The 139,919-nt window shown below is 45.5% G+C and overlaps 6 protein-coding genes and 2 long non-coding RNA genes across 27 annotated transcripts; 1 reads left to right on the top strand and 7 right to left on the bottom strand.

Annotated features, from left to right (window-relative positions):
* Positions 1-26,848: 26,848 nt before the first annotated feature.
* On the bottom strand, positions 26,849-28,635 carry LOC127477857 (uncharacterized). 2 transcript variants are annotated; one of them, XR_007907060.1, is made up of 4 exons: positions 27,833-28,635; positions 27,532-27,730; positions 27,415-27,455; positions 26,849-27,332 (listed from the first exon to the last, which is right to left on the bottom strand). It is a non-coding gene; the product is annotated as an uncharacterized LOC127477857 (long non-coding RNA). The 2 variants fall into 2 exon arrangements; XR_007907059.1 differs by having other exon boundaries at positions 27,575-27,730.
* Positions 28,636-35,554: 6,919 nt separating this feature from the next.
* LOC127477854 (uncharacterized) lies at positions 35,555-41,319 on the bottom strand. Of its 9 annotated transcripts, none has more exons than XR_007907055.1 (9): positions 40,389-40,588; positions 39,514-39,552; positions 38,898-38,968; positions 38,690-38,789; positions 38,108-38,220; positions 37,819-37,920; positions 37,615-37,714; positions 36,587-36,782; positions 35,811-36,217 (listed from the first exon to the last, which is right to left on the bottom strand). XR_007907055.1 is itself a non-coding variant. In XM_051802843.1 (8 exons), the coding sequence occupies exons 1-6, from the start codon at positions 40,818-40,820 to the stop codon at positions 37,356-37,358; spliced, it is 849 nt and encodes a 282-aa protein (XP_051658803.1). In that variant the 5' UTR covers positions 40,821-41,319; the 3' UTR covers positions 35,555-36,217; positions 36,587-36,782; positions 37,324-37,355. The 9 variants fall into 9 exon arrangements, 5 of the variants coding, with proteins under 5 accessions (XP_051658803.1, XP_051658805.1, XP_051658807.1 ...); XR_007907054.1 differs by having other exon boundaries at positions 38,894-38,968; positions 40,389-40,587; XM_051802843.1 differs by lacking the exons at positions 37,819-37,920; positions 38,898-38,968 and adding an exon at positions 37,324-37,519 and having other exon boundaries at positions 35,555-36,217; positions 38,108-38,121; positions 40,389-41,319.
* Positions 41,320-41,934: 615 nt separating this feature from the next.
* Positions 41,935-43,221, bottom strand: LOC127477856 (uncharacterized). Its single transcript, XR_007907058.1, has 2 exons — positions 43,105-43,221; positions 41,935-42,275 (listed from the first exon to the last, which is right to left on the bottom strand). It is a non-coding gene; the product is annotated as an uncharacterized LOC127477856 (long non-coding RNA).
* Positions 43,222-47,641: 4,420 nt separating this feature from the next.
* Positions 47,642-66,188, bottom strand: MYBL2 (MYB proto-oncogene like 2). Its single transcript, XM_051803432.1, has 15 exons — positions 66,179-66,188; positions 65,874-66,081; positions 60,421-60,514; positions 59,192-59,263; positions 58,722-58,814; positions 56,833-57,053; positions 56,518-56,674; positions 55,495-55,767; positions 53,887-54,276; positions 52,175-52,314; positions 51,780-51,879; positions 51,058-51,171; positions 50,387-50,503; positions 50,074-50,220; positions 47,642-47,938 (listed from the first exon to the last, which is right to left on the bottom strand). The coding sequence occupies exons 1-15, from the start codon at positions 66,186-66,188 to the stop codon at positions 47,810-47,812; spliced, it is 2,265 nt and encodes a 754-aa protein (XP_051659392.1). The 3' UTR covers positions 47,642-47,809.
* Positions 64,710-65,421, top strand: LOC127477920 (uncharacterized). The gene has a single exon (XM_051803000.1). It carries the CDS (start codon positions 64,710-64,712, stop codon positions 65,340-65,342), a length of 633 nt encoding a protein of 210 aa, XP_051658960.1. The 3' UTR covers positions 65,343-65,421.
* Positions 66,189-68,198: 2,010 nt separating the features above from the next.
* IFT52 (intraflagellar transport 52) lies at positions 68,199-78,528 on the bottom strand. Of its 2 annotated transcripts, XM_051802687.1 has the most exons (13): positions 78,253-78,528; positions 77,131-77,218; positions 76,736-76,865; positions 75,831-75,906; positions 75,672-75,743; positions 74,737-74,863; positions 73,318-73,404; positions 72,958-73,026; positions 72,081-72,235; positions 70,971-71,058; positions 69,743-69,851; positions 69,089-69,234; positions 68,199-68,513 (listed from the first exon to the last, which is right to left on the bottom strand). In XM_051802687.1, exons 1-13 carry the CDS (start codon positions 78,369-78,371, stop codon positions 68,466-68,468), a joined length of 1,314 nt encoding a protein of 437 aa, XP_051658647.1. In that variant the 5' UTR covers positions 78,372-78,528; the 3' UTR covers positions 68,199-68,465. The 2 variants fall into 2 exon arrangements, with proteins under 2 accessions (XP_051658647.1, XP_051658648.1); XM_051802688.1 differs by lacking the exons at positions 75,831-75,906; positions 76,736-76,865; positions 77,131-77,218; positions 78,253-78,528 and having other exon boundaries at positions 75,611-75,736.
* Positions 78,529-79,096: 568 nt separating this feature from the next.
* On the bottom strand, positions 79,097-98,015 carry SGK2 (serum/glucocorticoid regulated kinase 2). 10 transcript variants are annotated; one of them, XM_051802692.1, is made up of 15 exons: positions 97,758-97,922; positions 94,128-94,258; positions 88,716-88,785; positions 87,411-87,468; positions 86,865-86,914; positions 86,225-86,282; positions 85,561-85,644; positions 85,113-85,244; positions 84,188-84,300; positions 83,613-83,649; positions 82,957-83,043; positions 81,661-81,756; positions 81,232-81,387; positions 80,760-80,849; positions 79,097-80,544 (listed from the first exon to the last, which is right to left on the bottom strand). In XM_051802692.1, exons 2-15 carry the CDS (start codon positions 94,162-94,164, stop codon positions 80,389-80,391), a joined length of 1,224 nt encoding a protein of 407 aa, XP_051658652.1. In that variant the 5' UTR covers positions 94,165-94,258; positions 97,758-97,922; the 3' UTR covers positions 79,097-80,388. The 10 variants fall into 10 exon arrangements, with proteins under 10 accessions (XP_051658652.1, XP_051658655.1, XP_051658659.1 ...); XM_051802695.1 differs by lacking the exons at positions 94,128-94,258; positions 97,758-97,922 and adding an exon at positions 93,777-94,103; XM_051802699.1 differs by lacking the exons at positions 94,128-94,258; positions 97,758-97,922 and adding an exon at positions 92,400-93,762.
* Positions 98,016-101,960: 3,945 nt separating this feature from the next.
* SLC32A1 (solute carrier family 32 member 1) lies at positions 101,961-105,790 on the bottom strand. The gene is made up of 2 exons (XM_051803001.1): positions 104,970-105,790; positions 101,961-104,113 (listed from the first exon to the last, which is right to left on the bottom strand). The coding sequence occupies exons 1-2, from the start codon at positions 105,339-105,341 to the stop codon at positions 102,926-102,928; spliced, it is 1,560 nt and encodes a 519-aa protein (XP_051658961.1). The 5' UTR covers positions 105,342-105,790; the 3' UTR covers positions 101,961-102,925.
* Positions 105,791-139,919: the final 34,129 nt, after the last annotated feature.

The raw sequence follows: 139,919 nt of genomic DNA, 5'->3' as shown, positions 1-139,919 counted from the left end.
ACCCTAACCCTAACCCTAACCCTAACCCTAACCCTAACCCTAACCCTAACCCTAACCCTAACCCTAACCCTAACCCTAACCCTAACCCTAACCCTAACCCTAACCCTAACCCTAACCCTAACCCTAACCCTAACCCTAACCCTAACCCTAACCCTAACCCTAACCCTAACCCTAACCCTAACCCTAACCCTAACCCTAACCCTAACCCTAACCCTAACCCTAACCCTAACCCTAACCCTAACCCTAACCCTAACCCTAACCCTAACCCTAACCCTAACCCTAACCCTAACCCTAACCCTAACCCTAACCCTAACCCTAACCCTAACCCTAACCCTAACCCTAACCCTAACCCTAACCCTAACCCTAACCCTAACCCTAACCCTAACCCTAACCCTAACCCTAACCCTAACCCTCTAACCCTAACCCTAACCCTAACCCTAACCCTAACCCTAAACCCTAACCCTAACCCTAACCCTAACCCTAACCCTAACCCTAACCCTAACCCCTAACCCTAACCCTAACCCTAACCCTAACCCTAACCCTAACCCTAACCCTAACCCTAACCCTAACCCTAACCCTAACCCTAATGGCGCCCGCACCCTAACCCTAACCCTAACCCTAACCCTAACCCGAACCCTAACCCTAACCCTAACCCTAACCCTAACCCTAACCCTAACCCTAACCCTAACCCTAACCCTAAACCCTAACCCTAACCCTAACCCTAACCCTAACCCTAACCCTAACCCTAACCCTAACCCTAACGCTAACCCTAACCCTAACCCTAACCCTAACCCTAACCCTAACCCTAACCCTAAACCTAACCCTAAACCTACCCCTAAACCTGACTGTACCCCTAACCCTAAGGTTTAGGGGTAGGTTTAGGTGTAGTATAACTGTAAGCCCTAAACCTAATGCTACACCTAAACCTACTCCTACACCTAACTTGAAACCCTAACCCTAAATCTAACTGTAAGCCTAATGCTGATTGTAACCCTCTCTCTAGGCCTGGGTCCAGGTTTAGGGTTAGAGTTAGGCTTAAGGTTTGGCCTAGGGTTAGGTGTAGTCTTAGGGTTAGGTTGAGGGTCAGGTCTAGGGTTGGGGTGATGGTTATGGTTAGGGTTAGGTGTTAAATTAGGGTTCGGGTTGGCCTAGGGTTATGCGTTGGGTTGGGGTTTAAGCTAGGTTTACATTTAGGTGTGGGGTTAGGTCCAGGTGTAGGGGTAGGATTAGGGTTTGGGTTATTTATAAGGCTAGGCGTAGTCCTTCCCCTCGGGAAAGCTGTGGGGTTTGGGCTAGGGTTTGGCTTACAGGTAGGTCTAGGGTTAGGGTTTGGGATAGGTGTAAGCCTAGGGTTGATGGGGGTTTTTTGGGTGGTTGTTTTTGTGTTGTGAGGTGTGTTTGTGGTATTATTTGGGTGAATTTTTATGTATTTTTATTAATTTTTATTAAAAATTAATTTTATGTGCAGTTCAATGATTGTCCACAAGGTGGCAGCAGTTCGATTAATTTCCAGTTGCAATTGCGGAGTTTTTTCAGCAGGTGGCGCAGTTACGAATTTTTTTAAATGCAGTTCCTCTTTTCCGTCAGCAGGTGGCGCAGTTATGAATTTTTTTAAATGCAGTTCCTGTTTTCCGTCAGCAGGTGGCGCAGTTCTAATTTTTTTAAAATGCAGTTCCTGTTTTCCGTCAGCAGGTGGCGCAGTTATGAATTTTTTTAAAATGCAGTTCCTGTTTTCCGTCAGCAGGTGGTGCAGTTATGACAATTTTTTTAAAATGCAGTTCCTGTTTTCTGTCGGCAGGTGGCAGCATTTCATGTGAAATATATGTGCAATTCCTTTTCTATGTCACCAGGAGGCAGTGTTGCTATGCGATTTTTGACTTATTAGATTTTTTTTGTTTTATAACTGTACTTATAGCTGCAGGTTTTTTGGAAAATTGGATAATTGGCTTGTAACTGCTAAGTGGCTTGAAAATTTACTTGTGTAATTCAGTGAAAATTAAAATCAGGAGAAGAGCCAAAGAGAAATAAAATCAGGAGAAGAGCCTAAGAGAAATAAAATCAGGAGAAGAGCCTAAGAAAATTAAAATCAGGAGAAGAGCCTAAAAAAATTAAAATCAGGAGAAGAGTCTAAAAAAATTGAAATCAGGAGAAGAGCCGAGGAAAACAAAAATCAGGAGAAGAGTCTAAAAGAATTAAAATCAGGAAAGGAGCCTAAAAAAATTAAAATCAGAAGAGTCTAAGAGAAATGAAACCAGGAGAAGAGTCTAAAAAAATTAAAATCAGGAGAAGAGCCTAAGAAAATTAAAATCAGGAGAAGAGTCTAAGAGAAATAAAATCAGGAAAAGAACCTAAGAAAATTAAAATCAGAAGAAGAGTCTAAGAGAAATAAAATCAGGAAAAGAGCCTAAGAAAACTAAAATCAGGACAAGAGCCTAAAAAAATTAAAATCAAGAGAAGAGCCTAAGAGAAATAAAGTCAGGAGAAGAGCCTAAGAAAATTAAAATCAGGAGAAGAGCCAAATAGAAATAAAAGCAGGACAAGAGTCTAAGAAAATTAAAATCAGGAGAAGGGCTTAAGAGTATTAAAATCAGGAAAGGAGCCTAAAAAAAATTAAAATCAGGAGAAGAGCCTAAAAGAATTAAAATCAGGAGAAGAGCCTAATAAAATTAAAATCAGGAGAAGGGCTTAAGAGTATTAAAATCAGGAAAAGAGACAAAAAAAATTATAAACAGGAGAAGAGTCTAAAAAAATTAAAATCAGGAGAAGAGCCTAATAAAATTAAAATCAGGACAAGAGCCTAAGAAAATTAAAAACAGGAGAAGGGCTTAAAAGTATTAAAATCAGGAAAAGAGTCTAAAAAAAATTAAAATCAGGAGTAGAGTCTAAGAGAAATAAAATCAGGAAAAGAGCCTAAGAAAATTAAAATCAGGACAAGAGCCTAAAAAAATTAAAATCAAGAGAAGAGCCTAAGAGAAATAAAGTCAGGAAAACAGCCTAAAAAAATTAAAATCAGGACAAGAGCCTAAAAGAATTAAAAACAGGAGAAGAGCCTAAAAAAATTAAAAACAGGAGAAGAGTCTAAAAAATTTAAAATCAGGACAAGAGCCTAAGAAAATTAAAATCAGGAGAAGAGTCTAAGAGAAATAAAATCAGGAAAAGAGCCTAAGAAAATTAAAATCAGGACAAGAGCCTAAAAAAATTAAAATCAGGAGAAGAGTCTAAGAGAAATAAAATCAGGAAAACAGTCTAAAAAAATTAAAATCAGGAGAAGACCCTAAGGGAAATAAAATCAGGAAAAGAGCCTAAAAAAATTAAAAGCAGGAAAAGAGCCTAAAAAAATTAAAATCAGGAGAAGAGCCTAAAAAAATTAAAATCAGGAGAAGAGTCTAAAAAAATTAAAATCAGGAGAAGAGCCCAACAGAATTAAAATCAGGACAAGAGCCTAAGAAAATTAAAATCAGGAGAAGACCCTAAAAGAAAAAAAGTCAGGAAAAGAGCCTAAGAAAATTAAAATCAGGAGAAGAGCCTAAAAAAATTAAAATCAAGAGAAGAGCCTAGGAGAAATAAAGTCAGGAGAAGAGACTAAAAAAATTAAAATCAGGAGAAGACCCTAAGGGAAATAAAATCAGGAGAAGAGCCTAAAAAAATTAAAATCAAGAGAAGAGCCTAGGAGAAATAAAGTCAGGAGAAGAGACTAAAAAAATTAAAATCAGGAGAAGACCCTAAAGGAAATAAAATCAGGAGAAGAGCCTAAAAAAATTAAATGCAGGAAAAGAGCCTAAAAAAATTAAAATCAGGAGAAGAGTCTAAAAAAATTAAAATCAGGAGAAGAGCCTAAGAGAAATAAAATCAGGAAAAGTACCTAAGAAAATTAAAATCAGGAGAGGAGCCTAAAAAAATTAAAATCAGGAAAAGAGCCTAAGAAAATTAAAAACAGGAGAAGAGCCTAAAAAAATTAAAATCAGGACAAGAGCCTAAAAAAATTAAAATCAGGAGAAGAGTCTAAAAGAATTAAAATCAGGAGAAGAGCCTAAAAAAATTAAAATCAGGAGAAGAGTCTAAGAGAAATAAAATCAGGAAAAGAACCTAAGAAAATTAAAATCAGGAGAAGAGCCTAAAAAAATTAAAATCAGGAAAAGAGCGTAAAAAAATTAAAATCAGGAAAAGAGCATAAAAAAATTAAAAGCAGGAGAAGAGCCTAAAAAAATTAAAATCAGGAGAAGAGTCTAAGAGAAATAAAATCAGGAAAAGAGCCTAAGAAAATTAAAATCAGGACAAGAGCCTAAAAAAATTAAAATCAAGAGAAGAGCCTAAGAGAAATAAAGTCAGGAAAACAGCCTAAAAAAATTAAAATCAGGAGAAGACCCTAAGGGAAATAAAATCAGGAGAAGAGCCTAAAAAAATTAAATGCAGGAGAAGAGCCTAAAAAAATTAAAATCAGGAGAAGAGTCTAAAAAAATTAAAATCAGGAGAAGAGCCTAAGAGAAATAAAAGCAGGAGAAGAGCCTAAGAAAATTAAAATCAGGACAAGAGTCTAAAAAAATTAAAATCAGGAGAAGAGTATAAAAGAATTAAAATCAGGAGAAGAGCCTAAAAAAATTAAAATCAGGAGAAGAGCCTAAAAAAATTAAAATCAGGAGAAGAGTCTAAGAGAAATAAAATCAGGAAAAGAACCTAAGAAAATTAAAATCAGGAGAAGAGCCTAAAAAAATTAAAAACAGGAAAAGAGCGTAAAAAAATTAAAATCAGGAAAAGAGCATAAAAAAATTAAAAGCAGGAGAAGAGCCTAAAAAAATTAAAATCAGGAGAAGAGTCTAAGAGAAATAAAATCAGGAAAAGAGCCTAAGAAAATTAAAATCAGGACAAGAGCCTAAAAAAATTAAAATCAAGAGAAGAGCCTAAGAGAAATAAAGTCAGGAAAACAGCCTAAAAAAATTAAAATCAGGAGAAGACCCTAAGGGAAATAAAATCAGGAGAAGAGCCTAAAAAAATTAAATGCAGGAGAAGAACCTAAAAAAATTAAAATCAGGAGAAGAGTCTAAAAAAATTAAAATCAGGAGAAGAGCCTAAGAGAAATAAAAGCAGGAGAAGAGCCTAAGAAAATTAAAATCAGGACAAGAGTCTAAAAAAATTAAAATCAAGAGAAGGGCCTAAGAAAAATAAAGTCAGGAAAACAGCCTAAAAAAATTAAAATCAGGACAAGAGCCTAAAAGAATTAAAAACAGGAGAAGAGCCTAAAAAAATTAAAAACAGGAGAAGAGTCTAAAAAATTTAAAATCAGGACAAGAGCCTAAGAAAATTAAAATCAGGAGAAGAGTCTAAGAGAAATAAAATCAGGAAAAGAGCCTAAGAAAATTAAAATCAGGACAAGAGCCTAAAAAAATTAAAATCAGGAGAAGAGTCTAAGAGAAATAAAATCAGGAAAACAGTCTAAAAAAATTAAAATCAGGAGAAGACCCTAAGGGAAATAAAATCAGGAAAAGAGCCTAAAAAAATTAAAAGCAGGAAAAGAGCCTAAAAAAATTAAAATCAGGAGAAGAGCCCAAAAAAATTAAAATCAGGAGAAGAGTCTAAAAAAATTAAAATCAGGAGAAGAGCCCAACAGAATTAAAATCAGGACAAGAGCCTAAGAAAATTAAAATCAGGAGAAGACCCTAAAAGAAATAAAGTCAGGAAAAGAGCCTAAGAAAATTAAAATCAGGACAAGAGCCTAAAAAAATGAAAATCAAGAGAAGAGCCTAGGAGAAATAAAGTCAGGAGAAGAGACTAAAAAAATTAAAATCAGGAGAAGACCCTAAGGGAAATAAAATCAGGAGAAGAGCCTAAAAAAATGAAAATCAAGAGAAGAGCCTAGGAGAAATAAAGTCAGGAGAAGAGACTAAAAAAATTAAAATCAGGAGAAGACCCTAAGGGAAATAAAATCAGGAGAAGAGCCTAAAAAAATTAAATGCAGGAAAAGAGCCTAAAAAAATTAAAATCAGGAGAAGAGTCTAAAAAAATTAAAATCAGGAGAAGAGCCTAAGAGAAATAAAATCAGGAAAAGTACCTAAGAAAATTAAAATCAGGAGAGGAGCCTAAAAAAATTAAAATCAGGAAAAGAGCCTAAAAAAATTAAAATCAGGAAAAGAGCCTAAAAAAATTAAAATCAGGAGAAGAGTCTAAAAAAATTAAAATCAGGAGAAGAGCCCAACAGAATTAAAATCAGGACAAGAGCCTAAGAAAATTAAAATCAGGAGAAGACCCTAAAAGAAATAAAGTCAGGAAAAGAGCCTAAGAAAATTAAAATCAGGACAAGAGCCTAAAAAAATGAAAATCAAGAGAAGAGCCTAGGAGAAATAAAGTCAGGAGAAGAGACTAAAAAAATTAAAATCAGGAGAAGACCCTAAGGGAAATAAAATCAGGAGAAGAGCCTAAAAAAATTAAAATCAAGAGAAGAGCCTAGGAGAAATAAAGTCAGGAGAAGAGACTAAAAAAATTAAAATCAGGAGAAGACCCTAAGGGAAATAAAATCAGGAGAAGAGCCTAAAAAAATTAAATGCAGGAAAAGAGCCTAAAAAAATTAAAATCAGGAGAAGAGTCTAAAAAAATTAAAATCAGGAGAAGAGCCTAAGAGAAATAAAATCAGGAAAAGTACCTAAGAAAATTAAAACCAGGAGAGGAGCCTAAAAAAATTAAAATCAGGAAAAGAGCCTAAAAAAATTAAAATCAGGAAAAGAGCCTAAAAAAATTAAAATCAGGAGAAGAGTCTAAAAAAATTAAAAACAGGAGAAGAGCCCAACAGAATTAAAATCAGGACAAGAGCCTAAGAAAATTAAAATCAGGAGAAGACCCTAAAAGAAATAAAGTCAGGAAAAGAGCCTAAGAAAATTAAAATCAGGACAAGAGCCTAAAAAAATTAAAATCAAGAGAAGAGCCTAGGAGAAATAAAGTCAGGAGAAGAGACTAAAAAAATTAAAATCAGGAGAAGACCCTAAGAGAAATAAAATCAGGAGAAGAGCCTAAAAAAATTAAATGCAGGAAAAGAGTCTAAAAAAATTAAAATCAGGAGAAGAGTCTAAAAAAATTAAAATCAGGACAAGAGCCTAAGAGAAATAAAATCAGGAAAAGTACCTAAGAAAATTAAAAACAGGAGAGGAGCCTAAAAAAATTAAAATCAGGAAAAGAGCCTAAAAAAATTAAAATCAGGAAAAGAGCCTAAAAAAATTAAAATCAGGAGAAGAGCCTAAGAAAATTAAAACCAGGAGAAGAGTCTAAGAGAAATAAAAACAGGAGAAGAGCCTAAGAAAATTAAAATCAGGAGAAGGACTTAAGAGTATTAAAATCAGGAAAAGAGACAAAAAAAATTAAAATCAGGAGAAGAGGCTAAAAGAATTAAAAACAGGAGAAGAGCCTAAAAAAATTAAAATCAGGAGAAGAGCCGAAAAAAATTAAAATCAGGAAAAGAGTCTAAAAAATTTAAAATCAGGACAAGAGCCTAAGAAAATTAAAATCAGGAGAAGGGCTTAAGAGTATTAAAATCAGGAGAAGAGCCCAAAAAAATTAAAATCAGGAGAAGAGCCTAAAAGAATTAAAAACAGGAGAAGAGCCTAAGAAAATTAAAAACAGGAGAAGAGCCTAAAAAAATTAAAATCAGGACAAGAGCCTAAAAAAATTAAAATCAGGAGAAGAGTCTAAAAGAATTAAAATCAGGAGAAGAGCCTAAAAAAATTAAAATCAGGAGAAGAGTCTAAGAGAAATAAAATCAGGAAAAGAACCTAAGAAAATTAAAATCAGGAGAAGAGCCTAAAAAAATTAAAATCAGGAAAAGAGCGTAAAAAAATTAAAATCAGGAAAAGAGCATAAAAAAATTAAAAGCAGGAGAAGAGTCTAAAAAAATTAAAATCAGGAGAAGAGTCTAAGAGAAATAAAATCAGGAAAAGAGCCTAAGAAAATTAAAATCAGGACAAGAGCCTAAAAAAATTAAAATCAAGAGAAGAGCCTAAGAGAAATAAAGTCAGGAAAACAGCCTAAAAAAATTAAAATCAGGAGAAGACCCTAAGGGAAATAAAATCAGGAGAAGAGCCTAAAAAAATTAAATGCAGGAGAAGAACCTAAAAAAATTAAAATCAGGAGAAGAGTCTAAAAAAATTAAAATCAGGAGAAGAGCCTAAGAGAAATAAAAGCAGGAGAAGAGCCTAAGAAAATTAAAATCAGGACAAGAGTCTAAAAAAATTAAAATCAAGAGAAGGGCCTAAGAAAAATAAAGTCAGGAAAACAGCCTAAAAAAATTAAAATCAGGACAAGAGCCTAAAAGAATTAAAAACAGGAGAAGAGCCTAAAAAAATTAAAAACAGGAGAAGAGTCTAAAAAATTTAAAATCAGGACAAGAGCCTAAGAAAATTAAAATCAGGAGAAGAGTCTAAGAGAAATAAAATCAGGAAAAGAGCCTAAGAAAATTAAAATCAGGACAAGAGCCTAAAAAAATTAAAATCAGGAGAAGAGTCTAAGAGAAATAAAATCAGGAAAACAGTCTAAAAAAATTAAAATCAGGAGAAGACCCTAAGGGAAATAAAATCAGGAAAAGAGCCTAAAAAAATTAAAAGCAGGAAAAGAGCCTAAAAAAATTAAAATCAGGACAAGAGCCTAAAAAAATTAAAATCAGGAGAAGAGTCTAAAAAAATTAAAATCAGGAGAAGAGCCCAACAGAATTAAAATCAGGACAAGAGCCTAAGAAAATTAAAATCAGGAGAAGACCCTAAAAGAAATAAAGTCAGGAAAAGAGCCTAAGAAAATTAAAATCAGGACAAGAGCCTAAAAAAATGAAAATCAAGAGAAGAGCCTAGGAGAAATAAAGTCAGGAGAAGAGACTAAAAAAATTAAAATCAGGAGAAGACCCTAAGGGAAATAAAATCAGGAGAAGAGCCTAAAAAAATGAAAATCAAGAGAAGAGCCTAGGAGAAATAAAGTCAGGAGAAGAGACTAAAAAAATTAAAATCAGGAGAAGACCCTAAGGGAAATAAAATCAGGAGAAGAGCCTAAAAAAATTAAATGCAGGAAAAGAGCCTAAAAAAATTAAAATCAGGAGAAGAGTCTAAAAAAATTAAAATCAGGAGAAGAGCCTAAGAGAAATAAAATCAGGAAAAGTACCTAAGAAAATTAAAATCAGGAGAGGAGCCTAAAAAAATTAAAATCAGGAAAAGAGCCTAAAAAAATTAAAATCAGGAGAAGAGTCTAAAAAAATTAAAATCAGGAGAAGAGCCCAACAGAATTAAAATCAGGACAAGAGTCTAAGAAAATTAAAATCAGGAGAAGACCCTAAAAGAAAAAAAGTCAGGAAAAGAGCCTAAGAAAATTAAAATCAGGACAAGAGCCTAAAAAAATTAAAATCAAGAGAAGAGCCTAGGAGAAATAAAGTCAGGAGAAGAGACTAAAAAAATTAAAATCAGGAGAAGACCCTAAGAGAAATAAAATCAGGAGAAGAGCCTAAAAAAATTAAATGCAGGAAAAGAGTCTAAAAAAATTAAAATCAGGAGAAGAGTCTAAAAAAATTAAAATCAGGACAAGAGCCTAAGAGAAATAAAATCAGGAAAAGTACCTAAGAAAATTAAAAACAGGAGAGGAGCCTAAAAAAATTAAAATCAGGAAAAGAGCCTAAAAAAATTAAAATCAGGAAAAGAGCCTAAAAAAATTAAAATCAGGAGAAGAGCCTAAGAAAATTAAAACCAGGAGAAGAGCCTAAGAAAATTAAAAGCAGGAGAAGGGCTTAAGAGTATTAAAATCAGGAGAAGAGCCCAAAAAAATTAAAATCAGGAGAAGAGCCTAAAAGAATTAAAAACAGGAGAAGAGCCTAATAGAATTAAAAACAGGAGAAGAGCCTAAAAATATTAAAATCAGGAGAAGAGCCTAAAAAAATTAAATGCAGGAAAAGAGTCTAAAAGAATTAAAATCAGGAGAAGAGCCTAAAAAAATTAAAATCAGGAGAAGAGCCTAAAAAAATTAAAATCAGGACAAGAGTCTAAAAAATTTAAAATCAGGACAAGAGCCTAAAAAATTAAAATCAGGAGAAGAGCCTAAAAAAATTAAAAACAGGAGAAGAGTCTAAAAAAATTAAAAACAGGAGAAGAGCCTAAAAAAATTAAAATCAGGACAAGAGCCTAAAAAAATTAAAATCAGGAGAAGAGTCTAAAAGAATTAAAATCAGGAGAAGAGCCTAAAAAAATTAAAATCAGGACAAGAGCCTAAGAGAAATAAAAGCAGGAAAAGAGCATAAAAAAATTAAAAGCAGGAGAAGAGCCTAAAAAAATTATAATCAGGAGAAGAGCCTAAGAGAAATAAAAGCAGGAGAAGAGCCTAAGAAAATTAAAAGCAGGAGAAGGGCTTAAGAGTATTAAAATCAGGAGAAGAGCCCAAAAAAATTAAAATCAGGAGAAGAGCCTAATAGAATTAAAAACAGGAGAAGAGCCTAAAAAAATTAAAACCAGGAGAAGAGCCTAAAAAAATTAAAATCAGGACAAGAGCCAAAAAAAATTAAAATCAGGAGAAGAGTCTAAAAGAATTAAAATCAGGAGAAGAGTCTAAAAAAATTAAAAGCAGGAGAAGAGCCGAAAAAAATTAAAATCAGGACAAGAGTCTAAAAAATTTAAAATCAGGACAAGAGCCTAAGAAAATTAAAATCAGGAGAAGGGCTTAAGAGTATTAAAATCAGGAAAAGAGTCTAAAAAAAATTAAAATCAGGAGAAGAGTCTAAGAGAAATGAAATCAGGAGAAGAGCTTAAAAAAATTAAAAGCAGGAAAAGAGCCTAAAAAAATTAAAATCAGGAGAAGAGCCTAAAAAAATTAAAATCAGGAGAAGACCCTAAGGGAAATAAAATCAGGAGAAGAGCCTAAAAAAATTAAAAGCAGGAAAAGAGTCTAAAAAAATTAAAATCAAGACAAGAGTCTAAAAAAATTAAAATCAGGAGAAGAGCCTAAGAAAATTAAAATCAGGAGAAGAGCCTAAGAGAAATAAAACCAGGAAAAGAGCCTAAGAAAATTAAAATCAGGAGAAGAGCCTAAAAAAATTAAAATCAAGAGAAGAGCCTAAAAAAATTAAAATCAGGAGAAGACCCTAACGGAAATAAAATCAGGAGAAGAGCCTAAAAAAATTAAAAGCAGGAAAAGAGCCTAAAAAAATTAAAATCAAGAGAAGAGTCTAAAAAAATTAAAATCAGGAGAAGAGCCTAAGAAAATTAAAATCAGGAAAATAACCTAAGAAAATTAAAATCAGGAGAAGAGCCCAACAGAATTAAAATCAGGACAAGAGCCTAAGAAAATTAAAATCAGGAGAAGAGTCTAAGAGAAATAAAGTCAGGAAAAGAGCCTAAGAAAATTAAAATCAGGACAAGAGCCTAAAAAAATTAAAATCAAGAGAAGAGCCTAAGAGAAATAAAGTCAGGAAAACAGCCTAAAAAAATTAAAATCAGGAGAAGACCCTAAGGGAAATAAAATCAGGACAAGAGCCTAAAAGAATTAAAATCAGGAGAAGAGTCTAAGAGAAATAAAATCAGGAGAAGAGCCTAAAAATATTAAAAGCAGGAAAAGAGCCTAAAAAAATTAAAAGCAGGAGAAGAGCCTAAAAAAATTAAAATCAGGAGAAGACCCTAAGGGAAATAAAATCAGGAGAAGAGCCTAAAAAAATTAAAAGCAGGAAAAGAGCCTAAAAAAATTAAAATCAAGAGAAGAGTCTAAAAAAATTAAAATCAGGACAAGAGCCTAAGAAAATTAAAATCAGGAGAAGAGCCTAAGAGAAATAAAGTCAGGAAAAGAGCCTAAGAAAATTAAAATCAGGACAAGAGCCTAAAAAAATTAAAATCAAGAGAAGAGCCTAAGAGAAATAAAGTCAGGAAAACAGTTTAAAAAAATTAAAATCAGTAGAAGACCCTAAGGGAAATAAAATCAGGAGAAGAGCCTAAAAAAATTAAATGCAGGAAAAGAGCCTAAAAAAATTAAAACCAGGAGAAGAGCCTAAAAAAATTAAAATCAGGAGAAGAGCCTAAAAGAAATAAAATCAGGAAAAGAACCTAAGAAAATTAAAATCAGGAGAAGAGCCTAAAAAAATTAAAATCAGGACAAGAGCCTAAGAGAAATAAAATCAGGAGAAGAGCCTAAAAAAATTAAATGCAGGAAAAGAGCCTAAAAAAATTAAAATCAGGAGAAGAGTCTAAAAAAATTAAAATCAGGAGAAGAGCCTAAGAGAAATAAAATCAGGAAAAGTACCTAAGAAAATTAAAATCAGGAGAGGAGCCTAAAAAAATTAAAATCAGGAAAAGAGCCTAAAAAAATTAAAATCAGGAGAAGAGTCTAAAAAAATTAAAATCAGGAGAAGAGCCCAACAGAATTAAAATCAGGACAAGAGTCTAAGAAAATTAAAATCAGGAGAAGACCCTAAAAGAAAAAAAGTCAGGAAAAGAGCCTAAGAAAATTAAAATCAGGACAAGAGCCTAAAAAAATTAAAATCAAGAGAAGAGCCTAGGAGAAATAAAGTCAGGAGAAGAGACTAAAAAAATTAAAATCAGGAGAAGACCCTAAGAGAAATAAAATCAGGAGAAGAGCCTAAAAAAATTAAATGCAGGAAAAGAGTCTAAAAAAATTAAAATCAGGAGAAGAGTCTAAAAAAATTAAAATCAGGACAAGAGCCTAAGAGAAATAAAATCAGGAAAAGTACCTAAGAAAATTAAAAACAGGAGAGGAGCCTAAAAAAATTAAAATCAGGAAAAGAGCCTAAAAAAATTAAAATCAGGAAAAGAGCCTAAAAAAATTAAAATCAGGAGAAGAGCCTAAGAAAATTAAAACCAGGAGAAGAGCCTAAGAGAAATAAAAGCAGGAGAAGAGCCTAAGAAAATTAAAAGCAGGAGAAGGGCTTAAGAGTATTAAAATCAGGAGAAGAGCCCAAAAAAATTAAAATCAGGAGAAGAGCCTAAAAGAATTAAAAACAGGAGAAGAGCCTAATAGAATTAAAAACAGGAGAATAGCCTAAAAATATTAAAATCAGGAGAAGAGCCTAAAAAAATTAAATGCAGGAAAAGAGTCTAAAAGAATTAAAATCAGGAGAAGAGCCTAAAAAAATTAAAATCAGGAGAAGAGCCTAAAAAAATTAAAATCAGGACAAGAGTCTAAAAAATTTAAAATCAGGACAAGAGCCTAAAAAATTAAAATCAGGAGAAGAGCCTAAAAAAATTAAAAACAGGAGAAGAGTCTAAAAAAATTAAAAACAGGAGAAGAGCCTAAAAAAATTAAAATCAGGACAAGAGCCTAAAAAAATTAAAATCAGGAGAAGAGTCTAAAAGAATTAAAATCAGGAGAAGAGCCTAAAAAAATTAAAATCAGGACAAGAGCCTAAGAGAAATAAAAGCAGGAAAAGAGCATAAAAAAATTAAAAGCAGGAGAAGAGCCTAAAAAAATTATAATCAGGAGAAGAGCCTAAGAGAAATAAAAGCAGGAGAAGAGCCTAAGAAAATTAAAAGCAGGAGAAGGGCTTAAGAGTATTAAAATCAGGAGAAGAGCCCAAAAAAATTAAAATCAGGAGAAGAGCCTAATAGAATTAAAAACAGGAGAAGAGCCTAAAAAAATTAAAACCAGGAGAAGAGCCTAAAAAAATTAAAATCAGGACAAGAGCCAAAAAAAATTAAAATCAGGAGAAGAGTCTAAAAGAATTAAAATCAGGAGAAGAGTCTAAAAAAATTAAAAGCAGGAGAAGAGCCGAAAAAAATTAAAATCAGGACAAGAGTCTAAAAAATTTAAAATCAGGACAAGAGCCTAAGAAAATTAAAATCAGGACAAGGGCTTAAGAGTATTAAAATCAGGAAAAGAGTCTAAAAAAAATTAAAATCAGGAGAAGAGTCTAAGAGAAATGAAATCAGGAGAAGAGCTTAAAAAAATTAAAAGCAGGAAAAGAGCCTAAAAAAATTAAAATCAGGAGAAGAGCCTAAAAAAATTAAAATCAGGAGAAGACCCTAAGGGAAATAAAATCAGGAGAAGAGCCTAAAAAAATTAAAAGCAGGAAAAGAGTCTAAAAAAATTAAAATCAAGACAAGAGTCTAAAAAAATTAAAATCAGGAGAAGAGCCTAAGAAAATTAAAATCAGGAGAAGAGCCTAAGAGAAATAAAACCAGGAAAAGAGCCTAAGAAAATTAAAATCAGGAGAAGAGCCTAAAAAAATTAAAATCAAGAGAAGAGCCTAAAAAAATTAAAATCAGGAGAAGACCCTAACGGAAATAAAATCAGGAGAAGAGCCTAAAAAAATTAAAAGCAGGAAAAGAGCCTAAAAAAATTAAAATCAAGAGAAGAGTCTAAAAAAATTAAAATCAGGAGAAGAGCCTAAGAAAATTAAAATCAGGAAAATAACCTAAGAAAATTAAAATCAGGAGAAGAGCCCAACAGAATTAAAATCAGGACAAGAGCCTAAGAAAATTAAAATCAGGAGAAGAGTCTAAGAGAAATAAAGTCAGGAAAAGAGCCTAAGAAAATTAAAATCAGGACAAGAGCCTAAAAAAATTAAAATCAAGAGAAGAGCCTAAGAGAAATAAAGTCAGGAAAACAGCCTAAAAAAATTAAAATCAGGAGAAGACCCTAAGGGAAATAAAATCAGGACAAGAGCCTAAAAGAATTAAAATCAGGAGAAGAGTCTAAGAGAAATAAAATCAGGAGAAGAGCCTAAAAATATTAAAAGCAGGAAAAGAGCCTAAAAAAATTAAAAGCAGGAGAAGAGCCTAAAAAAATTAAAATCAGGAGAAGACCCTAAGGGAAATAAAATCAGGAGAAGAGCCTAAAAAAATTAAAAGCAGGAAAAGAGCCTAAAAAAATTAAAATCAAGAGAAGAGTCTAAAAAAATTAAAATCAGGACAAGAGCCTAAGAAAATTAAAATCAGGAGAAGAGCCTAAGAGAAATAAAGTCAGGAAAAGAGCCTAAGAAAATTAAAATCAGGACAAGAGCCTAAAAAAATTAAAATCAAGAGAAGAGCCTAAGAGAAATAAAGTCAGGAAAACAGTTTAAAAAAATTAAAATCAGTAGAAGACCCTAAGGGAAATAAAATCAGGAGAAGAGCCTAAAAAAATTAAATGCAGGAAAAGAGCCTAAAAAAATTAAAACCAGGAGAAGAGCCTAAAAAAATTAAAATCAGGAGAAGAGCCTAAAAGAAATAAAATCAGGAAAAGAACCTAAGAAAATTAAAATCAGGAGAAGAGCCTAAAAAAATTAAAATCAGGACAAGAGCCTAAGAGAAATAAAGTCAGGAGAAGAGCCTAAAAAAATTAAAAGCAGGAAAAGAGCCTAAAAAAATTAAAATCAAGAGAAGAGCCTAGGAGAAATAAAGTCAGGAGAAGAGACTAAAAAAATTAAAATCAGGAGAAGACCCTAAGAGAAATAAAATCAGGAGAAGAGCCTAAAAAAATTAAATGCAGGAAAAGAGTCTAAAAAAATTAAAATCAGGAGAAGAGTCTAAAAAAATTAAAATCAGGACAAGAGCCTAAGAGAAATAAAATCAGGAAAAGTACCTAAGAAAATTAAAAACAGGAGAGGAGCCTAAAAAAATTAAAATCAGGAAAAGAGCCTAAAAAAATTAAAATCAGGAAAAGAGCCTAAAAAAATTAAAATCAGGAGAAGAGCCTAAGAAAATTAAAACCAGGAGAAGAGCCTAAGAGAAATAAAAGCAGGAGAAGAGCCTAAGAAAATTAAAAGCAGGAGAAGGGCTTAAGAGTATTAAAATCAGGAGAAGAGCCCAAAAAAATTAAAATCAGGAGAAGAGCCTAAAAGAATTAAAAACAGGAGAAGAGCCTAATAGAATTAAAAACAGGAGAAGAGCCTAAAAATATTAAAATCAGGAGAAGAGCCTAAAAAAATTAAATGCAGGAAAAGAGTCTAAAAGAATTAAAATCAGGAGAAGAGCCTAAAAAAATTAAAATCAGGAGAAGAGCCTAAAAAAATTAAAATCAGGACAAGAGTCTAAAAAATTTAAAATCAGGACAAGAGCCTAAAAAATTAAAATCAGGAGAAGAGCCTAAAAAAATTAAAAACAGGAGAAGAGTCTAAAAAAATTAAAAACAGGAGAAGAGCCTAAAAAAATTAAAATCAGGACAAGAGCCTAAAAAAATTAAAATCAGGAGAAGAGTCTAAAAGAATTAAAATCAGGAGAAGAGCCTAAAAAAATTAAAATCAGGACAAGAGCCTAAGAGAAATAAAAGCAGGAAAAGAGCATAAAAAAATTAAAAGCAGGAGAAGAGCCTAAAAAAATTATAATCAGGAGAAGAGCCTAAGAGAAATAAAAGCAGGAGAAGAGCCTAAGAAAATTAAAAGCAGGAGAAGGGCTTAAGAGTATTAAAATCAGGAGAAGAGCCCAAAAAAATTAAAATCAGGAGAAGAGCCTAATAGAATTAAAAACAGGAGAAGAGCCTAAAAAAATTAAAACCAGGAGAAGAGCCTAAAAAAATTAAAATCAGGACAAGAGCCAAAAAAAATTAAAATCAGGAGAAGAGTCTAAAAGAATTAAAATCAGGAGAAGAGTCTAAAAAAATTAAAAGCAGGAGAAGAGCCGAAAAAAATTAAAATCAGGACAAGAGTCTAAAAAATTTAAAATCAGGACAAGAGCCTAAGAAAATTAAAATCAGGAGAAGGGCTTAAGAGTATTAAAATCAGGAAAAGAGTCTAAAAAAAATTAAAATCAGGAGAAGAGTCTAAGAGAAATGAAATCAGGAGAAGAGCTTAAAAAAATTAAAAGCAGGAAAAGAGCCTAAAAAAATTAAAATCAGGAGAAGAGCCTAAAAAAATTAAAATCAGGAGAAGACCCTAAGGGAAATAAAATCAGGAGAAGAGCCTAAAAAAATTAAAAGCAGGAAAAGAGTCTAAAAAAATTAAAATCAAGACAAGAGTCTAAAAAAATTAAAATCAGGAGAAGAGCCTAAGAAAATTAAAATCAGGAGAAGAGCCTAAGAGAAATAAAACCAGGAAAAGAGCCTAAGAAAATTAAAATCAGGAGAAGAGCCTAAAAAAATTAAAATCAAGAGAAGAGCCTAAAAAAATTAAAATCAGGAGAAGACCCTAACGGAAATAAAATCAGGAGAAGAGCCTAAAAAAATTAAAAGCAGGAAAAGAGCCTAAAAAAATTAAAATCAAGAGAAGAGCCTAAAAAAATTAAAATCAGGAGAAGAGCCTAAGAAAATTAAAATCAGGAAAATAACCTAAGAAAATTAAAATCAGGAGAAGAGCCCAACAGAATTAAAATCAGGACAAGAGCCTAAGAAAATTAAAATCAGGAGAAGAGTCTAAGAGAAATAAAGTCAGGAAAAGAGCCTAAGAAAATTAAAATCAGGACAAGAGCCTAAAAAAATTAAAATCAAGAGAAGAGCCTAAGAGAAATAAAGTCAGGAAAACAGCCTAAAAAAATTAAAATCAGGAGAAGACCCTAAGGGAAATAAAATCAGGACAAGAGCCTAAAAGAATTAAAATCAGGAGAAGAGTCTAAGAGAAATAAAATCAGGAGAAGAGCCTAAAAATATTAAAAGCAGGAAAAGAGCCTAAAAAAATTAAAAGCAGGAGAAGAGCCTAAAAAAATTAAAATCAGGAGAAGACCCTAAGGGAAATAAAATCAGGAGAAGAGCCTAAAAAAATTAAAAGCAGGAAAAGAGCCTAAAAAAATTAAAATCAAGAGAAGAGTCTAAAAAAATTAAAATCAGGACAAGAGCCTAAGAAAATTAAAATCAGGAGAAGAGCCTAAGAGAAATAAAGTCAGGAAAAGAGCCTAAGAAAATTAAAATCAGGACAAGAGCCTAAAAAAATTAAAATCAAGAGAAGAGCCTAAGAGAAATAAAGTCAGGAAAACAGTTTAAAAAAATTAAAATCAGTAGAAGACCCTAAGGGAAATAAAATCAGGAGAAGAGCCTAAAAAAATTAAATGCAGGAAAAGAGCCTAAAAAAATTAAAACCAGGAGAAGAGCCTAAAAAAATTAAAATCAGGAGAAGAGCCTAAAAGAAATAAAATCAGGAAAAGAACCTAAGAAAATTAAAATCAGGAGAAGAGCCTAAAAAAATTAAAATCAGGACAAGAGCCTAAGAGAAATAAAGTCAGGAGAAGAGCCTAAAAAAATTAAAAGCAGGAAAAGAGCCTAAAAAAATTAAAATCAGGAAAAGAGCCTAAAAAAATTAAAATCAGGAGAAGAGCCTAAGAAAATTAAAATCAGGAGAAGAGCCTAAGAGAAATAAAAGCAGGAGAAGAGCCTAAGAAAATTAAAATCAGGAGAAGGGCTTAAGAGTATTAAAATCAGGAGAAGAGCCCAAAAAAATTAAAATCAGGAGAAGAGCCTAAATAAATTAAAAACAGGAGAAGAGCCTAAAAAAATTAAAAACAGGAGAAGAGCCTAAGAAAATTAAAATCAGGAAAAGAGCCTAAAAAAATTAAAATCAGGAGAAGAGTCTAAAAGAATTAAAATCAGGAGAAGAGCCTAATAAAATTAAAATCAGGAGAAGAGCCTAAAAAAATTAAAATCAGGACAAGAGTCTAAAAAATTTAAAAACAGGACAAGAGCCTAAGAAAATTAAAATCAGGAGAAGGGCTTAAGAGTATTAAAATCAGGAAAAGAGTCTAAAAGAATTAAAATCAGGAGAAGAGCCTAAGAGAAATGAAATCAGGAGAAGAGCCTAAAAAAATTAAAAGCAGGAGAAGAGCCTAAAAAAATTAAAATCAGGAGAAGACCCTAAGGGAAATAAAATCAGGAGAAGAGCCTAAAAAAATTAAAAGCAGGAAAAGAGCCTAAAAAAATTAAAATCAAGAGAAGAGTCTAAAAAAATTAAAATCAGGAGAAGAACCTAAGAAAATTAAAATCAGGAGAAGAGTCTAAGAGAAATAAAATCAGGAAAAGAGCCTAAGAAAATTAAAATCAGGAGAAGAGTTTAAGAGAAATAAAATCAGGAAAAGAGCCTAAGAAAATTAAAATCAGGACAAGAGCCTAAAAAATTTAAAATCAAGAGAAGAGCCTAAGAGAAATAAAGTCAGGAGAAGAGCCTAAAAAAATTAAAAGCAGGAAAAGAGCCGAAAAAATTAAAAGCAGGAGAAGAGCCTAAAAAAATTAAAATCAGGAGAAGACCCTAAGGGAAATAATATCGGGAGAAAAGTCTAAAAAAATTAAAAGCAGGAAAAGAGCCTAAAAAAATTAAAAGCAGGAGAAGAGCCTAAAAAAATTAAAATCAGGAGAAAGGCTTAAGAGTATTAAAATCAGGAAAAGAGCCTAAAAAAATTAAAATCAGGAGAAGAGCCTAAAAGAATTAAAAACAGGAGAAGAGCCTAAAAAAATTAAAAACAGGAGAAGAGCCTAAGAAACTTAAAAACTGGAGAAGAGCCTAAAAAAATTAAAATCAGGAGAAGGGCTTAGGAGTATTAAATTCAGGAAAAGAGCCTAAAAAAATTAAAATCAGGAGAAGAGTCTAAAAGAATTAAAATCAGGAGAAGAGCCTAAAAAAATTAAAATCAGGAGAAGAGCCTAAGAAAATTAAAATCAGGAGAAGGGCTTAAGAGTATTAAAATCAGGAAAAGAGTCTAAAAAAAATTAAAATCAGGAGTAGAGTCTAAGAGAAATAAAATCAGGAAAAGAGCCTAAAAAAATTAAAATCAGGACAATAGCCTAAAAAAATTAAAATCAAGAGAAGAGTCTAAAAAAATTAAAATCAGGAGAAGAGCTTAAGAAGATTAAAATCAGGAGAAGAGCCTAAGGGACATAAAAGCAGGAGAAGAGCCTAAGAAAATTAAAATCAGGAGAATGGCTTAAGAGTATTAAAATCAGGAAAGGAGCCTAAAAAAAATTAAAATCAGGAGAAGAGCCTAAAAGAATTAAAAACAGGAGAAGAGCCTAAAAAAATTAAAAACAGGAGAAGGGCTTAAGAGTATTAAAATCAGGAAAAGAGCCTAAAAAAATTAAAATCAGGAGAAGAGTCTAAAAGAATTAAAATCAGGAGAAGAGCCTAAAAAAATTAAAATCAGGAGAAGAGCCTAAAAAAATTAAAATCAGGACAAGAGCCAAAAAAAATTAAAATCAAGAGAAGAGCCTAAGAGAAATAAAGTCAGGAAAACAGCCTAAAAAAATTAAAATCAGGACAAGATCCTAAGAGAAATAAAAGCAGGAGAAGAGTCTAAGAAAATTAAAATCAGGAGAAGAGCCTAAGAGAAATAAAGTCAGGAAAACAGTCTAAAAAAATTAAAATCAGGACAAGAGCCTAAAAGAATTAAAAACAGGAGAAGAGCCTAAGAAATAAAATCAGGAGAAGAGCCTAAGAGAATTAAAATCAGGAGAGAAGCCTAAAAAAATTAAAAACAGGAGAAGAGTCTAAGAGAAATTAAAATCAGGAGAACAGCCTAAGAGAATTAAAAACAGGAGAAGAGCCTAAGAGAAATAAAACCAGGAGAGGAGTCTAAAAAAATGAAAAACGTGAGAAGAGCCTAAGAATAATAAAATCAGAAGAGCCTAAGAGAATTAAAAACAGGAGAAGAGCTGAAGAGAAATAAAACCAGGAGAGGAGCTTAAAAAAAATTAAAAACAGGAAAAGAACCTAAGAGAAATTAAAATCAGGAGAGGAGCCTGAAAAAATTAAAAACAGGAGAAGAGTCTAAGAGAAATAAAATCAAAAGAAGAGCCTAAGAGAATTAAAATGAGGAGAGGAGCCTAAAAAAATTAAAATCAGGAGAGGAGGATAAAAAATTAAAATCAGGAGAAGACCTTAAGAAATGAAATCAGGCGAAGAGCCTAAAAAAATAAAAATCAGGAGAAGAGTCCAAAAAAAATTAAAAACAGGAGAAGAGCCTAAGAGAATTAAAAACAGGAGAGGAGCCCAAGAGAATTAAAAAGACGAGAAGAGCCTAAAAAAAAATAAAATCAGGAGAAGAGCCTAAAAAAATTCAAAACAGGAGAAGAGCCTAAGAGAATTAAAATAAGGAGAGGAGCCTAAATAAATTAAAATCAGGAGAGGAGCCTAAAAAAAAAAAATCAGGAGAAGAGCCTAAGAGAATTAAAATCAGGAAAAGACCCTAAGAAAAATTAATATCAGGAGAATAGACTAAGAGAATTAAAATCAGGAGAAGAGTCTAAGAGAAATAAAATCAGAAGAGCCTAAGAGAATGAAAAACAGGAGAAGAGCGTAAGAGAAATAAAACCAGGAGAAGAACGTAAAAGATTTAAAAGCAGGAGAGGAGTCTAAAAAATAAAATCAGGAGAAGACCCTAAGAAATAAAATCAGGAGAAGAGCCTAAGAGAAATAAAAGCAGAAGAAGAGCCAACAAAAATTACAAACAGGAAAAGAGCCTAAAAAAATAAAAATCAGGAGAAGAGCCTAAAAAAACTAAAAACAGGAGAAGACCCTAAGAGAAATAAACACAGGAGAGGAGACTGAAAAAATAAAAATCAGGAGAGGAGTCTAAAAAAATTAAAATCAGGAGAAGAGCCTAAAAAATTAAAATCAGGAGAAGAGCCTAAGAAATAAAATCAGGACAAGAGACTAAGAATTAAAATCAGGAGAAGAGACTAAGAGAATTAAAATCAGGAGAGGAGCCTAAGAGAATTAAAATCAGGAGAAGACCCTAAGAAATAAAATCAGGAGAAGAGCCTAAAAAAATTAAAAACAGGAGAAGAGTTAAAAAAAATTAAAATCATGAAAAGAGCCTAAGAAAATAAAATCAGGAGAGGAGTCTAAAAAAATTAAAAACAGGAGAAGAGCATAAGACTAATAAAACCAGGAGAGGAGCCAAAAAAAATTAAAAACAGGAGAAGAGCCTATGAGAAATAAAATCAGGAGAAGGGCCTAAGAGAATTAAAAACTGGAGAAAAGCCTAAAAAAATTAAAATCAGGAGAAGAGCCTAAAAAAATTCAAAAGAGGAGAAGAGCCTATGGGAATTAAAATAAGGAGAGGAGTCTAAAAAAAATAAAATCAGGAGAAGAGTCTAAGAGATTTAAAATAAGGAGAGGAGCCTAAAAAAATTAAAATGAGGAGCCTAAAAAATTAAAATCAGGAGAAGAGTCTAAGAGAATTAAAATAAGGAGAAGAGCCTAAAAAAATTAAAATCAGGAGAAGAGCCTAAAAAATTAAAATCAGAAGAGTCTAAGAGAATGAAAAACAGGAAAAGAGTCTAAGAGAAATAAAACCAGCAGAGAAGTCTAAAAAAATTAAAATGAGGAGAAGAACCTAAGAGAAATTAAAATCAGGAGAGGAGCCTAAAAAAAATAAAAGCAGGTAAAGAGCCTAAGAGAAATAAAATCAGGAGAAGAGTCTAAGAGAATTAAAAACAGGAGAAGAGCCTATGAGAAATAAAACCAGGAGAAGAATTTAAAAAAATTTAAAAAAGGAGAGGAGCCTAAAAAAATTAAAATCAGGAGAAGACCCTATGAGAATTAAAATCAGAAGAGCCTAAAAGAATTAAAATCAGGAGAAAACCCTAAGAAAAATTAATATCAGGAGAAGAGCCTAAAAAAACTAAAATCAGGAGAAGAGACTACGAAAAATGAAAATCAGGAGAAGAACTGAGGAACAATTAAAATCAGAAGAGCCTAAAAAAATTAAAATCAGGAGAAGAGCCTAAGAGAAATTAAAATCAGGAGAAGAGCCTAAGAGAAATTAAAATCAGGAGAAGAGCATAAGAGAATTAAAAACAGGAGAAGAGCCTAAGAGAAATAAAACTAGGAGAGGAGCCCAAAAAAATTAAAATCAGGAGAGGAGGATAAAAAATTAAAATCAGGAGAAGAGCCTAAGAAATAAAATCAGGAGAAGAGCCTAAGAGTAATAAAATCAGGAGAGGAGCCTAAAAAAATTAAAATCAGGAAAAGAGCCTAAGAGAATTAAAATCAGGAGAGGAGCCTAAAAAAAATTCAAATCAGGAGAAGAGCCTAAGAAATAAAATCAGGAGAAGACCCTAAGAAAAATGAAAATCAGGAGAAGAACGAGGAACAATTAAAATCAGGAGAAGAGCCCAAAAAAATTAAAATCAGGAGAAGAACGAGGAACAATTAAAATCAGGAGAAGAGCCCAAAAAAATTAAAATCAGGAGAAGAGCCTAAAAAAATTAAAATCAGGAGAAGAGCCTAAAAAAATTAATATCAGCAGAAGAGCCTAAGAGAATTAAAATCAGGAGAAGAGCCTAAAAAAATTAAAAACAGAAGAGGAGGCTAAAAAATAAAATCAGGAGAAGGCCCTAGGAAATAAAATCAGGAGAAGAGCCTAAGAGAATTAAAATCAGGAGAGGAGCTTAAAAAAATTAAAATCAGAAGAGGAGCCTAAAAATTTAAAATCAGGAGAAGAGCATAAGAAATATAATCAGGAGAAGAGCCTAAGAGAATTGAAATCAGGAGAAGAGCCTAAAGAAATTAAAATCAGGAGAAGAGCCTAAGAGAAATAAAATCAGGAGAGGAGCCAAAAAAAATTAAAATCAGGAGAGGAGCCTGAGAAGAGAGCAAGAGAATTAAAAGCTGGAGAAGAGACTAAGACTTATAAGCAGGGGACGAGAGTGAGAGAAGTAAAAGCAGGGGACGAGAGTGAGAGAAGTAAAAGCAGGGGACGAGAGTGAGAGAAGTAAAAGCAGGGGACGAGAGTGAGAGAAGTAAAAGCAGGGGACGAGAGTGAGAGAAGTAAAAGCAGGGGACGAGAGTGAGAGAAGTAAAAGCAGGGGACGAGAGTGAGAGAAGTAAAAGCAGGAGAAGTGACTAAGAGAATGAAAAGCAGGAGAAGTGACTAAGAGAATCAAAAGCAGAATAAGAGACTAAGAGAATCAAAAGCAGAATAAGAGACTAAGAGAATCAAAAGCAGAATAAGAGTAGCAAGAGAAATAAAAGCAGGATAAAAGAGTAAGAGAAAAAAAAGCAGGAGAGCAAGAGAATTAAAAGGAGGAGAAGAGAGCAAGAGAATTAAAAGCAAGACAAGTGACTAAGAGAAGAGATTAAGAGAAGTGACTAAGAGAAATGAAGGCAAGAGAAGAGAGATGAAGATGAGCAAGGGAAAGAAGGGAAGAGAAAAACAGAAAAGACTACATGACAGAAAATAAAGACAGGAGCCAAAGAGGGGGAAAACCCCCTAAGAGGGGAAAAGTCCCCAAACCTTTATTGCAACTTTATTGAATGACTTGTTGTGACCTTGTGAAATACACAAGGCTAGTACAGAAGTTACAACACAGGTTAGTATCCAAGTTACAACACAGGACAGCATACACGTTACAATACAGTTTACAACACAGGTTAGTATCCAAGTTACAACACAGGACAGCATACACGTTACAATACAGTTTACAACACAGGTTAGTATCCAAGTTACAACACAGGACAGCATACACGTTACAATACAGTTTACAACACAGGTTAGTATCCAAGTTACAACACAGGACAGCATACACGTTACAATACAGTTTACAACACAGGTTAGTATCCAAGTTACAACACAGGACAGCATACACGTTACAATACAGTTTACAACACAGGTTAGTATACAAGTTACAGCACTCCCTCAGGAACGTGGTTCCTGGGAAGGCTCAAAAATCAAAAAATCATCCTGCCTGGCAAAACCCAGGTCCCGGGATGGCCTGCACCCAAACTTTGGCGATGAACATTGCCTCGCAGACCGGCCGGGACCTAGGAAAAAAAAACCCAGCCGGGGGGGAAAAAAAAAAAAATCCCCCAGTTGGGGTTTTTTATTCTAAAGCTAAAATGGTGTAAAAAATCCTGAAAGAGAAACAGCACAAACAGCAGGTTAGAATACTACATTACAGGGACCCAGTCCCTCCATCCCCACACCTCCACCCCTCCCTTAAGCCGCAAGCCAGCCCTGAATATCGGTGTACACTGAAAATGCTGCCTCGGGAACGGGGTTCCCGGGAAGCCTCAAAAAAGAAAATATCATCCTGCCTGACAAAACCCAGGTCCCGAGTTGGCCTGTGCCCAAACATTGGCGATGAACATTGCCTCGCAGACCAACTGGGACCTAGGAAAAAAAACCTCAGCCGGGAGGAAAAAAAAAAATCCCCCAGCTTGGGCTTTTTTATTCTAAAGTTAAAATGGTGGAAAAAATCCTGAAAGAGAAACAAACACAAGGTTAGAGTACTACATTACACGCACCCAACCCCTCCATCACCACACTCTCACCCCTCCCTTGAGCCGCAAGCCAACCCTGAATATCGGTGCACACTCAAAATGCTGCCTTGGGAACATGCTGGTTCCTGGGAAGCCTCAAAAATTAAAAAATTGGCCTGCCTGAAACCAGGTCCCGGGTCAGCCTGTGCCCAAACCTTGGTGATGAACATCGCCTCGCAGACCGGCTGGGACCTGGGAAAAAAACCCCAGCCAGGGGAAAAAAAAAAAAAAAAATCCCCCGGCTGGGGTTTTTTTATTCTAAAGCTAAAATTATCTAACAACAACCTGAAAGAGAAACAACACAAACACAAGGTTAGAATACTACATTACACACACCCAACCCCTCCACCACTCCCTTAAGCCGCAAGCCAGCCCTGAATATCGGCGTACGCTCAAAATGCTGCCTTGGGAACGGGGTTCCCGGGAAGCCTCAAAAATCAAAAAATCATCCTGCCTGACAAAACCCAGGTCCCGGGTCGGCCTGTGCCCAAACATTGGCGATGAACATCGCCTCGCAGACTGGCTGGGACCTAGGAAAAAAAACCCCAGCAGGGGGGGAAAAAAAAAAAAAAAACCCGGTTGGGGTTTTTTTATTCTAAAGCTAAAATGGTGGAAAAAATCCTGAAAGAGAAACAAACACAAGGTTAGAATACTACATTACACACACCCATCCCCTGCATTGCCACACCTCCACCATACCCCAAAGCCGCAAGCCAACCCTGAATATCGGCGTACACTCAAAACGCTCCCTTGGGAACGTGGTTCCCGTGGAGCCTCAAAAAAAAACTCCAAAAAGAAACAAATTGCCAAGCCTGACAAAACACGCATGCCGCTCATGCCCGAGCACACCCCTCACAGCATTACAAGACAGTATCAATGACAGAATATTAAAAGCAAAACAAAGTAAGGTACAAAGCTATACAATTCCTAACTGATGCACAGCAATACAACACTATGACATTCACATACAGAGCAATACAACTGCAAATATAGAAGTATACCAGACAGAACATTACATGGCAATACAAGTGACACGACATAAAAAGTGCTACAAACAAAGGCGCAACGATACACAATTCCTGACACACGGAATGTGACGCCGTGACGTTCAGATACGGACCGATACGACTACAACTATACAAGTGTATGATACAGAGTGGTACAAGGCAATACAAATGACAACATAAACGGCGGCTGGACTTTTCCTATTCTGGTTGTAAAATACAATAACTACGCCTAAGAAGCAACCTGCAACACTAAATAAACATATATGATGCTACACGATGCAGTCCAGAAGTCATTGGGCAGGGACTCCCCGTGGCTCTCAGAAGTTTCCATCGATGATCACTCGGACGATCTCTCCCCGGTCGCCGGAAGTTCCGGGAAAACCGATGCCGTCTTTCACCCCAGGAACCTGAGTCTCCTTTGGGTGGCTGTAAGATAAAAGGGAAGGGACTCTGAAGTGTGCCTTCTGTGACCTTGGATTTACCCCCAAACTGAGCCTATACATTTTATAAGCCCAAAGACCCCTGACAAATGCCCATACCATAGACACTGTTTGCTACTCTACCTAGCTGTGACTCTATACACCCAAGCAGGGCATCGCAAGACAATCCTGCTCACAGACTGTCTAAGGGAACTGACATGTTGATGTGAGACTGAGCAATATTCTAGCTACCCACTGATCCACGTAGCAGGGCAGAGCAGTTCCAGGCTGACCCCAAGTGAGACACCCCATACCTGTGATGACACACACCATGTGACACAATTAAGAGACAAAGGACACAAACATGGAGGAGACAAAGGACACGACACGGACCGGAACTGCTCTGCCCTGCACACGGGAATCCAATGATACAAAGTAAGCCCTTCCTTTGAGGTCTCTAAATAACCTGCTACAGGACACCCATTGCACCATACTAATTGCAAAAATCCCTCCGGGCAATGCACATACTTGCCCCGACTCCCAACCCCTCTCTGGGTCTTTGCCCTGCACTTATCTTTCCGAGACCCGGGGCTGTGAATCCATCTTCAATGCACAGGAGGGGCACCTGGGTTGGCTCAGAGGTTCCTGTTGTCATGAGAGTACTCGAAATCAACTGTGAAAAAGAAAACCATACACAATATCTGAGTAGTGTGGCAGGGGGTTGGAACCCCAGTGATCCCCCTACTCACCATCACCGAGGCCCTGACCGGAGTCCAACACTGTGGCTGTCACCTTCCGGGATACCTGAGTGAGTGAGACACAAAATTCGAAGGCATCTCTAAAGCTGCAGTGAATCCCCGCTCCTCCTGCTGCCTCCCCAACTCACCTAGAAAGCTCCTCTCTCTTCAGCTGCTCCCAAGATCGCCCCTGCAACTGAAATGGGTAAATGCTCAAACACTGAGCTCTCAAACATTAGGGATGGCTCACAAGGAAAGCCAAAAACCTCTAAACCCCATCAGACTGCACACCGAAGCATTGCTACACACTGTGAAGTGGACAGACGGCCGCTGCAAGACAACCCAGACATGGAGGCTTGTGCTGATGTACTGCCTCATACTGGCTATCTCGGGCTCCTTTAGCTTGACCTCTGATCGGATGGACCTTCAGCACCTTCAGCAGACGGGCAAAGGGTTGTGCATCGCCTAGAAAAAAAATTAAACAGTTACAACATATATGCAGAGATTGACCACATAGATGACATCCTAAAACTAACTCCAAATTTGGCTGGGGAGTAAAATTCTCACCTTGCTCGTCTCCCTGCTGAGCCGCTACACCTCGAGACCGATTGGGCCCCATCTGGAAAATAAAGAACAAAAAGGCACAAGATAAAGGACTCCTATGGCTCAAACTGACATCCTTCATCCAACGCCTAATACAACCTTCTTCCCAGGCTGCTTCAGCTTGTTTCAGTCTGGGGTACACTGTGTCCACTTATCAGAAAAAAAAACAACAAAAAACAAAGGGTTATTCAGGTCACCCACATGGTCTCTGAGACCTTAACCACTTCAAAGAACTCATTTCCACTAAGCGAGTGAGAACTCTGACCACAGCATACAAGAATACAAATGACAACCCAGCTTCAAGGCCCTGCTATCCAAGTACCATCAGCTCCACAACACTCAGCTATAATGATTGCACATGAGTTGTGGACACCTGCTCCATCCGGCAGGACCGTACAGCCATCGGTTCGACTGTCTGAGGGAACTGACATGTTGATGTGAGACTGAGCAATATTCTATCTACCCACTGATCCACGTAGCAGGGCAGAGCAGTTCCAGGCTGACCCCAAGTGAGACACCCCATACCTGTGATGACACACACCATGTGACACAATTAAGAGACGAAGGACACAAACATGGAGGAGACAAAGGACGTGACACAGACCGGAACTGCTCTGCCCTGCACACGGGAATCCAATGATACAAAGTAAGCCCTTCCTTTGAGGTCTCTAAATAACCTGCTACAGGACACCCATTGCACCATACTAATTGCAAAAATCCCTCCAGGCGATGCACATACTTGCCCCGACTCCCAACCCCTCTCTGGGTCTTTGTCCTGCACTTATCTTTCCGAGAGCCGGGGATGTGAATCCATCTTTGATGCAGAGGAGGGGCACCTGGGCTGGCTCAGAGGTTCCTGTCATCCTGAGAGTACTCGGAGTCAACTGCAAGAAAGAAAACCAGACACCATATCTGAGTAGTGTGGCATGTGGCCCCAGCCCCGATGATCCCTCTACTCACCGGCACCGAGGCAGGTCCTCGTGTCGCTGGCTCTGACCAGACTTGGAGAATATGCTGCCACCTTCCAGGATACCTAAGTGAGTGAGACACAAAATTCGAAGGCATCTCTAAAGCTGCAGTGGATCCCCGCTCCTCCTGCTGCCTCCCCAACTCACCTAGACAGCTCCTCTCTCTTCAGCTGCTCCCAAGATCGCCCCTGCAAATGAAATGGGTAAATGCTCAAACACTGAGCTCTCAAACATTAGGGGTGGTTCACAAGGAAAGCCAAAAACCTCTAAACCCCATCAGACTGCACGCCGAAGCATTGCTACACTGTGAAGTGGACAGACGGCCGCTGCAAGACAACCCAGATATGGAGGCTTGTGCTGATGTACTGCCTCATACTGGCTATCTTGGGCCCCTTTAGCTTGACCTCTGATCGGATGGACCTCCGGCACCTTCAGCAGACGGGTAAAGGGTTGTGTATCACCTAGAAAAAAAATTAAACAGTTACAACATATATGCAGAGATTGACCACATAGATGACATCCTAAAACTAACTCCAAATTCGGCTGGGGAGTAAAATTCTCACCTCGCTTGTCTCCCTGCTGAGCCGCTACGCCTTGAGACCAATTGGGCCCCATCTGGAAAATAAAAAGCAAGAAGGCACAAGATAAAGGACTCCTACAGCTAAAACTGACATTCTTCATCCAACACCCAAGACAACCTTCTTCACAGGCTGCTTCAACTCGTCTCGGTCTGGGGTACACTGTGTCCACTTATATGAAAAGAAAAAAAAAAAACAAACAAAGGGTTATTCAGGTCACCCACATGGTCACTGAGGCCTTAACCACTTCAAAGAACTCATTTCCACTGAGCAAGTGAGAACTCTGACCACAGCATACAAGAATACAAATGACAACCCAGCTTCAAGGCCCTGCTATCCAAGTACCATCAGCTCCACAACACTCAGCTATAATGATTGCACACGAGTTATGGACACCTGCTCCATCCGGCAGGACCGTACAGCCATCGGTTCGACTGTCTGAGGGAACTGACATGTTGATGTGAGACTGAGCAATATTCTATCTACCCACTGATCCACGTAGCAGGGCAGAGCAGTTCCAGGCTGACCCCAAGTGAGACACCCCATACCTGTGATGACACACACCATGTGACACAATTAAGAGACGAAGGACACAAACATGGAGGAGACAAAGGACGTGACACAGACCGGAACTGCTCTGCCCTGCACACGGGAATCCAATGATACAAAGTAAGCCCTTCCTTTGAGGTCTCTAAATAACCTGCTACAGGACACCCATTGCACCATACTAATTGCAAAAATCCCTCCGGGCAATGCACATACTTGCCCCGACTCCCAACCCCTCTCTGGGTCTTTGCTCTGCACTCATCTTTCCGAGAGCCGGGGATGTGAATCCATCTTTGATGCAGAGGAGGGGCACCTGGGTTGGTTCAGAGGTTCCTGTCATCCTGAGAGTACTCGGAGTCAACTGCAAGAAAGAAAACCAGACACCATATCTGAGTAGTGTGGCACGTGGTCCCAGCCCCGACGATCCCTCTACTCACTGGTACCGAGGCAGGTCCTCATGTCACTGGCTCTGACCAGACTTGGACAATGTGCTGTCATCTTCTGGGATACCTGAGCGAGAGAGAGAAACAATTAGAGGGCATTTCTAAAGCTGCAGTGGATCCCTGCTCCTCCTGCCTCCCCCCCCGACTCACCTCCAATGCTCATCTGCTCCCAAAGGTTACCCGGATGGCACCTGCAATCAGAAAAGCTCAGTGCTTCATTGCTGATCCTTTTAATACTCAGAGATTACCTACAAGGACAGCTCCAGGGGACCAAACCGTGTACATCTCCTCATTGTGAGTTGGCTTCGGCCCTGTCAGGCTGTCTACATCTCCTGCAAAAAAAACCCCAGAGGCAAATGTGAGTACTGAGATACTGCCCAAGAGTTTGCTGCCCCCATGGTAGTTTCTGTCTGACACCCCTTGACCGTGACCTCTTACAGGCAGGGTCCCCATCACGTTGGATTGTACGTCAGAAATCAGTGCACTGCCTGGAAAACAAAAAAACAAGTATGTACACAGATTCACCACAAGTACACCGCCTGCAAAAAAGCATCTAATTTTGTCCTGCAGTCCCTGCTCACCTTCCTCACCAGGCTCACCTTCCCTCTAGTGCCTATCGTCTGCTGGGCCGGTGGCTCTGCATCTTGGGAAAAAAAAACAAAAAAACAAAACTAAACCACCAAACCATCCAAATGATCAAGTAAACCTAGGACCAAAAGTCATGTCTTGGCTCTGACCTCACATGAGAACCCACCTTCTGACTCTGCTCCTCCAGCCTCTTCTGTTTATCTCTGCTTTACATCCAGTCCCTCTGACGCTGCATAGAAATGAGTTACCAAAGTCAGCCATATAGATGGAGGGACCTTAACTGCTGTGCAATTCTAATTTCTCCTTAGACAAGCTATCTGGGGTCCAAAGACAGCCTGCACAAACAAACACTGACCTAACTTTAAGGTCCTGCCCTCAGTGGCTAAGCCTATCCACAGGTTAACTGGAAAGTCTCCTTTCTACTCCACCTACCCCCAAGTCTGCACTGCAGGGCAGAGCAGTTCCAGGTCCAACACAAACTCCAAGGACACATTTCCCGACAAGTGCTCTGGTGCAACGAGGAGAGAGAACTCTGAGAAAGGACACCATGATTGTGAATTTTAAGACACAAAACACAGACTGGACAAAGGACATGACACAGACCTGAACGGCTCTGCCCTGCACATTCTACTCCAGTGATGAAAAGTAAACTGCTCCTCCTATGTGTGCCAAGGGCCTGTTAGGGCAGACCCTTTCCCCTGTGCTCATTTGAAAATCCCTCCCTCCTAACCATAAAACTGGACCCAGCTCTCATCCCCTCTCCAGGTGATAGTCCTCCACTTATCTTTCCCACAGCTGGGGATGTGAATCCATCTTCCATGTAAAGGAAGGACACCTGGCTGGCTCAGAAGGTCCTGTGATCCCTGACTCGGTCGGCTACGAGAAAGAAAACTGGAATTGAGACAAGAGTTCAGCAGCACGTGGGAGATAACCCTGCAACTGGCTACTCACCATCCCCTGAGCTGAGAGGTTCTCGGGCCACTGGCTCCGACCCCAGTCGGAGGCTGCTGCCGTCACCGTGTGCCGTACCTAGGAGAGTGAGAAAAAAAGTTACGTGGTGTGTTTGAAAGTAAGGGAGACCCCAGCACCTCCTCACTACCTCCCCGACTCAACCTCAATGCTCCTCCTTTGCCAAACACAGGCTGGATGGCACCTGCAACTGGAAAAGGTCCAGCCTTAATTGATGACCCTCGTAGTATTAGGAGATTACTCACAAGGACAGCTGAAGACCATCAAACCTAACTAGCAGGTGGCTGTGGCCCTCTGAGGCTGCACACATTCTCTGCAAAGTAAAAAAGCCAAAGGCAAATGTACACACTGAGATACTGCCTGAAAGGATGGCTTTCCTGGGGTAGCTCCTACCTACCTCTCCTCCACAGTGACCTCTTACCAGCAGGAGCCCTGAAGCACTGGACTGTCTGTTAGAAGGTGGCAGAACCCCTGGAAAACACAACAAACAAAGCATGTGCACAGATTCACCACAACACCTGTAAAAGACCATTTACTTCTGTCCTGGAGTCAATGCTCACCTTGCTCACCGGGACTCACCCAGATCACCTCCCCTCCGGTGCCTAGAGCCTCCTGGGGCCAGGGCTCTGCATCTGAAAACAAAGAAAAAACAAACCCAAACAACAAAATCCTTAACACAGCGAGTAAACGTGGAGCCAAAAGCCACGTCTTTGTGCTGATGTCAGGTGACCACCCACCTTCTTGCTCTGCTCCTCTGGCCTCTGTTCTGTTCAACTCTGCTTTACACCCTGTCCCTCTGACATGGTAAAGAAACCCTAACTAAAGTCACCCAGATATATGGGGAGAGCTCAAAGAGTCTCCCTTCTCTTTAGGCAAACCACCCAGGGTCACTGCCTGCAGCCAAAGACTGCAGCTGTAATCGCGCAGAATATCTGGGTGAACGAGAGGAAAACTTAAGTGGCACATCTGAAAAGTCAGTGGATGCCTTCACAGGCATTTAGGGGGCTCCTGGACACTGCTTTCCACCCATACTACCTTCAAAACACCCCTGGCAATTCCTAAGCTGACACCCAAGCCCTTGCTCCATCTCTGGGCTGTAACCCCCCACTGACTACTTGCAAACCTAGGTGTCTGTAGCCATCCTCAACACAGAGCAGCTTCACCTCGGGATGGGATAACACTTGTGAAAAAATACCAAGCTGCAGTTGAAATGATCAGGAGATCTCAAAAGACGCAAGGCTCCTAAGGAAAAGAAAGCAAGATAACAAATTACAAAAGTACCTTACCGACACAGCACACAAAATTATTAAATTTAAAAACCTTGCATTTGAGTGTAATCCTCTTCATTGTCATATATAGCTCTGCTATATATTTTAAGACTTTACTGTCTGAAAAGCATAAAGCTTTTATCATGCACATCTGACCTTCCACAGACAGCTCCTTTCCCCTTTCAGTACAAAATTATTTTCATGGAATGACTCAATAGGAAGTGCCCAGGAACCCCAGATTGTTCTTTCCAGAACAGAAAATAAACAGAGGAAAGGAGCTTTGCACAAGTGTAACATACTCCAGAACAGACCTGATTTTAGTTTTACTCTTTGTGTTCAAATATTCCATAGAAAAGCTTCAGCAGGAGAGCTGGCACATTCCCAAGAGTATCCTGAAAGTCCCTTTCACAAGGGGCATAGGAAAATCGCAGTTATATGAGTCCCTTGTGCCTGCAGATGCCTGGGGATCCTCTCCATCCACCTTGTGCTCTCCCAACAGCAGAAAGGGTGCTGAGACAGGAGGAAGGAAACCTTTAGCATAAAGCTGGGGAGGAATCTAAAGCTTCCTTTCCTGGGGAGCTTTGTGAAGTCTGCAGATGAGAAAGGGAAAATTTGCATCTCCTTTGGTACAGGTGTCAACAGAGGCTAAAACATTTTGCCTTTTTCAGACAACTGTGCCCTTTTTGGCTCCCTGGCAGCTCCAATGGCACCAGAACCCCCTTCCTGCACACCCACGGGTGTCACACTCAGGTACCCACACACCTTTTCTCCAGCCCACACATGGCCAACATTTCCTCACCCTGGACATCCCAAGGGGAGTATTTTTGCTAGAGAGCATAGCAACCCACCTGTCCTTGCAAACTGCCTCCCTGCAAAAAAGGAATCATTTTTCCTGGACACTTCCCCCACAGTCAAGGTCTTTTAAAACTGTGCCGAGACCACGCCAAAGATGGCGGCCGTGGCCCAGAAGTCCGCCCCGAGGCCACACTCAAGATGGCGCCACCAGGACTAGAACTTAGCCGAGGCCACACTTAAGATGGCGGCCTCCAAACCTGGAGGTTTGGAGGCCAAAATCTCCACCAAACCTGCTCAAGGTCCCTCCCAGCTTCTGCCTGCCCTTGCATTTAAAGGCATGGGCACATTCTATCTTCCAACAGCAAACCCCAGCTCCTCACTGGGAGTATAAGCCCTGCTCTTACCTGGACAGACTCCCGGGCTCGGCACAGCTGTGGGTCATGGAGCAGCTTCCCAAGGCCGTTCTCTCTCCCAGCAGGAAGCACAACTCCCCTCCACACCAGGGGAAACCACGAGCGAGGCTGCAAATGGACACAGAACAAGCAAAAAGCATTAACGCAGCACCAAAAAACCAAGTTAAAGCAGTCTTTGCCTCATAACCCTGCACGGGGAAAGGGTTTGGAATTTCAAAGCAAAACCTGAGACACCCAGAGAGCACAGGCCCCACAGCCATGCCACGGCTCTCCCCGGGGTTACCCGGCAGGTAACGGGCTTACCCGGCCCCCGCTGCCCAGCACAACGCGCACCTAAACGCCCCCCAGCTCCCCCGGTCCATAAACCCAGCGGACAAGGCGCTCTCACCTCCGCAGCCCGGGCAGCAGCTGGACCGCGCCCTCACACACAACCGGCCACACCTTCCCCGCCGACCCTTCTATACCGCGGGCCAGCAGCGCTGCCCAATCAGCACTCGAGCGCCTCCGCCCAATCCCAGCCCGCCTGGCCCTGCGGCCCCGCCCCGCCCGCTCAGCCCGACCCCGCCCCTCCGCGCGGCCCCGCTCCCCGTTCCCTCAGCGCGCCTCCCGCCGCAGTCCCGGCAGGCGCTGCTGGGGCCGGGGAAGGGCGGGTGGGAGCTCCGCGGTCACGGCCCGTCTGGGAGTTCTCCCGGGACAAGGGGAGCGAGGCGGGCAGCGGGGACGGCGGGGTTCTTGGGGGCGGGCAGGGCGGGGCCGGGCGGTGGGGCCGGCGCGAGCCGGGGAGCGGGCCTGGGCGAGTCTAGGGGCGGGGCCGGCGCGATCCCGCGGCGCTTCGCTCTGGGCTCTGGGGTTGTTCCGGGCTGGTTTTGGGGGACTGCGCACACGCTGCCCTGGTCACAGCCCCGCCCCAGCTCGCTGCACTCCCCGCACCCCTTGCTCAGCTCCGCGGGGATTTGTGCCTCCTCTGAAGGTGGCAAATGTCTGCAAAGCCAGTCGGGAAGCCAGAGAGCTGCAGCCCCCGGGCCCCGCCGCGGCTTCCCCGCCCTCACCCGGTACCTCCCGCACGTCCCGCCCCGCAGCGCCGCTCCCGCTGCCGCCCTCGAACCCAAGGAACGAACCCCGTGCCCCCAGCACAGGCCGGTCCCTCCCCGGCAGCCTCGGCAGCGCCGGGAGCGGCCGCAGCCCCCAAGGACGGGCGGGGCGCGCCGGGAGGGGCCGCGCGGGGCGGGGGCGGGTCCCGCGGCTGCGACCCCGCGGGGAAGGGACCCCCGGGCCGGCCCCGTCCGGCCCCGCCGCTGGCCCTGCTCGGCCACCGCCCCTCGCCCACAGTTTTAACGTTAGAGAGCCAAGTTTAATCCAGAGTGCTGCAAGCTCCCAAGTGCAGGGGATTTCCATAGACTTGTTATTTTTCTCTTTTTAATGACCACATGGCTAAAGTCAGGGAAATACAATCAGCATTCCCTAAACACCATCACTTCTACATCCACCTGCGATCAGGGGCCGATGGGCAGCATCCTGGCCTGGACGGGCTGCAGGGATGGTGTGAAGGCCACTGTTCCCCAGGTTTGAAGGACTCTGGCCATGATCCCTGGCCCGTGGACAGAAAGCCCAGAGCCAACGGGAACTCCAGCCAGCAGCAGGCAGATGTTACTCTGTCCCAGTTTGCCAGGGGTGGGCACGAAGGTGCCCTTCCCTGTTCGGAAGTGGAAGTCGTCCCCTGTGCAGAGCCCGCTCTGATCCTCAGCCTCGTGGGAGCCAATTCCCTTGTCCCAGCCCACTTCCTGCAGAGAAGAAAGGGAAAGATTGCACAGAAGGGAGACATTCTTCCCTGGGAGGGTGGGGAGGTGTCCTGGCACAGAGAAGTTGTGGCTGCCCCATCCCTGGAAGTGGCCAAGGCCAGGCTGGATGTCTCTTAGAAGGTGTCCCTGCCTGTGGCAGGGGGTGGAAGCAGATGATCCCTGAGATCCTTTCCAACCCAAACCACTCCAGGATCCCAGGATGATTCCATGCTCTCTCTCTGCATTTATTTGGAATCATTTCCTCTCAAAAACAACATCTGCGATTTAGTTGATTGCTAAAGCCATCATTTTAAAATCATCTCAGGAATCCAAAGGGACTGGAAAACACACAGAAATCATTCCTGCACTCACCAAATCATTAGGAATTGGAACCCCATTCCCCCATCTCTCTCCTTGTTCTTCTTGGCTGGAAAACCTGATGATCCCCACTGGCTCCTTTTAGGCTGCTTTTCTTCCACAGTTCCTTTCCTCCCGGCTGAAACCTCCTGGCATATTCAGGGCTTATCTGGAGGGAAGCCCCTCTGAAGTATTTCCTCTCTTGGCAATTCTGTGGGATGAAGAAGTAAAAAAAGCACATCAAGAGCTCCTTCTACCCCCTTCCCTCGCAAACACCCTCCCAGTTTGTCCTTGGCAGCTCCATCCCCCCGGCAGCCGCACCCGACGCTTCGGCTCCGCTGGGAAAGGGACAGCAAGTGCAGAAGCAAGTTCAGTGCTGGGCAGGGGCTCCCTGGGGAACGGCACTTCAGTGCTTTAGTCCGTGGCCTTTCCTGCTGCCCTCCCTCCTGGAGGCAGAGGATGACCCGTCCCTTGTTTCTCCCACGCTGGCAGACCCAGGTCCTGCTCCTTTGGCCCCACTTTTCTTAGCAGACCCGGCATCATTTCCCAGGGTCCCCAGGAAACTTCTGCACTCGACCCATTGCTAAGTGCAGAGCACAGGGCGAGGGAAGGACAAATTTCTCGGCACCCAACCCCTAAAATTTTCCTTCTCCGCAGCACGCTCCCGTTCCCGCTGTCTCTGCAGGTGCCCGCACGAGTCCTCCTTCTCCCAGCACCTAAGAGAATGTCCTTTTCACCCAGGTCCCGCTTACCGTCGTCCAACAAAACACGCTGACAACATTTTTCACGATGCCAGTGGAGAGATATCAGAGCACACTGCACAGGGAACCCGAGGCTGCCCCTGGATCCCTGCAAGTGTTCCAGGCCAGGCTGGACGGGACTCGCAGCAACCGGGGACAGTGGAAGGTGTCCCTGCCCACGCAAGACAGGCTGGCCTTTGAAGGTCCCCTTCAAACCAAATCGCTCTGGGATTCCCCTCCAAAATCACTCCCAAAGAGACACAGCAATCAAAGCAGAGGGACTGCACTCCCAGCTTTTCTTACCTGCAGGCACGCAGCACAGCACGTTGGACATAAAAGCCACAGGGTTAGTCCTGCCAGAGGCGTCCGGCACACCCACGGCGACCGAAGGGAAAGAGGCAGCCTGGGAACACGGAGTAAAAGACACCTTAATTAGGACTACACTGAGCCATAGCCAGGTCATTCCCACAGACAGCTTCACCGTCCAGTCACACAAAAAGCACTGACCTATCAGGGCCTCAGGTAGGATGGCTCCTGACGCTGACCAGGTGAATACCTCCCTGCAAGCCCGCTCTGCTCCTGCCAGGCACTGGGGCTCACCCAGAGGGGCTTTGCCAAGCATCCAAGGGAAATTAAAATTACAGCCTGGGCAAAGGCGCTTCCCGCAGGACCGCTCCTGGCCAAGGCCACTGGTCCGTGCAAGTCAGACCACTGACCACCCAGGGCTGGGGATTTTCAGGGGCACGCTTCCAGCTTTTATTCTCCAGAAACTCCAGTTCTTTCTGGCGCCGCTTACCAGAAAGTCTTCCCCTGTTGGAAGAGGTCACTTTAGTCTTTCGAGGGGCCAGATTGCCAAAGCCTGGCCAGTCCGTTCCCACGAGGAAAGGCAGCTTTGTCTTGTACAAGATACTGGGGGGGGGAAACACAAAAGTTTAATTTAAAAGAACTGCCTAGAATAGAAAGCAATTCAAACATAAGGCAGACAAGACTCGTGTAAAACTGAATTACATTGGACTTCAAAGGAGAATTCTTTCCCTCTGCACCTCAGAGAACCCCAATTTTCACCCAGGTCCCGCTCACCATCGTCACACAAAACGTGCTGACAACATTTTTCACGATGCCAGTGGAGAGATATCAGAGCACACTGCACAGGGAACCCGAGGCTGCCCCTGGATCCCTGCAAGTGTTCCAGGCCAGGCTGGATGGGACTTGGAGCATCCAACCGGGGATGAGAGGGGAAGGTGTCCCTGCCCACGCAAGACAGGCTGGCCTTTGAAGGTCCCCTTCAAACCAAATCGCTCTGGGATTCCCCTCCAAAATCACTCCCAAAGAGACACAGCAATCAAAGCAGAGGGACTGCACTCCCAGCTTTTCTTACCTGCAGGCACGCAGCACAGCACGTTGGACATAAAAGCCACAGGGTTAGTCCTGCCAGAGGCGTCCGGCACACCCACGGCGACCGAAGGGAAAGAGGGAGCCTGGGAACACGGAGTAAAAGACACCTTAATTAGGACTACACTGAGCCATAGCCAGGTCATTCCCACAGACAGCTTCACTGTCCAGTCACACAAACAGCACTGACCTACCAGGGCCTCAGGTAGGATGGCTCCTGACGCTGACACCTCCGCTTGCCCCGGGGGGGTCAAGAATAACATGCCTGGGAAGAAGTCACCCCCAACAACAAAAAGGGAAAATTAGTGAAGCACGGGGTCCTCTTCTGACTAGATTGCCACCAGCATTCCATAGCAAATGCCACGACTATTCTGTTACAGAGGAGAAAACCCTGTTCTCCCAAACAAACAGCGAGGAGATTTATGGGCACGCCTGAACATTTCCTGTGAGGAACTTTTTGTAACTAAGGAGCAGGTGCTATCTTGAGTTGAAGGCACCAATTTGACAGACACTTAGGACAGCAAACTCTTCAGCAGAGCAATTAACTGCTGCCTATTTGAACAGCAGGGGAGAGAAAATGACAGTTGAAGGGAAGACAAGAAAAGCAGAACTGGAATCAGCAGACTTTTCTTCCATCTCTCCCGAGAAAGTCGTGTTTCTCTGTTCTAATAATTCTATGCCCTTTTCTACATGAAACTTACACCAAGGCTGAAAAAAACAACTAGAAAACACGGAGAGAAGCTTTTTAGAATTTCACGGGATTTTCCCAAACCGATGCCAGAAAAGCAGAACTCGGTAGAATGTACTCACCTCGAGGCCTTTGGTCTTTTCTTCCATAAGCTTCGTCACCTGATTGAAAAAGCAGAGTAGACTCGGTATTTAGGCTCGCAACAGGAAAACCTCCCCTTCGTTTCCTAAAAGAAACTACATTAATCTGCACAGCTGCAGGCACGTCTCCAGATGTTAAAGCCTTTCAGCTTTTCAGAGGGTGAGAATGCCCTGCTAAGGAAGGCTGCAAAATGCTCGGAGCCTGCACAGGTCAAAGAGCCCCTTGATTTTGTCTGTGTTCCAGTCCCTGGCTAAAGAAACGGCAGAACAAGCGCAGTTGTTCCTTGCCTCTTCCCTAAGAGGTTTGGCCAGGTGCTGGGCCAGCCCGGGCACTCCGGGGGAAGGCCGGCAGTGCCCAAGCAGCGCCGCTTTGCCAGGGGCGTCGCTTGCAAGAGCGCCGCCGAGCGCCGGGCCCTGCCTCACAGTCGCCGCCTGGCGGACACGGCCGGGAGCGGCACTGCAGCCGCGCGCGGCGCTGCAGCCGCGCGCCCCCCCCCCCTTGGCGAGACCCGCGGCGCCTTTCGCGCGTACGGGCCTTTCTTCCCTAAAACCTGCCCTTGCCTAGAAAAAGCTGAGCAATTCACAGAGTTGCTGTTTCCAGCCCAGCTTCCCAAAGGATTTCTCTCTCCCGGCAGCACAGACAGGGTCCCCGAGGCAGCGCAGACCCTCCCCGCGGGGGGGTGTGGTGCGTGTGCAATGCCAGGGCACATCCGAACCCTCCCCTGCGGCGGCACGCAGGTGCAAGTTTCTCCGCAGAGGCGAGCAACTTGCCTGTCGCTTCCCCGGCCTGCAGTCCCCGATGGCCGCCGGAGAGGCAGAAGAGCGGCCGCGCCCCCCCTCCGACGCACCCAGCTTACCCCGGGGCCGATCTCCGTCGGATCTGCCGGCGTGGGTCGCTTCCGGGGGGGGGAAGGCGGCGGCGCAGCCCCGATAGCATCTCCAGGGCACGGCGGGAGCGGGGGCGGGGGCGGGGGCGGAAGCGGGAGCGGGAGCGGGAGCGGAGCGGGACGAGCGGGCGGCGCGGCGCGGCGCGGCGCGGCGTGGGCGCGTGGGGTCCTCAGACGGGGGCTGCCCGCGCCAGTGCCTGCCGCCGCCCACGAACCTGCCGCCCGCGCCCGGCGCCGCCGAGCGCCCCGCCCTGCCCCCGCAGCGGGAAGCGGCGCGGCGAGACGGCGCTGCGGGCGCGGGGCGGGGGTCCGGGTCGCGGCGGAGGTCAGGCAATAGGATAAACGCCTCTCTGAGGCGAGGGGGGGGCGGGGGGGGGGAGGGGGGGGGCCTCTCGCCGCCATCTTTAGTGTGGTCGCTCCGGTCCTGGCGGCGCCATCTTTACTGTGGGCTTGGCGAACTTCCGGGCAGGGGCCGCCATCTTTAGTGTGGTCGTTCCGGTCCTGGCGGCGCCATCTTTACTGTGGGCTTGGCGGACTTCCGGGCCGGGGCCTTGGAGGACTTCCGGTCGCTCTCTACTTCCGGTGACCGACTTTACCCAAATTAGCGTCCCTCCTCGCTACTTTCTGCGCTTTCACTCCAAGAAATCTTCACGTTATTCCCCCCACACACACCCCGGGAGAGACGGGAGACCGCGAGTCCCGCCCTGCCGCCGGAACCGGCCCTTAACTCGAGCAGGGAGCGCTGCACCGGCACGAGAGCCACTGCGCATGCGTCGCCGGTCCCTCTCCTGCCTGCCCTTACTTACCACGTGATCGCCGGCGTCTTGCCAACGACTGCGCATGCGCCGGCGTCGCCACCTTGGCTTGCCCCCCCACCCCGCCGCCCGACCGCCCGGCTTCGCTTTCTTACTGCGGCTCCCCCTCCACTTTTCCGGCTCCCTGGGGTTCCCTCACCCACATTTCGGGGTCCCCTTCTCACATTTTAGGGGGCATGACCCCGCAATTTACGGTTCGGGGGGGGGGGGAGGAGAGGAAATGGGGTGCCCAAGAAGGGGTTTCTTTTTTTTTTTTTTCTCTTTTATTTCATTTTCATTTTATTTCCTTTTTAGGTTTTTTTGCCCTTTTTTTTTTTTAAATTTTCATTTCTTTTTTATATTTCCTTCTTTATTTCGTTTATTTTTTATTCTCTTTATTTTTCATTTTCTCTCCCAGTGCTCCCCAGTAACACCCAGTGCTCCCCAACAACCCTCAGTAACACCCAGTGCTCCCCAGTACACCCCAGTAACACCCAGTGCTCCTCAACAACCCCCAGTAACACCCAGTGCTCCCCAAAAATTGACCCAAAACCGACCCAAATCACCCCAAAAGCTGACCCAAAACTGACCCCAAAACCTGACCCAAATCATCCCAAAAGCTGACCCAAAACTGACCCCAATCATCCCAAAAGCTGACCCAAATCACCCCAAACAATGACCCCAAACTGACCCCAAAAACTGACCCAAATCATCCCCAAAACTGACCCAAAACTCTGCATTTATTTGGCATCATTTCCTCTCAAAAACAACATCTGCGATTTAGTTGATTGCTAAAGCCATCATTTTAAAATCATCTCAGGAATCCAAAGGGACTGGAAAACACACAGAAATCATTCCTGCACCCACCAAATCATTAGGAATTGGAACCCCATTCCCCCATCTCTCTCCTTGTTCTTCTTGGCTGGAAAACCTGATGATCCCCACTGGCTCCTTTTAGGCTGCTTTTCTTCCACAGCTCCTTTCCTCCCGGCTGAAACCTCCTGGCATATTCAGGGCTTATCTGGAGGGAAGCCCCTCTGAAGTATTTCCTCTCGTGGCAATTCTGTGGGATGAAGAAGTAAAAAAAGCACATCAAGAGCTCCTTCTACCCCCTTCCCTCGCAAACACCCTCCCAGTTTGTCCTTGGCAGCTCCATCCCCCCGGCAGCCGCACCCGACGCTTCGGCTCCGCTGGGAAAGGGACAGCAAGTGCAGAAGCAAGTTCAGTGCTGGGCAGGGGCTCCCTGGGGAACGGCACTTCAGTGCTTTAGTCCGTGGCCTTTCCTGCTGCCCTCCCTCCTGGAGGCAGAGGATGACCCGTCCCTTGTTTCTCCCACGCTGGCAGACCCAGGTCCTGCTCCTTTGGCCCCACTTTTCTTAGCAGACCCGGCATCATTTCCCAGGGTCCCCAGGAAACTTCTGCACTCGACCCATTGCTAAGTGCAGAGCACAGGGCGAGGGAAGGACAAATTTCTCGGCACCCAACCCCTAAAATTTTCCTTCTCCGCAGCACGCTCCCGTTCCCGCTGTCTCTGCAGGTGCCCGCACGAGTCCTCCTTCTCCCAGCACCTAAGAGAATGTCCTTTTCACCCAGGTCCTGCTTACCGTCGTCCAACAAAACACGCTGACAACATTTTTCACGATGCCAGTGGAGAGATATTAGAGCACACTGCACAGGGAAGCTGAGCCTGCCCCATCCCTGCAGGTGTTCCAGGCCAGGCTGGACGGGACTCGCAGCAACCGGGGACAGTGGAAGGTGTCCCTGCCCACGCAAGACAGGCTGGCCTTTGAAGGTCCCCTTCAAACCAAATCGCTCTGGGATTCCCCTCCAAAATCACTCCCAAAGAGACACAGCAATCAAAGCAGAGGGACTGCACTCCCAGCTTTTCTTACCTGCAGGCACGCAGCACAGCACGTTGGACATAAAAGCCACAGGGTTAGTCCTGCCAGAGGCGTCCGGCACACCCACGGCGACCGAAGGGAAAGAGGCAGCCTGGGAACACGGAGTAAAAGACACCTTAATTAGGACTACCCTGAGCCATAGCCAGGTCATTCCCACAGACAGCTTCACCGTCCAGTCGTCCAAAAAGCACTCACATGAAGAGCTGTATGTCTAAAAAATAAAATTTCTAAGTATGGAGGGGAGGACAGTATCCTTGAAAACAGCAACTTTGAAAAGTGCTTGCTTATAAGTCATGTTGAACAACTGAGTCAACACACTGTTGTGTGTGTTGTGTGTGTGAGGTAAACAGGATTAAGAAGACTTAAAATCTATTCAGGAAGGCAGTGTATAGGAATAGGAAGGCAATTTTTTTAATGAAGCCAGTACTAGAATATTGCTTACAAGTCAGGTGTCAAGTGTTTCTAACAGTGGAAGAAATGAAGGCGGTGTAAGAAGAAAGCCACAAAGATTATCTGAATGCTTGAAAAAAAGCCCTACTGTGAAGGACAGAATGAATGCAATTTGCTAAGCTTATGAAAAAAGAGTTTGAAAGGTAACTTGATTGTAGCAGAGAAGTACTAACACACGGAGAACATACCATGTATTAAAAGGCTTTTTAACCTCAGGGAAGAGATTCCTGTATCCTAAACCATTCAACAGCCAAACAGGCTGCCGCCCTGCTTACAGGGGGCTCCAGCGCGGGCACACGCCCAGCCCCTGGCTACAGACGGGTCGCGGTGCCTGTTATTTACATTTGAGTAAGCAAGACTGTGTTATAAATAAATCCCCGGAGAAAAGTTTTGCTGCCCTTTCTGCAAATAGTGTTATTATCCATAAATGGAAGAGAAAATTCGAGAATGCGTGTGCGAAAGACTTTGTGGTTATTCAGTTTTAGTACCATGTATGCATGTCTATCCCCAGTCTTTGTTATGATAATTGCAAGGAGTTACTCTGAATGGATCATCAATGGATGTGACCGGAGTGGGGAGCGATGCTAAATATCGATCATTTGTGTGTCAGGTGTTGGATGGCAGTGTAAAACCATGACAAGAAAAAAGTGTGTGGTATTTTTTCCTTTAAACAAGACGCAGAGATAGTTGATAGAAGGGTACAGTATTAATTACTCAAGTGCCATGGTACCTCTGTAAGTTCCCATTTAAAGAACTCTTCCTTTCACTTGTATGATACATAGCTGGCAGTTGTTAATGAACTCTTGCAGATAAGAAGTTATTTTGTGCTTTTCAAATTTTTTTTCTTTTTTCAGAAAAAGGTATAACCACGTACCTCCGTGAGGTTTTATTATGCTGTGCTGATGGCTCACACAATGCTGCAAATTGTTCTATTTACTAAAGCATCTCTAGCCTAAGCATCTGTGGGCTGCTGCCACCGACTGGATGCATGAAATATACTGTGTGATAACATCAGACTCTCCTTTATTATTTCTAATTCAGATCATGTCTACTGGATCATGTCTACTGGATACAGTCTTTTGAATCTACTTCCAAGGTGTTTTCTGTAACAAAGAACAGAGCAAACAACTTCCAAGGACTCTAAATGTAGCAAGACCATCTGTTGACCTCAGAAATGAGCTTAGTAATGGTGATGTCTTTTCTGTTGTATGTCCTGGAACCAGAAAATGCTTAAATTGTCTTTTGTTGTTGTTGTTGTTGTTGTTGTTTTTTCAAGTGAATTTTAATACCTGTGGTTTGGATTTGAACACATGTCAAGGGACACTTCTAACAGTCGTTTTAGCTGTGTCTAAATATAGACACAATATAGACACATACACAATATAGAGATTGGAAAAGGGGGTGATAGGTATAGGGAGGGAACGAGCAAGATTACAGTGTCACTATTCCAGTCTGTAAGAATCTCCAGTCGCTGACTATTTCTTGTGTCTCTCTCTCTCCTGATAAATGTCACTATGCAGACACTGATCAGACAGTAGAATGCTTGTGAGTTTATTTTGAGTTAATGGGTTGGTGGAAGTCCAAACTCTGCAACATGATAAAGAAAATATTTTTCTACGCAGAAGCATCAATTATTCACAACATAGCCACACCTTAGGAAAAGAGGGGGAGAAATGGACTCTGGAAATAAATGAGAGGGCTCCATAATGTAAAAGTAAAATAGATCATTTTGAAGGAAAGGGACCACTGCAGAATCTAATTAATTTGCAAAATCCTCTCTTCTATTTAGGCTCCACAGTAATTGTTAACTCTTCCCCTTTGATGAGTTTTATCAAGGTTTTTTTGTGTCTTTTGCCACTTGTTTGGGATGAAATCTAAGAATACATAACCAGCCTATAACCCAGGGAGGTGGTGGATTCACCATCCCTGGAGGTTTTTAAGATGAGACTGGACATGGCATCAGTGCCATGGCCTGGGAACCACGGCGGGGTTGGATCAAGGGTTGGACTTGATGATCTCAGAGGTCTTTTCCAACCTGGTTGATTCTGTGATTCTTTCAGGCACTTTTGGAACATACTAGATCTCTTACTCATCCCAAAGACCCATATGCATATTGAATCTGCAAATATGCTTGGGAACTACTCTAAATCAGCATGCTACTTGGAGTTGTCACCACTTGGTACAGTGATGAATACTGTGTTCAAGATTTCTTTTTAAAATTTACTTTGTATTGCAAAGTGTCAGTTGAAAGTACCTGGTGTTATTATGGTCAAATATTTTATTAGAAGGAGTCCCACTAATCCAATAAAAACAAGAAGGTAGCTTACCAGGAACGTTTTTACGGAACAACTTAAAACCAGGCTGATCATATGTACAACTTCCAAGATAAATTACAAACTTTAAAAATTGTTTTTTAATCCAACTTATTCTCACTAATCCACATAAATATTTTTGACATTTATTATGTTTAATAAGTCTGTCCAGCCTTCACCTGGAAATACTAAAAGATATGTGTTGCCTCACTTTTGTGAATTATGAGCTACTGGAATAACCTTAAGAAGTTCTAGTAATATTTTTACTGTCTAGCACTGTCTTCAAAATACATTATACCCTCTCTAAGCTGATATTTGATGATAGGGAATCACAGATCTTTCAATAAACAAAACAAGATCCAGAATCTTTAAAGAGCTGGACCAGCTCCTAACCTCCAACAAAGTCTGGGCAAATCTCCCTGTAATTCTCAGGGTGTTAATAATTGAAAAAAAAAAAAAAAATTATGTACCCCCACAGAAAACTGATATAGCCCAGTGGCTTGAGAAGAGTAGATGAAAAGTGTGGTTTGTGTACATATTCCCCTACTTGGTGACAAAAAACATACATTTTGAGAAATAAGAGAAAAAAATCCAAAATGCCAAACTCCATGTGATAAAAGAAATAATTATAATTAAAAATCTTAGTCAAATTTCTGTCAGAGGCATCTTTATCATAGCTCTACCTTCTTGCAAAGGGACTGTAATAAACAATTTAGTAAAAAAAGTGTTACAGTTACATTTAGAACACTGGGGACAGGGACCCTGGTAAAAAGCACTGGGGTGAACAGCCCCTCCACACATCTTTGCTGTTCAGCCACCCCAGCCAAAAACCTTTTCCTGTTCTGGTGTAACTGGTGTATTGCTCTTCTGTTTCTTCAGCACCTTTTCAATTGCAAAAGGTAATATATTACTACAATGGCCACATTTCATCCTTGGCTACATCTTAAAACAGGACACTGCTACTGTTTCCACACAATAGTTACATGGATGCAGCTTTGGCCTCAAAAGGAAGGGGAACAGAGAAGGCATCACACACTCCTGTTGCTCTTTCCCAGCCCCCCGCTCTCTCTAGCCTCCATCCACTCCTGCAGCTCTGCAGAGATCCCAGTCACACAGAGCTCAAACACACTGTGACAGCAGCCAAAATTTCTAAACAGCTGATGAAACTACTAAGAGTGGGGAGGAAAACGTCCTTTCTCTTCTATGCTGAGAAGTCAACAGGAATTCAGCAACTTGCCAGGAGAGCAAAGATCCCACACGAAAACCAGCACTTTGCGTCTCCCCACCCCAGCACAGCCTCCCCTGAGCAGAGTCAGAGTCTGAGGGACAGGGGGATGTGAGCACTGTTGTTTATTTGAAGAAGGAGTCCTGGGAAGAGGCACCTGCCACTCCCAATTGGAGCCATGGCAGTGAAAAAGCACCCCCCTGGGGAGCAAGGGGCCAGCTCCCAGCACAGTTCACCCCAAAGCACCATGCCCTCCCTCCTCCTTGAGCAAAGGAGGACAACTCTATCCCCTGGGGAAATCTGGGAGGGAGGCACAAGGCACACAGAAACCTTCACAAAAGCCATTCCTGAGGAACTAGAGCAGTCAAGAGGAAATCCAGGGATGCTGTGAGGCCAGTGTGCACATGCTGCTCCAAGGTGGACCACAGCCACCTCCTTCTATTTTTGCAGAACTCAGGCCTTGCAGGGAGATGTCTTGCTGTCATCTCTCCAACCTTTGTTTGCCTTTCGATAATGATCCCAAAGCTTGCATTCCACACACTAGCCAGCAGTTAGCCCAGTTTGTTACAATATAAATCTACCTGGGAACAGAAGGAAAAGAAAAATCCACTCCCACACACTAAGGTCTGGCAGAGGATATTTTTTCCTGCAGTTCCCCCTCCACTTATTTAAAGTTTTAAAAAATAAAATCAAGAAGCAGAACAATCCTTCATGATAAGATTAAGGTCCTTGATGTGTGACTCTGTTTCAACGTGCCCAAAAACTGTCGAGCTTTCTCCTGCATGAAGAGTTGGTCTCGGGTTCCACCACAGGCCACTGCTTTCCAAGCCCTGGTCATCTGCAGAGGGAAAAGAAAGGATGTGTGCAAAGAGTTAAGGGAGAGGACAAACATCTTGTCAACATCGTGTTCAAAAAGATTGCAAAAATAAACAGACCTATCAACCATCTGCTACCACCTAAGGGAAATCAAACTTCAGCACCCATCTCGCAACCAGGAGAAACTTGCACACCACCAGTTACTCATCACAGGGTCAGGCAGTAATTTCTAAGGGTAAGGTTCCAGGTGAGTGCTCCATTTCAGGACAACTCACGTACCTTTTCAGGGCTTTTCCTTACTTGCCTCAAGACAAAAACCCCAAAGCACAAGCCCTGAAGGGATTCCAGCGATGGAAGAAATTCAAGCATAGCTTTGGGGTTTATTCCCAACCAGTACAATTTCTACAGGAGCTGCTCAACCCCAGGTCTAGCTGATCGAAGACGATTCTTAACAGCAATTAGGTGTCTTCAGTTTCGGCAGGGTCCCACAGCACAGAGGAATAACCAAAAATAAGGTGTGCTTCAGTCTCTGCATGCAGAAAGGGCACCCACAAGGTGTTTCTGCACTTCAGAAAAGCCTCTGTGAATCTCCTGATAATGCAGCCAGAAGACACTCAACGCCCTAAACTGGAAATACCTGTTTACATGCACTGCAGAGAACCAGAGCTTGAGCTTCAGTGTTTGCTCATAGCAAGAATGTTCCACACAGCCCCAGCATGGCTTTGGGCTGATGGAGGTTCAGCCCACAGCTGGATGAGCTCCCTTCATAAGTAGCTGACTGCAAGCACCACCAGCCCAGCACAATAAATCCCCAGAGCCCAGGAGCAGCTCAGACAGCTCTGCTGTCTCTGGGCAATGGGATTTCACTGCACATCTGTACTCTGTTACCACACAAACGGCTGCACTGCCACCTTCAAGTCACTCCCAAAGCTTTATTTATATGGATCTATTAGCTCTTGGAACAACTTGATCCTGCTGAGGACAGGAGGAGAAATGGAAGTCTTTAAGAAGGGTTTATTTTGGGAAGGAGAAGGAATTATTGTGGCTGAGCAGTATTCATCTTTCAGAAGAAAGAGCTTCCACAAGACAGCTCTAATGCAGGGACAGGTGCAACCCCCCTCACTGCAGTGCTTCCTGAAGACTGAGCTACGGTGCTCAGTGAGGACAACATAGCAGCTGGGCTCTTCTGGGGTGGGAAACCACCCCCACAGGAGCCCCCAGCTGCAGTTTCACACACACACACCACACCCCCCCCCCCCCCCCTTTGCTAAGGACAGCAGGTGTTTCCATCCTCATTCAAGCTACTAGAGAGCTCCAATTACTTGGTCCAAGCAAACACCTGCAAAATCATGATCCAAATCCCCTTCTCTAAGCCACACTTCTTGGCAAAGCAGGGATATCCCTCTACTAATGCACCCTGCCTGTAAGCGGTGAAGATTTTAAAGAGATCTGTTTATGTCCCAGAGGGCATTTTTAGGCTGCTGTGACTCCAGCACAACCTGGATCCAACTGTGCAGAGCTGAGGAAAAGGGTTGCTGTAACAGCACCAACCTCAGCACAAGCTACAAGGGTAGCCTGTCAGATGGAGCTCCACACTGCAGTGGGTTCAGGATAACGTAGGATGAAGTCAGCCTAAGCTGGCTAAGGCACACAGCCTTCCCCACCACCCAGAAACACCCTAAAAATCAGAGGGATGAGAAATACCTTTGTGCTTAAGCTTTATATAGCACTTCAGAGTTGCATACCCTGAGAAACAAAAAATGAGCTTACTGCTGTCCACCCAAGGAGTGCTCACTGGGAAAAGGACAGTTTACTTCAGAGCCAGATCAATCATCCAAATTCCCTGACGGATTGGGGTAGGGTGCAAATTCCCATGAAGAAATCCAGGGCCAAACATGCTAAGCAGGTCACAGCTCTGATCAACCGCAGGGCTTTGAGCCCCAGCAGGAAAGTAGGTTTGCAAAGAAACAGAAGGAGGCTGTAGTTTGACAGTACTGGTTGTTATCTCCCAAGCTTGGTACAGGGACAGCCCTGAACGTGTAGTGGTGCCTATGCAGTAGTTCAGAGCTTCATCCCTCACTCCTCCTCCCAAGGAGGGACAAGGGCTGCACTGGCAGCTGAACTCTTGGCTGAGAGAGCAGAGGTTGCAGGGCTTACTGGTGCTGGTGGCCTGAAATGGCTTGGCATTTTCCTGTAGGACATTTTCTCTGGCTGCACTTGCATGAAAGCTCTGTTGAGCAAATGACTGTCATTCTTCCTGCTCGAGGAGGAAAGGTTCAGGGACCTTGACAGGAAATTCACAGGCTGAAAAGAGAAAAAAAAAAAAAGGAAAACTATAAGGAAAGAAGAAATACAGACTTTCATCCACATTCACATGGACTGTTCAAAGGCAGCTACAGGCTGCTTTGCACAGGGGTTTTTTTCAGAGCAGAGATAGCTCTGTCCCTGCTCTGAATGCAGAACTCCTTACCTGGGCTCTTTTGAAACACACAGTCTTGGGGAGGGCAGGCAGATTTTGTGTCATATCTTCATCCACAATATCCAAGGCTAGAGACTTCCGGACCTTCCTGATGGGACTCCTGCGCAACTGGAGGACATAGAAAAAACAGTGTTAGCATGAATCCACCCAGAAGACTGCCATCCTTAGGGCCCAGGGTACACACCAAGCCCATGTCATCCTGGGTCTGCACGGCCCCAGCATCTCAGAAAGAAGGATTGCTGCAGCCTTCCCCACCACAGGGCACAGCAGCTTCCAGTGCTCTCTTCCTGGCACCTGCAGCCACCAATTTAGAAGACAAAGACCCTTTCAGTAGGAAGGTCTGAGCCAATAGACCCTTCGTACCAGCCCACAGCCTTCTGGGAGCCCAATGTGCCCCAGAAGCTCCAAGCGTGCCATGGGTCTCTCCAGTAGGATAGCAACACAGCATCTCCTAGCAAGCCCTGAATTCAGTATAAACCAGGACATGGCTGGCAGTATTTTCAGCAGGCCTTAACCTCAAATGCCTCTTGCTGATTCAAAGACAGCGGTCAAGGGGCCAAAAACATTTTGACATCAACAACAGGATGAATAAAACCAACCAAAACATCCCCTAACAGCAGAGGGCAGCTCAGCAGCAGGTACTGGATGCAAAATCAGCTCACCCCTTGTTTCCTTTTCTGTTTCTCAGCCTTCACCTCATCCTCTATGATGAGTTCGATGCCAGCTTCACTTCGGAGCACCTCTTTCAAGTCTTCTTCCAGGTGAGGAGTCTGGGGCTGGTGTGAAAAAGGCAGAGAGAGCACAAGGCAGTCAAAGTCTGTATTCTGGGCAGGCTCACAAGTATTTCTCTCAAGGGATAACGGGGTCAGGAGAGACCACAGTGGGAGGACAAACACAAAGATGACTTCCAATTTACTTCCCAGCTGGAAAAGATATGACAAGTTTTCTGCTAGCCTAACAGATTTCCAGGATCTCTAGGCATGAGAGACTCTTATCATCTGAACCCCAAGTGTGGCATCAGCAGACCAGTATGCACACAAGGCCTGGGATACTGGAAACCACCATCCCCACAACACCCACATTCAGAGAAGCCTAGGCAGAGCATTTCCTTGCTTTTCCTCAAGGTCATCATAGCCAAGCACTGTAGCCTGATTCAAGGGCAGGTTTTGGCATTTTTAGCTGGTTTCCAGAGGAACTAACAGTTCTGTGGCTACTTACAATGAAATGATCATCATGACAAGGTCCCCTCCCATCTCAACCTGGCACTACCAAACTGCACTTTGTTCTGGCACAGATAAGAGCTGGTTCACGGCTCTGCTGCAACCTGCCCCATGCCCCATCATGCTTCTGCCACCTGCAAGCCACAGCCCTGCCCAATGATTACCAGAGGTCTAATTGGTCCATATTTCTCCAGGGCATTTTTGAAAGGCGTGGGAGTATGAGGCGTGTTGTCCACCACATACGTCTGATCTGGTGTGACAAACCTGAAAGCAGAGAGGGGGAAAGAGAAGGGATCAGACCTGCTGTAACCCACAGAAGGCAACAATCCACCCAGCAGTTGAGCACAACACTTGGCTGTGGCCCCAGTCAGCCTGGGCACTTGCTCCCTGCAGCTCAGAGTGGAGCTGTTTTGGGAGGGAACCACTAATTTAAGGAAATCCCCAGCCTGCCTTGCCCCTCTCTTAGTAGTGTCGAGTACTGAGAGGTGTGTTTGAATTGAACCAGTCTCCTGTCTGGAAAAGGACTCTGCTCAGGGAAGAGGAGGAAGAAAGGACTTACGCTAAGTTCTTCTGGGGCAGAGGGGTCTTGTCCCTGTGCAGTGGGGTGGTGACAATCACTTTCTGGCTGCACACAGGTGTGGAGGTCAGGGATGGGTTCTCCAGTTCTAGTGTATCCTGTTTGGTCCAAAAGTTTAAGAACTGAACAGCACAGGAAAAAAAAAGTGAACACAGTCAGTCTCAAGCATCCCCGCATCACATCACAAGGCACTATTTTTTCCTCAGTAGGGAGAGAAAATCTGAAGTATGGACAACACTCCCATTCTGAGCAGCTGTCCCAGTGTAAACCAGGATGACTTATGGACTCATACAGTTCTGTACATGGACACACATGTGAAAGTTGCCAGAAGGTGCCTCACACCTATAAAGGTTATTTACTTCCCGTAAGGGATGAGCTGATACAACTACTACAACTACCAGCTACAGTGTGGGAGAGAAGTCTCTCCTTGCACCAGTAATCCCAGCTCACCAAAGGTCTATTCCAACCTCAGGTTAGCAAACATGAGGGAAGACCATGTAACACAAAGTGTACAAGTTAACAAGTTTAGCATTGAGCTGCTTTCAGCCTAAACTGCAAGAAGACTGCACACTCTCTCATCTCTGCTAGGATTTTACTTCATAACAGCTAATAAGTGACAGCTTTACTCAAAAAAGGAATGAGGTTTGTGCCCAAGAATCTATCAGGACAGAAGAGCTGTGTTCGTGACATTCACTGATGGCTGAAGCTCAGCCCAAGAGGCAGGACATGCCCATTGCCTTCTCAAATTCACTCCAGACTTTCCTGTCATTTACACTGAGCAAAGTTAAACATTTCAGATCCTGATCTGATTTCCCAGTCCTTGTTAGCCTTGCATTCAAGGCCAACCTGAACCTGCATGTTGGACTGTCCTGTGGTGCTCTCTCATGTGCATCCAGGGCTGCAGGAATAAAGGCCTGGAGGGCACAGGTAGACAAAGAATCTGAGCAAAGTTGCTCTGGGAACTGTGCTGGAAAACACAGCAGACTTTATTCTGTTTTATAAGCAGAACTCCACAACTTTCAGATATGAGAGACTACTGGGTTTGACCATCACAGTGCCCTAAGGTGATGTATGTTGGAGACTGTGTGTGCACAAGCATGTGGACACTGTAAGAGTCACGACACAGGTCAAAAGACCCCAAGGCCCTTTTGCAACAAAGACAAGCCCAGGAGCATTTTCCCAAGCACAGAAACGCCGAGGTCTGCGCAAGGTGTTTGCTGCCCTGAACTGCAAACAAACAGGGAAAGCAAATTTTCACTGCTGCCACTCTGCTACCCACAGCTGGGCCAGCAATGCCCTGGGGACAGAAGCAGTGTGCTCTACAGCATGGGCAGGCATGTAGATCCATCCCCACAGTGGTGCTTCTCCACAGTGCCCTGCCTCTCACACAGTGTAGCTGGGCTTTTCTGAGGCTGCAAGCACTCCCAGAGGCAAATGCGGTCTGCTGCTCCCAAAGGAAGGGCAGCACTGAAGAGAAGCAGTGCCAGAACCCAGTTCTGTGGCTTGTTTTAGCAAAGGGATACACCCTGCACACTGGCACTGTCTCATTCAAGGCAGAAGAGACATTCAAAGCTGGCAGAGCTGATGGGAATACATGGCATTAGGGCAAGAAGACAGAGCATGAACACGCTAATAAAGCTCAGGCCCAAGCCCAGGCAGAGGAGCACAGACGGGGCCCTGCTGTTTCCCTATACCTGAGATGGAGAGAAGGGCAGTGTCTTTACAGGGGTGCCCTTGGGGGTCATGCTGTTGCAGGAGTCAAGGAAGGACAGACTGGTGCTGGTGACGTTCTCCGTGACAGGGGAGAGGGAGATCTTCCTCTTCTTCTGCCTCATCAGGACTGAGGGTGGGGTGCCAAAGCTCCCCTCAGCATGAGGGGAGATGGGGATGAGCTCTCCCTTGCTGCTCCTGCTCAGGTCAGAGATGGTGTGGCCATCCAGGCGGTACTCGGTCATGCTGGGCAGGGACGGCGTGGCCTCACTCAGTGTTGGCCTCATGGGACTGTTGTTGCTGCTGCTGCCACCAGCAGAAGGTTCCTCAGGCAGGTCAAACTGGGTCAGGTCACACCACCCACCGTCTGGGTCCTGCACACAAGGGAAACCATCAGTGGCAGCCCAGGAGCGAAGCTGAGCAGCTGACGGGTGAAGACGCAAATTTGAACTAGGAGGTGAAGTAAGTGGGTGATGGCACCAAGCTTTGGAAGGAGCCTGGCTAGGAGAGCTCCAGCCCTCCTCCCCTCTGCTGTAGGCACAGCTGGAAGCCAGATCAGGGCACTGACCCAGCTGAAAGCTGCTGTTTGTGCACAGGCAGGTTTTTATGTTTCTGCAAGATTGGTTTCCCAGCTCGGTTCACAGCACAGCCGCACAAACAGCTGCACCCCTCCAGAGAGGGGACAAAAAAAGCAGCTGGGGAGAGGTCTGGAGACAGGGGCTGAATGAAGTGACCGTCACCCAACAGCAAACCACAGTCTTGGGCACATTGATAGAGCTAGACACAGGGCTCTGCACTGCTGAAAGCAGAACCAAACCAGTTCAGAGATGAGCTGCTTCACAGCTCCATCCCACCAACACCCAGTACCATACAAGGACCCATATACGGGCTGCTAAGCCTCGGGCACAGACTGTCTTCCTATACACAGGCAAAGTGGATCCTTCATGGATAATCAGCTCATAAGCTACTCAGGCAGGCTGGGGGCTGCAGAGGCACTTTCCTCTGGTGGTAGCAAAGTGCCCTGTTGATTCTAGCCAGCCTCCCACCCTGGTGTGCCTCTGTCACCCAGCGGACATCAGCAGTGCTTGACTGGCCCAAAATTACTAGTTTCAGTGAAGCTACCTCCACTGAAAACAAACAGTGACCATATGCCAGCATGAAAGGGTCTGTCCTCCGTAGTACAAATGGGCTTGGCTTATTCCCAGTCAGTCCTGTCCCATCCCATCCCATGACAGGAGGAAAGAAAAGCCAATAAGCATGAGCTGAACCATTATGAAAATGAGTGCTGGGAACACTCTGGCCAATAAAGAAGGATTTGATATCAGATTTACCAGCACCTACAGCCTCCCACACCAGCAGAGCCCATGCACAAGGACACCCACCTAGGGAAATCTGCAAGCCCACAGCAATACCAGCAGAGCTGGAAAGGTCTAATCCAGCCCTGAAAGAGAGATGGTAGGAATCTGCAAGGCAATGACAGACCCAGCCCTCCTCAGGCCACCCATGGTGATGAGCAAGGGGACTTGGTAAGTTCATTCAAGGATGAAGGATAAAATCAGTCTCCCTTGGGGGAGCAAGGGACTGTTACTTACAGATTCAATCATGTCCAGAGCTTCATTGAAGGCTGGCACACAACTTGGGTACAAATAGTTGGCAGCTTCGACAACCCATTTGTAGGGTGATTCAACGAACGAAGTGGCATCCTCAGGCACTGCTGCCTCTTCTGGAGTTCCCTCCATGTTCTGCTCTGCCAGTTCTGCCGCTGGCAGCTCCGAGGGCAACTCCTGTACACCCGTCACCTCCTCATCACTGACATCTTCTTCTTTTATCTCAGAGATATCCACCGGCCAGTTCGGCAGGACATTCTTCACACATACAAGCAAAGAAAGTCCAGATATTAGTAGAAAACAAAGGAACAACGGCAAGTCTTGGGTACAAAGAACAAGAGTCCCTGTACACATTCAGGTTTCCTATCTGCCATTCAGTTTTACATCCCCATTCTCCCTCACTGCTCTGTCCCATACACTACCTGAGCAGGAGTCCATGCAACATAACAAGCACAGGACTATTTAATTGAAGATTTCTCTTAACAGTATCCCAGGAGAAAACTGAACATAGGCTGAACAGGTAGCACAAGTTCTGCATTTCCTATTTTCCAAGAGCCTGCCTTCAAAAAACCACATGCTTTCTTCGTGAACACAATAATTTGGTGTCCTTCCCTGCTTCCTTTTTTAGAGGAAAGAAACACAGTATCTCTTCACCATGCTCCCACACACACACACTGTCTAGAGCAGCCTCCTTTTCCTACCAGCAACAGCACAACAAAGCCAAAAGAACCTTCAGTGTCCAAGATAGACCTGATGCTCAGACTGGCAAGATAACAGCTCTAGCATATGACACACTTGGGCTCCCATCACACCTCTAGCTCCTGGAGGGAGAGATCTCCCAAGAGTCAGTCCCTTGGAAAAGGCTGGAGAAGGCACAGTCAGTCTATGCAGACACCAGGCTACAGCAAAGGTAGCATGAGGCAGCAGAAGGGTGGATGAACAGCTCCAAAACACATTAGCAGAGCAGAGGACTGACCCACTTGCCTGCTGCAAGTGCTGGTGCAGTACCTGGCTCTCGGGTGTCGTTTGACTTTGTCTCTCCTTGTTATCCACCTCCACGAGCAAGTACAGTGACTTGGACTCCTTAGTTTCATTGAGAAAGCCTCCCGTGTCCACCTTCCGCTTGATGGTGGAGTTCCAGTGATTCTTCACAGCATTGTCGGTCCTGCAGAAAAAGCAGAAGAAAACAAATCACCATTTACAGTAGCTCTAAAGCACAGCTAACAGTTCCAACACACTCCCCAGCCCCCTCCCGGGAGCCTAACACATGGATCTCCATGGGCCACCCAGCTGGGAAGGCAGCAGTGAGCAAAGAGGTCCTACCTCCCAGGCAGCAGCTTGGCAATCTCCGCCCAGCGATTCCCCAGGACCTTGTGGGCCTCAAAAATTATACGATCCTCCTCCTCTGTCCAGGAGGACTTCTTCACCTCGGGGTTCAGGTGGTTATGCCAGCGTTCCCGGCACTGCTTCCCTAACCGCCCTTTCAGGTGCTTGGCTATCAGGGTCCACTGTTTGGTGCCATATTTTTTAACCAGTTCAATTACCTTTGAAGAGAGAGGGAGGGAAATAAAGACATGGAAGAAAGGAGAGGAAGGTCAATACACTCATCTTCAGGCTTTGCTCTTCAGCTCTCCTGGGACTAGTTAAGGGCAGACAAGGGCCCCTTAGGAGGAAAAGCTGGAGGGATCCAGCAAGGACAGTCAGGTGTACCAACCCTCACGAGAGCAATGATTCTGCCAAATTTCTGTAAGAGGCTGTTTCCATGCAGACACAGGGCACCTGTGAATGCAGATGACCACTTCAAGAAGATGAGGTGGAGACTGGCAGGTGCACCAGAGGCAAAGGGGCCCAGACTGAGAAACATGCCCATTTCTGAGCAAGGGCCAAGTCCCACCTGCTCGAAGGCTCCTCTGCCCTCCCTTCTTCTGAAGACCTGCCTGCATGACAACAGTCCCCATCAGCTCTGCACTGGTCTGCTACTCCCTTTCCCAGTGTGCTACAGCCAGGACACGCCAGGGCTGCAGGTCCATGCTCTGCTAGCACCAGCACACACTCAGGGAGACCTTCAAAGCCTAAACAAGCCACATTCACTTAAGAGCCATCCACTTTGCCTCTTCCCCTTCACCCAGGGCTTTGTCACTTCTGCCTGAGCCTCAATGCAAATGCTTCTGGGCACAAAAACTGTTCCGAGCCCCTACAACGTCCAGGGCACAGTCAGGATGAAACCATCTACTTCCTGCAATGTTCAGCCTACCAAAATCCTAGCTGAAGAGTTTTCAAAGTACATTCCACCCTGGCCAGCTGTGCTCAGCTGAAAGGTGCAGGTAGAGAGGTGATGCTCAGTGCTCTTGGCATAGCACAAATGTCCCTACTGCAGACCCTTGTCTGTCAAGCACAGACAAATGGGCCAAAGGTGCCAAACTGAGGCACAGGCCAAGGAGCTGGGGCAAAGCAGTGTGCAGGGTTGGGAGGAGAGAGCTGGAGCCCAGCTTGGCCAGGATGGGTAGGCTGGTAGAGTCTGGACAATACAAAGGGAAGGGGAAATCAGGCAACAACTGCTCTGCTGTAAGGTGGGAGGACATAACGAGAAGCTCCCTTGGGACATGCTTGACATAAAGTAATGGGACCAAAAGAAATGAGGGAGCAAAAGTGTTACAGAGAATCTGCCAGGCTATGATATTTTGTAGCAGAAAACCTTGGTAGAAGTTGGAATTTATTCCAACTTTTCTTAAGTATATCAAGACGACGAGTCTGAGTTGGCCCCTCTTAGCTCACTCTGCAAATAGCAGAGAAACAGGCTCACAAAAGTCATGATTTACCAGCCAACCCGACATCCACTCCAGCCTGCCTACTGTGGCAGAGGAAATGCCAGTTTTATTTTCTCTTGAATCCAACCTGGCCAGGCCACGTGAAGACCTGCCAGCACAGAGATGAATTAATTCCCTTTTCAGCTCTCTCCCCTGCAGATTACTGTGGCAGTACTGTGTGAAAGGGAGAAGGTGTTTACCTGAAGAGGCCTAGAGCTGCTCCTGCACATCACAACCATGGCTGCTCAGGCTGCTCAGAGCAGGTCAGACAGTGCTGCTCTCACGGGTATCCCTCAGTGAGAAGAATTACACATAGTTTACCATAAGATTTGAGGGTCTAACTCCTCCACCCTCTCTGCAGACAGAGACAGTCCAAACACTCTGGTCCTCTTGGCCCTGACTTACCTTTTGGTCCTCTTCTTTGGTCCAAGGGCCCTTAACCAGGTCTGGATTCAACACTCTCAGCCACCTGTACTGACACTGCTGATCACTGCGGTTCTGGGAAAAGGAAGGAGAATAGCCTTGTGTTAGACTGGAGGCTCCAAAAGCCCAAAAATCTCCAAAGGCAGTAGCAGTCCCCATACACAGAGGCTGTCCCACAAAAAACCTGCAGAAGCACATGGAAAATACTTACTAAGACCCTAGACCCAGGGCACTGGGCACAGGGACAGGAACCTCAATTTCTCACCCCAGCTCCAACAGACTCACCCTGGAAAGCCCTCTGTACAATGTCTCCCTGCCCTGAAGCAGCCCCATTTCACAGCCTGGAGCTGCTGTCACAGAACAGTCCCACTGCACAGACACAGAGAACCAGCACAAGGAGAAGAAGCAACATGCAAACTCTGTGATTCCCAGCTGGGCAAGGGGTCACTTACAGGAAAGTGACTGGCCAGGAATTTCCAGTCATTCTGCCCATAGTGGCTTACTAACATCTTCAGCTGCTCATCCTGCAAAGAACAAAGACACCCACTTTCAGATATACTGAGGGAACAGATGCCAGAGGCACCCCATGGCTGATGGCATCAAGAGAACAAGCTAGATATTTTGAACAGCCAAGAAGATTTTGTTGGCATTCTGTGTTCAGGGGAGGAAAGTAGCTCACACCAGCCTTTAACAGCATTCTAGTATACGGAGCCAACTGGAACAGACTTTGGTTCTGGGCTCTGTACTAGGACAAGCTAATACACTGAATACAAAACAAGAGCTCAGCTCTGTTCCAGTACAGTCTGGTTCTAACCCTGTGGTCAAGGGCCTGCTTATCCAGCCCCAGTGCACCCCTGATCAGATAGTCCATCTCCCAGCTCAGCCACTGGTTTTGCCTGGCCAGGAAAGCTGACTGGTTGAAGTGTACCATCACTAGCCTGGTGGTCTTCTGTCTTTCGGTGCTACAGGGCTCTACAGCATCTCTTCCATGATCCCTGCTTATAGCCTGAATGTGTGTACTCATACAGCTCAGAAAAAGCCTGTTATAGGGGTCCTTGTCTGTGAGCTCTGGATGGGCAAACAGGCATGACATTATTCCCTGCCCAGCATGAGCCCAGGGCTTTGAACTCTCCACAAAGACCACCTTACTCAGTGTCCAAACCCCAGGGAGATAGGACATCTTGTAGTTTTCATAGAGAACAAAAATGATGGAGGAACTGGGAGGAGGGAAGTGAATATCCCAACTAATTTCATGCTCTTAGCCAGGATGACGAAGCCATGATTCCAACACTTTCAGTACTCCCTGCTTTTGCTAGAGAAAAAGGAGAACACTTCCACTGCACAATTCAGCTTGTTGGAGGCCCCATCCATCCTCTGGAATCCCTCTTTGCTCACATGAGTGCTGCAGGCAGCGGATGCCTCGCTGAGGACTCACGTGCTTAAGCTAAAGAGGTTGGAGCTCTTGCTCTTCAGGCTGCACTTTAAACTCCCCTGAACTCTGAGCCTCATTCAGACCTCAGATCAGAATAAAAGACACATGGTCGTCTCCAGTAGCAAGACAGCAGGAGGTGGGGTCATAGTCAGCAGGTAAGAACTAGGGTGGAGTCACCGAAGCCCAGGGTGCCAGGCCAGATGCCCACCCCAAAACACCTCTCTTGGCAAATTCTGGGCTCTCACTCACCTCTTCTTGGGTCCACTTGACTTTGCACCTGCCATCCCGCTGCTCTGGCACATCCGATTCGGTATCCTGGTAGCGCAGCTCATCTTGGTCCTCACTAGAAATAAAAAAATGAAGATTATAACTTCCAGCTCTGACGAAAACGCAGGAGAGGGAGCAAGCCCCACCATGCAGAGCGGAACTCCAGATCTGTCCCTTCTAGCACTGAGCCTCAACATCCGTCCAGACACCCCAGGTTTAGAGGAGACCCTCAGCTTTGGGCTCTGGCGGCTGCTAGTAACTTTCATGCTGCCCAGAGCAGGGTAAGGAGCGTTTCTCTTCATTTCTGCTCCCTCTGTCCCTCGGGGAGGACTTTGCATCTGAGGGGGCTGGCACCATTCCCCCATTCCAGTTCCCCACCTCCGGGATCGCTGGAACGAAGGGAGTGGGCAGCGCCGACCGGGCGGTGCGGGGAAGCAGCCCAAGGGCTCCAAGAGAGCAAACCCAGGCCCAGGTGGAGCCCCTGGGACCGTTCAGCGCGGGGATCCCGGGGCCGCCGCCCTGCGCGCATCCCGCGTCCCGCTGTCCGGCCTGAGAGCGGGAACGGGGCGGCCAGCAGGAGCCTGCGGGATGTTCCGCGGAGCCGGCACGAGGAGTCCAGGCACGTCGGGGGCCGCGCTCACTCACCCGCGGGTGCGGCGGGCCATGGCGGGGCCGGGCCGAGGTCGGGAGCGGGGCCGGAGCGCGGCACCGGCGGCACTTTCCTATCTCGCGCCAACGGCGCCCCCCCGCCCGGGGCCGGGCCGCGCATGCGCTCCGCGCCTCCCGCCCGCACAAAGAGGCGCGCGCGGGAGGGCGCCCGTCCGCCCCTCCCCCGGGACCTGCATCCACCCGGGAACGCTGGCGTCCGCCCCCCGCACCGACCCGGCACCACCGGCATCCACCTCTGCACCGACCCCGCACCAATCTGGGACCCCCTGTACCCGTCCCCGCACCCACCCGGGCCCCTCCGCATCCAACACCGCACTGACCCGGGACCACTGAGACTCCCCGCATCCACCCCCCACACACACTGCAGCAGCAGCTCTGAGCGCGGGGCAAGAGGATCACACACAAACACCCGCCCCCGGATCACCTCTCCCTGAAACAGGCTAGAAATAAGAAAGTTGGGGCTGTTCAGCCTGGAGGAGGGAAGGTTGTGTGGAGACCTCAGAGCAATCTTCCCGTGTGTGAAGGGGCCTACAGGGAGGCTGGAGAGGGACCCTTCATCAGGAACCTAGTGACAGGACAAGGAGGAGTGGGTACAAATTGACAGAGGAGAAATTTAGGTTAGATATTAGGAAGAAATTCTTCCCTGTGAGGGGGGGTGAAGCCCTGGCACAGGTTTCTCAGAGAAACTGTGGCTGCCCCATTACTGCAAGTGATGAAGGCCAGGTTGGATAAGGCCTTGAGCAATTTGATCTACTGGGAGGTGTCCCTGCCCATGGCAGGAGGGGTTGGGACTAGATGATCTTTAACCCCTTAACATTCTACACACTCCCACAGGATGTGGCTACGTATGGTTGGGGGTGCCCCAAGAGCCCCCAGGACTGTGCTTGGCTCCAGGAAGGAACTGGCTGCTGCCAGAGTCCTGCCATGCTCACCTCACACCCCACCAACCCTGGGACATGGGACCCTCGCAGCTGGGCAAAAACCTCACAAAATTCAATTCAATCACCATGCTGCCCTTGCCATGTCTGGCTCCGGGGTGTGCTGTGGGGTCACCTGGGGAGTGCAGGTCTGATGCTTCCCAGGAGGTAATAGAGGGGCTGGCATGCAACACCCAGATTTGCTCCCTGGCCAGGCAGCAGCACTGTCACACTGCATCCCAGATTCCTGCCTTGGGGACAGCAGGGCATGAGCACATTAGGGCTCTACACCTGCATACCAGATTCCTGCTGCTCTCACAGCTGTGCACACAGAGCACACCCACAGCCAGTACCCACACGTTACAGAATCGTGGAACATTTTAAGCTGGAAAGGACCTACCACCATCCAAGTCCAACTCCTGGCCCTGCACAGAACAGCACCAGTAATCCCACCATGTTCCTGAGGGCCTTGAACAAATGCTGCAACATATACTATTTATAGCATCTGTGCTGAGTCTGTGCACATGGATATTCCTGACCAGTATATCACAACAAGATGGTTTAAGGGAGCTGCTTTATGCTGATGCTGCCGCCCTCGTCGCTCACACAGAAGTAGCTCTGCAGCGTTTAACATCCTGCTTTACTGAGGCTGCCGAGCTTTTTGGGCTGGAAGTCAGCTTGAAGAAGACAGAAGTTCTCTATCATCCTGCACCTCAGGAAGCCTTCCATCATCCCCATATCACCATTGGCAAATCAGAGCTCAAATCAGTCCAGCAGTTTAATTCCCTAGGTAGCTTCATCTCCTCAGATGGGTAAGACTGACAGAGAGATAGACAACAGGTTAGCAAAGGCATAGAGAGCTTTTGGAAGACTCCATAAAAGAGTTTGGCGAAATAAACACCTGAAGAAAAGTACAAAGATCAGTGTTTACAGAGCCATAGTGCTGTCTACTCTTTTATACGGATCTGAATCATGGGTCATCTACCGCCACCACCTGCGACTCCTAGAATGCTTCCATCAACGCTGTCTCCGTACAATCCTAAACATCCACTGGTCAGATGATGTGACTAATACGTCTGTTCTAGAACAGGCAGCAGTTACGAGTATTGAGGCCATGTTGCTGAGAACACAGCTGGGCTGGGCAGGGCACGTCTCCAGGATGAAGGACCAACCACCGCCTCCCTAAGATCGTGCTCTGTGGTGAACTTGCCACCGGCTGCCGCATAAGAGGAGCCCTGAAGAGGAGATACAAGGACTCCCTGAAGCAACATCTCAGACTTGGCCACATTGATCTTCATCGCTGGTCTACCCTGGCCTCCAACTGGGAGGTCTGGAGACACACCATCTATTACGCTGCTGCTTCCTTTGAGAACGCACGCAGGATCACCATTGAAAAGACAATGCAGAAAGAATCGTATCTTGCCGATACCATCCAAAGAGCCTTTCTGCTGTGCCTTTTGCAACTGATCTTGTCTATCTCACATTGGCCTCTTTAGCCACCAGTGGCTTGTAGCAAATGTGGGTAGACCCCTTCCCAAATCTTCGTTCGCAAAGCCTAGCCATGATATCACAACAAACAAGGCAAAAGTTGAAAGAGCTGTCACCTTATTAGGGACCCTGCACTGGGTCCAAGTAGGAAGGCTCCATGTATCCTGCAAGCACCCCTTTGCTCTCTAGAGTTACCCACTGACAAGGTATCCAGCCCTTACAGACCCCAATGTACCTCCAGCAGTCAGCCATGACCCAGCATCACTAGCCCTGTGTTTAAAAAGAGGGAAACAAAAACCCCTCCCTCTCCCAAACTGGCTTAATTAGAAAATTAGCCTGTTAATTAACTACCAGAACTATAAAACCGCTGAAGGTAAGTAGTGTTTTTTTAGTCTATCCTCTTATTGTCTCCTTTATTTCTTACATACTAATTTGTTGAAATCATCTTTAAGGAAAAAGTTTTTTTAGTCTCTTAAAGAAGACTTTCCTTCTAGACCGACGATACAGTTCCATTTTACAGTAAATTCAGGAGCTTTTTAGCTCTGTTTTTAATGTTTTCAGTATAAAAATGGTTTCAGACCATAGTTAGTGCCTTCTCCTTCCCTGACCTGCCCTGTTCCCTCTGGGGGTGGCTGGAAGTCAACTGCTGGCTGAGCTGGTGGTGAGGGTTACTGCATGTGGGAATAAAGACAAGATGAGAGGTGCTCCTCAACCTCTTCAATCCTAACCAGAGCCTGGCTTTAGTGCCTCTCTCTCAAAGAGGCTCAAATCTAGCGGTTTAATGGCTCACTGACTTAAGGAATGAGGATAAAATATCTTATTTCTCAGGAAAACCAGATCCATCTTAGTACAGCTTAGTACAGACGGAGAGGTTTCCCGAGTCCCTCTATGCCCTACACAAAGCTAAGAGTGATAGACAGGCTGAGGCCAAATGAACACAACTCTAAGGAGGTTTCATGGTGACCTCTGGGCAACAAACAGGCTATGGTGCAGCTGTTTTGCTCTAGAAGACAGTGACAGGCTGGATGCTCTCCTACCTGTCCTGGATCCCACACAGCTCCTTGCAAGACTGAGACAGGATTTTGTCTCGCTACTCTAAGTCTGCAATTCACTAGTGAACAATATTGAACAGTAACATGTTTATTCTGATAGGAAAACCTGGTCTCCATAAACCTGGCAGTGGTGGGATTCTGCACCATGCTGTCCACACAGAGGCATGGTTCCAGCATCTTGACCATAAAGGAAATCCTAGAAAATGGCTTTGTGGCCAGGGCCTTCAGCCATATCCATTCTTCTCCTGTCCAGAGTTATTGCATGGACTCTAGCAGTGCCTCTAAATCAGACACCTGGGAGCTTCTCATGGACTTGGACAGCATAGCAAAAAGCAGTTCTCTCTGTGTTGTCAAGCAGTCGGAGTCTCTGAGCAGCTGTGTGAAGACTGACCTTCACAGCCTGACTCAAGGCATCTCTGACCTTAGTCTTGTCTGCCTCTGCAAGGCCCACCAGGGCCAGGCCACCTTGGAGCTGTCTGGTTTGCCTTGTGAAGACTCCAGCAGACCTGGCTGCCTCATGGACATAGCATCACAGAACACCTCAACACCTCACAAGAAAGACAAGCACCCCAAACCACTAGAGAGTCTGCTCTCCAAGAGCTCCGAGCTCCTCGGAGACCTCTCTGTCCTTGGGAATGTGCCAGCACCCAGGTGGGAGATCTCATCAATAAAATCCCCTCTGGACACCAGCCTGTCCCTTGATGTGAGCACTGAGGAGTTAAGGTTACTGGGATGCTCCAAACTGGACACGCCACCCCTGGATGTCAGACATCTGTAGTGATTCCTCTGGCTTGGCCTGGTGCCTTCAAGAAGCAACTCTGTGCTGATGCGCAGGTCTGCCGCCCCCGAGACCCTGCCGAGCGATCCTGACCTTGTCCCTGTGTTTCTGCACCAGGTTTAGTGATGCTGCTGCCCTGGCTCTGTGCCCGGAGCACGGTGGACCGCGGGGTGCCTGCAGAGGGATACGGATCCACACTGCAGCACCTGGTGAAAGGTTAAATCTGCCCACCTGGGGTGAGGGGCTTTGGGGCACTGCTGTGGAGAGATGCTTGGGCGGTTGATGGCAGCAGCGCCGCTGGCTCCCCGGCCTCCCGGATCCCTGTCTTTTGTACTAACGCAATAAAGATACAAATGTTGTTCTGTGTGGTTGGCCTTTGGCGCTCACTGCCCACCCGGCTTGTGGCTGAACCCAGCTCAACTTCCAGGGCCGGCTGCTGGTACACCCTCAGCGAGCGCGGCACTCTCTAGAGACGCTCCCGCGGCCCGGGGGAGAGGGATCATCCACCCCCGCCTCACCCGCCCCCGTTACCTGGCAGAGGGGCTCGGGCAGGTCCTGGTGGAGAAGAGGCTCCGGGACACGGCTCCGGCGGCTGGGCCATAGCTGCTGGGCCGCCGGGAGAGCGGACGGAGACGCGGCCGGGGCTGGGGATCCCTCTCCTGGCGTACCAGGAAAGCACAGCCTAGGAGCGCGGAACGGGCGGGACCGGCCCGGACACCCCGCCCTGTCACCCACTTGCCTTATGCAGTATGTTAATCCGCATCACTTGCCCACACGCTGCGAAGGTTTCCTCTGTGATGTTCACTCTCTGCTCCGAGTGAATGAAACGAGCCTACCCCATGGCATCCCCCACCTGTTACAGATTTTCACGTGCTCCTGTTAGATCTCACCCCATTCACACAACCACTTGCTCTCCTTCCTGTTTTTGCTCTCCCTCCTGTTTTTCCTCTCCTGTCACTGCTTAAAGCAAAGACAGGGAGAAGGACTTGCTGAAACCACTTCTCAGGACATTCACAGTTTGCTGAAGAAACAATATATCCCCGCTCCTTCTTCTTTTAGGGACAGATTAAGGGATGATGAGTCATGTTGCATAAGAGGACAGAGACAAAAAAAGGGAAAACAGCAACAGATGCTTGGAACCAACCTTTGTGAAATCTAGCAATAATTCCATTAATATCTAAACTCCATGGCTGTGTGCCTGCCAGTGGCCTTGCCTCACCTCTTGAAAGCAGTCCCCTACCTGTACTAATTCAAAATTCTATCAGTCAGCCATAAACTTTTTATGTATCACACTCCCATGACCAAAGTAAGTATTTCTGTCTGATTACAAAATAAAAGCTTAAATACTTCCACAGAGCCAAAGGGACAAGCTTTGAAAGAGAGATGCAAGCTACTGCATCCACCTGTATTCCACGCTAGCCAAAAAAACATGCATTCAGTGAAAAATTTGTGCTTCAGTTGTCAGAGAGGCCCCATAGGCATATGGCAAAAAGGGAGCTGCTTGTATTCCCTGGCTGCTTACATGGCCTTTTTCTAAACCATGTTACAACAGCAAAAACAGATGACAAAACAACTCTGAAAAAGGGCCAGGAAACAGAAACTATTTACAGTTTGAAGTATAAACACCCCAGAACAGCACAAACCAGAGCTATAACTAGCAAGAGGATCACTCAGGGGGTTGGTTCAGCTGCACTCTGTGCAGCCTGACTGATTGGTATTGATACTGCACAGGAGAGATTAAGCTTGTTGTGTAAATCTGTAGCTGGAATGTGCAAAGTGCTCTGTGTGACAAACAAAACCACGGCCTATAAGGAAAATACAGGAAGAAATGAAAAATTTCAAACATGCCGCTGTGAAAAGGGAATGTCTGCAGCATAGGAAGAGAGACAACTTTTAACATTATATTAGCACGTCTCAACTGGGCAGGAACTTGGCAGGGGCTTTAGGGCACCTCCTTTAGAAAACCCTGTGCCAAGATGGCATGTGAAGCATGAAGAAATGTAAAGTAAAAAGATTTTTGCAGGGGTAAAAGATGAACAGATCTTTTGCAAAAAACAGCATGGATGTTAAAACACATGGCAGAGCAAGATAAAGCACAAATGTCACGGAAGGCTTGAGTGAGGGAAGAATTTTCACTAACAATTTGAATGTCATATTGATAGCCAAAAAAATGCTGTATTTAAAGTGCAATCTCACCATACAGATATTAAGAAAAAGCCTTGCAATAAAGGCACGTGGTGTTGATGATATTGACAATTTTTTTCTTCTCACCACTGATCTCCTTGGCTCTATTTTTGCTGTGCATTGAGCTTCAACATTTCACGGTCAATGAGTTTAATCTGCATTTCCCTCCTTGTGCGTTACCTAGCTCACTACCCTGAGGAATGGGCCAGATATCAAATAACTGGAAGTAAATATATTCCTGAGTTTCTGCACTGTATCACATTTTGTTAATAATGATCCATTAAATCCTAAAGTCTTTTTCACCCACATGCCGTCCTTTCTTTTCAAAATTATGTATTTCCAGTCTTACACAAGGCAGCGATGTGCAACAATGTCATTATTGCTTAATTTCAAATTCTTCCCTCCCTTGGAAGAAATATTTTCCTTCTACAGTAGCAAACCTATCTCTCCGTGGTTCACTTTGGCACAGAGACAAAATAGGCTGCCTCAGGGTGACATATATGTTTTCAGCAGCTCCTTTATTTATGACTCTGTTTTCTTTTTCCCAATTCACAAACCAAAATAAAAATCCTTCCCAGAGTGCAATTAAGGACTTTTTGTACACCAGGAGAACCCACAGTAAACCTTACAAGAACATAAATGCTAGAGCCAGAAAGAAGGACCCCAAACACATTTTCTTTGTATAATATTTTTAAAATGTATTACAAAATTACAGTGTCAATAAAGAAGTAGAAAAATAAGAAATTATTTGGGAAGTCCTTGTGAAATACAAGCACTTTCTCAAAAGGCATTAAATATCCAAACTACCACACATAAACGATCCTAGCATTCAGTGAACTATTGAGACAGTCCCAATCAATATATTGGAGAGGAGTTTTAAAAAAACAGAGAAGTGTATTTTCACTAAAAAGTCTGTCTCAAACTGGGGAAAGCCAGGTCTCAATTGCCATTGTGGAATCCAGCTTCACTTGTGTCAATATCATGTTCCTTAGGTAAGGGAAGAGGAGAAAAAAAAAAAAGAAGAAAAATAAGAATTTTTACAATAGGGTAGAACTGTCAGATTTTTTGGCTTAACTAGAATATTTGAGAAATAGGGAATACTTGTTAACACAAACAAGTGATCTGTTAATATGCTCCAAACAGACTTCAAAGCACCAAATTTACTATGAAGAATTATTTCAGCATGGAACTGCTCCTGAGTAACAATGCTGTTTTCACTTCCGCACTGCAGCAGTGGCAAGAGCTGTGAACACTCCTGAGGGCACACTGCTTTTACTCAGGCATCATTAATGAATTGGATTTAGCTGAAATTACCAGAACTACCTTTGCATGTACTAATCCCCCCATTAAAATAAAAACTTAATTAACTGAGCACTACACATTTGATACAGATTAACAGTTGTAAGTACTGTGGATGACACTTCACTGGTCTAATTTATTGCACAACAAATGTCTTACATCTCAGGCCTCTTGCCTGCGACAAGTGTAGCTGCTACAAAGACACACCAGCCTCAGTGCTGCTACTACCAATTATTCACTTCTAATTTTGTTATTAAAAATACCTGATTCAGTTTCTTAAACTCAACCACTTGGAAGAAGATGTGCTCCAGGATATATTTGGCATCTTGCTTCTCCTTAGGGAGTTGGCTTGTCACTCCCAGGATATCGCCACATTTTCGTACATAGAATTCCAGGTCATCATCAGTACCTAAACAGGCACCCAGGGAAGAAGGCAGGTGAGTACCACACATACCTGGATCAGCTGCAAAAAACTACTACAAATCTTCATTTGTTGTTGGCATTCGGTGAAGTTCAGTCCTATAACTAAGCTCAGCGGACTAGCTGTGAAGTCCTCCTGCAGCTGGCACATTCTCGTCTTCTTTAGGCTTAAGAATGTTTAGAATAATCTTAACATTTTAACTTCAAAGCATAAAAAGATGTGAAGTTAATCAGTGAGAGCACACAAAGCAATTCACACACGGTGTAGGAAACAGCAGAAACATGATAAAATGTCACATAACAAACAAAATAAAATGTCACAAGTGCATAAAGCCATGTTATCAATTGCCATGAGCTTCCAGTTTCCTGGATCAAGATGAAAGTAGTGGATTTTCAAAAATGAAGCCCATGTTTTAAAATTAAATATAACAACAATTTTCCCCTAAAAACTTGGATTTTATATATAAATGTGTAAACAACCAGTCTGCTTCACTTACATTTGTTTGTGATCTCTGCAAGACGAGCTTTCTCAGAGGAAAAGGTTTCATCTAAGTCAAATAGTTCCAGAGGGGGAGGAGGCAATTCTCTGAAAGCAGGTGGAAAAACCTTGAAGACAAGAAGTAGCATGGTTTATTGCCACATGTTTTCTTACACTTTACAGATCTCTAAGACAACAGTTTTGGACTTAGACTGGACTTGAAGAAACCTTTTACATAAAAGCACCTCCACAGCCCACAGCACAAAGGGACGCTTTTTTGAAAATTCCATTTATATTTTGTGACTAAACTCTTTTGAAATGTTCGGTTATTATTACAAGCATGTCAGAATTATCACCCAGCATGACAACTAGACATACTGCATTTGCAGTTTCTGTTTTGCTCCATAAGACCTAGGTGTTGGCTGAGATAGCTGAGGAACTAAGCCTCCCATAACAGCTCACCTTGGAAACATATTCACGTCAATTCTGGTGAGAGTATTTTCTTTTTCATGCAGTCACTACCTATGGCATAAGCTGGACTTAGGTTTTCAAAGAGCAGTGCACTCAGTTACACCCCTGCAGCTGTAAGGATTCCAGTACTGCTTTTTCAGTCGCCAGGGTAAAGAAGGATAGAGCCATGACAGCAAAACTCAGACAGAGATTCCTGCTTTTTGAAAATAGTTTGGCATCATCGTAGCTCATGTTGCTTTCAGCCCAAATCTCTGTTGGTAAAAGTTTGATCAGCTCTTGCTGTAAGAGACTCCACTTTCTACTTCCCCTGAAGATGTGGAGATGGAAGCAGAGCAGGACAGACTGGCTCCTCCCTGGCAGCAGTCAGTGTAGTACTTAGACTGCTGCTTTCTGAGATACCACATCCTGTTTTCACAGCAAAGGCTGAGCCAGCAGCCTCTCAACTAAAGGCTTACACACACACGGCATTCTGCTATGGCACCACATACTACATTTTGAAGCTCTGTTGATAAGTGTAAATAAGTGTTCTTTCCTAAAAGATAGTCCCTAAAGTGTATTCAACTCCCAAGTGATTAATTATTACTACAGCATTTCTCACTTTTAAAAAAAAAAAAAAAAAACACAACAAAAAAACTATAGAAATGACACACAGAGGTTTCGCATGAAACAAATGAACCACAGAATCATTAAGGTTGGAAAAGGCCTCCAAGACAATCAACCTCAACCTTCATGGAGAAGGGTTCTCCCTGAGCTGCATGAGCAAGGAGGTTACTCACAGCTGGCTGGAGGACAGGTAGTGGAGTCTCAAACTGAGGCTGAATGAGTTGGAGGCGTTCATGTTTCACATTCAGCTCTTCATAAGCTCTGCAGCACAGAAAAAGACAAAGTATGAAGGGAAAAATAATTATATAACATCCATTTCCACTTGCGGGCTATAGAGATGGATTTTTATGAAGACACCAGGGTCAATGCTATGCACAGTAACAGCATAAAAAAATGGGATGTCCATTCTAGAAGGACCTCAGAGAACTACGTATCAGTAATAACTGACTTCTATAGTGAGAAAATTAGCTAAAATTATGACAGAGGAAGACGATAGGTGGATATAGAAAATGCTGAAAAAGAAGGCAGTCACGTCAATTCTTCAAGCAACTTTCAAAGGGGCGAACATGAATGAAGAAAAAGTGATCTAGTTCAAAAAAAGCAGAATTGTGATTTCAAAAAGATTTTTCAGGAAGTCCGTAACTAGAAGTTATTTTTTAAAAAATATTTGTTATGGGATCAGAAGGGAGATCCCACTATCAATTCACAACTAGTGAAAGTACAAGAAATACAGAGTAAGAAGAAAGTGTCCACAACAGAGTGCAGTTTCATGGAATCTGTGTTAAGCTGCCACTACTCAGCATGTTCAGATCTGGCTAACAGAGGAGTTATGACGGACAAAGCTGATAGTGACACAAACTGGTAAAACTGAGCAGCTGACAAATCTCAAGACACAGTTACTGGGAAATGCAAAGGTGAATGAAACGCAGTTTTCAGTAAATGCCAAGTAATTCAGAAGTGGAAAAATGACCAGCTCTCAGTTATCACTCCAGAAAGTGTCCAACATCACTGCAGCCAGTTCTATTGAAACTATCAGATCACTGAATCAGAAGTAGTCAGAAAAAAAGGAGAAAAGAAGGTCAGAAATTACAGCTAAGACAAGAAGCAAGAGAAAACATCATTGTCACACTGTACAAGTCCATCTTCTGGTATATCCATATTCAGAATGCTGCTTACAGCTCAGCCCCTTCTGCTCTTAAGGAGACACAGGTAAATACAAACAGAAAATGCAGAGCACAGAATGGAATAAATAAATAAGTTATAAGAAAATCACAGCTGCTGACTTGATAACTGAAGGGAGGGCAGTTGTATCCAGCTGATAAAGGGATGTATCAAACAGCTTTGTGAAGTCTCTTGGGTTCTCATCTCCTTCTTGCAGGCAGACTCGCAGTTGCTCAGACAGTGCAGCTGTGTCTGGGAGCATGGTATAGTCTGAAATCTGAACACAGATATGGACACCTGGGATTTAAAATGGCCAACCTCTTCACACAGTCTCTTTCTAGTTTATATCTCACCTAAAATCTCATCTAGAAATAATTATTTCACTCTTTGCCAGGTATGGCTCTTTGCAGTGCAGCTCACTAGATCAGGAACTGTCCAAACTCTATTCTGTTGCTGTAAAGCTATTCCCTATACGGATGTTTCACCTGTTGATTCTTTAACATTAAAAGAGTCAGCTTACTAGTCAGCTGTGCAAGACTTGTTCTTTTATGCACTCAGAGTATACAGTTTTATCACATATGCTATTTCCAAATAAAAATAGCATTTGTATACATCAGTTAAAAAACCAACTAAAAACTGACATACAATTTGATCTCTACTCACATACAGAAAATCTACCTTCACTTCCTGCACATTCCTCTTGTCTTAGGGCTCAAAGTGAATTTCAAACTTATTACCCTGGAGCAGCAAATGATCTCATAGAGATGGGCAAATTGGAAAGAGATTTTCACAAATGCAATGTGATAATGAAGAGCAACCTAAGTCTAAGAGATATGAATATTTTTTACTTTGGAGCCACCTGTCTACTCAGACTTAGACCCTGAATGAAGGTTCTGCAACAGCAGCAGCACCCATCTTGCTGTTAACCATTTTGTGCTAAATACAGGGTGTGCCAAAACTGATCACACTATTCTTTACCTCCTTGTGGACCTCTCTTACCTCAGGGTCCTCCATATCCATCTGGTTTAAGTGGATATCTGATGTTGTGAGCCACTGGAAAAGCACATCCTGAAGAAGGGCAAAACTTAATTATTTTCAGGAGGATCCAAGTAATCTCATACTAGGCTTAAACATTCATATTAAATCTATTAAATAACATACCATGAAAAATAAGACAAAATAGGTAATAAACCAAAGCATATCTGCTAGCATTGGATTAGAATCTCCATACTGAATCCATTTCACAGCTGTCTTGCTCTAAAACAAAGCTACGGAGCCTGGAGTGCTTTGGAAGTACTGTGAAGATCCGCTAAGGTGTTTTTAAATAAAAACCCAACCCAAAACCGCCACCCAACTTACCATGATCTTACCATTTTCTTCTTTATCTAAATATTGATCACTGAACATGTGGGAAGATCCCAATGCTGCCATCTTTCCACCTTGACTCTATCAACAAAGAAGACAATTTAGCAAAAACTCCTTCCAAATCACAGTTTTAGAGATAATTGTTATTGCTTTATTAACTGTCCGCAACCCATCCTTCAGTGTTCAGTATGTAAATATAGAGGCCAGTGGCATGCATGCAGGTCAATATAGCACATCTTCATGTCAACTAATGAGAGAAGAGTTTGACAGTTCTATTATTTGTAAGATAAAATGAAAAATATACATGTAATTATATTTTAATTATGCTAAAGTAAACATGCATGAAAATCCATTCATGAAACACCTTTGGAATTCTTCTCTAAGATTACCACTCCCACAAGGACATACATTAGAAGAAGTTTTCAACAAAACAGAAACCCTGAAATGTTCCCTGCACCAACTGTGAAACTCATACCATAATACAACTACAGATACTGCTGTAATGAATTTGAAGATACATCAAATAAAGCTCCGGTTTGTTTAACAAATTTCGGATGTTTCACACTCCATGATTCGCAGTTTTAAGCTAATTCTACATGCTTCACCCACAACTGGGTAGATCCTCTGCTCTTACTTTCCATTTCTTCACTTTCTTTTGCTATTCTTTATCACACCTCTTTTCTAATCTAAGAAATCTTGTTTTCCTGCTACCAAGTTTCTCCCTTGGGATATCTTACTATGACAGCTGCAGACAAAATGCAAGTGGCAAGTGTTCTTGTAAGTTCACTTCATGCTGCTGTATTGGCCTTGATTTACACAGTTCATTTCAGCCACAATAGGGGGGGATGAAGTTGGGCATCCTCAAGGAAGAAAAAAATCCCCTTCCTAACAAAGATATCAGAAAACCACAACAAGAAATTCACCTACATAGTAAGAAATGTGTTAATTTGTTCACATTCGCTAACAATATCAATCCTTTGTTTGTACTTATCCACTATTACTAGATTTCTGAATTTATTTTTATGAAGTAACAGGTCTGGATGAGTAAGATAACACATGAAAAATCTACTGGTTCCAAGGTGACAGTAATTAATTTGGTATGGTGTACTTACAGACCTAATGATAGTCTTAATAAATTATCACTAAAAGGGTAGGAAAAAACCCCAAACTTCAATGAAGAACTAAATATATCCATCTGTCAACCAAAAAATATGTAATCTTTGCTGACCATCAAATTAATTCTACTCTGAGCCCCATGCAAAGGAGTTTACCATAAAAAGAGGCAGGAGTCATTGGCTCATCTAAAGTTTGCAGATGCATCAAAAGACAGACGTGGGTTTGTAAGTACTCCCAGAGGACACACTCCCAATTTTTGTGGGTGGAATGCAGGGCATGTCACAGGCAGAATCCTACCTCATGCTGATAGAAAGCCAGAATAGGCCTGTTGAGTGGGAAGCAGATGGATCCTGTTGACAGAATTGCCACTGCTGGTTTCATCACATTCAGTGTGGCTCCAAAAGGATACACAAAAGTGAGAGCACTGGAGGAAATACAGAAACTCCTTAAGTACCTGCACGTATAAGGCAGGCTGGACATATGTATAAAACTCAAAGTGCAAACTGCAATTGTGCACTGGTGGTGGAAAGCCAAAGTCTTGCTTCCAACATGCAGATCCTTGTAACCACATTTCAGTCTCTCTCTATAGATTTCTCCAGGTTAAAGAATTGTCTTAAATAAGGAACAAAGAACCCTCTTGATTTCTGTTTGCACGCTCCTGCACCTGAGAGAAGCGGAGGGGTATCTAACTCACAGATTGATATATATTTTGGAACAAAACTAGATAAAATGTTTTTACACTTCCACTTTCCCTTGTAATCAACCACATGGTCATTTCTTAGTCTAAAAACTAGCCACAAGGAAGAATACAAACATTTACAGTTATTTATGGAAAAGCTGTGTTCTTCTCAATGTCTTTTCACTTCTTTATCTTACCCTGGATTAAGATTCTTTAAAAAGATGAAGCCTTGCTATGCCTGCAGCCAGACCACCTGCTATCTACAGGTTATTCATGTTTACATTTCTTAATCAAATTCAAACTCACAGACTAGGGGCAAAAAAGATTGGATCATGAGAGAATTTCTGTCCAAAACTGTCACTCCTGCTCCTTCAGTGGTTATCAAGCAGTACTAAACAGATTCTCCTTTCCAGATATAACCTAAGAAGCTGGCATAAGAAATGCATTAGAGAACCTCAACACAAGCACAACAAACTGCTGCTGATCACGAACCTGCTAATTCTGAGTTATTCTGCATATTTTCACATCAGTTTCCTCACAGAAAAACACCTACTGTGAGTCATGCCTGCTTCCATCTTCATCTGTTGTCTCAAGCACTGTTTTTCTTGCAGCTTCACAGATTCCCCTGCAAGATGTTGAAAAGCAAAACTTACTGAAAAGAATACAGATTACAAGAGTTTACTGTAAAGATTTATATACTCCAAATATTTACCTGTTCAAAACTCCATCAGAAATTAGTGCTTCTTTTGGGTGGTGGTACTTATAATATACATTTCGTACTACAGCATCTTGAAGAAAGAAAAAACATAGAAATTTACATCTGAGCTGATGAGTATACTAGACATAGCAGAAAAATTAGTTTAGCTCTTGGATTCCCTGGGTGTTTGCTTCCAGCACCACAAAGCTGGCATTTGGTTCCCAAAAGAATTCAAATCAGCCTTCACTGATAAATAGTATGAGAAAATAAGCCCATCTCCACCTTCTGCAAAGCAGAAGAGGCAAAAGGATGATCCAGTTAAAACAGCATTTAACAAGTTTTACAACTTCAAATTCTATTTTTTTTTAGTGTATCTTCCAAACCAGGATGAATTAAATCCTGTTGATACAAAAAAAGGTATCATTTAGAAAAGCCACCAAAGACCCTAAAAATATTTTAGATACACTGAGATACAGTTGACTTAGGTTGGTTGTTGTTTTTTTTTTCCACACTGAATGACATTTTATTGGTCTGCTAAAGAAAAGTGCCACTCTTTGTTCAGGGTGAGGATGAAGTGACTCAATTCATTAAAATGTGTGGAAAATGTCTTAAATGAAAGGCTTTTTAATCAAGAAACATCACTAGAATTAATTTTTGTTAGTAAATACCATTAACGCTAACAACTACAGCAAAGGAATGGAAATGGCTCAGTTGTTATCCATGTACTCCGCCCATGGAAAGCTCTTGCTATGCTCCAGTATCACCCTGCCAGGTACATGTAAATTTAAAGAAAAAACATCTTTTAGACCAAGGGATACTTTGTATGAGGGATTTTCTTGGCTTGTATCTACAAAGTCTAAACATCTTCTTTAGATTTTGCTGAAAACAGATGAATAAAAGCTCTCAGTAAGCCCCATTACCATTATTGAATATGATCCCATATTCTTCTAACAAGAAGTTAATATTTGTGCCATTACGGGACTCTCCACCTTCCCTGAGCATCACCAGGATGGCTCCACCATCCTCCAGGAATTTCTTCAGAACGGAAAACTAGAAGACAACAAAGATCCAGGAAAAAAAAAAAACAAACACATGAAAGAAGATACACACAAGACTGCAAGAAGTTATAGTGAGACGAGGGAAGGTAAAGGATTCTGACTGTTTGCAATTAACTTGATCCTGTGAGAAAAATATTCAAATTTCAACTTGTGTAAATTCATCTAAAGCAGTACAACTGCAGTCTTCTGTGTTGTTCTTTTCTATTTAAGCAAATCTTAAACCAAAATTAATTTGAAAACAGTTATTGATGTCCTACCTCATCAGCACTGAACTTCTCTCTTGGCCCTGCTGTAATCCACAGTTTTACTCCAAACAGTTTCTCCGATGTGATCTCATCTTTTAAGCTATGAATAGATTAATAAAGGCACATGCTATTCTTGGATACAGTTTGGAAACACAACTTTTTTCTTTTGTTTCTTAAAGGACTGGCAAACAAACACAAAGCAAATCACGTCAGTCACTTCATATCCTTTCATCTGGGTTTAAAGTTGACAGCATGAGCAAAAACAATCCTTACAATTGTCAACCAACTAAACAGTAAAGCTCCTCTAACAAGGTACTGTGGCAGATCCAGAACTGCTATAAACTGTCGCAGCTGCTATTAAACTTTGCACCTGAGGAGCTTCCTCTTGTTCTTTTCATTCTTTTTCTTCTTTTTGCTCTGGGTACATTTCATACAATCACAGAATATCCCAAGCAGGAAGGGACCCAGAGGGATCATCAAGTCCAGCTCCTGGCCCCGCACAGGACACCCCAACAATCCCACTATGTCCCTGAGAGTGTTGTCCAAACACTCCTTGAGCTCTGGCAGCCTTGGGGCCGTGACCACTGTTTAGGGGATCCTGTTCAGGGCCCAACCACCCTATGGGGGAAGAACCTTTTCCTGATATCCAGCCTAACCCCCTCCTAAACACCATTTTGTAGTGAACAAGTAAACAATATCATCTGCATAAAGGCTGTTTTCTTTTACCCCCCAAACTCCAAACCCAGACAGACTCAAAAACCTGTATGACGAGTTTCAACCTTTTAACTTACACTCCATCTCTTCCACAGGCAAGGCAGCTGGAAGCTCAAAAGAACCACGTTCAGCATCCCACAGCGACAGAACAGCTGATACCACAGAGCAGTTAATGCAAGAGAGCGACCCTAGCTCATGAGATACATCCCATGAAGGATGGGATTGGCCAGGGCTCTGAACAACCTGGTCCAGTGGAAGGTGTCCCTGTCCATGGCAAGGGGTCGGAACAAGATGATCTTCAAGGTCCCTACCAACCCATACCATTCTACGATTCTACGGTCCCCAAAGACTATTCGGGCACTCAACGCGGACCACACACACCCGTGGAGGTCTGTCTGTCCCCTCATAGCCGCCCCTTACCTCAGCACCTTCCAGTTCCCGCGCAGCCTCTTCCGCAAGGCCTTGTAGCCGCCGGCCGGCGTGAAGCTCTCCCCCTTGGACGCGTTGAACACTATGGCATTGCGCGGGCCGCTCTCCATAGGCTCCCCGGGGGCTACCGAAGGGCTCCAGCTCCGGGGGGGAGCGGGGAACCCTCAGCACCCGGCGTTCTCCGAGGTGTCCCGCCGTGCCCCCAGCGGGACGCGGCGGCACCACCCGCGCTCCTCCCCTAGCAACGCGCCCGGCGGACGCATGCGCGCATCTCTCCGCCCCCTTCCGCGCGAGTGCAAAGGTCGCCTCAAGGCTTCCCTCTTTTCCCCGCCTGGGAAAGGGGGTGGACGGGACCACTGCGGTGGGGAGCTGCCTGTCCGCTCTCCTTCTGCCCGAGCCCTCCGCACCGGCCCTGTCAGCGCCCAGGGCAGGCCCGTGACCCCACAGGAAACTGCCACCCTTCAGCCACCGCAGCTTTCTGGGCCTTGGACACCAGTAAAATCAAAATCCCGGTCCTGACGCCTGCAGGCTCTTCTCTGTAAGGGTGGTGAGGCCCTAGCACAGGTTACCCAGAGAAGCTGTGGCTGCCCCATCCCTGGGAGTGTTCAAGGCCAGGCTGGACAGGGCTTAGAGCAACCTGGTCTAGAGGGGCTTGAAGGCTCCTTCCAACCCACACCATCATGTGATTCTATGATTAACCTATTTCTTCCTCTTTGAACTTAAAACCAGCAGTTTTAGTGACTTTATGCGTGCAGGTAAGTGCTCTCACACACAGCATAGACCAACCACCCTCCCACCCTGCTCCCTCCCCCCTCACACCTCCAGGACAGCCACATGGACGCACATCAGTGTTTGCACTTTAATATAAACCATGTCATATTCCCAATGACTTCAGCATACATAAGATAAAGTCCAATTAAAAAAAAAATGTTCCAACACAAGCTTCCCCATAGCATGAGCACCACGCAACTTGCAGAAAGTCCCTTGTTTATCCCTGGGTTACAGTGGAAGCTCTAAGATCCCCCTCTTTTCCCCACAGCAACAAAATAAAACAGTTTTAAAAAGAAAAAGTGGGAAGCGACATTCAATGAATACACCAGCATTTAAATTAAGGCAGAATAAATAACTGTTCTACATCAGTGATGGGTGTTTTCAGATGAGTACTGGAGCCTGGAGCAGCAGTGCTAGCCACCCTTTGCTGTGCATATCCTGTGCTCCGCGTGCTCCTCACAGTTGTGTTGGTGTGTCATGGGCAAGTCAAGCACATGCTGTGAAAGACACCCCCCACCCCAAGCAGGGTTTAGCCATAGAGTTATTTTTCCAAGCAATTCAGCCTCTTCCCCACCCCTTTGATCTGGGATATTCCTCCCACACATTGGCTCCTCCATAACAACCTCCTTAGTGCTTCAGCAGCATCCTAGTTCACCTAGAGAGATGATCCACTCACCTTGGGGAGAGACTGGCTGGCATCAAAGGCCCCAGTGCAGTTCAGGATTCACAGACCTGCAGCTGCCTTTGGAGCAACAATTGGTGAACAGTTTTCCCTCAGCCCAGCTCAGCCCAGGATGAGTGGCTTAAGTGACACAGTCAGTCTACTTAAAGGAAGGAAGCCAATATTCATGGTTGTGTGAAGAATTCCCTTCTCAATTGAGTAGGTGGGGAAAGCAGTTGGACAGAGCTGGGCACAGCTCCCCAACAAAAACAAAAAAGAAAAACAAAGGGGAAAAAGGTGGCCAGTTACAGGGACATGGCTGTTGATGTGAATGATGGCACATACCTCAACCATAAATACAACCACAGGGTGAATACAATTCTGCCAAGTAGTACAAGACACTCAGGGGGAAAGCCATAATCAGTGTCCCACTTTCTCTGCCAGGGAAACAGTCCTGGCAGGGAAATATTTGGGGGAAATCCACCAAACAGCAAAAGTTGAGCTCTGTTCCATCCCAGTTAGTGTGTTAGTCCCAATTTCCTTAAGCCATGAGCAAAGGACAAAATCCTCTCAAAAAACCAACAGAAAACAAACAAACAAACAAACAAAAAAACCAAAAACCCAGTCAAAACAAACAAAAAAAACCCATAAAACCTATTCATTTAAAATCTGGCTTCTCAAAGCCTTTGTAAAACTTAGATGTCCTCTTCAGTTGGTGCATAAGAAAATCCTAAAAATGCATCTGAGGCACTGGAGCTGCTGGCTGCTAGGTCAGGTGTGTGGGTGATGGAGGCAGAGATTGCTTCTTGGGTGAACTCTGGATCAAAGTGTCGCAGATCAGCTGGACCAGCCTAAGCCAAGGAGCAGAGACACACTGTCATTTTGAGTGAACAGAACCCAGCCCCTTGTGTTCAGACAGTCCAACACAGCTGCTCTTCCAGAAGAACAACAGCACTGCATTTACAGTTCCTAGTCCACACCTCAGAACCCTCAGTGTCAGCATAAGGCATCTACAGAGGGTCCCTTTTGTACTCCTATATATAAAAAAACAGAAACACCCACTTACCACATTGGGGTTGAATGGAGGGGTAATCCTCTTGTGGTACAAATCATCCCAGTTTATTGGGCTGAAGAATACATGGTTCTTTATCTCAAGCTGCATAGAAAGCAGGGGGAAATGTTAGACTTCTGCCAACCCTCCTTTTCCAGCACCTGCCAGCTGGTCTCACAGCATTAAAGAGTGGAAGCAAGACTTGGAGCTACCACATACCCATGCCCACAAATCCTTAATACATGAGGGTCACAGTCCAGTAATCCCTTGAAGGGAAATGACCCATCACACATTGGCATCCCTAGCTTGCCACCACACCTTTCCCTCTGGAAATCCAAGACAACCTCATATGCCCCTTTTAGGAGGCTGGAGGGACACACTAAGTGGAAAGCTTTATCCAAGGCAGTGGCATTATCATAAAAGAAAGGCTCAGAATAGAAAGCTTTCCCATCTATTCTCCCTCCTGATCATAGTGGAGGCCACCTACAAAGTCTGTTTTGGCACCCAGCCTCCTCTTCTGCTCCTTGTGGAGGAGTCCCTGGAGGATGTCACAAGCTGCTACCGTCTTGGTTCCTTGGATCTGGAGTGGCTTGTGCAGAATGTTGTCATACATCTGAGACACATCCCGGCTGTAAAAAGGAGGCTGATTTGAAAGAGAGGAGAAGCAGCCGGGTAAAACATGAGCTACCATAAGGAACCAATAATTGCAGATCAAAAATGACACCTGCTGTGAGTAGACGAGGGAGACCTGACACATCTCTGCTCAAAAGTACAATGGTATGATTAAACCAGGTCATCTAATTCAGGATTTACTCATCTATCAGGTACCATGTGAACACCAGACCAACCTCACACCACAGCTTTTGAAAATAAGTTCTCTACCATGGAAAGTAAAAGAGACCATTTCTAAACTTACCAGTCCGAACAGCATTTCATAGAGGACAGCTCCTAGACACCACCAGTCTACTGTCCTGTCATAGGGCTGCTTCTTTAGCACCTCAGGAGCCAGGTACTGGGAAGTCAGAAGCAAACATTAGAGTCAAGCTATAAAGAAGGGCTTTGCCCTTGTAAGTCACAAATCTGGCTGCAGCTCAAGCTGAGCAAATGCATTAGGAAGCACACAGGTGCAGCCCCCAGTGTTCTTCCAGGCTACTGAAGGTTTTCTTGCTATAGAGGACTTGTACAAGGATTTGCCACCCATCACAATTCAACCAGCAAACCTGTCCCGCACTGACACATCACATCCCTAAGAGGCTCATGTGGTTTTGAAAAAGCTGCTGTTTTCAGTCCCAACAAGACTGTCCAAAACAGCAAAACTACCAATAACCACCACCAAGGGGCAACAGGCAAGAATTTGAGCAGTTTGCAGAATAAACAGCCTCCCACAGAATTATCTCTATGTACTATCAGGTTCTGTCTAGAACAGGAAGACACCAACACACATGAAAACTAGAAAACAAAGCTCAAACATTCCTGCTTGGTTCATGCTGTGCTATTGCATAAGAGGCAATTTCCTGCCCACTTCTGCTGAGCTTGAAAACTGGAAGGTGTGCTGTTCGCAAACCCTCCTTCAAGTTGTCTAGGAAGAGCAGCAGGACAGGTGTATTACCTAGGCTGAAGTGCTACCAAAATCCTCAGCTCAGTAAGAAGAAGGAAAAAAGCCTCCAAGAAGCCAAACTGGAAACAGGTTTTCACAAAACCTGATTGGGGGACATTGGAGAAAAGACATTTTTTCCCTTCTGAGCAATGTTCACATTCCAGAGAGGAGTCTGGTCCTCTCCTCTGCACAGGGCATTTTGCAACTCATGCATAGCAAGTACACATAGGAGAGCACAGCAAGGTCGGGTGCATGTCAGCAGCAGCAGGCTCCCTGTTTTGCAGCTCCAGGGTATTGGAGCAGGTAAACAGCCTGCTCACAGGCTCCCAGGGTCAAGGTTGCCTCCACAGATACCCGAAACAGCTGCAGTTTCACAAGTCTGGCCATTTCCGAGTGCAGGGATCCCTGCCCTTGATAGCACAGCAATGTCAGAGTTTAGCTGTTACAGATAAAACCATCTCTGATGAGTAGGGAAGGCCTTACTTGAACTCCAGTTTCAGGTCAACAACCTCAAAGAGCCCAAGGCGGTCTAATTTAGAGTCCATATTTTGAGATGCTACATAAGCCCAAGACTCAGAGCAGCAAGTCACAGCAAAGCCCCAGCATATGCTCTACCTCAGGAGTGCCACAAAAAGTAGAAGTTGTCTCCTCTTGCTCCATTCCTTCTTTGCACAGTCCGAAGTCTGTCAATACTATGTGTCCCTAAAGAAGAGAGAAGTTTCAGCCTGGCTCACTCTTCCTAGAGAGGAGACAGGGTTTCCAAGTATTTGCCTTCACATTGCATCTCACGGGGTTTTTAGTTCCCCACTGCTCATCTCTCTCCGCTCCCTCCCCTATGGACATCCTATAGCACAAGTACAGGAGCCTATAGAAAAAGTACAGTCTGGATTTTTTTTTTGTTTTATTTGTCTACAACTGGATAACTATGAAGAGATCCAGCACTTCTGTACTTTGCTGCTGCTTTATCCCAGAGATTGTTTAATAGTGCTCACCACCAGAGTAGCAGCAGGGACCTGTTCTTCACGTCCCTGATCCCTGCCCAGAAGTCAGGTCCCAGCTTTTGGGAATGAGCCCAGCCCCACAGTGTGTGCAGTTCTGCAGAGGGCAGGGTCAATCCCCCTTGCAGGATCTGCACAGAAGTGCAGTGGGGCAGACATACAAAATCCATGCCATGATGTGAGTTATAGCCCAGCTTGCAGAACCACAGCCCTCTGTTTATAGTCCTGATGCTTTTAAAGACAGAACAAAAGTAGCCCAAGCTGTGAATATACCTGGCAATCCAGGAGAATGTTCTCAGGTTTTAAGTCTCTGCAAGACAAAAGGTGCTGTTTGAGCAGATTTGGCCAGATACTTAGAAAACATGAATCTGAAACAGCATCAGCTAAGAACAGGAGCTAACAAAGCTTCCCAGTCCAGACCTTCTTGAAGTGCATCAACATACACACATGTTGATTCCCATCAACATACACACATGCAAACGTTGAAAGGCTGCTGTCATACAGGATCAGGTGTTAGCCTGCATTTCTGTGCATAAATTGTTATGGAGCAATGATTTCTCTCTTATTGAGCCAGGGGTTTTTATATTTTTACACTTAAACACTCTTTCTCCTTCCCACTATCAGTCTGAGAGTATTTATTGCCCACCAGGTCCTGTGCAGACAGGATCTCTCTTGAAAGTGTAAGTGCCAGCAGCACTTAGTCAGTCTTGTCTGGGGTAGGAAATTCTTCAGCTGTTTCAGTCCTGAATATATTGCAGGGCCCCAGTGAAGCCCTTTCCCCAACACTGACGCAACCTTGCTGGGCACACTTGGTGGCCCTGCCCTCCCCAGCAGGACACGTGTCTTACCTGTAAATGATGTTTAAGGAATGCAAGTACCCAATTGCACTGGCAACTTCTGCAGCATAGAACCGGGCCCGGGGTTCACGGAAACAGCGCTCCCTTTGCAAGTGGAAGAAGAGCTACAGCCAGATGAGAGGGTTGGTCATTTTTCTAAATAACTGAAGGCTATCTGGAGCAAGGCTGAAAGCCAGCTACCCAAGTGAAAACGTCTTTGCAGCAAGTAGCACACAAATAACACCAAATGAGCCCAAACCAAGCCCCTTTAAGCAGCCCAAACACCTTCCTATAAATTGCTCCCTTTGTTCTACTCTTCATTCCCCAAAATAAATAATTAATTCTCTGAAAAACATCTTCTGCTGATCTAGTTAAGCTCCTAGCTTAGTACAGCTCACGTACTACTGGTAGCCTAGCCACAAGAAGTGATACATGCCTAGATCTGAACACAAGATCCCCAACATAAACTCTATTTGGGCAATAAATCCATGTTACCAATATCTCCCAGCCAGTTTCAGATAGTACAGAAAGACAGCTGGAAGAAAGTGAGCTTCTACAGCACAGAAAAATTCTATAAAAGTGTGCTGACATCACCCAAGCACACTTGGGTGACAGATCCAGAGCTGGCCCACAGGTGGGTTTTGCCTACAGCTCACTAGCATCAGTATTTCCTGTATTCTCCATAGGATTTTAAAACACCCCTAACACATACTTTTCTCAGCATCCTTGCTTTAGGAATCATCTGGCTCAGGTCCTAGTCAGCAAGATCTTCACTCAGTTTACAGATGAGGTAATGCCAGGTGTTCCTGGCTGCTCCTTTCTGGCGGTCAAAGCAGCATTATACCTTAATATGATTTTCTTCTGACAAGAAACAGTTTTAGGCAATAAAGCAGCGTGTTTAAGAAGGACCAAAAAGGAAGCCTCTAAGTGCACTCACCTCTCCTCCATTTACATAGTCAAGTACAAAGTAAAGCTTCTCCGAGGTCTGGAAGGAGTAATGGAGTCCCACAAGGAAGGGGTGCTTGACATTTTTCAGCAACACATTGCGTTCCGCCATGATGTGATTTTGCTATCAAGAAGCAGACAAGGCATTAGGGTTTCAGGCAAGGGTCCAGCCCAGCCTGTCATAGGGGCTCACTGCTGTTTTCAAAATGGGTGGAGGTTGCGAGCCAAAGAGAGTCATTTCTAGCCCCAGAAAGGGAATCACTCCCTGCTATCTGACCCATTTAATCTCTGTTCTTCATGTTCCCATAGCACAGAGAAATCCATGTGTAACATGCAAATTGCCTACATAAATGACAGCCACCAGGTACCCCAATTGCATTACCAGGGTAGCTCATACACTGACCACTATTTGCAGAAATAGCCAAGGAAAGCAAACGTACCTCCTTTTTCTTGAGGATGGTTTTCTTATGCAAGACTTTCACTGCATAAAAAGTCCCATCACACTTGCGTTTGGCCAGGAGAACCTGCAACACAAGGTCCTGGTTATGGGTTTCAGCCTCACCTTCTGCCTTTTGGTTAGTGTTTCCTCATTAGCTCAATAGTCTTGTGCGTCATTATACTACTCCAGAGGGTCAGGTACAAAGTTTTAAAGACAGTTCCAGACCTGTGAATTCTCATCACTTTCTCATTGCCAGAAAAAAAGCATGCAACAACTCCACATACATCACTTAGACACTCAAAAGAAAACAGTTTGGAGCATTTGGGGAGACAGTTCCATTTAAAGGGGATCCAGGCTGTCTCCCAGGTTCAGGTTTGTCTGGAGTTCTTTTGCTGCCTGAAGAAGTCTGAAGCTCATTTTGAATCAAGCACTGCTCCTTATCATCAGCACCCTGAGCATAAAGCACCTCACACTTCAGTCCTTAAAGAGATGGCAGAACAGCTCCAGAGTAAGAATAGACTATGAAAACCCTATCTCAGGGCTTACCTAATCTCAGCCATACTCAGGCTAAACACCTCATGAGACATGCAAAGGACACAGCTAGAAACTCTTTTAGCAAGATATTTGCTTTCCACACTACAGCCCACCTGTAAAAACCCACTTACTTTTCCAAAGCTTCCTTTGCCAATAACCTTCAGAAAGTCAAAGTCTGTTGGCTTGGCACTGTTAGACAAGAATGAAATAAGTTAATGTTTCTGGGAGAGAAACAGGCAACAGCAACACTACCAGCAAAGCAGAGTTCCTGCTTGGAAAGATGAGTGTGAAAGGGATTAAAGGGCACTGGATGGGTGACCCTTGCTCCCAGCCACCTCGGGATTCACACTGTGTATGTCAGTGGACCCAGCACAGCATGAGCAATCCCTCAGCAACCCACATGCTGAACACAGCAGCAGGTGAAAGCACCTGTCAAGAACAAGTGACACCTTTAGAGGGGACACTTTTTCTAGAGAAAGATAGTCAGGGAGCCAGCAGTTACAAAGAAGATCTTCCCTCACTGTCTCTCAAGAGAGATGGGACAAAGGGCTGCAGATATGGACAGGAGAGGATGATTATGATAACAAGGACCAGCTACAGCTTAATGTCTTGAAAGCTGGTGCACTGGTAACACACATGGTGTTAAAGGCCAAGTAATGTAGTCGTTAGGACTTTTGCAGGCACCACACACGTGAGAAACAGAGACCATCTGCATTCCCCTGCCAGACCTCTTCACACTCCACACCCTACCTGGCTTTGCAGGGAGCTTACTTGGGGTTAGCAGAAGGTCCAAGGTTGATGTTGTCAGTTGGTGTTGAAGGCTAGAGAAGACAACAATAATGTTAGTCACAAGGACCGTGCTGCAGGCTGTGCTTTCCCTTCCTCAATACAGCATCCCCTCACACTGAGCAGTTGATAAACACCCATCAGCAAGAGACACAGTGCTCGTTTTGGCAAACTTTTAACTAAGGCCACTTTAGGTGGCCTTATACACATCCAGCTCCGTGGAACTACCTCCTCCCTCTTCCCAATGACAAGGAGTACAGACACACATGCTCTTCCTCCTCCCCAGGAATCTTCCCCTCCCCAGACTCTGGGAGCATTATGTCTTGTCCAAAAGGCTCTTCTTTTGTCTTTTGACTTTTCTCTTGTCCTCTCTGCTCTTCTTTTTTTCCACCCAGCATCACCCACAAGGACAGAGCAGCAGTAAGACTTCCAGCAGGCTAACACAGGCTCTCCTGCTTGTTTCTCATCTAAAGACACCAGCCCCTTTTGTCCCAGAAGTGAGGATTTGCTGGTTCAGAGCCCTGATCTCACCTGGGTGCTTTTGTCTGGGCTCCGGGAACGATCCATTAAAAAAGCAACTCGTTCAGCACTTGGAAAAAGAAGAGCAAGCTAGTGTTCAAAACAAAATCCAAGAGAGAAACATCTTCACATCATTAACTTGCCAGGGAGCAGCACAGACCCTGGTATGTGTACCTCTCCATCATAGGAGGGCTCAGCTGAGTTCCCCAGCTACTCCCTTGGTAGCACTGCTACCCCTCAAGGGATGGGGGTGTACACACTCCAGGGGAGGCAGTGAACACTGGGGGGCAGATTAGGGAAAAAAGGTTCATGGATGCACAAGCATATAAATACCACGGTTAGCCCTTGACTTGAAATAGCAGAAACCGGTCAGAACACCAACATGTGAGGACCAGCACAGCCCAGCAGGGCCAGCTGAAGTCACAGCCCTCCTAGCCGTGGCCAGACCCCTCTTGAGGCAGGTGCAGCCCCCACCCCACTGCACAGTGATGCTGCAGCACCCAGTCCTGCAACCCAGTGAGTGCCCCCACAGGGCAGCCAGGAGAGTCCAGCTGGGTCCAACCACCACATGCCATCAGGATGGCACCTGTCAGAGGCCATTCCCCCTAGGCCAGGTCAGACAGGGCAGCTCGGGGCTATTGACTCTGCAGGGAAGAGGAGCTCAACATGGCAGCCAGGGCTGGCTCAGTGAGCACAGGACTTATCTACCTAGTGCAACTACTGCTGGGGTTGGAAAACCTGGACTCAAACACTTGGTGGTTCAGATCTGCCCTGATCAGGCATCACTGGGGATGGGTGAGTCCCCCCACCCTAGGGATTCCCCCCCTTTGGTTTAGAGGATTCCCCCATACTCCTTTCGAAAGCCAGAATTAAGGAGATAACAAACAAAACAAGCAGCTCTGTTCCCTTCTCCCCTGCCCCAGAGAGCTGACTCCCACTCAGCCCCACCAAGCCCTCATACACTGCAGGGAAGCTCTGAAGGCTCTCATCCCCACAGCCACCCTCTGTCCTACCACTCCCAAAGAGGGGGCCCAAAGAACCCACCAGCCTCCTCACATCTCACCTGTGGGCGTTCCCTCTCTGTGCCCCCACATACCAGCAGGCACAGACCGCCAATCATCCCCAAGGCCCCCTCCTGCGCAGCCAGGCTACCCATGGCAGGAGATGCCAGGCAGCAGTGGATGCTGGCGGCTGTCCCTGAGCACTGCCCATATCTGCACGGTGCCAGCCAGCTCCATTCACCACTCAGCCAGCGCAGGGGTTATCGGGCTGAGCTGTTAAAGGGCTCTCATCCCACTGAGAGCATTTTATACTCACTACGCGCAGAGCCTGGAGCCGGAGGCCTTGATGGTTTGCCCTATCCTCTCCCGGCCGTGCTTGATGAGTTCTGTGAGGAAAGTTGGAGCACCGAAGCCGATTAGCTGGCAGTGTGATCACAAGTGCACAGAGGCACATTTGTTCTTCACTGACCTTGCTCTTCTCTCCACAGCCGCCCTCCTCCCCCTTCCACTCACATACCAAAATAACCAGGAAATTATAGGAACCAGGACATCTTCCCTCCCGGCCCCACCAGGAGCCCTCAATAGCTCACAGGACAGGGATAAGTGCCACAAAATAGACACCGCCTCCCACAGCACAGGGGACTCAGGCTAGAGCACCACTGTCAAGCCCTCCTGAGCCACTCCTGGGTCCCCGGGGCGGGGGGGAACAAGGAGAGTTCCCACAAGAACGATGTTGTACTGGGATACGTCACATACTTGGCACATCCACTGTCCCTTTCATTCAGGACTCTACAAGTAATTAGGGACATGAATGAAACCTTTCAGAGCCCTGCAGGAGGTAAGCCAGCACACACACATCACAGTGAGTGACCTGCCCAAGGACACGTAGCCAGTGCCAGAAGCAGGGATTCCCACCACGGAGCATCCCTGCTCCTCAGCCGTGTGGGTGGTTGCCACCACTCATTATCTTCATCACCTCTCCCTTCACAGAGAGGCAGTCCCAAGCCTGCTCCCTGCTGCACAGGCTGAGCCAGAGAGAAGCCCAACAAGTGCAACCTGTACAGAGGATTTCCTTGTTTTGCTTAGTTCTGTCACTGGAGGGAAAGGAAGACTCAAAATATTCACAGAAACATACACTACCCTGTCCCTCTAAAAAGAAGGGGGTTTATAGACTCAGGTAAGTTGTCATCTTGGAATAGCTCCTCAACAGACCGAGGAATCAGCAGCATCAACCACAGAGACTCTTCCCCTGGGCAAAGAGTTTGTAGGACAAGTTTTGAGGCAAACACAAGCCCATTGCAGAACCCTTCCTGCATGGATCATTGGGTCTGCTAGGCAGAGGGACCTGTGTGCTACCGAGAGCCACTGAACTGACCCCAAAAGCAGGTCTGGGATCTGGGTGCAGCTCTGATAAGGAGCCAAGAAACTAAGCTGTGGGTTTAGAGTTTCCAAATGGATAAGAAAGGAAAAGCAGGAACTTAAAGCAAAACCCACAAATCATGCAGTGAGAGAGTTTACAACACCAGGCTGGTCTGAGCCCCTGACCTTGTCTGTACTTTGTCCTGCAGCAGATACAAGAGCCTGTCTCAGCTGGCATCCACAAGCAGGGACAAGATGCAGGCAGCACCCAGACAGATCAAGGCCCATTTCCTCCCACTGGGCATAGTCCTTCTTTCCCTGACAGTCTGACTCTCCTCCGACTTACCGAGGTCTGCTGAAGGTCATCAAACACCTGCCTCAGGGTGCATCTCTCCCAGAGTCTGCGAGCCAGCCTGGTCAGATATCATGGCCACAGCAGAGGGACATCAGCACTGCTGTGTTTGGAGCAGGCAACACTCACTCAAGGCTCAGGACCAGGGAGAAGGTTGGCACAGAGAATGGCCGGGGTACACAGATGTGTGTGGACAAGCCTCAAGCTGCACTGGCAGCAATAGGTAGAGGAGTGAAGGCTCCCATCGCCTGCTCAGGAGCCTCTTACCAGAGCAACCCAACCTATAACCTCACTCCCCCTCCACGCATCGCTGCCATTCATCAGATAATACAGCCCGTTTCCTCCTAATCTGAGCCCCCACAAACTTGGGTTTGGATCCAGGGTCAGCTTGCTGCCACTGTTCCTACCCTAGACTCCAGGGAAAATACTGACTCAGACACAGATGGAGATGTCGCAGCTTGGGTATCTTGGAGACCACACAGCCAAGCCACAGAAAAAAAAAAAAAAAAAAAAAATCAATCTGCCTTGGAGGTACTTATTACCAGTACAAGTTTCTGACTTGCTCCAAGGGGCTTGGACAAGCCAATTCTATCAAGATCTCCACAGCCTGCAAGTAGGCAAGAACCTCTTCCAGCCTGGCAGCCTGTGCATGCTTCCTTCCATCAGCCCTGTTCTGCTCCACTTCTTCTTTGCTGGAAATAAAGCCACTCAACAAGTCCCTGCTGACCAAGGGCAGCATTTTCCAACAAAGCGTGTTCATTAAATGGACTTACTCTGAGACTAGAGCCTGTGCACTGAAGTACCATGCACATTTTTAGTTTATGTATATCCCCATCCCATATCACTCTCTATTCAGAGAGTTCAGAGCCACCTTTCCCAACCGAGGTTCACCTTCAATGCCAGGTTAGTTTGTGGTCTAAATCTCTGAAGCAGTCAAGTAGGCTTTTCCTGGTCACTAGTAAACCCTACTCCCCTTAAAGCACAAAGAATTCCTGAGCGCGCACACACACTGAACAACAGAACCAGAAATAGGTCACGAAAATACACTGGAATCTTTGGTTATACATGCCTGGCTGCATCTCTCCTTGTGCCTGCTGGTGCAGCAGGAATGCTCCAGGCATAGCCAGGGCCACAGAGAGCATCAGCAAGCAAGTCCAGGAGTTCCCCCAATACGATGTGACTATTCCACACCAGGAACACAAACTCCTGCACCCCACTCTCCCCTCCTCAAAGACCCCCAACTCCTGGCCAGAGCAATCCCCCAGGCAGCAGGAACCCACTCACACAACACGGAGCTGCTACTTACAAGTTGGAGCAGTTACTGCAGCTATGTCTCCCCCCACCACACATCCCTCAGCAACATACGTTTTCTTCCCAGCACGGCACGAGCAGCTCCCTCTCCCTCGCACAGTTCTGGCAGTGGTGACCCACATTCCCATGCTAGCCCAGCATTATTTGCTACAAACACATTACTAATGCAATGCGTACCTTGTACAGAGAGGCAACCTCACAGATTCGTCATCTGTGAGCTGCCTCCCACCCTCCTCCCGGATGGCACTGCTCTCGGCAGCCTTCCCTACCTAACCCAGATTGCAAACCCCTCCAAGCAAGTCCCTCATCCCCTCTCGCTCTGGGAAGGGCTGGCTGCCAGCATGGAGAGGCAAGGAGGTGTGGCAAGCTGTCACTGGGACAGCAGGTGATGTTTTGGAGGAAGCATAGAGTTTGGAGAGTCACCTAAGGCAGGCCACAGCTTCCACCCAACACAGGGGCTGCTTGCAGCTAAAGGGGGGAGATGCCCCAGTTTCATCTCAGAGAAGGAGCACAGAAGGGCGATTCCTGCAAACACATGCTTTTACTGGGGAGAAAAAAAGGCTCAAGTTTTCCCCTGCCACAGATCTAAGAGATAGCTGCAAGCCACCATTTTACTCCACTTTCATTCCCATTGAGACACTATAGTTGTACACAGCAAGTCCAGGAGCAGGTTAGGAAAGACCTGAAAGCACTTTTCTGCACTCAAGGAAGCTCTCAGGCATCCTCTGTAAAGCTCCTGGGTTGCCCAATTTTCTCTTACAGATCCTCTTCCCTACACCCCAGGGACACTGCAAACCAGTGCAGGAACCCAGCCAAGCAGCCCTGGCTCTGGGCAAGCTAGAGCCCACTGACAAACAACTCTCCAGATTTCTGAGGAAAACTACATGCAAAATTTAAAGAAAACAGCAGGTGGCTAAAGCTTGCAGCACTTTGCAAAAAATAATCCCGTGAAAATAAAAAAAAAAGCATCAAACATACCTGGGAGCACATCTACCAGTGGAGGCCGAGTCCTGAAGCATGCAAAGCAGTTCACAACCAGTGAGTGCTGAGACCCCTCATTTCCCATACTTCCCATCTTTGTATCAGCCCACCCAGATTGCCCTGGCAAACCAGGAGCCCAAAGCTCTTTCTTAAAACCCAGATGGGAATAGGCTTTTTTCCTGCAGCAGTCCATTTAGCCCCTGAACACAGTCACCCTCAGATCCTCAGTATGGCCATACCACTACTGCTGCTTCCCAGCAGCCCTTTAAAGCAAGCAGGAAAAGCTGACCAGCTGCAAAAGATGAAGAGATACCTGCCAGCTATACCCAAGGAGTGAGAATTTAGGTGGGAGGGATAGTTTTGGATGGGGAGGGAGAGGTGCAGGTGCTGAGCAGGAGTAAATTACGTCCTGGCAGGCAGGACGTATTCTGAATAATTTTTTACGTGTTAGTAAGCTTGACATCTGTCCACTGTCCTGTAGCTTGGAGGAAGGTCAAAACTGTCATTTGACTCAGGTCAAACCCAGAAGATGCTGCTCCTTCCAGTGTCCTGTGTGGCTGCAGCCAGGGCAGCAAGGATGGTATTAACTGCAAACATAAACACCTGAGGAGGGGAAGCATGGTGATTTGAGACAGCAGAGACTAAGCAAAAGGAGATCTGGAAGAAGGGCTGTCTTCTCTCTCTTCATTAAAAATAAAGCAGTCGCTTTTTGCTTCCATTGTAGTTTCCTGTAAAATCTCCCTGTAGAAAAGTGGCCTATAGAGCGAGTTCAGTGGTGGGTGCAAGGAGGTAAAGGCAGGGGTGTGGGCAGAATTCCCTGAGGGAAGCAGAAGGGCTGGCCACCATGGGACAGATCCCTCATGCCAGACTACAGCTACTAGGAAGAAATCATCTGGAATAGGTTATGTGCTTGTTACCATGTGTAATGAGGGAGGGGAAGCATCATGTTGCTTGAAATATTGTTCTCTCTCAGGTTGAAGCCTGATTTTTTTGCTTAGCCAACACCCTCAAGCTATCAGCATTGTCAGCTTTCAAGAGTATCTCCTAATATGTTTTTCTTTTCTCCGGTTTTGCCTCCACTTGAAGTGAAATGGTCAAGTTTGAGAATACTTTCATCAGCTAACTTACATTTTCTAGTCAGTGTCTTCTGCTTTTGTTTCTTTCATGAAAATCTTGGTGTCATCAAGAAAATCTACTTGATTTTCTTTTCCATAGAAAAAGCATCTTTAATTAAAAACTCGTTTTCTATGCAAAGAAGAGGAAGCGGAAGAATCCTCTAAGGAAAAGGTTTTACAGCTAAAATGCATAAAATGCCTAATCTGGTGACAGATACTGGCAGGCAAAGTGATGTTGGGTTGGTTTTGTCCATCCTACCTGTGCTGTTTGTGAGGGTCACTGACCCTCAAGGGCTGTGCATGCACTGGGTGTCACTCAGAGCCAGGCATGTGATGCAAAGCTGCCTCCATTGCACACAAACACCTCCTGGATTCCTTGCATGTCCCATGGGAGCTGGGCTTCACACAGTCTTTGCTGGACAGGGTGAGCCCTGGCAAAGGGCTGTGACATGAGCCCAAGTGGAGTCCACCAGGAAGATGTACAACAGGGCTGTGCCCTCTGCCAGCTGCTCCGCAGCACAACGCTAGTAGGAGACCTCCATGGGGAAGCCTTCTCCATGCCCTATCCGTCCCCAGGGCTTAGTGACACCGTACCAGCCAGAAGCATTACCCTTTGTCTTGCCCAGAGCAGTGGAGGAGGGCTCCATCCAGGCCACAAACAAGCCAGCTGGAACAGGGGCAGAAGCTCAGCTTCCGGCACAGGGTGTCCTCGGGAAGCAGAGCACGCAGATGTTTCTCCTCCTGCAAATGTGAAGGGCACAGGAGTAAGAGCAGAAACAAGCCCTGAGGTGCAGCACTGGCTGCTCACCAGCTCTGGGACACTGGGACAGCTCCCTGACACTTGTCTGGCCAGCATCCACCCGCCAGTCAGTCTGGTGGAGATCACCAAGGGTGCTCTGCCACTGCTTCAGTGGCAAATTGCTTTGGGACTGGCAGATGGAGAGCAGTGGAAGAGAGCTAGGTGGTACTGGTTGGCTGTTTGGCTTCTTTACAACAGAAGAAATTTACACTAAAACTGTTAAATTCACACATTTCTGCTCTTAGGAAAGGATTTTGGGTTTTGATGAGGAGTTAAGACCAAATTAATTCTCCCTGTACTCAGCGTGACTGCCCTGACACCGGTGGTTCCCTGTCACAGGAGAAGACATTCTCTGGAAGCACAGGGACACGGGGCCAACCAGGAAATCCCCAGTGTAGTGCAGGTCCCTACCTGGGAATTCAACATCAGATGCCACCAGATTCCCGGAGAAGCTGCAAAGGGCTTTGCCCTGCAGAGTCCTGTGACTTTCCCTGTAGTGGTGTCCTGGGCAAACATTTGTCCCCATGATGGCAGACAGGAGGGGGACAGGTAGATGTGAACAGATTCCAGCCCACCTGGGCAGCCCTCCCCGTGTCTAAGAGATGAAACTTTCCCCCTTTTCCTGCCTTGTGTGCCCACAGCCAGCCACATCCTGCAGCAGCTCTCACCCCTCACCCAACACTGCCCCTTGCCCATGTCAGTGTCATGCTGAAGGAGCTGCTGGATGTGAGAGTGTTTGCAGGTCACACACATCACACAGGCACGTGTCCCTGCAGGTGCTACTGGCATGACCATGCCCCCTTGCAGCAAGACTGGCCTTGGCCCATTCCCCTGCCCAGAACCTGCATGCTCCTAAACAAAATTAAACAATTCTAATGAAACTGGAGATCTGTTCATGTAAGAGCTGGGTTTTGTGAGTGTTGTTGGTCTTCTGTGCCAGGTTGCTCTTTCCCTGCCCTCAGAGAACATGTAGTGCCAGGAAAACCTCTGATGGACCTGAGTTCAGAGGTGAGGAGCAGCTTTCAGGCAATTTAACCCCTTCTATGCACATCTCCTGACAGGGCATGCTTCTCCAAGCCCTGTAAGGGGTCAAGAGCTGCATGGTCCTTCCCTGTCTGAGTTTGGTCCTCCCATTGGGACCATCCCTGGCTGGTGCCACTCACCCTGCCACATTTGCAGCTTCTCCAGGGCAGGACATGTCCAGTGGACAACAGGCCCAGCCCATTGTCTCTACCCACAGAGAAATACCTCCCTCTCTCTCTAACTTTTTATGTGCTATTTTACAGGGAAAGGTAATCCTAATTTCCCTATCTAGTAATATCCATAACCACAATCATAAAAGTATCACTGAAGAGGAACCACACAGTCCTGAGCAATCAGAATTGCAGGGAAGGTTCAGGTAAAACTAATATTTGTCTAGAGTGCACAAAGCAAGTTTCCATGGACCTGCAGTGAAAGGTGACCTAAAATGTTTGGCTACTCAGTTACCTCTGCTGGGTAAGGGCTAGCATAGGATAGCATGGAATGGGATAGGATAGAACAGAGATAGGATGTTCTTTAAAAGCTCAGAGCCTATTTCTTCATTTTAAGGATGATTCATTAAAGACTAAATAGACTATTGGTGACCACTGCAGGTCTTTAAACCATTTCATTCTTTTTCCTGCTCTCTATATTTTTCTTTCAGCTTCAAAAAACCCAGGCTCTGCCTCATGTTTTGCCTTTGATTTTGCTAGCAAATCCCACAAGGGTGCTGGGATGTTTCCCATGTTTTGGAGAAAGGAACCAGGAAGAGACTACTGGGGATCAGGTTTTTATTCCAAAAGACAGCTAAAGTGGGTTTGAGCAACTCTTGCAACATTCTGTCCCTCTGCTTCTACAAATATTAACACATCAGAATATTACTGATCTCTTGTAAAGCCTTTACATCTTCTGAGGAATAAATTCTGGAGTTTATTATTGCCATTAAATTAATTGGCTGGGACTTTTTTGTTCCTAAGTGCCTTTTAAGTGTAGGCACCGTCTCAGTGAATAAATTATATGCAGTTGGAAGCAACCTGACTGTAAGGTTGCTGGCCAGCCTTGTCCCTGGGGAAGGTGCAACTCCTGCTTGTTGCCCTCTCCTCTCCTCCCCAGCAGCACTTCAGGACACATTACAGCTTGTGCTTTAGAGCCTTTCTTAAAAAAAACCCCACAAACCCTCAATTCTGTTTTTTGGGGTGAGCACCTCTTTTCCTCTGCAGCACAGGTCAGTCTGATGCAGGGCACACACTCAGGGCCACCACTCATATCTCAAGCCCTGAATGTGACCAGCCTGGGGGGCCAAGGGCAGAGAGGCAGTTTTCTGGCTTGACTTAGCAGGGCTTAGCAGCTTGGAGACAGCTCGGGGAGCTGCACTGCCCAAAACCAGGCCCCTCTGACACAGCAATGGGTTCATTAGAAAAGCCTGTGGGTGCAGCATTCCTGGGAACACCCCTCTCCCCTCCTCTGCCCCAATCCCATTGCCATTCCTGGGAGTGGCCACCTCCATCTCCTCTCCATAGGACCCATTTTCACCCCTTTTTATCCACATGCAAATTCTGGGAAGCAACTGCTGGAGACTGTCTCCAGCAGAGCTATGTATACTGGATCTGGTGGACAGCCCAGTTCAAGTCAAGCTCATGAGCCCCTCTACAAGAGCAGCAAAGCTGTGCTGAAATCTGCTGAGCCTGTCTCTGTTCCCCTGCTCTGGCATCCAGCAGGAACAGCCCTCCCTGTCCTGCCAGCGGGGGGTTTGGCAATGACCTGTTAGAAGGCTGCTGGACACAGCACCCCTGAGCTTCACCAGGCCCAGCCCCAGAGACTCACACAGCCTGGGACACCACAGCCAAGACAACCTGAAATATCTGGATCAAACCTCACCCTTATAGTGCTGGTTGCAAATGCCTGTGCAGGCCCAAAGCTCCTTTCCCTGTGCAGGTGGCTCAGGGACATGGGGACACACAGTCAGTCACCAGCTACCTCTGCTGATCTGCCAGCTCTTGAAATCACCTTGGTCAGAAACACTCATGGGTGCTCCCCGTGGACCTCACCCAGGTGAGCTGATGTGGGGCTGCATGGACAAGCAGGGTGATAGAAGCTCCTTGCGATGGAAGTTTCCTGGGGGAGGCACAGTTAATGGCAGAAATCTTTTCACCTAGTACAATATTGCAGGAGGAGCAAGGAGGCTGCTTGTCTTCTCTCTGGATTTCTCCACAGCTGGGAAACCACCCCACTGCTGGAAATCAACCCTCCACCACTTCCAGCTGCTGGCCCCAAGCAGCAGCTCTCCCACAAGCCAGCCAGGTTTCCTGGCAGCAAGGGCAAAGTCCTTCACAAAAACTTCTGCTTCTCCCAAAAGAGTTCAGGAACTCATCAGAGGAAGGAAAAGTCTCAGTCATCCCAGAGAAAGCAAATGGGCATTACCTGCAGAGAGCGAGGTGTGGGGAACAGGGCTCCTGGGATCCAGCAGCAGGGCAGACGGGCACTGCCACACTCCCACTGTGGGAAGCAGCATGTACTGCTCTTCTTCCCGTTGTTTTTATTTTGGCAATTCGGCCTGAAGGTCGAAGAAAAAGTCCGAAGGAGTGGCCTGTGGCAGGCAGTAAATGATTACCCTGGACCTCTCTCAAAGGGGACTGAGGCACAGGGAGCTGGGGGAGGAGAGGAAAATCCCTCCTTGGGGGGATTAGAGGGCAGCTCGCTGGCGGGGAAGTGCAAAGGGTCAGAACAAAGTGCTCTGTTTGCTGGAGGCTGTGCCAGGTCACATGCCGGGTCCTAGCAGAGGTAATGAGACATGTATCACCTCCCAAATGCCTGCAAGACCTCCTGGATGTGGATATGATCTGTTGCCAACACACCACCAATCCATGGAACTTGCCAGCCAGGAAGGAGTGGGGTGAGGTGGAGCCTCGTCCTCCAGCAGCACTGCATCCGGGGCAGGCCATCCAGGGCCTTACGTGCTTGGGTTGTGAGGTACAACAGTCCTACAATGCTCCTTCTGCTTCTTGTGTGACCCCCCTCTGGCTCCATGCTCCCCATCCTGGGCCACATGTACACAGGAACAACCACCTGAGCAGCTGACAAGGACTGAGTTCCATGGGCACATCAGAACTGAGGCCAGAGGAGCCCTCTTGGAGCCAGAATCTACTGCCCTCCATTTGCGCCTGCCCCCATTTACTCCCTGGTTCTCTCCTTGTCCCTCTGCAGGGGCAAGGAGAGAACCAGTGGTCACCAACAGTGGTCACCACATCCCTGTGTGGGGGCCCAAATAAGAGTCTGATGGTTGAACATGCTGGTGGAGTCACTGGCAAAGACTCCATCTCCTTACCTACAAGCTTCAAAGATACATAAAATCAGATGGTGGAGAACATCGGTGTCACCATCCAGCATTTTCTGAAAGACTCTGGAATATGTGATATGAAGCATCCAAAATTCACAAGGCCAAGACATCCAGTTGCCACTGCAGCCAATGTCTCTGGCCCCATGTGTGTGGGAAGAAGGCAGAGCCATACCTGCCCCCTGTGAGCTCCAGCACCAGCAGCAGCATGTGGGGAGGAGTGAGCTCAGCCCTCATCTCGCCCCAGCTCCCACCGACAGTTCAGTTTGGGTGGCACGGCGGTGTGGGTGCATGAGGATAACAGAGATTTGGTATTACCCTTATGTCTTAAGGGAACAAGTTCAAACAGAGGTCCCTATTGTATTTGAGGAACCGTAAAGACAGAGAGAAAAATAAATCTGTTCCCTGCTAGTGCAGAGAGGGCCTTTGTTTGTCTGGTTTTCAGAGTGAGAAGGTTTAGAGAATTGCTGCAGCACATGACCAGAAGCTATGAAGCTGCAGACAAAAGCCATTTGAAACAGAGATCAGACTTCGCCATCGTGCTGGCTTTTCAGAAGATTTCTGCTTTGTCCGAGTTAAACCTGCTGCTGTTTTGGGGGTTATTTTCCTCACTCCACTGCAGCCCCTGCTGTAAGGGCTGTACATGTCCCACAGCGCCCACGCACGCTCCCACTGGCACCAGCACAGCATCAAAATGTCTGCTGCGGCAGGCTGGAGGGGCTACCCATGTTCCGAGCCCAAGTCACAAGGGTTGCACCAACAGCCACACTGGTTCCAGCCACGGACAAGTTTAGAGGACAAAGCCTCGGCTTATCGCTCGGCTTGCTGAGCGGGCTCGTTTCGCAAGCTCGTCGCACGTCAGCCGGGAGCGCCCGTCGGCACCCGGCAGGAACACAGAGGGAAGCGCTTGAGCAGAGCTGACAGCGAGACAAAGCTCATTGGGGCTCTCTGGGTAATCACTGGCTCCACCACAGATGACAACTGCAACGAGCCAGACGCTGAGATGCTCTGTCATCCCTGGGAGCCGCACAGCCGGCTGCCAGGCATCGCGGGCGAGGCATAAATGCCTCGCTGAGTTCCTCCAGCCAGGGGTATCTCCACTCCCTGGAAGCGGGGCTTGTTGGGGACCGTGTCTAGGAAGGACTCAGGGATTTGAAGTGCCCTTGCAGGGACTGAGGGCACACTCTACTCGCGCTTCCCTGGTCTGCACCCTGAGGCACAGGAGCACGAAGCCCTGACTTTTCCCCCATTGTCACAAAAAGGGCACTAATCTTCTTAACAGCCCCAAATATAGTCAAAGCAGGAGCCATTTCTGTTCACAAGGAGTGGAGGGGGGGGGGGCAGGGAAAGGAAGTTGCTGAATTAGGTTTAAGACCTCTGAAAAGTTAAAGCTTCATAAAACGGTTTCCATCATCATGTGTCCTGAACCAGAGAACATTTGGCCCCTGTAAAACACAAAGACCGTGACAGGTTAGTCTGTGAGCATCCTGTATTCAGACACAAGCAGCTGCCAGCAGGAGAGGAGAGCCAGCTGCCGTGCTGCTGTGGCGTGGCATGGCATGGCATGGTATGGCATGGCAGCCAGCCTGGCTGCGTCCCTTTGCTTCCCCAGTGCAGAACACAGAGAGAAAAAGACCCTCTAACCACTGCGTGCAGAACAAATGCAAACCACAGATGTGCAGAGGAGTGTGTTAATCTGCCAGGGTTCCTCAGCTCTCCACTTACTCCCAGGATCCGATACTCTCAGCCCTGCACAGGGCAGGGAGGTGGGCTGGATCTCCTCCCACGCTGGTCCCTGAGGAGAAAACAGAGCTGGAACAGATACCTCAGGGCAGAAGAAGAAACAGCTGGCACACCTGAAGGGAAGCCCCTCACCCAGCTCCCCAGCCCGACTGGCTCTCCTCATCCCGGGCGGGTGGATGCGGTGGCTCCGGGCCGGGCGCATCCCGTATCCCGGCGGGTGGATGCGGTGGCTCCGGGCCGGGCGCATCCCGTATCCCGGCGGGTGGATGCGGTGGCTTTCGGCCGGGCGCGCCGTCGGGCGAGGGCGCTGCGTCGCCGCGGTGGCCCCGGGCTGGAAGCGGGAGGGGAGCGGGAGGCGGCCGCGGGAGTCGGATCGGGCTGCGATTACCGCGGCGGGGCGGTAATCAGGGGTCACCCGCATCGGGGTGGGGGTAGTGGTGATGAGGATGAAAATGATGAGGACTGGGATGGGGTGAGGATGCAGATGATGGGGATGTGGATGGAGATAAGGTTGAGAATGCAGATAGGACATAGATGGATATCCCCAGGAATGGGCACCGCATGGAGGGAAATGCGGCTAATCCGGGGGGCAGGCGCCCCACTACGATGCCCCCCCCTACTCACCCAGCCACGGCGCCACATGTCCCTGACCCCAGACGGAATAGACTCCACAACTCCCCTGTTCTTTGCTTTCGGAGGCTGCCCGGGAAACCGCCCGAAATGCGTCTTCCTTCGGGCAGGCAGGGATATCCCACCCTCCTGCCCGCAGCCCCTTTCCCGGCTCGTGCCAACACCCCCCTCCCACCCCCAGTACCGCATTGCGGAGCTGCCCGTTGCTACCGGATCGGGCGGGGGAAATGGGGGAACACCTCAGCCCCTCCCGGCGCTCGGTGTGATTTGAGGGCAATAATAGGAGCTCCACGGGGATCTCAGCTGTGCCTGTGCTACGGGAACGCTGGCGGTGGGTCCCCCCATCCTCATCCTCGCTGTGCAGCGGCAGCGGGCGGACAATTAGTTGTTGTAGCTTTTAAATCGCTGTAAATCGAGGCGTTTTCGATCACAGGTGTGGACTGCGGGGCTAATCCCCGCTACGGGAAAAACAGCCCCCGGGGGGGATCAACCCCATGCTCCGCACCCCTGGGCAGGGTTCGGTGAGTTTGGTTCAAGCCAGGGATACCTCCAGCCCTTTATTTCGTTTATTTCTCCCCCTTTGTTTGCGACGGGGTTTTCTTCCCCTTATTCAGAGAAAAACCTCGGGGTACATCTGCAGATTCCATCCATCCCTGGAGTCTGACCACTACAGGGTAAAGCAAAGCTGGGCTGAGGGATGAAAGCAGCCCCCCCCCCCCCCAGCTGTAAGTCGACCCTTTCCCGAAATATAAGTGTCCTACCTCTTGCAAACAGCTTAATCCCACTGTCGATAACGACCCGGCGCTGCCCCGACTTTACCCCGAGAATGTGTAGTGCTCCCGATGGGGGAAGGATGAACGTCCCTCTGTCCCTGCCCCGCTCCTCCAAGCCCCCTACGAAACAGGCCAGCCTCATCATCTATGTTTTCTCTTTATTTTTCGATATATTTATGTACCACATTATATGTTAAAGATAGATTTTTTTTTCTGATATACATTTTTCATCTTATTTACCACAATGACACCACACATATATTGGAAACAGCTCCACGGATCTGGTAGATTGCACAGAATGAATTGTGTCATAGTTTTGTTCTGTATCCTGAAACGACGTCAAATCCAACAATATGTATTTTTTTTTTAGCTTTTCATAATTTAGAAATAACGATTGTTAAAATAAAACAAAACAAAAGTCACTGAGAAGTGGACTCCAGGGCTGCGATTTCAACCAGAGGCAACATATTATAGTCGATGGGAAGCTCCATTCCTCGGTAGGGGTTTGGATGGAAGAATTAAGCAGTCCTGACACCTATGTGACAACGGTGTAAACATTGCAGGTAATTGGCATTGCTGGTCGTCAGCTGCTGCTTGGGCTTGTTGGGCTGGTCATACAATCTGGGTCTCATCTACATCCATCTCACCAAGTGTAAAATGAAGGTCCCTGCTCCCAGCACCCACGATGGGTTTGCTTCCGTTTGTGAGCGCAGTGACCCAATCCCATGGGATTGGCACCTGTGTTTCAGCTCCTGAAACACTGAATTGCATATCTGTAAGGAGTATTGAAAACTGCAACTGTTTCCCAACCGGCCATTTGTGGGGAGCCAAGCTTCAGGCAACGAGTGAGGAGATAGGAGTGGGGCACCAGATAATTTCCTTCTAAAAAATCTAAATAACAAAAAAATATATTTAAATCCAAGCTTATTTAAAAAGACATCAGGGTGAGCACTTTCGTCTTATTTCCTTTAATTTGCAGATTCTATGATATAGAATTTTTTGGATGCACATAACGAAAATAATGACTCTTTCCATTAAAGGGATGCAGAATTATTTGGCTATGCAGATGTTCGATGCGATTCTCTTACTGCACCAACTCTGGCCCCTCCTCAGTCTTCAGCATTGGTTCTGAAGGCCTCTATGAGGCCTTCTAAAGAGTGGATGAACCCAGAGACACTGCAGATACCACCTATAACAAAAATGGCAACATCAAAGAAGACATGGTGCCACAAGAGCTTCCTCCACAAGAGTTTGAGATGGAAAAGACTGGGGAGCAGGAAACAGAGCCCTGCACCTGTCAGGCTTCCAGTAAGACCCATCAGGAGGGCAAAATGGGGGACATAGATAGCCATGAGCAGGGTGAAAACTACCAGGGCACACCTGAGGGTGAGTCCCCAGGATTTGAGCCGCCCATCGCCCCCATAGCAGTTGGGGAAGAAAGCCCTGTTTCCATCTTGGAAAAGGGACCGCTCCAGGACTTCCACAGCTGCGAAGAATGGCAAGGGATACGAGAGCAAGGCTTTGGCCACCAAGAAAATGTTGACTACTGCCCTAATGGTAGATGGCAAGTTGTCTGTAATGACCTCCTTGGTCTCATCAGCCCACGTCAGGTAGGCGACCAAGGCAAAGAGTCCCTTAAGGATGCAAGCTGCTATGTGAGTCCAGTTCATCATGCAATGAAACTCCTTGGGGTTCTGCATGTTCCCCTCCAAGGAAGGCAGAAAGATCTGAGAGGTGTAGCTGAAGACAATGATGCCAATAGAGATGGGAAATTTCTTTACATCAATGTAAAACTTGACTTTGTCCCAGGCCCAGTCGCGTGCCCTGGAGAGGCAGTAGGCAATCACCAAGATGTTGATGACAAAGTGGGCTAATGTGCAGAGCAAGCTGAACTTGGAGACTGCCTTGAGGTTCTTCAAGAATGCACAAGGCAGGAGCACTGCCGTGGCAATGATGGACCATGATTTCTGGGAGACGGGCAGGTTGGGGAAGCTGTTGTACATCAGATTCCCACTGACCACCACATAGAGGATGCAGGTCATGACCAGTTCAATGATCTGAGCCACGTTCACAATTCTGCCCCCAAGGGTGGGGAAGCGAGGCGCGCAGCATGCGTTTGCGATGTCCACGTAGGAGTCTCTCACCCTGACTATCTCCCCATCCTCATTCTCTTCGTAAAGACAGGCAATAAGGATTTTCCCAGTGTAGCAGCAAACCACTGCGGCAAAAATTATTAAAAAGAGTCCTAGGTATCCACCATGAAGGATGGCATAGGGCAGGCCCAAAACAAACATCCCCTAGAAAGAGACAAAATGGAAACTGTGTTGCTCAGTGGTGGAGGGGACCAGGCCCACCACGCCTGCAGCCGAGTACATGCAGCTGCATCATCACAGTCACATGTGCTCTCACTGCCTCACTGGCACCACCATCACACCCACGCAGTTGATCACACAAACACGCCACGCAGCCACAGCCACACACAGTGATGCACCACCCTCCCTTGCTGACGTGCTACCCCCACAGTCACACCTGCACATCTGCATGATTTCACATCGCAGCACCAAGAATAGTGAGTGTAGTTTCAGCGCCCGGGCTTTGCCCCCAGTCTCTACCTTCTCTGTCGCCAGCCCCTCTCAGTGCACCAAGACCCTCATAGCCGGGGACCTCTGGAGGCACCAGACCAGGCCCACCCTGGTGCAATCCTGCCACCAGCCTGGTCACCCCTCGGGCTCCCTATCCCCCCTCTCCCCCTAGCCCATGTGCTGGGGTAACCTGATGGGGACACCAGCCAGCCCCAGCCCTGTGGGAGCCACAGTGGGATGGGGATGGGGCTCGGGCCCCTCTCTGGCACTGTGCCCTCCTCTGGGATGGGGGGGCCAAAGGAGAGAACCCTGCTGGGGGCTTTTAGTTTCCTTTTATTTTTTAATATTTCTTTGTTTTTCTTTCCTTTCCCCCACCATTTTTATCTCTATCTTTCATCTATTTTTTTCCCCCTTCTATGCCCTTTTCCGCCTTCTTTCCCTTTCTCCTAAAGCAGGTTTGCAATCAGCCCGCAGCAGCCGGCCGGGTGCGGATCGCGGAGCGGGATTGGGATCAGGATAAGGGAGCACTGCCCGGTGCCCAGAGGCGGTGGCGGCGCAGCGGTGGCCGTACCTGGATGGCGTTGGTGACGTTCCATCCCGCCTCCCATGCGGTGATCTTGGGCTTGCCCTGCCCAGAGAGCTCGGAGCAGGCCTCCTTGGAGGCGGAGGGCGGCAGGGGCCCGGTGCCGTCCCGCTGGTAGTGGATGTCCCCCTCCAGGGGCGTCTCTGCACCCTCCTCTCCACCCTCGGACTTGAGGATGTCCATTTGCAGCCCCTGCCGATGCTCCATGTCCAGGTCGTCGCAGTGGGCGAACCCCACCGCCTCCTCGTCGGTGGCTGCCTGGAAGCCCATCCTGGCGAACATTCCGCTCATCTTCGCCTGCGATTTGTGGGACACCGAGGTGGCCACGTTGGAGAGCTTGCTGCGGAGGAGGGTGGCCATGGCTGCGGCTCGGGTGACTCCACTGCTCGCAGATTCTCAGGGAAGGGAAAATCCCGACGGGGCGGGCGGGCGGCGGGGCGGTGGACGGGAGCTGGGCGCCCGGCTTTGGGCGGCTGCGAGTGGCTGCTCCGAGCCGCTACCTCCGCGCCCCGGCGCAGTGCGGGCGGCTCCCGGCCGGGGTGCCCAGGGGCATGACACCGCTGCGGGGGGAGCGGGCCCGCACGCTCCGCCGCCCGCTCCGCGCTGCTTCGCACCGCTCCGCCGGGCCCCGCGGTGGGGTCGGGGGACGAGCCGGGCAGGATGGGGGGCAGTCAGCAGCCGGAGGATGTCACCAGACGGGCAGCGCAAGCCCCTGGTAGAGCGCGCTGCGTCTCCATCGCAGTGCGCCCACCTCACGGAGAGAAGAGGAGAGGGGAGAGAATTACTGCATTTCTGGGGGAGGTACCACCGTCCCCGGCCAAGCCCAGCCCCCCCGCACTCTTCTCCCGCCCCACCCACGCCCGCCGGGCCCCGCCAGCATCGCTGCAGCGCGGACCCCCCCCACCTCCGCCCGGCTCCGCAGCCCCTGCGCTGCCCGCCCTGTCCCGCACCTGCCCCGCACCCGCCCGCGGGCCCCTGGCCTCCAGTCGCTTCCCCACAGAGAAACAAAAGAGCTCCGCTGAAGAGGCGGACAGGCGTCTATTGACCGGTTCTTAACGGGATTTTCCTCCTCGCACTCCCTTCTTTTGCTTTTTTCTGCCCCCCAAAATGCACGGCCCCTTCGGAGGCGGAGGGCGGTCTGGGCAGCGGACCCTGCGCGGGGAGCACAGCGGTGCGTGGCCACTTGAGCACAAGGAGCGAGAGCTCAGCTGCATGTAATGATTCCCGCGATCCATGAGCTCCAAAACCGGCGGGACACGGGGCTCCGCTCCTGGTCGGGGCCCTCAGCCTGGCGGCACCGCACCAGCACTGCACCGGCACCCGGCAGGATGCTCAGTGCAGAGCTCTCCGTCCCCCCCAGCTAATGCTGAGATTCTCCTTTCTTCAAATGAAATACCGATATTTTAGTTTTGTTTCCAAGCGCTTATACTCCTTTGTCAGTCAAAAGTCTTACGATTTTTTATTTATTTTGAATTTTTCCGAGATGAGCGGTCAACACAGCCAGCAACGGCAACGGGATATCCCGGTGCTGTGCTGTGACACAGACAAGTGCAGGGTGGCAGGGGGACTAATGGCATTTTGGAGCAGTGTGCGGAGAGCACGTCCCCTCTGCGGCGAGGGAGCACTTAAATCGTTGTTTTATTAAAAAAAATATAAAATTTTATATATATATATATATATCCTTTGAAAGGCGGGGGGAGGGAGGTTGGAATCTGTGTTTCGCTTGCTATTTTGGAAGGTAAAAAAAGAGCATTGTTTTACTACAGATGAGTGGAAAAGCCAGCATTAAATTATTTCCCAATAACGTTGTTGAGGGAGCGGAGAGGGAGCGTTCGGGCTGCGGTTGCAGGTGGGCTGCGGCACTGAGCAGTGGTGGGGAACGAATCCTCCTCGACTCCTAGGGAAAGAAACCTTAAATACCCTCCTTAAATACCTTTTTTTTTCTTTTTTGTGTTTCCTCCCCGGCAGAATCTGAAAGAAAATTGTGTGCAAAGAGACTGAAAGGCGTAAAACCCCCGCCCCAAATAAATATCCCCAATGAGGTCTTTACCCCTAAGAGGTGCCTCGGCTGCTGTTCCCGACTCCCGGTGCAAGGATGGGGTAGCTGCTGCTACAGCCAGCTCCGCAAAAACGGGGCTTTTGGATGGTAGCAGAGGAGGCTTTGCGGAGGAATTATTACATGTCAGTGCACAAATAGGTCGAGAAAGCCGAGCGGGGAAGCGCTTCGCCCCGAGTTTACCATCGTCTCGACGGGCTGTGGTTTAAGCAGGGAAAATTAAAATCGGCCAGAGGAGGATGCATTGGGCTCTGGCCGTCACTGGAACTGCTGTTTCACCTCTTCCCACCACTGGAAAATGACTGCTACGACGAACACCTCGAGGGATTAAACCAACGATTTCTTTCTCTTTTTATTATTATTATTAATTTTATTTATCCTAAAACGAGTTTTTTGTGAAAGAAGACATGAAGAACACCTGTTTCTGGAGGCTGCAAGGGGCATCAGGGAAGAAGGAACGAAAATTCATCCAAACCTCTGTCTGGTACGTGAATATTTCCTTAAATCGCCTTGACACATCTCCACCCCTGCCCCAGCACATCCAAAGCTCATCTGGGAGCCCTAAGACGGCCCCGCCGCACATGACGCCGCACCCCCAGCCAGCACCCCTCGATACATAGGAGAGGAAGGGAGTCTCAGCTATCTCAATGATCTTTAAGGTCCCTTCCAACCCCAGTCTATCTACGATCGTGCCAAGGGTGGAGGAGACGGGTTTTCGGTTGCTCGTTGAGCATCCAGAGTGTGACGGATGTGCCGGGCTGGGTAGATACCTCTTAAGGAAAAAATCCCAAACGAAGACAAATAAATAAATAAATAAATAAATAAATAAATAAATAAATAAATAGGTAAATAAATATTAAATTTAAACCAATATCTAAACCCGAACAAAACCCCAAACCAACAACATAAAAAACCCCAACAACAACAAAAAAACCCCCAACCAAACCCAAGCCCACCAAAAATAAACAAAACCCTCCAAAAAGCAACAAACCAACCAAAAACTCCAAACAAAAACCCCCACAGGGATCTCGAAAGTAAGTCCAGGTTCTCGGGGCCAGTGCAGAGAGGCTGCCCCCGGGCAGGGACTCCTCTGCGAGGTCCGTGGGACCCTCGTCCTCCGCGAGGGGCTCGGGCCGTTCCTCCGGCCAGGGATGCCATCGGGTTGGGGAAGTCTCTTTTCCCGCTGCTGGACGCAGCTGTGCCCCCTCTTTGCTCGGGGAACCCCTCACTTTGACACCCTACAGAACGCCAGGGGTCTGCTGAGCCTCGTCGGACACCGAGATGAGTAGTAAACTGAGAGAGGGGGGGTGCCGGCGTTGCGCAGAGTTGCCGGGGGATGCAGAGGATGGTAAGGAGTTCAGGTCTGGTGAGGTCCGAGGGATACAGGAGCAGGGAATGCCGCCGTGCCGCTGTGCCCATCCGGTTTTAATGCCAGGAGCTGAGCCAACACACGCCTCACCCACCCCCGCGCTGGTGGTGCGCACCTCGGAGCCGCCCTAACCAGCCCCCGGGACGGCAGCTCGCTTCTGCCCCTTTTCCAGGAGAGGGAGAAAAAGACTTTCTGCAGTAGCACCTGGGAAAAAAAAAAAAAAAAAAAAAAAAAAAAAAAAAAGAAATCCACTCCGGACTTCTACGGGCGGCTGAAATCGGGGAGAAAGCGGGGGACGGGACATACAGAGAAAAAGAAGGAGACGAAGAGAGGAAAGCGGAGCCCGGAGAGACGGAGAGGAGGGTCGGGGCATTTACCTCTGCTTCACTCCCCATCCCTGCCTGCAGCGCGCCGGGGAGCGGGAGCTGAGCGAGGCGTGGGAGGTTGGAGGGGCGGATCGATGGACGGACGGACGGACCGACAGACGGAGGCAGCCGCGTCACTCCTGAACTCTCTCTAACTCCCAATTAACCCAAGCAGTATAACGGTGCCAAATCTCATCGAAAGGTTAGCGGCTCTCAGAGGGGCGCTTGAGCTGCAAATCGTTTCAGACGAAGCTAAAGAGCGAGCAGCAGCCTCTCCTCTGCCAGAGCTGGCGCCGGGGGGCTCTGGCACTAGCTGCTTTCTCCGCAGCCGCTCCCCGGAGCGGGATGGATGTCTCCTCTACCCCCTCGAGCAGCCCTGGGGGTGTGCAGCCCTGCTTCTGCGGAGTACAGCTTATCCAGACCTCCCCATCCTCCCCAGGAAACGCCACATCCAGCCAGAGGAGCGACTGCCTTATCTCTTCAGAGAAGGCTCGTGGGATTTGTGGCTGGGTCTTCTGATTAACAAGCTAAGGGAAAAGACCTATTCGTGCTCAAAAATCATTTAAGGGAAGCAGAGAAGGCCAATCTTGGGTGGGTGGGCTTTCTACAGCCCTCACTGCCAGCCCCTCTTCATGCTGCTGGGTGGCACAGCACAGTGCCAGTTGCATGAAGGTGTGATTATTTGGAAGCAGGAGAGGTTCATTGCTCAGTCAGGCTCCCAACCCCCAAAGGATTTGATTCACCTGGGCTTTTGGTGGGCTGTGAACTGCCACAAACACACTGGGCTGCAAATTGTGACCATGTGAAAAGGGAGACTTGTAAATCCTGCTTGTTCATTCTCACCCTCCTTTGCAATACTCACAAAAAGTGTGGGTGTCTGAATGCAGGTGTGTAACCCTCTGATTCCTGCTCAGTTTCCTTACTCATGCCATAATAATTCCTGAAAATCTGCTGCTGGGCATCTCCAGCAGAGCTGCCAGCTGCAGAAACAAGAAGGCTGAGGGGCACCTTCTGCCTAATGACCTGAGAAGATTACGTGGTCACTTCTGCCCATGGAGCAGACATCGTGCAGTCAGCTCAGGCAGTCACTCTCAGAGCAGTAGCCACCCCCCTGGACATGTACCTGGGTACTTAGAGAGGTGATCCCAGGAGTGGGAAGCAGTCCTCCTTCCCCCAGCCATCACCAAAAGCACCTCTAGATGCCATCCCCACAGCATCAGTGATGCACAAGCTTATTCTCAGCTCTCGTCCATGAGTGGCTGCACAGCAGTGCCCTTCATCCCAGCTCGGCCTCCTGTGCCCCCTCTGATACCACGATGGGAACTCTGACAGGATAATAAAGAGTTGCACAATATAGTATAAAAAGGCAATTAGACAAATTGCTGGACTGGGACCAGCTCCTGTGACCTAGTTAATAGCTCTGGGAATTTCAGGAAGGTAGGGAAGGGAAAGGCCTCGGTATCAGGATGTGGTGAGTGGGTTTTGGAGGGGAGGATGGGCTGTGGGGTGCAGTCCAGCATGCTGGAATGCCCCAAGCCTTGGGTTCCACCTTCTCCCTGTTGCACATGTTTAGAGCTGACTGACATGTTGAAGGTACAAGGCAAAAATGCTGGATGCAGAATCACACAAGCTGCTGCTTGTTTTGTGCTCTGGATGTTGAGGCTGAATTCACAATTTGGTGTTCAAGACAAGGACAGCTGCAGCCAGGCTGACAGACACTGCAATAAAATAACCACAACACAGTAAAATCCAGAGGCAAAGTCTCCAGGAGAAAGCCCACAGTGGATGTCCTCTCTTTATTTAATTTTTTAACTGAACACAAAATGGCTGCCTAAATTATAGAGACATAAAACAAAGACTGAGCATATAAAGGGCTGTGAATATCATCATTTTAGATTAACATGTCTCACAGTAAGAAAATTTGCCAGGAGAATATGTAAAAACTAAATAAAGGTATCTTGATTTAACCTCACTATTTACAAAATAGACAGCTTCTCATCTCTAATTTGGGAGACAGTTTATACATGAATTTCTGTGACTTTCATTTCCCAGAAGGGAGGAGCCCCGATAAACCATTATCATCTATAAGCTAAAAATTTATTTGCAATTTTTCCACAACATTCCCAATAAGATGGAATTAAATTTAGCTTGTAGTTTGTCTCTATGGTTGACATCAAAATTAAGTGATAACCATTGGGCACTTGCAGTACCAAATTCCCAGCTCACTACAAAAATCTTATTGTTCCCATGAGCTTAACAGCATTTTCATGGACTTAATACATAAAGCTTCATCAATGTCAAATTAAATATTCATATATATACATGCGCTTGTATTTCACAGGAAATACTGTGACTATTACATAGTCTTTCCCAGACTATGGACTGGGAAAGGAAAGCACATACTTCATAGGTGCCAAGCTTTTTAATGTTAACTTTCAAATAAAAAGCTCTTCTGCTGCAGTTGTGGGGCCTAAGTGCTGCTTTTTGAAATTAGATTTTTGTGATCTCTAGTCCTAGATTGGCTGTTTTCCTCCAGCATAACATTATTTTTGGGTTTGCTTTTTTTTTTTTTTTGGTGATTTTAAGCAAAATTGGGGGCAACCTGCAAAGAAAGCACAAGTTGCAGGGAGTCTGCATTACCTCTAGCCATAGTTAACCAGTGGTGACCACACATAATGTTTCAAAGCACAGAATAAAAGCTGCTGTAATGAACGATGGCTGGTTTGTACAGGAAATTTCTCCCTAAGGAGCCTGTGGTCAGATGATGCTCCAGAACTGGAAAGCTTTTATATAATTATATTTTTTCTTTATTTTTTTCCTCTTTTTAAATGTTATTTTTTCTTCATTTTATTCCATCTGTGCATGCAGTGAGGAAGAGCCTCTCTGAGCAGAGGGACAGCCCCAGAAGCCAGCTTGCCTTTGGGGTGTTTCCTGTCAGGAGGGTTCACTCTCAGCCAGCTCCATCCCCCATCTGTCCATTTTCATTCTCCTTTTTGTGTCCATTTCTGATAAAAGCAGGTCAGCAACACACACAGTCACTCACATCTTTTGCAAATGTCTCCCAGCCCCATCCAAAAGCCAAGACCAGCATGTTGGGAAAACCTGGTCCCTGCTTTGTGATATTCCTGGTGCTCAGCCAAGGCCAACAGGGGAAGGCAGCATGCAGAAGTTTGTGTATCTTCCTTTAACAGAATCTTGCTCGATGCTTTGGAGTGGCACAAACTGGGTACTCCTAACCCTGAGACTTCTGCTACTGGGAAAATTGCAGCTGGGTCTCTGAACCAGAACCCCACCTGAATTTCCGGAGCCTGCTGTTTCCAGCAGCAGGATTTGGATGTGCAGCCTCTGCATGTGGATATCATCAATCGGTTTGGGGCAATTTTTTTGCAGAGACCAAAAATAAAAGCCATTTAAGAGTACAGTAAAAATCTCAACCCAGAAAAACATCACATGTAGCTATTGCTGTGTCCTAAGGAACACCAAAGGGCAAGGTGAGGTATGTCATTGCTTTATCCAAAGGGAAAGACAGCTCAGCCCACAGCAACACTTCCCATGCCATGGCATCTGCAGAAAACCTCACCTCATGCTGGTGTTCTTGAGTCCCCTGCATACCCACTCCGAGCTGGGGGATACTGGTGCTTATGGGGGAGGACTGGATGTTGCACTCACCTCAACTTCCTCTGCTCTGCAGTTCAGGCAGAGTCCTAAAGTCTTAAATAAAGCAAGCAAAGAGAAAAAAAAACCCCTCTTTTTGCAAGAAGTCTCCACACACATTGATTCCTTTCATCCCACAACACTAGCGTGAGCAATGCAATGAACAGTGCTAGGAGAACACACTGTAGCCCAGGGAGGGGGAGACCGCAGGGCTCTCTGCAACCAAAGGGGACTCAGAATCACGCAGAACCAGCCTTTCCAGGACTGCTGGGGTGCAAGGAAATGCAGTTACCTGTGTCTGACACAAGCAATAGAGAATCTGTTTGTTTCTTACATGGCTCAGAGAGATCAGCCAATCTCAGCGTCTTAATCTGCTGTTTCAGGAGTGTCTATAGCAACCCTGGATACACTGAGCAGCAGATCACCTCCCACTGCAGACAGCTCCTCTGTGCTGACTTATGGATCCAGTCACAGGGACAGCACTTTGTAATTACAATCTAAATGTAGCATTTCTATACAGTTTCTCAAATACTCTGACCTGGACAGCTTTCCTGTCAGCACTTCAGAGTAGGAAAGCTCGGACAGGGTAATATTTACTGTCCTCATGAGCAAGCAAGCAGTGAGTTCCCTGCCCAGAGGCAACTAAGGAGTCCAGCCAACCCTGGGGGTTTCAGCATCAACCACACAGGCAGAAGACCAGACCACTACAGAGAGGGTTCTTTCTCTCATCTAGTGTAAAGTACAGAAAGATAACAGATATTAGGACACAACTGAAATTATTCCTTGCCAGGGGAGGGAACAGACCATGAGCTGGATATCACAGCTGCAGCAGAGGATGTATTTTTGGTGACACAGCAGCACAGTGCACAACTGTGCAGCTCACACTGATCCACAGTAAATATTCCAATGAAATAGAAATTTCACCTGTTGCTGTTGCAGCAAATCTCCTGTGGGGTTTTTGGTCACTTCCCAGTGGGATGCTGTGCTCCAAGGAGAGGCAGAAATGGGTCCAGGAGTGGGCAAGGTGCAGGCAGGGTGGTCCTCACCCAAGGTCTACTCTGCAGCTGCCAAAAGCCTAAGGGTATCTGCTTCATGGGTGAAACAGGGACAAATTTTGTTCCTTTCCTTGAATTTAGCTGAAGACTTTGAATTAAGAGAGGAAGGAAAATGAGATTAAAAAGATACCTACAAATAATAGGGCTTAGCACACACCCAAAAATATCATATATATATGTATATAAAATAAGCATACACGTGCATATCTGCTCTCATCATGATGTGCCTTCTTGCATCTGCAAAAATGGGCAAAAACATTCTTATTACCACTGATAAACCAAGAACTCACACCCAGGGGTGATGAATCCCTGTGTCCACCCCCTGCTTGCTCTGCCCAGAGATGTGTTTATGGCCACCACCCCAGCAGGTGCCTGGGCTTTTCACAGGAATGCTGTGTTGTGCCGTGGGTGGAAGCTCTGTTATTTCTGCCCTTCGGACAAGAGAAATGGAGGCATGAAAAGACAGATACAATGGGTACATACGCATCCAACCCCCACATTATCCCCTGCAGAAAATGGTAGTTAATCACTCCATTATGTGTAGATGTTTTGGCCTAAATTACTAATATAAGTAGAATTTTTTTTCCCAATGCCAGACATCACACTAATATTGTCTGAAACCCAAGTCTGTGTCTTTGTCACAGGAACATCTGCTTTATGCTTTACTCATGTGCTCTGATTCCTTTTTAAACACCCTGCTCTTCCAGATTGAATTTTTTTTTTTTTTTAAATATGATTTTGGTTTGGGTTTCTCACATTTTCTTTTCAATGCATTGACCCTATTTTAGCCTTAAAACCCCATCTCAGCAGCCCACCAAAGCAGTGACACACAGTTCCCTGGAGTACTTCCTGGGTACTAAAGAAGCATTTTTGTTCACTCCCTCCATCCTTGCAGAAGGCAGCAGCATGGAATACCTGCCCAAAGCTCAGAGCTGCTCATGGTGTCAGTGAGGACACTGCCACCCCCTCAACTGAGCACTCCAGGGGCCCAGCCCAGCATGGTGCATGCATTTGGGACATCCTGCAGGTTTTAGAGGGGGCTTTACAATCCCGTACTGCTGCTTTTCCAGCTGTGGGGAAGCTGAAATACTGGTGAATCTTGCTGTGCTGGTTTGCTGTTCCACCCCACCACTTTCCTCCTGGGGCAGCTCCTAATAGAAAAAGGGGGACAAGCTGGTTCATGAATTGCATTGCTGCATCCCATGAATGAGTCCATGAACGCACCAGCTGGGCTCACTCTCCGTGGTTCAGGAGCTTTCCAAAACCAGTCAGGACCACAACCTTAGATGTACCTGTGTGGCTGACAAACAAACTGGGGACTGGCTATGGCTGCCTGGCTTCTCAGCACTGATAATTCTCTCAGCAGCAGCCTCCCAATGACTGCAGAGCTTGTAGGCTAAACAGGGCCCAGCTTCACTCTCAGAGCATACTTTAGAGAATCACAGAGTCCATCACCCTGAATTATTTGAATGCTGGTGCTCAGGTGATCAAACTGCCTTGTGTGATTTCCTTGGCATGGTCCCTGCAGGAGGAAACAATTTCCCAGCCCCTTTGAATCTCCAGTTCTGATGGCAATCCTGAAGGGAAGGAGGGGTAGGAATTAAATGTATTGACTGCTCCATCTCTCTGCCATGTTATATGATGCCTCCCTCATAAAATATAATGAAGGACAGAGATCACAAAGTACCGAAGACACAAAGCCATAAGTCCAAAAATCAGAGCTTCAACTTACTGGTGTATCCTGCTGTGGTCAAACCACACCAACCCACTACAGAACCGTGACTGGCTGGATGCTGAGCTGGGCTGACACTGAAATCCTGCTATGTAACCACCTAAATTAAAGCTGCATTTCATTTGGTCTGAACTGTTAATTGTCCTGGCAATGAAAGTCCACTAAGAGTCCAGGTACCTCTCCTGCTCTGCAGGGGGATCCAAGGATCTTCAGCAAATACAGTAACCAATATTTTAGCCAGTTGTATCTTGATTTAGGCCTTTGTAAATGCATACCAGAATATTTATTTCACAGGGGACTATTTAGCAGGGTCAAAGTCTTTAAACGTCAAAACTCTGAATTTAGCAGCCTGTAATCTCAAAGTGTTACTACCAAACAGACAGTTCTCATAATAAACCTTTTGGCAGCACACCACCATCTGCTTTTAATAGAAAAGGACTTCTTAAGCAATTTTGTTAATTTGATTTATGACAAAAAGAAATACGGAGAGCGTAAAACCTCAGGAAGAGAACAGCAGGGAAGGCAGCTCTGTGATTACCTTCCCCTGCACACATGTAAACTGTGACTGAGGTAAAGTAATAATGAGACTTAAAGTTACTACTTCTCCATGGAGCACATCAGAAAGCGGAGTGAAAGAAAACTGCGAGGCCAGGAAAGGAGAGGGCTATGCTGTCCAAGAGCAGGACTGTGATTCAGGAACTCTCTTCCAATACTAAACCACTTAACCTTAGGACTGACTTATTAAGTAAACATGTTTTGGTCATTGTACTGAGCAGAAGATCCCCAGGAGTTGTTTCTCAAGACCTGAAAATGTCATTGAAGTTACCAACGTGAGCACAGCACCCGCTCAGTCTTTTCAGGAGGAGATGACATTCTTCCTGCTGTGTCACAGGCCTTCAGCTGCTAAATCTGAATGTTTGTTTGGCCAAAAACTGATTTACAAGGTACAAACCCTGGTGAGGAAGGGGCAACCTGGGATCCAAAATTTCCAACTTGTGCAGGAAAGCAGAAATTAATTTTTCTTGTTCTCGTTTCGGTCATTGTAGCTGTCACTGCAGATAAATCATTTGAGCCCAGTTCAGCTCACATTCCAACTGATGACAGGACAGGAGTGCCTGGAGGGAAAGTTAAACTAGAGGGTCTAATGTTCCATGGTCTCTCTAGGTTTAATTCTTTCTACAATCCAGATGCCTTTTTGGGCATCTGATGCCAAATTTCCCTCTGATATTCCCTCTATCACCTCTCTGACTACCATCCCAACAGAGCCCTCTGCAGGGACCCCCCCTTCCCCCCAGGGCTCTGTCTGGCTCAACTACTGCCATGCTGGAACCTCCTGCACATCCCAGCTCATCCTCCTCCCTTCCACTGCCCCTTCTTTCCCTCCCTCAGGAGGTGTGATTCCTGCTGATCCCATTCCTAACCCATGCAAAGTGACCTGAGTGATGCTGCTGAACTAGAGGGGCCAGAGGTAACATTTCTTTGCTCTCATTAACAGGCAATTACCAAGGGGTCTGAAGCTGTCAGATCTGATAAATGGACATTAAAATATTCCTTATCTTCGTTTGCTTTTCCGATTTCCCTCAGAACAGGGCTCTGCTCACTGAGTCCTGCGTGGGAGGGTGGGGGGTGACCTTACAAGGTCTCACAGAGAAGCTGCTAAAAGCAGGACCTCCTCCTGCTCATAGTCAAACCCAGTATCTGTTCAGATCACTACCCATGGCTTCTCAGTTGTTTTGGTAACCATCAGTCAAATCTTTCCTGGGATATTCGATCTCTAGAGTGATTTTTTCATTAACCTTTACCACAGAAAACCACCAGAAAGAGCAGTAAAACAGTCACCTTTGAAAGCAGCTTTCAGAGCAACTGAACAGCTGCTGGGTGGCATCTCTCTGGGGACATGTGAGAGGCTACAGCAGCCAAAAAGTGACCATTACCCAAATAAAGTTCTTTAAAGCACAATTCTAAAGCAGGGAGGAGTTCAGAGCAGATGATCCCATGTCCCAGGAGCTCAGGTGGTGCCTTGAAATAAGACAGCGTGTCTGCACCGTCATCAGGGTTGAAAGCAGGGAAATAAATCAATAATTGTGTAATCAGTAGCATCTTACTTTTTTTTAAATGAACCTGTAGGATGAGGATTTCCCCCCAGTGCCCTCCCTCTCCTTTTCCCCAGAGCTCATCTTTCACTTTGTCATGCAATTCCCAGCTGGCCAGCTGCAGCCGGCCTCGCTCCCTTTTCCATTACACACTCGGCTGAGCCAAGGACAAAAGGGTCCCTGGATTCCAGTGAGAAGGTAATTAATTGACTTTCTGCTCTCATTGCTATGCGGCAAAGGTAGAAGCCCGCAGCAGCCACAGTTCATCTTTAAACCTGGAAGATTAGTCACAAACGGCATCATTATGGAGGTGATCAGCTGCTCCCAATAAAGGAACTAAGGGGGGGCTCTCAGGATGAGGGGGGCTGTGATGAAGAGAACGAGAGCCACGAGTAACAAACACCCTGTTGACCCATCAGCCAGGTGTTGGCATTTGTAGCTCCTCTCTCATATGGTCTCTCTCCTTTACATCTTAAACCTGTCCTAACCTCCAAGCTGGGCTGAGATCAGAGCCACCACTGCTTTGGTGGCTGGTGTCACCCCCGCCACACATTCTAGGTAGGAATAAAAAAAAAAAAATCACTTTTTGGAAATGTAGGTAAAATAAGTGACTGATTTGATGTCCCATCCCTGGAAGTGTTCAATGCCAGGTTAGACAGGGCTTTGAGCAATCTGGTCTAGTAGAAAGTGCCTCTGCCCATGGCAAGAGGCTGGAATAAGATGGTCTTTAAGGTCCCTCCCAACCCAAACCACTCCGTGATTCTATGCTTGTGCAGTGTGCCAAGCTCAGGTGAGCACCTTTCCCCTTTTTGACAGCAGTGCTGTCCCCTCGGAGACAGAGACGTCACCAAAATCAGCTTCTTAGTGTGATGGAATGGAAAATTCTACCAAAACTTTTTACAAGATCATTTTTCAGCTCAAAATACCAAGCACTATTCTCTATCTGAGACATAAGGACCACACACATGCAGAATATTACACATGTGCTGAAAACATGTTTGAATTTTAGCTCTGGACACACACTGGAAATTAATTCCTCTCTTTTCAGCAGCAATAAGTAATGGTAAAATGAACCCATTTTCCTACTGGAAGAAAGACTATTAACCCAGGGAGATGCTTCCATTCTAAGCACTAGAATGTTTACAGAATGTCTGACTAAGAGCAATTGTTTTGTTAATTGTGTAAAATAGCTTCTTATTCTTCAAGGGTTTTTTATTTCCCTGGTGATTTTCAACTAAGCTGATCTTCCCTATCTGCTAAGTTTCTGTTTAAGCACTTCTCCAATAGTTGTACTCCAGATTTAAAGCAATTTGGTAAGGAAGTTCTACCCAGGGGCAGAGAACTTGAGGGCATCCCAGTATTTCATGGCTGCCCAAAACTGCTCCTGCTGGTGCCAGGAATCCATGTGGTACCTTCTTTCCTGCAGCTAGCACCAGCAGGGAAAGGTGGCCTTCTTGGGAGAGCTCTTTCTCTCAAAACCCAAGGTGGTTATTTGGGCACATTCAACCAGATAAGGGTTTCTCACTGTGCTGGAGTTTGGGGAGTTCATCATGTCTCCCCTGAGTAATCAGTTGTTCTCTACAGCCCTCTCTGGCTTTTGGTGATTTCTCACTTCCCCTCAGCGCAATGCCTCCAGCCCTGCAGGGCCTGATGTGCTATTTGCCTGAGAAGGTCAGCAGCAGAACAAATATTTGCCCTTCCTGTGTCTCATTCAGGGCTTTATAAGAATTAAAGTTTTATTCTATGATCAAACTGTATCTCTCTCTCTTTTTTTTTCTTGGTTCCTTGCTACTCTAATACTGTTTCCTTTGATTTTCAGATAGTACTAATGCCATTTTGTCAGCATACACACACGAAACCTTGCCAGGCTCTAAATCTGTGTCTTAGTGACAGCACAAAAAAGCATTGTTCTCATAGAATCACACAATGACTTGGGTTGGAAGGGACCTTAAAGCCATCTTGTTCCAACTCCCTCCCATGGGCAGGAACACCTTCCTCTAGAGAAGGTTTCTCCAAGCCCTGTCCAACCTGGCCTTGAACATTTCCAGGGAGGGGGGTCTCTGCAGGATGGTCCCGACATGGGGCCAGACCCCACATTTACATTGATAACCACAGAAGGGCTTTTTCTCCTTCTGTGCCTTGTTGTCCACTCACTGGTGGAAGTTCAGCCTCTTCTACTCACCTGTGTCCCAAGACACATTCACCTGCAGATCAGGGCTCATTTCTGGTTCAGCCTCCACAGCACTGCACAAGGAGTGCGCAGGGGCTCACTGTGGAGTGTGCTGAGGAAGGATGTAGAGAGGTTTACTGGCTACAAGGCGAAACCTGTCGCTGGAAACAATGCAGAGATCCTCTTCTCACTTCTGGTCAGGTCCATCATCAGTGTACAACGCCTGTAAAAGCACAAGGCTCAGACCCCTGCCAGCATGCCCAGGAGAGCTGTCTCATTTCACTGAGGTGGTAACTGCTCTCCCACATGGACCTGAGCACAGTCGTCACACACAAGGAGCTGAGAGGGACCCCAGCTGCAACAACAGCAGGAGTAAAAGCACATTGTTAAAGGTGTCAGCTTACAGCACACAGCTGGGTAGAAGCAGAGATTCATTTGCACCTTTCTGAAAGTGTTGCAAAGCCTGAAAGTAATTTCTTTCACTATTCTTTGAGCCTTGTGAACTGCCTTCTTCAACCCTGCACGGTGTTTACTCTAAAACTCAATGAAGGTGACCTATGTTTCTGCTATTTACAAACAGCTGTTTTTCTGTGATCCTCACAAACCATGTGGCTGTACAATCAGTGGTACAGCAGCATCAAAGTGTGCAGGCAGCAACAGCATCCCAGGAAGCTACATTCTGGTGTTCCCAATTCCCTTTTCCATCACTGCATCCAAGGGATTTCTGCTTGTGTCACCAGTAGCCTTAATGCACTTACCTGCATGACAGCCATGCTTCCCCCTTCTCCTCCCCAGCTGCCTGCATCAGAAACTGGGACATAGCTCTGAGGGGCTCCCTAGAGTGATACTGAGGAAAATACAAAGGTAAAATGTGTTTTACTGTTTGAACATTTAACACCTCACACAGACTTTAACAGCTTTGAATTTACAGCCCACCAGACCATTCCTGTGCTTGAACAGGCGTGCCATGAGTTGTGATTTGCATCCACCTGCACAACCTGAGCACTTCCCTGTGTCCATGGTGAGACCGCAGAGCTGCTGCCCTTTGTCTCTGATGCGCGAAAAAATAATGCCTTAGGTCGTAAAGAGGCATTTCTGAATGGGCACACACCCTCAGGGTACTGTGTTATGAAGGAAGGAAGTGTATTACCTGAGCCATAGTAAAATTAATTGTTTTAAAATGTGTAGGTGGAGAAATGTGCACATAGTGTACATAGAATCTCCTGAGCTGGAAGGGGCCCACGATGATCATCGAGTCCAACCCCTAGCCCTGCACAGCACACCCCAACAATCCCACGTGCTTGAGAGAGAGCATTATCCAAATGCTTCTTGAGCTCTGGCAGCCTTGGTGCTGAAAAAGATGTAACTGCTATATATAGAACACAGTGGCTACAGTAAATCACCCTTTTCCCCATGGAGTTACAGCAGGGTGTGATTTGGTTCATGTTTTATGCCCTCAGATTTTCTCTGGGGCACTCTTCTGTAGGTTACTGGGCAGATACTGGAGCTACAGCCACTCATCAACATCCATCCATCCTTGTTGCAGTTGCCCCTTTGCTCAGGGAATCACTTTGTTCTTTGGGGGCCAATAACAGAGGAGCAGCCAGCACTGGCTCAACATCTTTCAAGAGGGTTGAGCTGGGCAGATTCAGAACTCTGAGCCTAAGACATTTTGGTTGTGCTGCTGATACACTGTGGGTATTGTTGCCAAATGCTCGGCGTACACAAACCGAGGGGCCGTGATTGTGTAGATTAGGAGGCCCAAAGTAGTGTGAGGCAATGGGGAATTATTCCTTGCTTTATCTCCTCTGCTCAGTGTACGTCATCATTCCTGCCACTCCATGATCCCTGGTCCCAAAGGATGCAGCTGCCAGTGCTGTTCACCTGATAAGGGAAATTCTGTCGTGTTTGTTTGTACAGTTTCTTTCCTTGCATATTTTGCATAGCCATGACTGTTATTCTGCATTTCTTATGTATAAAGAGATATGGAAGACAGCACACACAAGGAACTCTAATACATGTATTTGCTGCTGATGTTACAGCATTCACAGTGGAGACCAGACCTGGATGCCTGATGTTACAGTGTGACATGCAAATTTATGCTGAATACCACGATACTCGATGGGAAGCTATATGATAATTGTCCCAGGAAAAATTGTCTGCACAAGAAGGTGTGGTGCACGTTCCCCTCCCTCTCTCTCCCTCGTCCATATTTTAACAGCACAGGTGAGACTTAGGTGGGGCACTTGAGATGCTTCAGACAGAGCAGCCCACCCCCAAGGGCACCATTTCCCTGCCTGACCTGCAGCACATTGCCAGTGTGAGCTGGAACCTCTGCCTTCCTCCTCCAATCGCATTATGCTGTAAATAAAAACCAGAACATTTTAAGGTACTGTAACGTCTCCTCCTGCCCATTTCTGTGGCCAAGGTGATCTCTATCACCACTGACTCAGATAATGAAACCAGAAAAGCAAGCTCAGAAAAGGGAGGTCAAGTATTAATAACTATAGTCATATGGAAATCTTGTCCTATATGCAATACTGAATGGGAATATTTATCTGCTTACCCAGGGATAATAATTACCTAAAGCCATCCAAATACCCACTTGGTACAAGGGATCTGCTGTGCCCCACTGGGACACTCTCAGCTACTGCAAATTGTGCCTGTACCCAGTGGAAATGTCTGTTTGCATCAACTGGGATCTGCAGTTCTAGGAGTTCCTGCTTAGCACTTGGCTATAGACTATCCAGCGGAAAAAAGGTCAGCCTATGACATCTCCTCAGCTGGAAAAGAGAGAGATTATCTAAGAAGTGTCCATTACTCATCTAATGGCCAATGTTTGATTATCAAGCATGGTTCCTCTTGGACTGAAGCCTCAGTCAGCAAATGTGTGTATCAAAGGCAAGGTCTGCAGTGCCAGCTGATAGCCCTCAGCTTTTGTGCTCTTAGCCAGGGTGAAAACGTCACAATATTCAGGAAAGCTAGAGGTCCAGGTCTCATTTAAATAAGAACTGATGGCTGGGGAAATGCACACCATTGACCAGCAGGGTATTTTCTACCTTTCAAAACTCCACTTTGTTGGAAATAGGCTAAAAGCAACTTCTAGACATGAAATTAGGAAAGGAGACACTCTGGGCAAATAAGATGTGCTTGTTGATTCACAGATAGAAAAAGTCCTTATTCATCCACATTTAAAAACATGGCAAAACACCCCATATCTTTTTCTATGTCTCAGCATGCCTGTCCAAGAAATGGCAATGCTAAACTTAATTTTATTTACAGCTTTTGGGGAAGTCAAATATTTTGACCTCTACCTTTAAATCACAATGCTCTCAGTATTTCTTTCCTACTCAGATCCCATTGCAAGAGGTGGGGGAATTTCTATTGCTTTCATCGGGAGACAGATCAGGCTCATCAGGAATTTTCAGTGCTTGTTTCTTTGTTCTGTTTCAGGCTTGTGCATTCAAGAACTGGCTTATTGTCCGGCCTGCTAATGTTTTCAATTATGTGGTGCCCAATTCAATATCCCTACCTGACTGGGAGGCAGAAGGAGTTGGCTTTTTGTGTTCTCTGACCTAGAGCTGACTCCATTTGCTGCTTATCTGACTAACTAGTGAAGCAGAAAATGCTCACAATACAGCACAATTAATGACAGACTCTGAAAAACACACCAGACTCCAGTGGAGAGGAAGAAATTAGGCTCTTGCATAATGAAGGAGTTTGTTGATGATGTTTTTCTATTTATAACATTTTAAAGGGCAGGGAAGAACAAGGCTTAGCAGAAAACCCTCACTGTTTATTTTTTTCCCTAAAATTGGCTTAATTTTTTTTTAAATTGGACATGAAAATATTCACACTAGCTGTGTGGCCCTGTGGAGTGCCAAGAGAGGGAGAAGGTTTCTCTGGCCTTTAACAATTGGTCTCTCTTGGCAAATACGGCAAAGTATTTAAATCTACACACAAAAGAAAAATGCCCTTTGAAAATAATTGCCAATTCTGATATACTACCATTAAACAGCATTTTATGGCAAAGATATGTATGAAATACACCCTACTTTGTCCCAAACTGATCAGAATTACGAAGTCACATCTATTAGGTGTGTTTGTTAGGTCATATTGGATTCAGCCAACTCTTTATCATCATACACCCTAAAAAATTCAGCAAACCTATTGCTGCATTTGTTCTACTGAGTTACACATGTGCCAGATACAAGAAGAGACAAAGGCAACAACCACCTCTCTTCACTACCACTTCAGCTACAACTCTGACTGTTAACTCCTTAGTTTGTAGGACAACACCAACACTGTTAGCCCTCACTAGTTTCACTAAGTTCACTAATGGGATGGATTGTTTTAACCTCCTGGTCTTCAACTCTGGCATATGAGGTGCCTTTGAGCACTGTGAGAGAACCAGTAAGAGCAGCATAATCTTATTAATGTGATGATAATAAAGCGAACGGAACCCAAGGCATCAAAATGAGGTGTAAAAAGGGGAAAGAGCAGGCACATAGAGCTATCTCAAGGCATCATCTTTGTAAATCAGGAATATATTGATGCATTTACACTGCCCTGCTTTTCAGAGCAAACCCTGCTTCTGCACATGTGGGACACAGATAGTCCTTAGTAATATTTTTTAAACACTACCTGCCACTTTTAAATATTCAATCTAGATTTTACTTCATTTTATCTCTCCTGGAAAGCTGCCCCATGCCCTGTATTAGCCATGGTGAGGGTTTCTTTAGCAGAGCTAACCCTCATCCACCACCTGCAACACCCTCCCACAGCACGTGACAAGCAGAGGTGACACAGCCAGCACGGGGTACTGGGGGTTCTGATAGCATCCCTCTCTACTCCTGTTGGATCCAGAAGGATGTAGGTGAGGAAGCTGAACACCTCTCTGCAGCATCTTCATCAATTGTCCTAAGGGGCAACCATGTACTCCCAAGACCTATAGTATTCATGTTACTTTTAAAAAGAGAAATGCTTTTAAAACAATTGCACCATGTCTAAGTTATACACAGCCAAGATCTCATACAGTATTAGGATTATTAAGTAGTAGCTGTGCTGCCTCCTGAATAAACACACGAACACAAGCCCATTGATTTTCACAAGGGATGGCAAAGAAGGTTCAGTACAATTCCCTCTCTCAAGGGAGGACACACAGACCACATCCACGGAAGCTGGTGACCACTGCAAAATGGAGCATGCAGGAGATCAGAAGTGCCACAGCTGAACTTATTCATACATTCTTCATTTGGCATCTTTAGGCAGATCCAAAATTCAGCATTTCAACCAACACGTGGGTCCTGCTTCAGATCTCACATGGAACAGGTAATGCTCCAGAGGGAATAAAGACGATCAGTGTCATCTATTTTCACTGTTCACTCTCTGGCCACAAGTTTCAATCATTGCATAGAGGTAGACACTGTTGTGAATGATGAGCTCGTGTTTCCCCACGGGCCATTTTTCATGGCCAATAGAGCAACCAGATTTTTCAAGCACTAATAAATACATCTGCACAATGATTCAGTAGGACACATCATTTCCATCTCATCTTTGAAGTACAGGGTTTGACTGTCTAGTCAGCTTGAAATACATAGGATCTCCTGTTTTTTCAACGGAATTTGAAATTCTTCAGCAACTGGTATCTTCAAAATCCAGACCCTCTTGGCTTTAAATGCAGCCTGGAGGACTTGGACTACTCCAAAATCAGGTCTCAGAGTATCAAGCTGAGAAATACTAATGTAGCTCTGCATCTATTCTTTAGTGAGTAGTTTTTGAAAAGTAAATATTCTTTGGCTTGATAACATTACCTTAATGCCAATACCTTTCGTTAATCCTCTCTGGGGAACAGACAGTGCAAGCACTCAGCACTGTGCCAGGCCAGGGTTGTGATAAGCAGGAACATGCCATTTGGCCTCTCTGAACTTTACATCACTTGCATATTTTGGCAGTGAATTTCTAATTCTCTCCTCTTTACAAGAATCCTAGAAGTTTGTGGGGGGTGTTTGGTTTTGGGGTTTTGTTTTGTTTGGTTGGTTATTTTATTTGTTTGTTTTACATGCTAGTTTAGTAATTAGACACATATTTTAGTACAATAAAAGGGAAAAATATTTTAGAAATTCCAGTTCCCTACTGCTTTTCTGCACTTCCCATCAGCTTATAAGGGAAACATCTCCCTGGATCCAAATGGTAATACAGAGCCTCAAGAGAGCTTGCAAATGGAATCTAAATTGATGTTTGAAAGCCTTTTTTTTTTTCTAAATGGGAGAGGATAATGAGTTTTAATTCCTTGAAAGGACAGCTACTGCAATAAAAAGATATTTTTCTATTACTAGCAAGTCGCCTGGTTTGGAGACTGGTTTACTTATTTATGTATGTCCTGAGCAAAAAACATTTCATTAAGGCTGTGTTTTGTCATTCAATAAATTCTAAGGAGTGCTGCTGCAGAAAGTTGTACTTTGTAAACATTCATAAGGAAGGAGAGGCAGAATGGAATAAATATATGAGCTGAAGGGCAAAATCCGAACATTCCTACAAGCACCCCAATATAAAGCAACTTCCACATGCTTAGAGCACTGAAACACCCACAGACTGCTTTAGGACCTACAAGGAGAACAGCAGCAGCTAGATCTTGCTGTCACTCTCAAGCCAAGAATAAAATTTTAGATCTCAATTCACAACTTGGGCTCTTTGCATGAGGGTTTGCATTTCTGTCCATGGCATGAGAAATTTTCCCAGTTTCAAGAACAGAAAAGATGACACTTCTGCCTCTTGCCGCTTTCCTTGGAAGAGAACCTGGAATATCAAATAAATGAGGAAGAGAAGAAAAACCTGCTGTCCCTCTTAAGGAACAATGTGTTAAGGGACACTGGGATGTAGCTTGGTGGTTTGGACAGCTTCCAGCTTCTGCTGGGGCAGAGGAGAGCATGAAGAGCACTGAGGGAGACTGAAGTGCTTGATAACACATCAGCAGAAGCAGAAAAAAAGGGATAGACTTGAGGGAAGGACAACAACCTATGCTGGAGCACATAAACCCCAAGGCTGTCCCCCACTAAAACTCCCTCTTGACAAATACTGTCCATGAGAAGCATCAGAGCTTTGCATTCCTTCCCAGGCACACTGCCAGCAAGAACGGGATGAGAGAAGTTTTGCTTTCTCGTCTCTGTGTTCCCAAAGGGCAATGCTGCAGCAATAGCTGAGCACAGGCAGGGACAATAGCAAAGCTGGAAGAGCCCGACCGCAGAGGGATGGTGTGACACCTCTCCCACCGGTGCTCATCACACAACGGTGTCTCATGGCCACGGTGCTGCCTGGTGAGGACCCTTTGTGCAGGGACAAGGGGGTCTGCCCAGTGCCATCCCCTTCCTTGCATCACCGAGGAGCTGCAGGGGAGCCAACCAAGATTAGAAGCCTCGGGAGTGAGATTTATTGCTCGGTTAATGACATCCTTCTCTTCCCAATGACCCCAGTGAAGTAAGGAAGGGCTGAGTGGCTTTATCTTTATTCAGTGCCGTGGTCCTTCTGGGACACTTGAACCTGATTGCATCATTTGCACTGTCACACTTGATAAGACGCTGATTGTGTTTCCGCGGTTTTCCGTGGCAGAGGGACTCCCCCGGCAGCCCGGACGGTTAATGGGAACTGACTGGCTCTCCAGTTTGCCAGAGCGGTTCCCTTCGGCTTCCTGCTGTAGCACATTAACACAACAAATTAACATTGTAATTGCCTTTTAACTATTTATCACTGTGGAAAAGGGGGGAAAATAGAAAAAAGGAATATTACAGGTAAAGACCCAAGAGATAGCTTAGGAAGGCAGGTCTCTGTCTGCACCTCCCTTCATTTTTATTTATAGCCAGCCATTAAGTTATGCTAATAAACACCCAGGCACAAGGCATGGCAAATCCCTTGCTCAGGCATAGAAAAAGCACCGAGTTAAATATATTCAGCTTATCTAACTCATAGGACCAATGTGACTGCTACCAAAACCACGGGGATCTAATAGCAGCTCCAGCAGCTTTCACTGAGATCCATTCACACAGCAGAGCCATGGCACAGAGTACATACATTTGGTGTATATATATATATATATATATATAAATATATATAAATATATATGCAAATTAAGCACAGGATAAATAAAACATGGAAATTCAAACAAAATGCCCAGCATCAACGATTTGGACTTAACCAATTATTCTGGCAAAGGCTAATTCACTACAGTTCATGAACTGATTCATTTTGGAGAAAACAGCCCTTTAATTCAAATAGCGGTATAATGCATCTGTCACCAATTTTTCAAGAGCAATTACATCAAAAATAGCATTTATTGTAGCTCTCTTTTGCATGCAATTGGTTGTTCTGCCATTTCCATGTCTATGCAGCAGTTCCTAAAGGGGATTGCATCAGGTCCTCACATAACCTATATATTTAATCAGATTATCCAATTAAATAATACAGCCTTAAATGAAAAGTCTGCTATTCCCTTGAGCATTTCTTGGAATGCTTTCATTGCTTATTCTTTTTCTTAAAATGTACTAGCAGGACTGTCTTCCACAGCTATTTTTGGGTATCCAGACACTTGTAAAGCACCCATCACTAATTTCTAGATGCCAATACCTTGTTTTCCTCATCAAGTTACGGCAGTCAGAAATGTCACATCAACCTATAAAGTCATAGAGCACATAAAAATAACGATAGTGTTTTTATCTTTCCTGACCGAGCAAACACAGGATGAAAAAGGGATTGCGATGATGGAGGTTTTGTGGAGGAAGGAGGGGAATCCCTCTGTTCTATTTCTTTACTCCTCCCTACCATCACACGCCCCAGCAAAGCAGGCATCAACCCCTGCACCAGCTCTAGGACATTCCCTGACTTCCCAACACTCCCATTCCTCCAGAGGGCAATTGGGTGGAAAGGGGCCTATTTTGCAGTCATTAAATTTTCATTTTATTTTTAACCAGATACACTGCCATTTGAAAAGCTCCCTGGTGAGCAAGGGATTGCCAGTCTGGGGAAGAGCGAGCAGAGGTAGCCAGTGAGCATGCAGAAGGTGTTGGACACAGCAGTTGCACGAGCAGCGGAGACGCTGCCGGCACAGGGAGGGGTTGGCTCCTTGCCAGTCTGCTCTGTGTTCTGAAAAACAGCAGAGCTAATAACCTCAATTACAGCTCAGCCTCTCTGGGGGCAGCTGTGGTGCCTTTGTTTATCTGAGTCCCGATGTGAAAGCAAAGATTGTTTTTTGTCTGAAGGGGCATGTGTTGTGCAGACACTGAAGAGATAAACAGTGAGTGTCGGGGAAAGAAAGGTCAAATAATCACAGACTGGTTTGGGTTGGAAGGGACCTTTAAAGACCAGCCAGTTCCAACCCCCCTGCTGTGGGCAGGGACACCTTCCACTAGACCAGGTTGCTCCAAGTCCCACCAACCTGGCCTTGAACCAAGTATAAGTCAAGTACACTTTATTCCAGAATTCACCTTAGACACTGACAGCTTTAATATGCCTTAAATTCTGGTTCCTTGGGGCTCCAAGGTATTTTAATTTAGCAACCAGAAAGTAGTAAGGCATCTGGAGGGTGACTATCCATGTTTCAGCCTTAGCTGAAACAGGGCTGGGCTTTCACCTCCACTCCACTCTCCACTGAGGCACTCAGCACCCAAATGGATCTGATGGCTTTTCAGAGAAGCCTGGAGCTATTCCATGACAGTATGCGGGGACTGATAACCAAAATATTTATTTTATTAGTATACTAGTTAGGCAGAGATTCTTAGAAGAAATAGGCAAGAAGAAAACAGACCCATGTCTGTTGAATATTTGAGAGAATACTCTCATAGAGAACATTCTTTGTGTCTGAAGAATATTTGAGACTGCAATATTACTGCACTTCTTGCAATTTTCCTCCTTGGTTACAAACCTAATCTACATTCAGGAAACCTGGAAGGATTGGGTAGAGAAACCACCACCTTCATCATGAGACCAGGGACCAGAAAATAGAGTGTGTCAGCACTTATGCTGAGTCAAGAAAAATACAGCATGTAATAGAGGCGAGCTCTGCCTACATCTCCACAAAGAATTAAATACAATAGATTTCATAGAAATGACCGTGATTGTAAAATCTTTTATATTCAAGCACTGCTCCTGCTGATAAAATGAGCAATGCTTTTGTTCATGCATGGCTTCCGTCCGTGTGTCACAGGACACAGAGCCTGCAGGCTCAGTGACTCGGCTGAGTCTGCCAGATGGTCCATATGGTTGGGCCCACACTGCAGCTGTAATGCAGTTTGCTGCACTGCAACTTCATTTTCTTTATATATAAAAAGAGCCATATAAAGGCTTGTCAGGACCAGCAAAGTCTGCTTTTATTCAGTTACAGGTTCCCCCTCAGTCCAGCAGCACACCCAGAAGAGCTGCCACTTCAGGTGCTTGCAGCAATACACCTTCAGGTTACTTTTATATACATTTCAATTTAAATGAGGGTGAACTTATGTAATGGGAGTTAATTTTTCTCAATTCCCTTAGGAAGCAGAGGCAATCAGCCAGCACTCACAGCCATGTCACGAGTTGACTCTGTGCCCTGTGTACACACACAAGAAACACAAGCCTTGTTTATCTGCAGCAGCATAAATATGAATCAGATACTGGATGCAGAGAAACAAAATGCTTATTCCTGGTATAAGCCGAAAGTGCAATGCCAGCCATTTTTTGGTAGCCCAGAGTTGGATGAATTATGGATAACACGTTACCAGGAGGTGTTAGATCAAGTTTACACAGACTGATGAAAACACATCACTCCTCATAGCCAACAAGGATAGCAAGGATATGCTGTCAATATGTTTTGACAATGCAAAACCCAGGATCTAACAAGCAATGTAACAGCTCAGGTTAGATACCCCTGCCTCAGGCTAGGAGTCAAATCTCTCCTTGGCTAAGACAGCCAGACAATTTAACCTTTGCCTGATCTCACACATGACTGGCTCTTAAAAAATTACAGCAGAAGAACTATGAAAGGGGGAGGGGGGAGTTATTGTATCTTTGACCTTGTTCACTCACATTAAATAACAAAACATGGGAGGGTCTGACACAGCCAGGCTGAACCTCTCCATCGACACATGCCGGCCTTCATTAACCACAAAGGCATGTTGGAAAATTCACATGAACCAGTTGTACAAGACCCATAAAACACGATAGGTATCATTGCCTTGTCCAGTATGGAGCTGAACATCACTCCGGTCATGGGTCTCCAGCCACGCTGGACCAGTGCTCACCAGTAACCGGAGCTTTTACAGCCCATCACCACAGGCTGCACCTTCCAATTTCAAATCGGTTTTCCTCCTTTAAAGACAGTAAAAATCACGCGATGTTGAGCTGGAGGTTTGCCTGGCATATATCATGTGATTTTTTTTCAGTAAAATCACAGAAACAGCAAACGCAGGCTTAGGTTCATCAGCCAAATCCTCCCTAGATGCCTGAAGTCCCCATGACCTCTAATCCTCTTCTGTTTCTACACTCCTGCAGAAACACTTGCTATTACTGCCAGGTTTTGGCACAGTGGTGACAACTGTGATATTAATGTCCCAGGCAAAAGCAGCCACAGCAGCAAGAGAAATTGGAGTGGCGACAGGAATACTGAAAGAACAGCTGAATTTTTTGTGGCTTTTTAATGAAATAATCCAAGAAACTGCAAGATCAGCTCCAGTTCAAGATACCTGTGTGGGTGAGAGACCAAATCCCAATTTGGCCTGTCCTCCTGCAGAAGATGTAGATCTCACTACAGCATCTTTCCTCTTGTCCTTTGCTGAGGAGCTGCAGTTTGTCACAGCAGCCCCTTGGCACCTGCAGAGGTGCTGACTGGGCTCTGCGGGGCACCTGCATCCTAGGTCACCAAAAAAGTACTTGGCACTAACAGGGAGAGTGACCCAGGGGTGACACCAAGCAGCCAACGACCAGCCTGCGGCTCCAGGGGAACAGCATTTGCAGCAGGTCCCCTAAAGCAAAGGGGACAGAAGAGCTACACCACCCAGCCCTGCAGTACAAACACTGGTGTTACCGGTGCCAGGGGGAGAGCTGACCTGAATGCTGACAACTAAGTGGATAATCACGTAACTCCAAATTCAAGTAGCTCTGTGCTTCACATTAAGGTTCAGCTAAATGTAGCAACTCAATAAGCATAATTAACTGTGCTCCAATTTTTAAGCTCAGTGAGATTGCAGACAGTAAAGTTTCCTCCCTCCTTCCAATAACATGAGAAGGGAAGAAAGAAGACTAAGCAGTGCAGATAGTGCTGATGTTTCGGGGAGATCTGTGGGCTGGAGGTTGATTAGCAGTCGTCAGTGTCCTTACTGTGAGAGGAGAGGAGTAGATAAGCAGGAAGCAGAACACTGCAGGCAGCTGATAACAGCAATTCCCAGATCAAGGCTGAGGGGGGGCTGAGGATGCAGATCGGGAAAGACTTCCCAGAGAAAACAACTTGTGATGCTGAATGGTTCTGAAGTTTGTGAAAAGTGCCTTGAGCCTACTATATACAAACATGTCACTGAAATATTCTTCTCATCCTAGAGAACAGTTTTGTTTCAAACAGAAAGCAATACCTCCCAAATTCAAGCCCAGACACTTTTCAAATGTAATTAAGTTTGGCAAATAACTCCTCAGCCATCACTTAGAACCCCAACTACTTAAAAATATGCAAATTTTTCTTGAAAACATCTTAAATCTTGCTCTGCCTACCAATACATCACCTTTATCAATAAAGGGACAGAGGTTTCATTAAAATAAACAAACAAAACCGAGTTTTGAAACAAAGCAGTCACTCATGAACTGTTTAGATGCTTATAAGGGAGTGTGGCTGACTGTAAGGACCTATACATCTTTGGTTTTTTAAGCCTCTTTAAACAAAAAAAAAGCTTTAGCGTGAAGTTTAAAAATAAAATTAAGCAATTTATTTGTAGCCTCATATCACCGTGCAGGGTGCAGAGTACTGCTAATAGTTTCCAGGTGACTGTGAAGGTCTCTATCACTTCTTGTGTTCAATTTCAAGGATGCTGTACATGTTATTTTATTACGGTTCATAACATTTAACTAAATTTGATGCCCCTTTGTATACACGCTCATACTTCTGCAAAAGCTCTTACAATCTGCACAGACCCAAATACACAAAAGGAATATTACTCTCCTATTCTGTACATGGTATCAGAGATGCTGAGAGGGCCAGGGATGTGTTCAAGGTTTTAATGATGGTTATGATAAACCAAAACAAAGACCAACCCTTGCAACTCATCAACCTCATTCCATTCACACACCCCCCAGCCTTGCTCTGCTCCCTGCTCCTGCCAGGGTCTGGGCCATGGCAGATTTCAGTCTCTTCCCCTTCGTTTCACTACGTATTTCTGCGCTTTTCAAGGAAAGCTGCCATTCAGCTAATGCCAGTCCCAGCCCCATAGAAGGCTTGGAGTGAAGGCACCAGCTCAGCACCACAGATTAGGAGAGACAGGGAACTCAGGATGGGGTTGGATCAACACCAGGGATGTAACTGCTCGCTTGCATCCAACAAGTTCATCTCCTGTTCACCAAAAGGAACAGGCACTACCAGCTCTGTAGTTCTGTAAAGGATTAGAAACCCTCAGTTGTTAAGGAAAATAAAGAGACAGAGAGTTTCCAAGACTCAAGCAGGACCAGTCTCCCCAGCCAGCTGGTCAGTGGAGGGCTCTGCCTTTCAGACAGAACATCAAGCTCATTTCTGGGTAATAGCCCTATAATTTAGATATCAAGCCCAGGCCAATGAAGGCTCAGCAGCCACAATCACCACGTTTTTATCCATCCAATCTAGCGCAGAAACCCTACTGTAATCCCCTTTCCTAGCACATTATCTTTAATCACAGGCATAATAGAGATTCAATTTGAGCCCTCAGCTGCATTTTCTTCCTTGTTATTCACAGTGCTGTATTTTCATCAGCAATAAACAATTTTCCCCCATTTCATTTTGCATTTATCTGCCTCAAAGACAGCCTTTTAAGGTTTTGATAGCCCTGTGTGGAAGCTCCTGGCTAGTAATGAAGACAGAAACTCACGGGTTTTACCCAGAAAATTGAATTGCACAAAGCAACTGTTTAGAAAGCATCCACTTCCTTTGTTCTCCTTCAGATAACATCCTCAGAAATTTAGCAGTTATTTGCAGTCATTTGCCAGCACTGTTTTCATCTAGGAACCCAAATCCCACCATCGAGAGTTGCTCCAGCGTGAGCAGGGTCTGTTCAATCTGATGCTCTCAGAGTGGAGTGACCACCCAAATGCTTTGTTACCAGAGGTCTGGGCTTCACCTCTTTGCTCTGGTACCTCCTCTAGTCCTTTCTGAACAAGCAGCCTCTTTAAGCAATACCAGTAATCTGAATTGTTTAAAAAGAAAGTTGCCAAAACATGAAATTAATCTAGGCTGTGTAAATACACAGTTTCCCCTTAATTGAATCTTTAAATGCACCTGTGTCAATGCAGGCACCCAGCAATGTATCAGCTTGCAGGACTGAAAGGTCTATTCCCCCCTAGAGGCATCTGGGCTAACATTTCATAAATTACAATAGTGTTTTCCTTTTCTGTTAATATTTTCATTCCAAAGGTCATTTACCACACACACACACTCTCACAAAGCAGAGGAAGGTGATGGAAGCTGCTTGATTCCTAGATACAGGAATCAGTCACTATTAATGATGCAAATCTACAGTCTTACTACAAAGATGTTTCTACCTGCAGCCAGTGCATTCTCCTAGAAAAAGCTCCATTCCAGGAATTCACAGGTGTATGAGCACCCAGACTCTGGGAGCAGGTGCAAGACTCCTCTCTACACGTACCTTGGGCTACTAGAGATGTCAGACCATCATCAGGGCCTAGAGCAACCTAGTCTAGTGGAAGGTGTCCCTGGCCATGGCAGAAGGTTGAAACAAGATCTTTCAGGTCCTTTCCAACCCAAACCGTTCTGTGATTCCTTCTGAAGCTCAATGCTTCAGTTGGGCATCCTCATCCTTCACTAAGTCAACCAGCCTTTGGTCACCAGCCTTGGACACAGAGCCAGCCTTGCTCAGGAAAGTCTCACAGGGGATCTCTCTTCTTCCCTGAGAGGCAAAAAGGATGAGGCTGCACAGCAGCTGTGGATCAGCACCAAAGAGGACCCTGAAGGTGACCCAAGTACTGAGCCTGCCCCAGCCCTGAACTGGGGTCTCTGACAAGGGCTGTTTGATCCCAGGAAACCAGACATTGCCTGAGCAGCATTTGGTTGCAGAGAATTCTGTATATTATACACACAGATCTGAGAGCCTTCAGTGGTTAATGGTCAACACACTTTCTGAAATATCTAAGGAACATAATATTTTCTTTGGTTATTATCATATCAGCCTGACAAGGTTTCTGTGCCCCATCCGAGAGGGTGTCAGGAGCTTAATATTAATTAAATAGCAGATTTAAGGTTATTTCTCATAATCACAGTTGTGATCTGAATTATTGCTCAATGATATTCCACTTTTGTCTGCTTGCTGCTTTTGATTGATTATTTGCATTTGCTGGTTTATAACATCCATGTATTGCTTTGGACAGAGGCATCTTTTTGATTCTAACTGCATTACATTCGTCTGGTCAGATGATGGATTGGACTTTCTAGCATACCATAAACACCAGCCCATCCTTGCCAACATGATATGTATCTATATTCCATAATCACTCTTCAGCGTATTCTGTATTCAATCATCCTTATATTCATTTCTACTGATATTATTATTATTAGCCTTGGGGAACTTGTTTTATAGGCTATTTAGTTTGAATTAACCATATATGTCAGTCACTTCTTGTTTCTAGAAGAACACAGATGATAAATGGTATGATTTATGCCTAGACTCTGCTTTGGACTAGTTCCCATCTTTACCTCTATCTAAGTATTATTACTATTAGTAAAACAACTGCAGGATTCATTGTCAGAAACTTCCATGCACACATATCACAAGCTTGTTAGTGGATACATTAGGCACACTTGGAAATTGCTTTTTCTTTCTACTAACTTTCTGGTTTAATCAAATATGATCTCAAGAGAACAAGGTCTTTTGCCATTTTTCACCCATAGAGCTCACTGCCACCTCTCAAAAATAAATTCCTTCCTTGATCAACATTTGATTATATTTCAACTACATTTTGTCTTTATTATATCTACATGTTGAGCCTTATTGAAATTTTAATTATTTTTTAATTAAACACACTTGGTTATTCAGGACCAAGTGTTTGACCATCCTTTCACTCAGCTTTTACAAGATCAAATCGGCATGTTGTTGGTGGAAATAGACACACGTGCACAGTCACGTGACCACATGTGCAAGTTGTGATGAAATATTCAAACACAGAATCAAATTTTCTCCCCGATTCCTCTTGATGCAGCTGTGTTAGATTTTGAGGCTTTATCCCTTCTCCAAAAGTTCCAAAGCAAAGCACACCTCAGATGACATGTTGCTCAAACTGTTCCCCATCATCCCTCTACCTTTGCCTCCCACTAATGACTCATAGAGACGTTTCTGGGGGTTTCTGGAGTAACTGGCATCCCTTGTGATGGGGAAACACACTATTGCCTGCTGCTCTACACCCCTTTAGAGCAGGACTGAGTCACCATTCCCTATTTTTGGCTTGAAGCCTGTAGATCCCTCTAACACTACTGAAGAAGGGCCAGGCTGCAGATGGACAGCACAAGGAATGTCACCACCTGCTCTGCCCCTGGTACTACACAAACTCAGTTACTTCTACTCCTGCGAGGGTTCTCTCCGTGGGTTTTTTGATTTTTTTGCTCAAGTTTCCAACTTATACTGGAAAATCACCACGCTTACCCCTTTCTGGAAGCATTTTCTGTAACATGTCAGCCTTTGGCATGGTGGTGTCACATATCATGGGCCAGAGCTGTGCATTAGTCAGCCCCGGATTTCCCAAAATACAAGTGAGCAGCCTGATGCACGCGAGTGGATTATGAAACTATTTTGTCACATCTGCACTGGGAGATTAAAAGCTGTCAAAAGATTATCATAATGGAAATAGGTTATCTAGCAAGGTGAAGACTGGAAACAGCTGGGACACCACCACCAGAGCTGAACACTGTTAAAACTGGCAGATTATCTCCTTTCTCTATGATTTTACATACACTGGCCAGAGATTAAGGCAGGGAAGCCTTGAATCAGGTAGGACTCTGCTTTTCAGTCAGTTTTCCTCAGCCTTCAGTATGCAGCAGTCAGGATATTTGGGAGGGAAAAAAAAAAAATCAAAGAAATCATATACTTCCAAATCTAGACAGAAAGCAAAGCCTCTGTGAGCCAAAACATGAACAGACAAGACAGATATAAGCAACGACAATCAAAGGCTTTGCCTGGAAATACTACTAACAACTTAGGTGATAATTCTTGCTCTCTACAATGCTGCAAGTAGCATATCTAAGCAAAATGAATCCCACACTCCGGCAGAATGGCTTCAAATCAAAGGAATAAAAACGGAAGCCAAGCAGCAGGCAGCAATGCACACTCCAGTCACCTGATGTAGCAGTGGGCATCCCTCCTCCGCACTGTGATGCACTCTGGGAAGTGCTGGGGACTCAGTCAGTGCCCCTGCAGCCAAATCCACCAAGGGATGACTAGGAAATGGCTTTGAGAGCAGAGGTATCCTTGCGGAATTCTACACACTTAATCCTTGCCAGTGTAAGCACATTTATTATGATAACTTTAAAAAATAAAATCCTTTAACCACCAGAGAAGGGATCTGTGTTCCCACGTGTTGCATCTGCATCCTGCTGCAGGTGTTCACACTTGCTTATGCCCATGGCCAAAGTGGTGTGTGGGCAATGAGCAGGAGCAGTGGAGAGGATGTGAGCTCAGGATCTATTACATTTCTGTCTCATTACTCTGCCAGCTGCAGCACTCTCACGGTAGGGATACTTGCCCAGAGTCCTGATTCATTGGGTCAGAGAGATTGTGGGCTTCAGGACATGGGGGAGGAAAAAGGCAAGGGTGAAGATATTTTTATGCCTGACCTTTCCTAGAAGGTCAGGAGTTGGGGTTTGTTTCTTTAAAGATCCACATCTTGGTCTCAGAAGCAGCCTTACCACAGTGCTGCAGCACTGAGAGAGAGCTCCATGCTGGAGCAGGCTCCTGGCAAGATCTGTGGCCCCATGGAGAGAAGAGCCCATGCAGGAGCAGGTTTACTGGCAGGACTCGTGACCCCACAGGGGACCCATGCTGGAGCAGCCTGTACCTGAAGGACTGCACCCCATGGAAGGGCCCCACACTGGAGCAGTTCATGAGGAACTGCAGCCCAGGGGAAGGGCCCATCTTAGGAGAAATTTGTGGAGGACTGTCCCTCGTGGGAGGAATGCTGTACTGGAGCAGGGGAGGAGTGTGAGGAGTCCTACCGCTGAAGAGGAAGGCAGTAGAGACAGTGTGTTTTCAACTGACCACATTTCCTGTACCACTCGGGGGAGGAGGGAGAGAATTTGGGAGTGGAGTTGAGCCTGGGAAGAAGGGAGAGGTTAGCGGAAGGTATTTTTAGGATTTGTTTGTATCTCTCATTACCCTACTGTAACTTCATTGGTAATAAATTAAACTAATTCCCCTGAGTCAAGCCTGTTTTGCCCTCAGCTGTAACTGGCGAGTGATGTCTCCCTGCTCTTATCTCAATCCACGAGCCTTTCACCATGTTTTTTCTCCCCTGTCCAGTTGAGGAGGGGAGTGATGGAGTGGCTTTGGTGGGCACCTGGCATCCAGCCAAAATCAGCCCTCTACAGCTTATCCACAAACCTCTGGAGACAATGTCACCCACAGCTCCAGTGTCACCCCAAGCACCATTGAAGCCCCTGTCTCAAATAAACTCTGCAGGTAAGTTCACCAACAGTCAAAAGACCCAAGATTTTGGTCAGCTCTTCCTGACAAGCTGGAGAAGGGGAAGGTCAGTATGGGAAGCCTGTTCAGAAACAGTTAATCTACCCAGGTCCTGCAGCCTGCACTTGTGAGATTTATTTAAAGTACCCAGATACATAAAACATTTCATTAATTCCTGGGGGTTCACAGTGTGAACTTCTAATAAGTGTGCACTCAGGAATACTATGGAAAAAGTTAGGACACTTACATAAACATTCATGCTGGGCACCTGATTTATAAATGTGCTGTTTAATCAAAATAAAAGCAGAGGCAGCTCAGCTCCCTGACTAGCCACAGCCCAACCTCCAGCTGGGTGGGAATGGCAGGGACAACCTTCCTGCTCAATTACTCACAGAAGTTATCCAATAGATATGTCTGTTGAGTTAGATAACACTTTAATCAAACTCAGTATGTTGATTATCAAGGGAAAATCCATCACACTCCACAGAGAGAAGGGGATGTCTTTCTACTAGGAGTAATTTAAGAGGAACTTTGACCAACAGAAGCCAATGTCCCAGTCCCTGTATATTAACAACAAACTGGCTATTCCACTTTTTTTAAGCTTATTTACATTTTAAATCTGCTGCCCTGAACATGGGGAATGCAGAAGAGAAGCCCTTCCTGAGCTGGAGAGCCCAGCAGAGCAGGACACAAAGAGAGCAACTCAGCTTGGTTCTTCAGCATTTTCCATGTTTCAAATGGAGATAATGAAACTTAAACGCACCGAAGTCTCTGCCTGAATATCCACAGAGGGAAACAGGAGATGAGTGAATGTTGTTACACATTCCAGTTGACCTGCTCAATGTCCCACGTGGTTTGTAAAAGGTGTTTTCAACAAATACTATTAACTCACTTTGTTTCCTACAAGGTACTGATTTCCAATATTTTTAACAAGTCCTTTGAAACACTCTATAATGTTTATATTTACTGCTTCAGTAGATCTGAGGTCTCAGGTGCAAAAGCCTGCCTAGGGCTACATGTCTCGATTAAAGGAAAAATCCAGGCTGAGATGTAGAAGAAAAATTTTACTGTTACAAGAAAACTATTTGGATGAGAGAGGAGCGGAAATTTCAACCTTTTCCCATACATATCTCCAAATTTTCACTTGCTGCCAATAGTTCAGCAGGGAAACATTGACTACTGAAGATGCATTTTTCAAATGAGCCTTTAATTCAGTGGATATAGGAGCTACTCTATTCCCTGTGCTCCCGACTGAATGTGCCTGTGTCCTTTCCTTTGAGATGAGCTCCTTTGTACGCAAAATCTGCCACCCTGCCTTATTTAATATTGACTCGTCACAGTTTGGAAACAGTTTAAAATAAATGAATGCCATGGCCATGAGGTTATTAAACTGCCTGGCATTGAGGAAATTGCTTTTCATAAACATCCTGAGCCCTCATGGTTTTTTTCTTAAAGTGTTTAATACACTGAGAATCCAAGTTAGTAGTCTGAAAACTGAATTGCTAATAAGAAGGGAAGATGTATTATTGTTCAATATTGAAAGGCTGAAGTCAGAGGACAGAGCAGAGA

This window comes from Manacus candei, unplaced genomic scaffold (assembly GCF_025592945.1).
Source record: "Manacus candei isolate 608988 ecotype Guabito, Panama unplaced genomic scaffold, ASM2559294v1 h1tg000057l, whole genome shotgun sequence".
Classification (NCBI taxonomy): Eukaryota; Metazoa; Chordata; class Aves; order Passeriformes; family Pipridae; genus Manacus; species Manacus candei.
This window is presented reverse-complemented; position numbering and strand designations above follow the sequence as displayed.

Excerpts from the sequence above, each read along its gene's own strand:
- LOC127477854 (XM_051802843.1), bottom strand. The coding sequence starts at position 40,820 with ATGGCGGCGAGAGGCCCCCCCCCTCCCCCCCCCCGCCCCCCCCTCGCC. Across the intron at positions 38,790-39,513 it reads AAAAGACCAAAGGCCTCGAG|GCTCCCTCTTTCCCTTCGGT; the intron begins GTGAGTACATTC and ends CCGTGTTCCCAG. Across the intron at positions 37,520-37,614 it reads GCTGTGCTGCGTGCCTGCAG|GGGACCTTCAAAGGCCAGCC; the intron begins GTAAGAAAAGCT and ends TTTGGTTTGAAG.
- LOC127477920 (XM_051803000.1), top strand. The coding sequence starts at position 64,710 with ATGCTGTCCACACAGAGGCATGGTTCCAGCATCTTGACCATAAAGGAA.
- MYBL2 (XM_051803432.1), bottom strand. Across the intron at positions 52,315-53,886 it reads TGCCCTTCTCTCCATCTCAG|TTCTTAAACTTTTGGACCAA; the intron begins GTATAGGGAAAC and ends TGTGCTGTTCAG. Across the intron at positions 51,880-52,174 it reads CTGCCCCAGAAGAACTTAGC|GTTTGTCACACCAGATCAGA; the intron begins GTAAGTCCTTTC and ends CTCTGCTTTCAG.
- SGK2 (XM_051802699.1), bottom strand. The coding sequence starts at position 92,595 with ATGGACTGCTGCAGGAAAAAAGCCTATTCCCATCTGGGTTTTAAGAAA. Across the intron at positions 83,044-83,612 it reads ACATTCTCCTGGATTGCCAG|GGACACATAGTATTGACAGA; the intron begins GTATATTCACAG and ends TCTCTTCTTTAG. Across the intron at positions 81,757-82,956 it reads CTTTTTGTGGCACTCCTGAG|TACCTGGCTCCTGAGGTGCT; the intron begins GTAGAGCATATG and ends CTGACTTCCCAG.
- SLC32A1 (XM_051803001.1), bottom strand. The coding sequence starts at position 105,341 with ATGGCCACCCTCCTCCGCAGCAAGCTCTCCAACGTGGCCACCTCGGTG. Across the intron at positions 104,114-104,969 it reads ACGTCACCAACGCCATCCAG|GGGATGTTTGTTTTGGGCCT; the intron begins GTACGGCCACCG and ends GTCTCTTTCTAG.
- IFT52 (XM_051802687.1), bottom strand. The coding sequence starts at position 78,371 with ATGGAGAGCGGCCCGCGCAATGCCATAGTGTTCAACGCGTCCAAGGGG. Across the intron at positions 74,864-75,671 it reads GGAAGCAGGCATGACTCACA|TGCTCTCACTTTTGTGTATC; the intron begins GTAGGTGTTTTT and ends TATTTCCTCCAG. Across the intron at positions 71,059-72,080 it reads GCCCTCCCTTCAGTTATCAA|AGCTTATGAAGAGCTGAATG; the intron begins GTCAGCAGCTGT and ends TCTGTGCTGCAG.